The sequence below is a fragment of the Oryza brachyantha genome, chromosome 6 (assembly GCF_000231095.2).
Source record: "Oryza brachyantha chromosome 6, ObraRS2, whole genome shotgun sequence".
Lineage (NCBI taxonomy): Eukaryota > Viridiplantae > Streptophyta > Magnoliopsida > Poales > Poaceae > Oryza > Oryza brachyantha.
In genome coordinates this window covers 19,737,316-19,839,524 of record NC_023168.2, presented here as the reverse complement: position 1 = coordinate 19,839,524, position 102,209 = coordinate 19,737,316, and the positions used below count along the sequence as shown (strand labels likewise).

At 40.3% G+C, this 102,209-nt stretch overlaps 10 protein-coding genes, 7 non-coding genes and 1 pseudogene across 19 annotated transcripts; 7 read left to right on the top strand and 11 right to left on the bottom strand.

Moving 5' to 3' along the window:
• Positions 1-14,628: 14,628 nt before the first annotated feature.
• On the bottom strand, positions 14,629-20,325 carry LOC102711989 (heat shock 70 kDa protein 16). 2 transcript variants are annotated; one of them, XM_040525393.1, is made up of 9 exons: positions 19,084-20,325; positions 18,788-19,000; positions 17,437-17,529; positions 17,283-17,351; positions 16,654-16,854; positions 16,431-16,577; positions 15,625-15,753; positions 15,292-15,422; positions 14,629-15,183 (listed from the first exon to the last, which is right to left on the bottom strand). In XM_040525393.1, the coding sequence occupies exons 1-9, from the start codon at positions 20,266-20,268 to the stop codon at positions 15,105-15,107; spliced, it is 2,247 nt and encodes a 748-aa protein (XP_040381327.1). In that variant the 5' UTR covers positions 20,269-20,325; the 3' UTR covers positions 14,629-15,104. The 2 variants fall into 2 exon arrangements, with proteins under 2 accessions (XP_040381327.1, XP_006657253.2); XM_006657190.3 differs by having other exon boundaries at positions 16,654-16,863; positions 19,084-20,324.
• Positions 20,326-21,838: 1,513 nt separating this feature from the next.
• Positions 21,839-26,049, top strand: LOC102712822. The gene is made up of 6 exons (XM_006656318.3): positions 21,839-22,160; positions 23,335-23,462; positions 23,946-24,115; positions 24,213-24,290; positions 25,099-25,243; positions 25,352-26,049. The coding sequence occupies exons 1-6, from the start codon at positions 22,055-22,057 to the stop codon at positions 25,763-25,765; spliced, it is 1,041 nt and encodes a 346-aa protein (XP_006656381.2). The 5' UTR covers positions 21,839-22,054; the 3' UTR covers positions 25,766-26,049.
• Positions 26,050-26,119: 70 nt separating this feature from the next.
• On the bottom strand, positions 26,120-26,826 carry LOC121054647. The gene has a single exon (XM_040524733.1). The coding sequence runs from the start codon at positions 26,781-26,783 to the stop codon at positions 26,328-26,330; it is 456 nt and encodes a 151-aa protein (XP_040380667.1). The 5' UTR covers positions 26,784-26,826; the 3' UTR covers positions 26,120-26,327.
• Positions 26,827-27,385: 559 nt separating this feature from the next.
• On the bottom strand, positions 27,386-30,913 carry LOC102712544 (probable beta-1,3-galactosyltransferase 2). Its single transcript, XM_006656317.3, has 11 exons — positions 30,739-30,913; positions 30,314-30,410; positions 30,092-30,156; positions 29,789-30,000; positions 29,635-29,698; positions 29,093-29,165; positions 28,838-28,958; positions 28,429-28,516; positions 28,224-28,340; positions 28,016-28,125; positions 27,386-27,826 (listed from the first exon to the last, which is right to left on the bottom strand). Exons 1-11 carry the CDS (start codon positions 30,834-30,836, stop codon positions 27,678-27,680), a joined length of 1,194 nt encoding a protein of 397 aa, XP_006656380.1. The 5' UTR covers positions 30,837-30,913; the 3' UTR covers positions 27,386-27,677.
• Positions 30,914-33,496: 2,583 nt separating this feature from the next.
• LOC102711712 (transcription factor MYB101) lies at positions 33,497-36,132 on the top strand. The gene is made up of 3 exons (XM_040525300.1): positions 33,497-34,150; positions 34,264-34,936; positions 35,735-36,132. The coding sequence occupies exons 1-3, from the start codon at positions 33,833-33,835 to the stop codon at positions 35,968-35,970; spliced, it is 1,227 nt and encodes a 408-aa protein (XP_040381234.1). The 5' UTR covers positions 33,497-33,832; the 3' UTR covers positions 35,971-36,132.
• Positions 36,133-38,679: 2,547 nt separating this feature from the next.
• LOC121054839 lies at positions 38,680-38,786 on the bottom strand. The gene has a single exon (XR_005812123.1). It is a non-coding gene; the product is annotated as a small nucleolar RNA snoR97 (small nucleolar RNA).
• A 131-nt stretch (positions 38,787-38,917) lies between these two features.
• LOC121054827 lies at positions 38,918-39,033 on the bottom strand. Its single transcript, XR_005812111.1, has one exon. It is a non-coding gene; the product is annotated as a small nucleolar RNA Z278 (small nucleolar RNA).
• Positions 39,034-39,088: 55 nt separating this feature from the next.
• On the bottom strand, positions 39,089-39,182 carry LOC121054825. The gene has a single exon (XR_005812109.1). It is a non-coding gene; the product is annotated as a small nucleolar RNA Z223 (small nucleolar RNA).
• Positions 39,183-39,235: 53 nt separating this feature from the next.
• On the bottom strand, positions 39,236-39,328 carry LOC121054824. Its single transcript, XR_005812108.1, has one exon. It is a non-coding gene; the product is annotated as a small nucleolar RNA Z223 (small nucleolar RNA).
• A 55-nt stretch (positions 39,329-39,383) lies between these two features.
• On the bottom strand, positions 39,384-39,470 carry LOC121054842. Its single transcript, XR_005812126.1, has one exon. It is a non-coding gene; the product is annotated as a small nucleolar RNA U36a (small nucleolar RNA).
• Positions 39,471-39,521: 51 nt separating this feature from the next.
• On the bottom strand, positions 39,522-39,671 carry LOC121054845. The gene has a single exon (XR_005812129.1). It is a non-coding gene; the product is annotated as a small nucleolar RNA snoR134 (small nucleolar RNA).
• A 118-nt stretch (positions 39,672-39,789) lies between these two features.
• On the bottom strand, positions 39,790-39,919 carry LOC121054841. Its single transcript, XR_005812125.1, has one exon. It is a non-coding gene; the product is annotated as a small nucleolar RNA snoR111 (small nucleolar RNA).
• Positions 39,920-45,771: 5,852 nt separating this feature from the next.
• LOC102712266 (L-ascorbate oxidase homolog) lies at positions 45,772-50,096 on the top strand. Its single transcript, XM_006656316.3, has 8 exons — positions 45,772-46,074; positions 46,226-46,335; positions 47,679-47,949; positions 48,045-48,147; positions 48,261-48,609; positions 48,749-49,114; positions 49,223-49,301; positions 49,558-50,096. The coding sequence occupies exons 1-8, from the start codon at positions 45,925-45,927 to the stop codon at positions 49,768-49,770; spliced, it is 1,641 nt and encodes a 546-aa protein (XP_006656379.1). The 5' UTR covers positions 45,772-45,924; the 3' UTR covers positions 49,771-50,096.
• A 628-nt stretch (positions 50,097-50,724) lies between these two features.
• LOC102711444 (BEACH domain-containing protein B-like) lies at positions 50,725-75,422 on the top strand. 2 transcript variants are annotated; one of them, XM_015838195.2, is made up of 40 exons: positions 50,725-51,065; positions 51,850-51,913; positions 52,566-52,770; positions 53,019-53,192; positions 53,432-53,752; positions 54,521-54,740; positions 55,669-55,722; positions 55,952-56,356; positions 58,094-58,412; positions 58,512-58,973; positions 59,058-59,216; positions 59,331-59,480; positions 59,558-59,713; positions 59,817-59,858; positions 59,964-60,308; positions 60,942-61,115; positions 61,715-61,875; positions 62,585-62,873; positions 63,256-63,673; positions 63,777-64,113; positions 64,334-64,522; positions 65,164-65,428; positions 65,526-65,720; positions 65,789-66,010; positions 66,109-66,285; positions 66,373-66,497; positions 67,262-67,717; positions 67,788-67,998; positions 68,158-68,379; positions 68,452-68,901; positions 68,978-69,271; positions 69,341-69,793; positions 69,878-69,924; positions 70,029-70,122; positions 70,267-70,473; positions 71,067-71,192; positions 71,269-71,640; positions 71,737-71,968; positions 73,332-74,053; positions 74,935-75,422. In XM_015838195.2, exons 1-39 carry the CDS (start codon positions 50,917-50,919, stop codon positions 73,985-73,987), a joined length of 9,597 nt encoding a protein of 3,198 aa, XP_015693681.2. In that variant the 5' UTR covers positions 50,725-50,916; the 3' UTR covers positions 73,988-74,053; positions 74,935-75,422. The 2 variants fall into 2 exon arrangements, with proteins under 2 accessions (XP_015693681.2, XP_040380752.1); XM_040524818.1 differs by lacking the exons at positions 71,737-71,968; positions 73,332-74,053; positions 74,935-75,422 and having other exon boundaries at positions 71,077-71,192; positions 71,269-71,360.
• Positions 75,423-77,100: 1,678 nt separating this feature from the next.
• Positions 77,101-77,741, top strand: LOC121054810. The gene has a single exon (XM_040525600.1). It carries the CDS (start codon positions 77,213-77,215, stop codon positions 77,507-77,509), a length of 297 nt encoding a protein of 98 aa, XP_040381534.1. The 5' UTR covers positions 77,101-77,212; the 3' UTR covers positions 77,510-77,741.
• An 8,965-nt stretch (positions 77,742-86,706) lies between these two features.
• LOC121054816 lies at positions 86,707-86,818 on the top strand (annotated as a pseudogene).
• Positions 86,819-88,554: 1,736 nt separating this feature from the next.
• LOC102711165 (solanesyl-diphosphate synthase 1, mitochondrial) lies at positions 88,555-93,920 on the top strand. Its single transcript, XM_006657187.3, has 12 exons — positions 88,555-88,813; positions 89,166-89,258; positions 90,078-90,158; positions 90,327-90,398; positions 90,513-90,644; positions 90,716-90,802; positions 91,055-91,126; positions 91,714-91,799; positions 91,918-92,050; positions 92,157-92,246; positions 92,908-93,006; positions 93,389-93,920. Exons 1-12 carry the CDS (start codon positions 88,691-88,693, stop codon positions 93,566-93,568), a joined length of 1,248 nt encoding a protein of 415 aa, XP_006657250.1. The 5' UTR covers positions 88,555-88,690; the 3' UTR covers positions 93,569-93,920.
• A 72-nt stretch (positions 93,921-93,992) lies between these two features.
• On the bottom strand, positions 93,993-95,405 carry LOC102710886. Its single transcript, XM_040525360.1, has 2 exons — positions 94,906-95,405; positions 93,993-94,745 (listed from the first exon to the last, which is right to left on the bottom strand). The coding sequence occupies exons 1-2, from the start codon at positions 95,403-95,405 to the stop codon at positions 94,142-94,144; spliced, it is 1,104 nt and encodes a 367-aa protein (XP_040381294.1). The 3' UTR covers positions 93,993-94,141.
• Between the last annotated feature and the right edge of the window lie 6,804 nt (positions 95,406-102,209).

Sequence of the window (102,209 nt, the reverse complement as noted above, 5' to 3'; positions counted from 1 at the left end):
GTTGTCCGTCCTCGCAAAGTCGCCATATAATTCGATTCCAAAGTACTCCATTAGTCCAAATATTTTTTTTCTCCAAACTGATATTGTGTTTATAGTAAGTTAGAATATGTTTGGTAGAGCTCCAGCTCTAATATCCATATTATTTTTGAAAGCTAAAGCCTAACTAAATGGTTCAACCACACCTAAAAACCCTGGAGCAGAACTGCAGAAGAAGTGACTTGCAAAAAAAAGATGAAAAAAAAACTAGAGAGATCAAGTAGGATTTAGGCCGCTCAGTAATGTGCTGTGGATTACATTCCAAAATATACACAATTAAAGCAGGCTGGGCTGGCCCACATGACAGACGCTCTAGTCGGCTTAGCTGTCTCGTGCGAGCTGGTGCGATTACGTTGGAACATGTACATGATGGTGACGCGATATGCAAAATTTTAGTCCTAATTTGATTAGTATAATCACACGTGAACCACATTGATGAATGACGGCGATTCGGCCATGAACAATTCCGAATAACGGTTCGCACTTCGAGTCCCTTTGCTCCCAGGGTCCTTTTTCTCGTGGGCTAAAAAATGGATTGGCCCACAAGGCCCATCAAGAGAGCCCAACTGCATAACTAGTGGGCTGCATTAGCTGTCTAATCCGCAGCTAACCAGCTCATCCCCCGTGACCATAATATCACTAATATAATAGTAGAGGATCCAGATCCCACATTAACATCGTATGATCCGAGCATTGAATCTTTCTCACACCAACCGCTTCCATCTTCAAGTTCTGAGCTACTATATATACCCCTCTGTATCTCTATATATGCCTCTCCAACTCAAAGTGTTTGGCAACTTGTTGGCTTTAATGCTTGAAAAATAGCCTATTACATAATTACATACATGGTTTCATACATACACACATATATGTGTATGTGTGTATATAGCACATGATAGATGGATAATCATGATCAGGATGTGCACATGATGCCCCAAAAAATTCGTAGAGAAAAAACGCAAGGAGTTAAAGGCAAAGTGTCTACAGTACATGATGTCTAGCAAAGTGAATCAAGTACAGTTATATGATGATGCTAAGAATCTATTGTAGATGAACAAGCATTCCAGGATCGGCATAGGAAGTATCAGGGTGTGCAGAAATGGAGGTGAAATATTGGGGTATAGGTAGTGGGGAGGAATGGGGTCGCAGTATAACGTACTATCTTGAGTCCATGACTAGAGTTTGGGTTACGGAAGATGATCATGTTCAGCTATCTATTTATCCTTGAGTAAAAGCTCTATTGGGATTGGATATATTATTTATTTTGTAACTATGTGTATGCTATTGGGTTTAAATCCATGCCCGACTGTCATCTTTTGAGTGTTTTTATATCAAGGCATCTATGGTTGTAAGGTGGATCAATGCAGGTAAGAAAGAGTATACTGCACAATGTAATAATAGTTGATATTTGGTCAAAAAAAAATGTAATGGTTGATAAGGAAAATACAACATAAAAAGTTGATACTGTAATTCAAAAATTGGATGGTTTTCTAGATAATGGTTGAGGGACAATTGTGTTTTGTGTGAGCTAGTGCTAAGATAAAAATTAAGAGTCTCATCTTTTCGCTTATGTTTATACTTATAATTTAAAATTTAAATTTAGAGTTAATTTCGAGGTTTTATCTCATAGTTTATTTTACCTTTTACTTTTAGATCACTAAGAACATGTATATAAAAGTTCTATCTATAAATTATTTTTCAATCATCAATAAGACATTATATTTATGCGTAATATAAGCCAAAAGATGAGGTTGTAAACTGCAAATATGTAATGTTTGAATAGTTACTGGTCTCTACTTGTCCTGTGTGTTCACCAAAGATTAATTGCCATCACGTGTGTTACTGGTTTTCAGTCCGGAGGATTAGTACTGTTGCTCACTGGGTTGATGGAGTGCCTATCTATTCTCGTAGTAGCATTTCTTTTTGGACCATAGTCTTTACACTCTTGAACCACCCATAGTTCTTCGGAGTCCAGATTCTTTAAACTTTTTCTGTCTTCAAATATGAGATTTGCTTCTAAGCTTTTTTCCCTCTTTTTGGTAGCTCAGTGCTGCTGAACTTCTCAGTCTTATCTCCATGCTAATTAACCAAAACCACATTCAGTTGTGGTTTACTATTTCTTTCGGTACTTCATTGGCCTGATGACTAGTTTGGGATGAGAGGTATTGGGACATGCAAATATGCATAGCTGAGATTGGAGAGATGTTATGAAATTATAACCTCAATTAACAACATGAAGCGATTAAAAAAATGCTTCCCTCTAAAGAATGAGGTAGAGAGGTTATTAATTTGTCGCAACCAGAAGAGGGACATTAACAACATGTTAACATGAAAGGCTTTTCTCTAAAGTCTGTATAGTTACCCATGTTTGAAACATGTTTAAAGTTTTGCACAACATACACTATAGAAACTGAATACAAAAGGCATGGAAGTAAGTTTTGATTAGTCAAATCACAAGAAAAGTATCATTTATCGGGATAAAACTTCACCGTAGCAAGTATGTCTTAGATCCTTTCCTCTGCTCAACTGTCTAACAATAAAAAAAATTGACTATAAAGTAGAAATATCATATGAAAAATTTATCCCTATGGTGTATGAACCCTGACGAGTGCTCAATTATTGTTCGACTCTTTCTCTTTTATTAAGGATTATCCTTATTTCAAATTTTGAAACACTATAAATCTATTCCCTAATCAAGGTTAAGCTAGAGAGAAGCATGGCTGACCATAGATGAATTTATTTTTTCTAATATACAATTGATAGATATTCAAGATGCATCTTCCGCTATAGTACTTGAACTTACCATCATTTTTTACCATCTTTATTGGTTCTATAAAACTTTTATTTTTAGAGTGTTTTAGCTTGGTACAGTGAGGTGACAAATGCATTCGAGTTAAAAAAAGTGGAGAATAAATACATTTGAGTTTAAAAAAGTGAACCACATTCTAGTCCTTTTAACTATATGTAGCTAATGAATGAACATAGATTTATATATGGGGTCTCTCTCATGTGCATTCTCTGGATATATATATAAAACATATACATTAATCTATAGATAAATCTAAATAGAGTTAACATCTTATAATATAAAACAGAGAGCGAGTATCTTCTTTAGCTGTCTTCTTGTTGTTGTACTTGTCATCTTGGTCACAGCTGGTTTGGCATGGGAAGCGTCGGGACGTGCAGAGATGGAACTGCAATGTTTCGCTGAAGGCATCCTGAAGAAATCAGTACGTCGACGAAGTCAGCCAGAGTCTGTGGTTTCGCTGGAGCCAGCATCCGTTGCCGGAGTATGGCTCGGCAGAGGGGAGAGGAGAGCTGATGTATGCCGCACGGTTACCATAAATCAACAAGTGAGAGCCCACGCATCAGTTCTGTTTGGCAAATCGAATCAGTTCGAGAAAATATGATAGCTTGATTAAACTAGTACCATGTTCTAAGTAATCTTAAGAGTTGGAAAAATTGTGATGGTTTGATTAAACTGCTACCTTGGTTACTTACCAAAGCATATGTTCCTTGTTTACTTCTAGTAGTGAAAAGCTGCCAATCCGTGTGTTCAGCAAAGATTAATTTGTGGGCACATGTTAATATCTCATACAGATTTTCAGCATTCAGGGCAGTGTTGCGAGCTTGACTTTTCTCTTTATTCCCAAATCTTCTTTTCTGTGTGTGTGTGTGAATTTACTTGGTCCCAGTCTTTTGCTCTCATGTATTCAGAGTTCAGACAACTCTCTCTCTCTCCCTCTTAAACTTTCAAATAAGTCTTCATCTATGAGACTCACTTCTTCCCTTCATTAACCACTAAGAATTGTCCATGTCTTTGCAGCACTGTTGCTGAATCCTCTCCCCTCTCAGCCATGATACCCAAAATTACATTTAGATGTGTGGTCTAGCCTTCCTTTTTCTAGATGATTGGCACAGTGAATACTAGTTTGGAATGGGATGCATTGGAACATGAAAAGTTGCGTCAATGGGAGTAACATGATGTCTTGAATTTACAAGCCCAACATTGGTGCCGTATGTGAGAAAACTATTATCCTCTAAGAGCAAGGTAGCAAGGTGATTAACTTGTTACACTTGCAACATTTTTTTTGGAAGAAGGCATAATGCCCCGCTTTTTATTAAAGCAAGAAGCCAGTTTGAGCACCTAGGATACCGGTTTTATAAGCTATTACACAAAAACAACCACTGAGGTTCAAAAGACTCATGCTTAAATATCACTAGAGGAAACAAACATCAAAACTTTCCACAACGATATTTTTAGAGTTGGATTTCAGATCAGTCATCAAAGACCACCTAAACAGACAACATAGAGCTCATACAACAAAAGAAAAAGGAAAATATCATCCTATCCTAGATCTTGCATTTTGAAAGTATCTTGTCGAGTGTTGCAAGGTATTGATCCATCTCTCTAAGGTTGAGGCCTCTTCATTTTTCAGCAGCACTTTCCACTACAGGAGACAACAGATCATATGAAAAACAATGTTTACAAGTGTCTTTAGCAACATACCTTTGAAGATAATATCATTTCTAATGACCATAATTAACAACAGCAAGCAGCCAAAATGCATAATCAAACTTATGGAAATTTAGATCGACAGGGCTAGAAAGAACAATCAAGAAAATCAGAAAAGGTATTCAGAATTCTATTCCATCTCAGAGCATCCTTACACACATTCCAAGTGAAAATCACAATCGAACACGAGAAAAATATGTGTTTGGCGTCTTCACACCCATCACATAACTGACAACTCTCATAAACATACCAGCCCTTTCTTTTTCAGTTGGCTGGCTGATTGAATTTTATTTCTTCAGGCTAGCCAAAGGAAATGTTTGAGCTTGAGAGGTAAGGGCGAGCTCCAAAGTAACTGCATCTCACAATCTTTACTACAATTACAACATAGAGACATGAACAATGCTATTTCGTAACATACAAACCTTTTCTGAATTTTGAACCTTCAGAAATTCATCCCTACTCAACATTATGCCGGGATAATAAGGCCTTCAAAGAGAATGAGAAGCATGTCCGACAAATACATGAACTTCAGGAGAACTATAGCCTGTTAGGAACTAAAAAGCAGCATGACAAACGAATGGAGAGACTAATCTCAACTTTAGTCAGCAAAGCTCAGCTCGACAAGCAGCATCTTCAGAGACTCACACTGCATTGGTTAGGAGAGTTTTAACACTCTCTGCACCTAATCCAGCTCAAAGTGAAGTTACTGTACATGCCAAGAACATTACTTGTCTTTATTCCTCTTTTGCTCTTGCAGTCCTGCTTATTTTTAATTTGGTCCTATCCTGGCATCGTTTTAAACCTGAACCATCAAGCGACCCAGCCATTTTACCAACATATATGCACTCCTCTGTCCTATTTTTACTATCCTTCGTCATCAGAGGAATGCATCAGGCATGCATGCATACCTTCTTCCTTTTTTTTCTTGGCTAGTAGATGATCATTAGCCTAATTCACAATCAATGGTTCGACATGGGAGGTGTCAGGAGGTGCGGATGGACTGGAGTAACACACCCAACGAGGAACAACATCATCCATTGACACGATTTGTTTGCTTTCGTCGGGAGGTTACTCGGGTCTCAGGCTATGTAAACAAGTGCTCTTGTGTTTGTATGCTCTCGTGGATATACAGATTTAGTTAGTGAATTAATTTCTTTGACTTTTTATGTTTAATATAGTTGTCTTTTAAATATACGTTTGATCATTCGTCTTGTCTTATTGTGTAATTGTTATTTACTTTATTATAATCTGTTTTATTACTTAAGTAATTTTAAATATGACTTACAATTTTGCATATCTACCAAACAAATTAAATAAGATAAGTAGCCAAATAAATATTTAAAAATAATGGCATCAAACATTAAAAATGAGAGGCGTCAAAATACAGTGGTACGTGCCAAATGCATCCATCGATCACTTGTTTTCACTCCTCTCGTGCTTGCTCATCATTAATTTGCTGCCAGCATTTTAGACATGAACCACCCCTCATCTCCTACAATGCCTCACTGGGAGAATGCATCATGCATGCTGCTTGCCTTCTTCCTCTTCCTCTTCCTCTTCCTCTTCCTTCTCTTTTTGTAATATCTGCTAATTAGCACGTTTATCGGCCAAACTCCCTCTTCCTCTTCCTCTTCCTTCTCTTTTTGTAGTATCTGCTAATTAGCACGTTTATCGGCCAAACTCATATTGGTTTGGCATGAGAGATGTCAGGAGACATGGATGGACTGCAATATCAATCCCAAGGAGGAAGTGTGCAATCATAAGGTTTAGGAAGGCATTCAGTTCGTTGCTTCTATTTCTGTGTTGGATGCTTTGGAAAGAAAAGAACACACGAATTTTTTATAATCATTTGTATTCAGCCAAGGATGGGAATGGTTGGAATAATCTAAACCTTTCTTATACTAAGTTCAGGAATCATGGTTTAATGGAATCAATCCATATTGAGCTCATTGTGTAAATAGATTATCTATAGATAACCAAATGGATAATTCAATTGGTAGGAGAAGAGACATACGCGGGTCCCACATGTAGAAGTGGATCAAAATTTGTATAAAGTTGTTCTTGTAAATAATAAACATCATGTGCTGGGGGTATTAAATTAACATCATGCATTTTTTAATAATGATATTTTTTACGCGGTCTATTTTTTTTTCTTTTTTAAAAAAATGAACTTAGCCCAAGTATAGGAGGCTAAAATCTTAAATTTGTTTATACTGAGTTTTAAACCCACGACCTTACATACTACTCAGGTCACTGCCATTACTGCACATGTATACCCTTTTACGAGGCAAATGGCCGGTTGATTGAGGGCTAGTTTAGTTCCTAAAAACTCACATCGAATATTTAGACATCTAAATGAAGCATTAAACATAGGATGAAAAAACTAATTGCATAGTGGGGGGAAGTCGTGAGACGAATCTTAAGCCTAATTAGTCCCTGATTAGTCATAAGTACTACAGTAACCCACATATGCTAATAATAAATTAATTAGGTTGAAAATATTCGTCGTGCGGTTTCCAGGCGAGTTATGAAATTTATTTTTTATTCGTGTCAAAAAACTACATTCGATTAAACATCCGACATGACACCTAAAAATCTTCTTCTCACGAACTAAACACGTCATGAGTGTGCAAAGCCTCGAGCAGTTTGAGCAGTGTGACAGTGAAGTACCAGCCGTGTGACAATGACCATTGAATGCCTCCTGCTGAGTATGATGCTCTCCTTCAAGCTCCCATGGCGTAAATGGGATCCTCTGCAGTACCATGGCAACGCTTGGAACAAATCATCTCGATATCTCATCGATCCACCTACCCATCATAACGCAGCAACCTCTCCTCTGACTTAAGAGGCTTATAATAGTTAGATTTGCTGCAGTACATAGTATACCGGTTCTTTCTCCTTCGCTGTCTCATTCACAAAAACCAATAGTTCGGAATGGGTGGTATCAGGAGTTACAAGGGCACCACATCCGCATGTGACAGGAGATGTGAAGAAAGATCGAGCACTCGTATGTGCAAAACAAAGAAAAGAACGAACAATGTTATACATCCGATATTTTTCATACTACAGTTGTACGATCAGAATAGTTCAGTTCCACGTACGCCATATCATAGTCATAGCTATTTCCAAAAAGAACAGAGTGCAAAGTAGCACTATTAGAGAGTTTTCACGTCTCACGTTCAAACTTTATCTGAAATTTGAACAGGCAGAAAATTATGCTCTCATCAAGGCCTACTAGAGAGAAATTAGACCGTCAAGAAGAATTAATACATCTGTACATGGCATGCTTTTATCAGTTTTGACTCTAATCTCGACTCATGATGTTTCTTAGGTCAATCTGGGAATTAAGAGTGACTTTTAGCCCCTTTTTTTCCTTTTGTTTATGTTTATAAGTCAAAAATTGAATGGTCAAACTTAACTTTAGAGTTTTTGTATTATAGCTTATTTTTCAGTCTTAACTTTTAAAAACACGCATATAAAAGTGGTATTCACAAAATACTTTTTATTTGTAAATATGTTATTTAATTGACTTCTTTTTCCATAAAGAAGACAAGCGATCACCCCTTAAATTTAGAGTTAGTTTTGAGAGGTTCATCGGAGTTTGTTTTATGGTATTCGCTTTTAGATTAGCAAGAACACGAATATAATAAATTTATCCATAAATTATTTTTTATAATAAATTGTTTTGCTTATGTTTATTATAAACGAAGAAATGATGTTGTTATTCTCGGCTTTCTCCTCTATTCATTTTCTTGGGCAAGCAGGCTCCCCAATATATAAGTGAAACCTAGATGTTTATATCGTGCATAAAAGTTCCTAAATTTTGACAACCCTACATCGATCTGGAACTCTTGCTGGACCATCGTCTGAACTTCGTGCCACTACAACATCTTGATCTCAAACACAGTCACATTGACATTACCATCCTTCAATGTTGTCCATACGACCAAGAGTTCAAGATTACGATGGTTTCAACAAGCTGATATATATACTTCCCTTCTCCTCAACTTAGTTTGCTGTCTTTATTGTTGGCTGGCTCGTCAGTCGATCTAGCCATTAACCCATGCATTTGATCGTTTGGTATGGGAGGTATCAGGAGTTTCTAATGCCCGGTGTCCTTATGAAGCAGAGGATGTGATGGTAGATACATCACCGGTATATTTGATCAGTGTAATTTGACAATATGCATATGGTAGAGATGAGCGCTCTTAGGCTCGATTGATCCACATAGATGATTTTAGAAAAAAAAATACATTTTTAATAGCGTATGATTCATCGTATAAATTTATGTGGAATTTAATTTGTCCATTGCTAACTGTTTTTGTCAAGATGATATGATAGCAACGTGTAGACAAGATTATAGTAGTATTAGTAGCAAATAAGTTTATAACAATTTTAAACATGAAACAATCCACAAACTCAAATTTACTCTGCTTGTTAGTATTAATTAAACTTGTTCCCTTTTGCCATCCTTGAATCCGTCTTCACAAGAAAGATTCATGTCGCAAGGGAAAATGAGCAGGACGATGTTCCTCTTCTCCCTCCCCATCTTTGTTTTAGCTAGCTCGCTAGCATCTAAATCCGAGCTTTTTATAATCCTTAAAAAAGTATCTTAAGATACTATATTTTTTATATAAAAGTTTAGTACTTTAAGATACTAAAATTTTATAATAAAACATGTGATACCTTAGGGTATTTCTCAAGGACAGCAAAAGAGCCCTCCAAACCCAAGACCTAATTGTTAATTTGTTATGCCTATGTCATGTGGAAGGTACCAGCAGACAGGAATGCCCATAACTGTTGCCACCAAACAGATTCAGGTGTGTTTCAAGCCAAAATTCATGGAGGCAGGCAGCGGTTCAGCTAGTGTTTTTCAGGCCAAAATTCATGCTTGGAAGGTTAGGGGTGTCCACTTGAAGTTTTGGATTTGTTGATTTAACAGCCTACTCTAATCTGCATGTGATGCATGCTCAGGTCGATCTGCAATTCTGTAGCTTGAAAGTGGTTTACCATAATAGTTACAACCGGATAGGACTAAGGGTTTAACTGAAATAAGTTCCTAGTCCAACCTTCAACTGAAAGATCGGACATGCAATCGAACCGACTGAACCAACATTTCTTTAAGAAAATAAAATAGTGTGACGAATCAATCGTGATTTATTTTGTTTCCATAAGACGAATAGGCTCGTCGAAGCTAAAAATGTTGGGAGAACAAAAGGACAAAGGCCATTTGAATTGACCATACCACACTAGTTTAAAGCATCAGGTACACCAAGGAACACAAAGAAAATCATATTGTCCTGAAGTGTTTAGTTTTCGCTTGGTAATGGAGTATTGTTTCATTGTCAGCTTTGTTTTCGGCTTTTGCGTACACACTTGTAGAACTGCTAAATAGTGTGTGTTTTTGCTAAAAAAGATATATATATATATATATATATATATATATATATAAAAGTTCATTATCCCATATTTCTACAATAAATTTTTAACTTATAGTTATTAATTTCATCGTTTATATCATTCAATAGTTATCAAAAAAGGAATAAGTCTACATAACCCTAACGTTTTCCCACCTGATCACTTAACCCCCTCGCCTAACAAAACAGGTATTTAACCCCCTAAACTATCTAATACCGTTTAGATTACCCCTCAAAGTGGTTTTGGTGTTTTTGCTTCTTATTTTGTCATGCTAATAGATTTTTTTAACATGATTTTTTGATGCCTTGTATATTGCACTAATTTTGGTGAACATGATTGTATATGGACTAATTTGGATAGTTTGTATATTACATTATTTTTTTGATGTCATGCGGAATATGATTGCATATGGACTAGAAAACTAAAAACTAACAGTTCCATCTGCACTAGAAAACTGAAAGTTTTTTGGTTAGATCTTCGGAAACTGAAAATTAACAATATCATTTAACCAATTTTTCCTTTATCAACGTTACCATTAAAGCTTGAATTGCATGCTTGTGCAAGAAATAAGTCACATGTCCAATACTTCAGTAGCACTAAGAAACATAAATTTGGAGATAACCCATTAAACATGACACAAATAGGATGCTCCACAATCATTCATGAAACAGAGTAGCAAAAAAAATACCGTATGCAACATTCAGGTCTAACAAATCATAGAGTAGCTAGCAACTCTCACATTCAACTCTCAGTTACTATTCAAATTAGTCCATATACAATTATGTTCACCTAAATTAGTGCAAAATATAAGGCATTAAAAAATCATGTTCAAAAAAAAATCTGCTAGCATGGCAAAACAAGAAGCAAAATCAACAAAACCAGAGGGGGTAATCTAAACAGTATTAGATAGTTTAGGGGGTTAAATACCTAATTTGTTAGGTGAGGGGGTTAAGTGTTCAGGTGGTAAAACGTTAGGGGGTTATGTAGACTTATTCCATCAAAAAAAGTAAATAATCTTTTATCAACAATAATACTATAGAGGAGCATGAAAGGATGAATTTCTCTTATCCATTTATACTTAGTACGCATGCATACACGAGAAAAAGAAACATGAAACACTTAGAAATTATCCATTAGGGTCATGAAAGTAAGTAAAAAAATATGAAGTGCTTCAAAAAGTCTACCCAAAATGCCAAATTAGAGTCAGCCCTTTAAACAGAAAACCGAAAGACTGGGACAGAGACAAAAAAAAAATTATCGTTGATTTGTCTCTGGTTTTTAAAGACCGGTGCACATAAGCCTAGCCCACCAACGAAAACAAACGTTACAAACCCCCACCCTGTGCGTTCCCCTGCAAGCATCTCCCAGAAGCAATAGATCGGTTGCCCTCATTTTTCTAGATTAAATTAGAGACAAAAATTAAATCAATATAATATGATGTACTATTTGTCATGCTTCGAGGTATCATATTTTTCAGTGTAAAAATTTAGTGCCTTAACGTACGATGTATATTAAGGTATCAAAATTTTACACTAAAATTTTACTTTTTAATGATGATAAAAAACGTCTTAAATTGGTCTTTGCCATCCTTCCATCCGTCTTCGCAAGAAGGATTTTATTCTCACAAGAGACAATGAGCAGAGTTGATGTTTCTCTTCTTTTTCTCATATTTCTTGTAGCTAGCCTGCCAGCATCCAAACCCAATTTTTCTATGGCATGGGAGGTACCGGGAGACAGGAGAGCCCAAAACCGTTGCCACCAAACTGATCCAACTGTGTCTCAAGCTGAGATCCACGGAGTGACGGTAGTAAGTGGATCGTCTGAAGAAACACACTGATGCTGGGAAGGTTAGGGGTGTTCACTTGAGGCTTTGGATTTGTTGATTTCACACCCTCCACAGCAATTCAGCTGCTCAAGCAGTTTGAATTACTTGAGATACAACCAACCGCAGGGAGAAGATCATCAAGTACAAGGTATCAAGATGTGCATTGTTTAGCAGTGTAGAAAAATTCATGTTGATGTCAATTAAACTGCTAGATTTTATAAGTGTAGAAGGACGAAGTGACATGAATTCAATTTCGTCATTCATTGACCTTGTGCAGAAGAAACAACCGAACACAGTGGCAGGTCAAGTTAAACAAGTACAACAAATCTAGAATGGTATTATTAACGTAAGAAAATACGGTAAAGGACGAAATCATTAACGTGTTATCACGCCCGGCTAATTTACTTTGCTCTTGTACTACTCAACGCAGTATGCAATGCAGAACCTATCGTCCTTATCAAATCACCTCCGATGCATGACCTCTTGTTCTTAGTACTCCTTCAATATTTTAATAGGGGCAATATTAAGTAACCTCACACTACTAGCGGTAGCGCTAGAGTATTAAATTTAAATCTAACTATATATTTTTAATGGGCAACTCTCCGATATATTTTACTGATAGTATTATACAACATGTAGAATTAATCTCAACCATTGATTAAAAAGGGTATTGTTGTACTTTGTTAATTAATTGATTAGCAGTATTTTATAATTTTTTTAATAAAGATCACAATAAAAGGACGATATTACACTTTTAAATTTCTACTATACCTAGTATTGTTGGTAGTATAATTTAATCATAGTCGTTCGATAAAAATATATCAACGGTATGGATTAAATTCTACTACCGGTAAAATGCACCGGAGTCAGCTCTATTTTTAATAAGTATAATGAACAGATCATAATTATTTAAGGGTATGTTAAAAAAATCCTTTTATAGACAAGATCCTTGATTTTTTTTATATTTGGTCATTCGTCTTATTTAAAATTTATGTAAATATGTGAAATATATGTTATAATTAAATAAATTTAGTAATTAATTTAGATATAATACAATAAATGATAATTTTGTATAAGTTTTTTAATAAGATAAATGGTCAAATGTATGCCAAAAGTTTACGGTGTCATCTATTTAAAATACTGAAGGAGTTGTATTTTTTTCCTTTGTTAGCTCATTGATTTGCATAATTCTTACTTTGGCATGGAAGGTATTGGGAAACAGGGTAGAGGGTAGAGAGACACCTCATCATCGATGAGGAAAACCAGCCGTGGTATGTTTACATTCGTAAGACGAATAGGCTGAAAATTCGTGTAGCAGATAACAGAAGCTATTATGTTTGGGAGTCGTAAAAACAAACGGTATTTAGATTGACCACACTACTTGAAAGCAATTTGCCAAATAAGCGAGCAAAAGTTGACGTTTTCCCAAAAGTCTTCGGAGACCTCTTTCCGATGAAAAATCTTTTTTGTGTAATTCAAAATGTGAAGCAAGTCTCCGTATCTTATTGGTGAAACTAACCCCAGTTTTCTTCTTTAACCATAAATCCAAAAATTTTTCTACCTCCTTTCTTTTTCATGTATTTTTCTGATCAGGAAAAATAAAAAATTATGTCAGTTATTTTGAAGTTATTCTAATCTCGTACACACAAAAATTTGCAATTATTCATCTACTACTGGAATTTGGATTTATTTTATCGACGCAAATTGGATTTGGATAGAAGGGTGGATTCTACCCATTTTGACCCTCTTACTGGGAATCACAATAGAAGTACTCGTAATTGTGTGGTTAGATTGAGAAATATCCGCATCGATACAACAACGTATTGGTCAAGAATATGCTGGCCCCCGGGGACTGCTTCAAGCTATAGCGGATGGAACTAAGCTACTTTTTAAAGAGGATATCTTGTCATCCCGAGGGGATATTCCCTTATTTAGCATTGGACCGTCTATAGCAGTCATATCAATTTTATTAAGTTTTTTAGTTATTCCTTTGGGATATCGCTTTGTTTTAGCCGATCTTAGTATTGGTGTTTTTTTATGAATTGCCATTTCAAGTATTGCTCCTATTGGTCTTCTTATGGCAGGATATAGCTCAAATAATAAATATTCCTTTTCAGGCGGTCTACGAGCTGCTGCTCAATCTATTAGTTATGAAATCCCACAGCCGAGATCGCTTGGGAGGCATAGCCGCCTCTACCAGGAGATTCTCTCTTATTTCTTAAGAAAGAAAGAATTGCCCGAGTGCCTATCTGTGACTTGCCTATGACTCCTTTTCTTGATGACCGATCTCTTCTTTCTGTCTCTCATTAGATAAGATAGCTCGAGATACACCAAGGAAAACGAAGAATCACATCATGCTCCAATAGCAAATTTCTACCAGCTAACGGATCATCGTGTACTTGCTAGCTACTGCAACAACAAAAACAGCTGAAGGAAAGAAACAAGAAGAATTTCTCTTGTGTATTTATGATTTACATTACATAGGCAAATTTGTTTATTTCATTGTTTGGCTTTCCCCTTTTCCAAACAGCATATTAACAAACAAAAATTGATTTGTAAATAAAATTTTATATACATGTTCTTAGCTATCTAGAAGTTAGGCTAGAAAATAGACTAGGTAAAAAAACCCTCAAAATCAACAAGTTTGAAAATTTCAAATTTTGGTTTATAAGTATAAGTAGAAGCGAAAAAATAAGAGGTATACATGTTTTTAGCGATCTAAAAGTAAGACTGCAAAATAAACTACGATGAAATAAAACTGCTCTAAATTTAAGACAAAAAATCAAATTTTTATAAGCATAAGCAGAAGTGAAAAAATAGGGATGCAAATTTAGGGAAAGGAAAACCTCATCTTTGATCAATTAATGTACATAGTACAAAGTCATCATATAGACAATCCAGGACAGCTTTCTGGGATCAGCACAAAATGAAACCAAAAGATAAAACTCTTAGTCATTGGAAGTAAGCAATCGATGGCATAAAACCTATCTTCCATTTCCTTGTTCAAGAGGAAGAAAGCAGGCAACAGCCCTGAACTCCATTTCCTTGTTCAAGAGGAAGAAGGCAGGCAACAGCCCTGAACCCTTCAGTCGATCACAGGAAAAGAATACACAAGGATCAACAATCATGATTAGTAGGATTTCAAGTGAAAACCGCACCTCGAGCTCTGGCTATAGAGATGCAGGCACCCAATGGCGGGCTGAGTGTGGTACAACGTCGATCGTATAAGACTGTTAGCAGAAACTGGTTTATCTGGCTACAAAATGTCAGGCTTGACAACGCTGTTCAGTTAAGAAATCTGAGGAATGCCTAGTCTCTATCTGCCGTATGCATGTGATCTTCTCCTCTAGCTGGAGAACCCCTGTGCCTTACTATGTTTCTACATAACCTGCAAGTGGAATCAGGCAAATGTACTAAGATAATATGGGATGTAAATAGTAACTGATTCTGCACAAGTCAGATGAAAAATGGCCTTAGGGAGGAAAGAGCTAATTACATATTCAACTCTTGTTCCTTTTTCTTGATTTCATGGGAACAAATGACAGGATCGACATTCTTGGGCAGGGTCTCCTGGAGTTGTGACATCTCCCTTAACCATTGTTCAGCTTTAGTGCATTCACTTTCAACCTGGACAGAAACCGATCATCAGAAACACCAGACACAGCATTGGAGCACGATGCTTTACACAAGACAAATATAAACAAGTAAAGTTGGTTTACGGCTATTCCCTCTATTCGAAAATAATGCGTGTGCATTATCTGTGTGCTGAAATTTATAGATCAAATCTATTACAGACCACAAAAGAAAGGGTAATGGCCACAGAACTTACAGCATCTTGCTCAGGATTGGATAATGATTTGGCAGCCATCCTGTGGTCAGCAATGCACTTCATAAGCTCCCTCATGGCTTGAGCTCTGACCTCCTCATCTCTACAACGATTTTCGATTGGATCTACAAGCTATAAACATAAACACAAACAAAAGAAAATGGTCCAATGGTAAGGATAAAACAAACAGATTAAACCTCAGAATTAGATGCTCCACCATGATTTGATGCAAAATAGAACAGATATTCATAGAGTTCTAAGCGCCAACTACTGCAAATAGCATCGCCACTCACAAGTGCAAATTCAAATAATGCTCATATTTTTCTAGATGTAATAAGTATAATACTAGTCCACAAAATTGTATGATGACCATTTTTTTTTTCTTTTGGGGAGGGGGGATCATGGAAGAAACTAGTCCACAACTACGCATACACAAAATTGTATGATGACCCTTTTTCTGTTGGGGTGGAGGGGGGATATCAGCTAACCATATGGCATACATCAAAACAAAGAGCATTTTCAAACCAAGTTCGGTGCAGCAAGAGATTTTCAAAAATAAAGTGATCACATCATCATGGTTTTAGGAATGTGCATTAGCATGGAGAATACCATGATAGGTCACAGAATAAAATAGTACAAATAGAATATACAATCAAGGTCAGTCAAAACCAAAAAAATAAAGTGAGAAGAATCATAAAATATTACACTAGCAGGAACAGGAAAACAGTTCTGAAAATATATAGTTATATACCAAGAAACAGATCATAAAGGTGTGTATGCAGACACAGAAATGAATAGTTTTTTTTTACCCTTTTCAGCTCCTCCAGTTTACTAGTGTAAACTGCTTCAGTCTCATCATCACCTTCTTCATAAAGCCAATCTTCAGTTTGTTGTAGATTGAATGAGATTTCTTCTCTTTCGGAATCAGTTGCAAAGCTCCGGTACCTCTCAGAAAGCTAGAAAACAGTGTATAAGCCAGCAGAAAGTTTAGACTTCAAAAGGAAGATATAGTTAACATTCTCATTTAGCCACCTTATTGCGAGTGTCATACACATAAGATTCCAATGCGTTCTTCCTATCTTTTGTCCGCTCCATGAGTTTATCTTGATAAGCTAATTGTGTTTCTTGCTCTTGAGCTTCCAGCAATTCCTGCTTACTCATTGCACCATAAATGGATTCAATAATTGGCAGATCCTGTCGTTGGATTAACTTTCCGCTTCTTGATGTATCACCCTGTTGCCCCTTCACATAATAACAGATGAGACGCCCAGTTAGTTGGGCATAACTGAAAGATCACTTGCTAAAAACTTTGAGGTATTTAAGTTGTACTTTGAGCATCAAATTTTCATATTTCGTTTTAAATTCTCAGCATATAACTAATTCCATGATATGCGCTACCAATTGGCGACAGATTAACAAGGTTCCCACGGCAAATAGTTAAAATGCATGGCTACACCAAATTGATAAGGACAGATTACAAGCAAAAGGTTGTGTGCTTGCTAGTTACTATACTGCATTTATTGCTAATAATAGTTATACACCAGCTCATGCTACCATATCAGCAGTTCAGCACAGTAATAATAAGAACACAATGCCATAAGTTTGAGGAACATGCCTATGGCACAGATCTAGGCTCAGTTTGTGCAAAAAAGAGTCCTCACCATTTCACCATTGGAATCAACCTCCATAGAGTCAGCAGAGTTTGCATTGCTTTGATCATCATCAACCAACTGAGGACAGTTATAAGGTTAGAAGTTCATAAAAAAAAAAGTGACTAATTAAAAGCTGCCAATTACTATGAAAATTGATACTTACAGCAGCTGATTCCACTGAAATGAGTCCATGGAGATTTAACCGAATTCTTAATTTGACTTTAGACTTTTCAGTATGTGCTTGGAAAGGACCAATCTGCAATAACATCACTTCAAATAGTTAGAAGAAAAAATGTAGAACATCAACACCTCACTAATTCAAATTGTAAGTGTATCTTCATTCGATTCATGGCAAGAGGATTTTATGCCAGTAGATATGCATGGTTCCCAGAGGTTTCAGAAGACAGGAGATACAATATATCAATTATCCCTCTATTCATCCCTAGCTATCGAACCATAAACATCATGTGTCAAATTAATGGATGGATGACATAGAGCTATTAGTCTATCATCATGAGAAGTGGTAGCCTAACTTCCAAGGAAGAAAATAAAAAGTGAAGAGCGAATTGAAATTATAAGCAGGGAACAGTCCTCACAGATGATAGTTCTGAATATGCTGCTGGGGATACAACAGGTTCTGACTGCAAAGCTGTTGCGAACTATTAAAACTAAATATCACTGTATCTTGTTGCTCTCGAGGATGCTTCATTACTGTGAGTACACATTACAAGCTCACAAAATGGAGTCGCAAAGTGTTCCCTAGGAATGTTGGTTCATGATACTATATCTTAGAATTTCTTTTTAGTTGTGTTGTTGTTTTCTCAAAGAATCAGCACTAATTAAATTTTACAGTGGATCACAGGCAAACTAACTTGAAGATGCTTTTGTGAACCAGCGTACAAGACTTGCTACAGATCAAACATAACTATCACACACTCATATTATGCTTCGCAAGATTGCTCCAGACCTCCACCATCATGGAACTTTGTTCCTTATATAATAAGATGCAAAACAAAAATATTGCCACAACAAGGCCACTAGATGATGGACCAACAGATGACAAAAAATTGATGACAATTGACAAGTGACCAAGACATTTTTTAGTCATAAGAAAGGAGGTAAAGCCCCATCAAAATAAAATAAAACATTACTCCCTCCATATCTTAATATCGGTTGCCATGGGGTCTGTGCACTCAGCCTTTTGAAACTTTGGCCTTTAACGCGTGTATAGAGATTGAACACACAAAATGAACTGTAACAGAAAAACTTTCATAACACTTGTTTCATTTCTGCTAGTGTATTAATTAATGATAAAAGGCCTAAGTCATGGACATATATTAGAGACCACAAAAAACAAAAAATGCCCAATATTTGTGGTCAGAATGAATATAGTCTTGTGAAGTGACGATACTAGAAATAAGACAAGCAAGACCTAAATAACAAAGGACAGACATCCAAAACAAAAGGCATGCAATGTGATCATTCTATTATCAGCAAACAAGTAAATAGCATACCTGGAAACTACCAACTTCTGTTGAGGTACCAGGAGGCAATTCATTCTCATCCACGTAAAATGCGTCCAGTTTAAATGTGCTGTTCTTATGCAGCGTAGCGACCTTCACACTAGGAAGGGGGTGACCTCTCTGGAACAGTGGTTTACTTGATAATGTAGAAATTGGGCCTTCAATAGTGCAAAATCCTATGGAAGCAGGATTTGCATCTTGGACCTGGCACACACCAAATGTATCGACTTTCGCTACATGGAACTCAAATGCCAAAGATTATAAGATAACAAAAAATACAAATATACCTCATATTCTCGAACACGGAATGTGGGACTAAGCATTGCACACTGCAGTGCACACCCCCGAGCCACACATTCACTGGCATTGAGTGTGCGACTAGGCTCCCTTCTGAAGAACCCCGCAAGAACTCTAGCAATAGCCGGTACACGTGACCCTGACCCAACGAGCTCCACAGAATGCAGCCTGTCAAATTCAATCCTTGAATCCACCATAGCCTTCTTGCATGGCTCGACAACCCTCTCCAGCAGCCCAGCACACAGTTTCTCAAACTCCTCCCTCCGGATCATCCCCCTCACATCCTTCTCCTCCATCAGGCACTCAATGTTGACCACTGCTTCTGCATTCGCACTAAGCACTTTCTTCGCCTTCTCGCATGCTGCCCTCAATCTCATGCTTGCCTTCACATTCCCAGTGACATCAATCTTATACTTGTCCTTAAATTCATCTGCGAAATGCTCAAATAGCACCTCATCGAAGTCCCTTCCTCCTAGGTCCGCATCGAATCCGTGCGACAGCACCTTCATCCCCGGCACGTCGAATGCGACGACCGCCACCTGTGTGTCGCTGTGACCGACGTCGACAAACGCGACGTAGGTGGGACCCCCGGGGCCGCCAAGGTCGGAGCGGTAGAGGCCATACCCGAGGGCGGTGGCCGCGAGGTCGTGCATGAGCCTGAGAGGGCGGAGCCCCGCGACGGCGGCGGCGTCGAGGTAGGCCTGGCGCTGCGCCTGCGTGAAGTAGCAGGGGACGGAGATCACGCACTCGGCGACGGGCGCCTCGAGGTCGGCCTCCGCGAGCTGCCTGAGGTATCCGAGCAGCATGGCGAGGAGCTGGGTCGGGGAGAGCGCGATGCGGCGGCCGATGTGGTCGACGTGGACGAGCGCGCCCCCTCCGCCATCGGCGGAGGGGACCTCGATGGGGAAGGGGAGGCGCGCGAGGTCGCAGCGGAGGAGCGGCGCGGGGCGGCCGGCGTGGAGGAGGAGGAGGCGCTTGACGCTGGAGAAGGGGGCGTGGGACGAGGACGGGGCCCCGGCGGCGTGGGGCCCCAGCAGGCGCGCGTTGTGCGAGAAGGCGACCGCGGCGGGGGACTCCCGCTTGGACTCCGCGTTGAGGAGCACGTCGATGCCGCGCTGCCGCGCCGCCGCGGCCACCAGGGTGTCGTTGCCGACGTCGAACCCCACCACGCTCATCGCGTCCCCTCCGCCTCCGCGGCCGGAACTGCGATCCGGGATTCGATCGGGAATGGGATCCGGTCGCGGGGGGGATCGAGCGGCGCGGCGCGGCGGAGGGTACGGGGCCGCGAACGCCGGCGGGGAGGTCGCGGTGGGAGGGGGGGGCGAGGGGAAGGGAGGGGAGGCTGGGCCTGCGCGTGTTTTATTGGCTTATGTGTTGCTGACAGGTGGAGCAATATTACCTTTGCCTACAGAGGACATGGCTGCGTCCGGTCTCTTTCTCCTCCACTTAATTTGGAGCTGCAGATTATCATCGTCACCTAATCTCAATAATAATAGAATTGGGTTTGCTATTGAAAATGTTTGCTGAAATTGATTGTGCATCAGTTTATTATAATATGTTCAAGCGAATTCTACTTAAAATAGAAGAGTCACGACAAAACTTAAACCAAACACTTTTCCATGTCATTCTAAACGATCTTGTATATCATATAACATATCTAGATCTGGAAGTAACTTGACTAAGAATGCATTTTGTAACTCAATGATGTATAAGCCTTACAAAACAAATTATCAGGAGGTCAACTGATTAAAGACGAGGTAGTACACTATATTTGGTATAAACGGAGACATTTAAATCCTATCAGAATTACCCATACAGTGACTGTTTGGTGATGACATAGAGATGGGGTCTAGGGTTGTTGGCTGGGCAATCACTCAGTTTTCCTTTTGATGGCTAGACCTTTCTTTCTCTTTGAAACTCATCTCCTTGTATAATTGTTTTCTTCTAGTCATATGAAGCTCCATATCAAGAAGAAAAGGACTTGGTTTGCTAAACTGCTTAACAATAGGTTTACATCTAGCAACATCATGTATGACGAGTTTGGAAACGAGTTTGGAAACAATGGTTGCTTTTTTTAAAGATCAATATTTGATGCTATGGTCCCTTTACAGAAACTCAATTATACTTATCCTATAATGAATTTGGTTACGGTGATTTTTATTGGATCTAATCATCCGAGGTAGCTAGGACGGTGGTAAGTTGTACGTTTTGTTGGCAACAATATGAATTTTACCAATTTTCTTTCAATTATTTGTGTTGTCATAAGTTTTTTTTTATTTCCGTAAGGATTTTGTCTTTTAAACCCGGTCTCACACGATAAACTAGACTAACTCTTCTCTCAAAAAAAACTAGGCTTACTCTCTTCTTTTTAATGAAAATCAAGAATTTCCAGCCCTTCCTTTGAGATTTGGCTTAAAAAAAATCATTCTAGAGCTAGCTTTAAAGTTATTTGCCATGGATTATAAGGGCAATAATATGACCGAAAATAAAAAAAACGTTTATACTTTTCTTCTTATGACTCATTTAAAAACGAGAACTTTTTTAAAGAAAATTTATAGAAGTAAACTAACGATTGTTTTCAATTAGCGTAAAATTCTTATGCTCTATATGCGTACACTAAAATAACCACAAACACGACACGTTTACCTAAATGCTGTGTTACATTACGAGCGTTGAATTCAAAAGTCCACGTGAAAACAAAACGAAAAAGGAAAAGAAAAAACAGATATTTCACTCCGTTGCCTCTCCTCGCCGCACCGCCCTTCTCCTCCTCGGCCTCTCCTCCCCTTCGCCGCCGGCCGGCGCGCCGCCCCGGGCCCGCATCTCCTACGAGTCGCGTAGACTACCCGCCGGTCATCCCCGCTTCATCACACCTCCTACCTCCGCCGCTGTGCTCGCGTGTACCCCAGAGGGCTCCCACCGTTCTGCCCGATTCGACCACCACCCCCGGTGGGGGAATTGATGGAGAAGGGGAAGTCGGTGGTCGCAGAGCTCGCCACGTCGCTGAGAGATGTCGAGGTCACGCCGCGCCGGAAGCCCGCAGGTTTATTACCGGCAGCCTCTTTCTGTAAGCTCTTGGTTCCTGTTCCCGCTCAATTCATCTGTCGTACCAAATGAATTGCTCGAATCTTTCAGATGTCTTGGATTGAGTATTTACGCATGAATTTATGATGACCTATGTTGCTCTAAAGCTGAATTTGGTGCCTAGAGTGGCAGCTTACGGTTTACGTGATTGATTTGGCCACCAAAGTTCGTGTTCATGATTCTGGTGGTGAACCAGTGTACCCTTTTAAGCGAAAATTCTGATATTATTGTTCTGTTTGGACAAGAAAAATTCCGAGGTTTAGGATTTTGCGCTTTAGGTTGATCATTCCATTGATGATATCCACAGGAGCACTGTAATTTGCCAAGAATTAGAAGAAAACAAAACGCCACCAATAACCTTTTTGTACTGCAAATTATAATTATGGCATAAACACGCCAGTCCAAAATACTTAATTAAACATCTTTTTAAAAGTATGATTACGAAGATACACGGATCTAAGCTTATATTAGTAGTAGAATGTATGTTTTCTTTCATAAATTCTCAATTTTGGGATATGCCAGTTATGGCACTGCCACTGTATATTGTACTTCATAACTGCAAGATGCAACCAAACGGGAACTCTTTGGGGCTTCTACAATTAACCTGCAACATGTGACTCGATCTAGCAGTCTGCAAATCCATAATTTTGATAATTTTGTTTGGCAAGTATAGGGGAAGATTGTAGACGACACATGACTCTCTTCAACAGAGAATGAAACACAAACACTGCATCCATTTATTTCTAGTGAGCACAAACATGGATAAACTAAAATATTATTCTGCCTGATCAGGCTTCAATTGCTGCTGGCAATGTGCTTTATTCTTTAGGATGTTCCAATTAGTTGTTTGAACAGGCTTCAAGTACTCATCAGTTTTAACCTATTACCTCCATCACTTTCTAGCTTTGCCTAGATTCATATGGATTCTAATGAATCTAGACATATATATAAACAATGTACATTAATCAATAGATGAATCTAAGCATAGCTAAAATGTCTTACTATATGAAATGGAGAAAGTAAAATATTATCACTTTATCCAGTTGTGTGTGTACATAAGAATGATTGAGTCCCTTTTTCCCCCCAGATTGTCCTTGTCCATGCCTTTTGTGGTATTATATACAAACACATTAACCTGCAATTTTTAACTACATCAGATTCTCGAACTACCAAGGGTAGACCTCGGAAATTGGTTAGTTTGTGCCTTGGCATCCTCGGTCAGCATCTTGAAGATATCATAACTGATATTTCTGAATTTGCAACCTTCTTTCCACCCCACATAAAGGTACACATCCCTCACTTTACCAGGGCAATACTGTGTGCATTTTTACCTCATTACAGAAATAAACTCTGTACCAATGTTTTCTCTTGATTATATATCACACCGACCTTTTATTTCTAATTAAAGACTACTTTACGTTTGGTGAAAAGAAATATGTTGTTATTGTAATTTTTCAGTTCATGTTTCAAACTTTACGAACATGAAAAAGTCAAGACGGCAAGACTCTGCATATAACCAAAAGTCATGTAGTAAAGAAAATGCTGTTAGAGACATTTGGCTCTTCAGTTTTATGCCTGCTTGCAGCAATAGGTAATCGCAAAATCTTCTCATGGTATACCTTATTGTGTTTTGTCACATGTTTATCAAGTATGAACATGCAAATTGGCATTATATTTACTGCTTAATGCGACATCCTTTTTTACGTACTGCATATCTATTGTTACATGTGCATGTCACATTGATAGTTGAGCTTATTGTATGAGACAGTTGGCAATTGTGTCTATTGCAAGGAGAAGAAGGCTACTGAATGATGAAGTTTTGATTTCTCTTGCTGATAGTTCCTGGGAGATCCTAGATATATCTGGCTCTGATGTATCTGATGTTGGTCTGGCTACTGTGGCAAATATTTCTAATAATCTGTGTGCTATCGATATTAGGTAAGGCTTGGTGTGATGCTACAAATTGCTTGGTGAAAGTTAAGTGACTATTTCTTTTGATGAATCCATCATGTTTGTGATATATCTTCTCATGCAGTCGCTGTGAAAGGATAACTGCTGCAGCTGTTTCTGAGGTCATATGTCATTGTCCATCCTTGGAGATATTGAGATGCGGGTATGAGCTCCAACAAAATGCATCTATAAGCTTATCACCACTGGGTAGTATTACCTCCGTTTTATATTGTAAGACTTTCTAGTCTTATCTAGATTCATTCATTGATAAATGTATATAATTTGTATATATGTCTAAATTTATTAGCATCCACATGAATCTAGGAAATGCTAGAAAGTCTTATATCGTTACAATATCGTGTAACGGGGGAAATCGTAATTTACTCCTATTAGGCAATCTATATTCTTGCCATGATTTTCACTGTCATGTTTATTGTGCATAAGTGTGAATGTCTTGGTGTCAATGTGGCTATTCTGATTTCTAATCCATTAAAGTGTTAAATTACATGTTTGGAGTCACTTTGTCCCATGAAAGTTCAATGTGCTGGGTTGGTCTTCAAGAATTTTGAATAGTGAAGTTAGTTATAAAACTTAAGTTTTATGAGAACCCCACAATGATAATTGAAGTTGCTGAAAATGAAATGTGTGGATGTTTGAAACTAGATTAGGTGGTTCTACATGGGTTAATAACAAAAATAACTTCACTTAAGAACTGATCATTTTGGATGCCGATAATCAATATAATTAATATGGCCATTTACTCATATCACATGTGATGCAGGTGTCTTTCTGTACTGTGTATGACTTCCCAGCCTAAAGTAATTTACGGAATGTTTAGTTGAAACTTTCATAAAAAACTGTTTTTGCTCTGTAGTTATTCTTGCTGGTAATTCTTCTGGCTTTCGATGTTGACTATGCAAAGTACTTGGCATAGCATGATATGAAAAAGAGCTTAAATTCCATGATTGCAGAGGCTGTCCGAGAAGTGAATCCACTGCACGCAGGTCTGTCAATCTCTTGAAACCCAAATTGAATACTCTTGAAGAGGACTCATGGGAAGAACTTGATACGGTAGAAATTGGCGGGGGTGCAGAATCCTTAAGATGGCTAGTTTGGGTATGAATGCAAGCTCTTTCATTTTTTCTAAAATGATGTCCCAATGCATTGACTGCATTCACATTTAATTAATGCATCTATTTTGTGTTTCGTCCTTTCTTGTTGTAGCCAAAGATAGATGGTAACTCAAAGGAAATTATATCTATGGAATGTCCTCGTATTACTGTCAACCCACAGCCATCACCTTTTGACATTCGTGGATCCAAGGTCCCAGCTGAAGCTCTAGCAAGTGTACCACTGGATCACTCCATTATCGCGGATATTGACCCCAAAACATGGGCTGTTGCTGCCGCTCCTCAAAGACCTACCATTCCAACTGACCCAAATGCGCCCCCTGAAATGTCGATCGCTGAGAAGTTCAGGCTGGCCTATGTGGAGAGAGAAGCAAGGCTAGCCCCAAAGAGAGCCAAGAGAGAACGACAGCAACGTCGTCGTGCTGAAAGGGAGTACGTAATGAACGACATCAACGCCAAATCTGTAGCGCTTGCTGCACAAGTGAGCAAATACCTGCGCAAGAGCTAGTGCCTAGTAGCATGGCCTGTTGTGTACTCTAGCTGATGTTGTATGTATCTTACAAGAAAAAGATACTGTGGGTTTGTGACAACAGAATAGGTTTGTTGCATCCCAGTTTTCAGTTTTGTAGCAACTTATAGAGTGTATACTTTGTACTACTGGTTTTGTCATGTATGGAACCATGTCAACATTGAACTGTAGGCATGCTGTGCTTATCCAATGGTTTGTTGGGCCTCACAGATTCAGTGGGATCAGTTTTGAACTACTCTCTTTGAAGCAACCAAATTCTTTGAATCTCCATCACAAGAGATGGTATGAAGTTCAGTTGCTTACTGTTTGATTAGAATCTGTCATCTGAATGCATCCTTGTAGCCAGAATAACAAATTTAACTGAACATGAACATTGGACTAAACATCATGAATCTCCGGAATATGATACTACAAGCCAAGGATCCTAAATCACACGAAAGAAAGAACAACAATCTGTAAAGAAATCTGAAGTCAGTAAGAGTCCTAAATCAAGAACAAGCTAACAATCTGCACAGATCTAATGAAGTCTAAAACTAGGAGTTCAGTGCGCGGCGAGCAGCTCCGACGGCGCGGCCGCCGCCGCGAAGGCGTCCATGAACATCTCGCCGGCGTCCGCCGCCGTCGTCGGCGGCGGCGGCAGGAAGACCACGCTCCTGGCCGCGGCCAGCTTCTTCCGGAGCGGGTACCTCGTCTCCCTCACGGCGCCGAGGAAATGCGGCACACCGCCGCCGCCGCCCCCCGCCGCGGCGGCGGACGGAGGAGGCGACGACGGCGGGAGCAGGCGCGCGGGCACGGCCATCGCCGCCGCGGACCGGACCGAGCGGGCGATGACCTTGGAGTCCCGCAGCCGCGCGAGCGCGCCGGGGCGGAGGAAACTGCGGTGGTGGCCGTGGAGGCGCTCGTCGCCGTGGGCCATCGGCTGCGAGGGCCTCCGCGCGGAGGGGGAGGAGCGCAGCAGCCGGCGGTGGCACTCCATGGAAGACGGCGCGTGCGCCATGGCGGATCGGGCGGGGAGGAGGAGAGCCGCGGCAATTTGGAGATTTTTGGCGCGGATTTTTTGATGGGAGGAGGAAGCGCGGCGGATGCCGGAATTTATCGCCGCCGCGTGGAGGGAAAGCGAGCGAGGCGGGAAGCGGGAAAAAGAAGAAAAAAAAAACGAGGGGGGAAACGCGCGGCGGCGTAAATCGCAGCACTCGGATTACGCCTCCGAACGAGAGGTTACGTAAAACTGGGGTGCACGTTCCCGCCTCGTGGCAGCCCACTCGGCCCGTGTTCTGTTAGTTGGGCTGGGCCTACGCTGGTGGCGAGGTGGCCCAGCCGACACAAATTTTTCGTTGGTTTAGACGAAACTAGACTGAGTTCATGGCAAATTTTACGTATGCTTTGGGACACGTTTGGAATTCAGAACAAATATCTAGCAGTATTATATACCTCGTCCGTTCCAAAATATAAGTATTTCTAGGTGAAGAATAGAAGACACTGATGTCCCTATGTAAATATGGTGTGAATGGAGATGGAAGAATAGACGAGGATAAAATGGAAAGAAGTTATAACAAGAAGTGGTCGATGGAACAAGATATGAATCAAGTCCATATATTTTGGAAGTAAATTGTAGAGTGAAGAGCTCTGCACATGTGTATATCTTGGTAACAGTGCACATAATACATTAGATCGTTACAAAACTGACAGCCTAAGCATGACAAAAGAATCGATCAGCCTATGTATCAACTGTCACCAGCAGGCTCAGTAAAATCACGGTCTGCATTGTTGGTGGTGATGAATTGCCCAATCAAAACAATGAACCTACCTTGGTTAAATTGCTACAGATGAATCTAGGACATTTTCTGCACAATGTACAGCATGCTTGATCATGCCAGGCCCTTGGGTTTGCTTAGAAAGAAGAAATCCAGAGAGACTTCTCACTTTCTCCACATCTATTGTGCACTCCCTGCATGTTGTCCACGGAGTCACATATGCCACTGCATTTCCAGTCGAATGACGCTGCGCAGGTGTTCCCTGCTTGAGCTTTCCATTCACAATCTGTGACCAAGAGACATGTGGTTTCAACTCAGATGTGCTCAAGAACAGTAATGCATGAATTATAGACGGTTTTTATCAGTTTTATTATCAAATATAGGCTATATAGCTTTGGGTTCAGACTTCAAACTTTACCAAAAGTAATGTAGATACTCAAGTAAATTAGTCAACCATTCTGAATCGAGGGCTTACCAGGTGGTGTACCACAACAAAGTCGGCGCTCATCAATATGCTCAACATCTAATCCTATGAACCAAGCACCCAAAGACACATCCTCATTGATATACTTGTGTAAAACACGCCTGACATCATTGAATTAGCAACAAGTGTAGCATTAGGAAGCATAATGTAAGATTAAAACAATGAAACATAAGAAAAAGTTGTTCAGATGCTAGCTCACCTATTTATAGATATGTAAGTTGCTAAATCTTTTGAAATAGCATACAGTTGACCAGTTGCATGCCGGAAATACTGGTCACCAAATTTCCAGTGCTCAGGTTCATAGTACCTCATATCTCTGAATAGTACTAATTGCATCTTAACCACCAGGAAAAGCATGATGAAGAAAGAAAGGAGGAGAGAATATCCTACTTCTTTTTACTTACTTGTCAGATAAGACAGGACCAGACTTCATGCATCCAATATATACTCTGGGCTTATTAACATGTTCCGATAAAATATGTCCAAGTGTTGCTGCAAATGTGACAATTTCATGTTACAAATAGGATGTTTCTGAGTTCTGACCAAGCACCTTTTTCACATACAAAGGCCCATACTTGATAAAGCTTTATTTGGTTCCTAAGGAAATAACACACAAGGAAGCATAGTAGTTGAAATCAGATCGGCCTATAAGCACCTGGCCCTTTTGACAACACTTCTATCAAAATGGACACTTACATAGACAACAAAGGAATATATTAAGTGCTTTAGAAGCATACATGCTAGTCAGACTTAGATTACTTTGCACAACCATAGGGATCAAAAAGAGCTCATGTTCAACATACAAATTTTTACCTATATTAACATGTACATCATCGTCAACCTTCACATAGAAGTCAGCATCCCATAAAGAAACAGCTGTAGCAAAGTATGTCTTAGTTTTTCCAGACAATTCAAGGTATCCTTCAACATGGTCCTGACAAGTGGACAAGACTGACATCAGGCACACAAAAGGCATGAAGTTAAAACTTCGAAAGTACTCCGGCATAAGTCCAAAAGGTAATGGGAGCAACTTGTATTTCTTAGTAAACCACATGAACGGAATATTACTATTCTCATGAAATCGCCGTGTTTTCTTTCTTCTGCCTTCATTGCTCTATCCACAATTCCACCTGAAATAGCACTGCAACAACATAACTTGTGTTTACATTCTTGTTTATGCTTGTCTTGCCAATAAAAAGTAAAGAAGAAAGAAAAATGAATGTGCAGTTCCTAACATAAAACATTCTTTTTTCCTCAGCGTATACATCATTGACCTATGTGAAATGGCTAGAAGAAAGATTTGTGAATTTAAATGCTAGTGAATCTAAGCTGCTGGAAAGAACAGAGTCCCATTTTTTTGATTTTCATGAATTCTGTGCCACTATGTAAAATGTGTTTATAAATTGGAAGATAGTCCAGTATTTCTTTCCCCTTGAATCAACCCTGCATCAAGGCTAACTATATTTCATATGACAAAGTCCAAACTATGGGATACACAAGCAATAAACAGATTAGTGAAGCTGGTAGAGAGAACTTAATGGAATGTGGAATCTCTTTGCAGCAAATGTGTGTGTTTGCGGAGATTTGCAGCACATGTTAATATTGCATACCTGTGACCGATAACAAAACGGATTACGATCCCCTTCTCTTCTTCTAGCTTTATTCTCTTTATTCCTGTTTCCATTGTTATGTCAACATTAATGCTCCACATTATAAGGATCAAGAACAAATGAAGAAAAATCCAAAAGCTTCGGTCTGAAAAACCTTGAGGCATCCATGTGCTACGGATAGAATCCCTTCTCTTTCGACTGCTAAAAGCAGTATTGATGCCTATCACCATAAAATATTTCCGCCTTCCCACAGAACCGGAAGCCTTATGCCTTTCTGAAACTGGAGAACCGATGAGAAATGATTCGTGCAGAGTTCTTGTAGCGGAAAGTTCTGTCTCCAAGTTTGCTATTGTCTTATCTAAAGTCCTGCAGGAAGGAGCCAATTCATTTGAATTAGAAACGACCACCTTTAAGCTTCCTAGGCACAAATCAAATTTTATTCGTGGCCGTGACATACTGTATAGCATCATGATGAGTATTCGGGTCCTGTAGGATATATTTGAAATCTCGTTTTACATTAACCTGGTGGTACAAAGGCACAAAATTTGCATAAGTGCTGTATATGATAGAAGATCAATGGGGATACAAAGAATACGGTAAAGATGATATCCATCAAAACCAATTTGTTAGTAGAAATGGTTCTCTCTCAGGAATTGCTTGCTGTTGGGGAATAGTATACCTTTGCAGAATTACAATCTCCAGCAGTAAGCTCGTTATCTTTATCACTCCTTCCATTTGGCTTAGCAACCTCACTAATCTCAGGCAATGTCCACATCCTGGATAGAGTACCTATGTTGTTATTGTCTTGCAATCCAAAGTGAAGAAGATTCGAGTCTCATAAAAAATGCCAAATCTTAACACAAACTATATCCTGCACACTCTAAAGCCCTGAATTGCAACAACAAATAGCACAGATCTTGCCCCAATTAAGATTTAAGAGCAGTAGTCCGCAATGCCAGAGCTAGTTAGCAGAGTAACAGACCCGCAGAATGAGCACGAAATGTGGAGCTAGCTAGTTGGCTGTAGCTGAGTCCCTGGAGCTCGCCGGCGCGGCGCCGGTCACCGGACGCCGCCGAGCAACGAGCGGCCGCTTACTCTAGTTACCTGTCGGTGAAGAGCAGGCCGAGGAAGAAGCTCCCGGCGCAGAGGAGCAGGACCCATCTCCTGGCTACGCCGCCGCCGTCCCCTTTCCTCCAGCTCATGGCCGCCGCCGCGCGCGGCGTATGACGGTCACCAGTCACCACCACCGGCTCCCGGCGTCCCGAGGCCCCGAACCACCCACCTCGCTCCTCCTAGTAGTACTGGCAGCTGCTGCCGCGGCAGGGCATTGGCGGAGGAGGAGAGAGAGAGAGAGGGGGGGGGGGTTGAAACCGAAGGGTACGAGGCGAGGCGGCGGGCGGGCGACCGACAGTGCTGGCGGCAGCGAGCGAGCGAGCGAACGGCAACGAAAGCAGTTGCGGTTGCGCTGGCGTGTTCGGCCGGTGCCCGTATGTACAGAATGCCACGACGTCGCGTGCAAGCGTACACCGAGAGTTGTTTACTCCCTCGTTCCGAAATATACGAGAACTTCAACTATTTCTCGTCGTATACCGCCTGTTCGGCGACCACGTAAGCTATCCAGATTTTATCTTTTTTGGGCTTATGATTTTCGAACGACTAAACGGGATATTTTTTACAAAAAATTTGTACAGAAAAATTGTTTTAAAATCTATTAATTAATCATGCACTAATTTATTATTACGTTTTTTTTACCGGATAACTTATGTTAACCCTGATCACAACGAACACGGCCTAGATAGTCTTATATCTTCAGCACAAAAGAGGAAGATTGTTTTATATTTTACAACTTTCATATATATGGTTTGACGTGTCACACCCAACGGATGAAAAGTTCATTTTACCTATGATCTCACAACTATTCTTTTTTATTTCCGACGAGCCGAGCAAGGGGACAGCACCACCGCGCCGGTGCCTTGTCAAACCCTAGCTTTTTTCGTTGGGCAGAGAAATGAGGGGGGGTGTCCGACTGCAACTGCTTAGGCGAATAAGAATGCACAGGTGGGTGTAGGCAGTACGTATGTGTTGGGCCAGGCTGAGGGGAGAAGCTCAATTCGACCGTTTCTATTCAGTCTGGCTGTGGAGACTTTTTTGCATCTGTTGGACAAGTAACCAAATAGGCTCCTAGCAAGTGCAGTGGGCACTCTACTTTTTGGCCCAGATCAGGCACCCATCCGTGAACGTTTCTCATGGATTCTCTTGCCGCCGTTGGTGGTGGACTGGTGGTTTGCATTTTTTTAATTAATTAACGAGTGCTTAATTTGCTAAATAATAGTTACATGGTATATTTAATAGCTTGTCGGTTGGCGCAGAAATTTAAATTTTGTAACTTACTTGTACGGCGGATTTTAGCAGTATTTTTATCACAATTTGTATTTAGCCTTAACTTTTAAACAGTTAACAATGTAGCTAAAAATTGTATCTATAAATTATTTGTTATTAAATTATTCGTATTATTAGTCAGTGTGCATGCAAGTGACAAGACTTGATGTATAGCAAGCTTCGAACAAAATTTTCATCTAAAATTTTCAGATCTGATTATAATGCTGTATCACTGAATTAAATCTTATAACAAAATCTAAAATCTCATGATGATTATATTTTATATACACGTTTAACTGTTAAAATTTTATGTTTTTTGCGTATGAAATGGAGCTCCACTACGTTGGACATTTTAAGTTTTGATTTTATAAGGGGCTGTTTGGTTGATTACCACAACTTGCCTAAGTTTGCCACACCTTAAGTTAGCCAAATTTGACCAAATTAGATGTGTTTGGTTTGTGCCACACTTATAACAAGATTCTATTTTTAATATACATGGCCCACATGTCAACGACACAGGAAAGTGTGGCACACTTGTCACATGCTAGCTAAAGTGTGGCTCTATTTTTGTTAGCCAAACCTTAGGCAAGTTAACTAAAATATTTTAGCTGTTTCAGTCGTTGGGACATTCCAATTAGTTATTGGCTTAAGCTTTTCTCTAACTCTTAAAATAAGAAAAGATACTAGCTTATGGTCAACTAACAATTATAAACTTGAAATGAATATGTTTCATTTTATAAAATAGCTTCTATACATAAACTTTTGTACCAAATATATCGATTAGCAATTTAAAAAGCATGCTTATGGCGACTACAAAATAGCTGGTTGCATAAGCTATTTAGAATGCATAAGTATGAAATAGATAGTCCAACTAAGGCTGCGTTCGGCAGATGGTGCGAGGCGAGTTATCTGACGCGAAAAATATAGTAATAGATTAGTACACGATTAATTAATTATTAACTATGAAAAAATATAAAATAGATTAATATAGTTTTTCAAAACAACTCTATTATAGAAATTTTTTAAAAAATAAACCCTTTAACAGTTTAGGGAACATGAGCACGAAAAACGAGGGAATAGCGAATCTGTTTTTGTTAACCTGCATCGCTGAACACGGCCTAAGCCACTAACAGTGTGAATTTCTTGGGCTGTGCATGCTTCATGGACTGGATCGGGACCATGGACTACTAGTGTGGATCATCAAAACCAGTCCAAATCCAAAATAAGCATGGCTGCCTAAACATAGTCAAAATCTCAAAAAAGGATAAGAAAAGGATAGATAAAAGTCAAACACATCTGGAGGAGTCATAGTCACACACAGCCCAGAGAGTCCATGCGCGCGCGAAAGAATAGAAAAAAGCGCGCGAGAATAGGAGGCAAGAGCATGCATGGCGCGGCGAGCGAATGGCGGGCGCGATCCGGCAGCTGCGCCACGCCACCCACCTCGCCATGCTCCCTCCCTCCCGCCATTACCACCACCTCGCTGCGCCCCCTCGCCTCCCCCTTTGTCTTTCTCCTCCGCGCCAGGGAGAGGCCACCCCAGCTATCTCGATCACAGCTGATCGGCGGCGGCCGGCCGTCGCCGGCGGCCATCCATCCCCTCGCGCCGATTAGGACAAGAGGAAGCTAAATATACTAAGCCATTTCGGTTTCTCGATCGGTTGCCGATTGTAGTAGGAGATCAGGTTGATCGATCGGTTGGTTGGTTGGTTCGTTGCTTGATCGTGTTGTTGATCGAGCGGAGCAGGAGGTCGGTCGCCGGAGGCGCTCTCGCGCTCTCTCTCCTCTTCTCGGAGGTGAGAGGGGGAGGAGAGGAAGTATGGCGAGGAGCGGAGGGAATGGCGCCGGAGGAGAAGGCGGCGGCGGCGGCGGCGGCGGCGGCGGGCTGAAGAAGGGGCCGTGGACGCAGGAGGAGGACAAGCTGCTGGTCGACCACGTGCGGCGGCACGGCGAGGGGAACTGGAACGCCGTGCGGCGGGAGACCGGCCTGCAGCGCTGCGGGAAGAGCTGCCGGCTCCGGTGGGCCAACCACCTCCGCCCCGACCTCCGCAAGGGCCCCTTCTCCCTCGACGAGGAGCGCGTCATCCTCCTCCTCCATGGCCTCATCGGCAACAAGTGGGCTCGCATCTCATCCCAAGTAAGCAAAACACCATCCAAAACTGTGTCCGATTTGATCGATCACGAGGAGAGGTGACGAGTTCGTCGATCGTCTTGGTGATTCATGAATTCATGGTGGTGGTATGCGCGCAGCTGCCGGGGAGGACGGACAACGAGATCAAGAACTACTGGAACACGCGCCTCAAGCGGCGGGTGCGCGCCGGCCTGACGCTCTACCCGCCGGACATCGAGAGGGAGATCGCGTACCTGCGGGCGAAGAACCTTAGCATGTCCGGCGCCGACGGCGACGGCAGCGGCAGCGGCAGCCTCCCGCAGCCGCCGCTGCTCCTCGACGCGAGCAACCCGTTCGCCCTGCCGCCGCCGGTGCCATCGCCGTCGGCCTCGCACTCGCCGCTGATCAACCAGAACTACCCGCTCCTGAACCAGATGCAGGGGCTCGAGCTCCTCCACCTCGCCAACCAGCAGGCGCCGCCGCAGCCGGCATTCGGCGGGTTCGTCTCGGCGGGGCTCCCGCCGCTGCCGACCAGACCGCGCGAGCTCCCTTCGAACCAATTTGACACGGCGACGACGAGCGACGGCGTCGGTGTGCTCGAGTCGCTGCTCGGCGACGAGCACCTACTGCCGCGGCCCAACCCCACCATGCTCAGGGTGGGCTCCATGCCCGAGCTGCTGTACCGCGAGCCCACCTCAAGGCTCGTGCTCCACGGCGGCGGCAGCGGCGGCGCGAGCGACAGTGACGTCACCTCACAGTACCCTTCGGGAGAAGAGGACCCGCAGTATGGCGGGAGATGGGACTTCATCTTTGGTCAGTTATTGAACTTTTAAAAATTTAAAAATTACTATTTCTTATTTTCATTTCCTGATTGATTTAAAAGATCAAGTAAATTTCATAAAATTATTTACTTTACTTTAATCGAACTATTACAAAATTAAGACTTTATACACTTGTACTACAAACCTACGAATTGAGCATCATCACCATGAAAAAACTACTACATCCGTTCCGAAATTATAGAGCGAAGGTAGTATAAATTTTAGGCATCATATCGCAAGACAATAGATTAAACGTCGATATACCACAAAAATACAACACTTATGATAGTTATCTAGAGCTGGTAGTTCCGTGAGAACTTATTAAATATGGATCTTTATGATTATTCGTTTTATACATGTGGTTTGATGATAAATTTAGAGGTAAATACATAGCTATGATATGTCAATCTTAGCATGTAGTATTACGTAGTACTTTCTCCGCCCAAAAAAAATATTTTTTTAATGTACTTCACATATAACAATGCAAAGACAAAAAAAAAACTAAAATACACTTCCCTGTTTCTTACATTTTAAAATTTGAAAACATGTATTAAGAAACAATTATTTTGTGGGACAAATAAGGAAAATTAAAATGAAGTCTTTTTATAACCGAGGCTGCAATGGTGAGTCAAAGTTTTTACCCTTTTGTTAAAAAAATCGGACGCATCTATATCAATCAACACGACTGAAACCGACCATCTGATATCAAATGTGCTAGCATACGGTGATATCATCATCGGAACGGCGATCGATCTCACATGTGGTTGCATTTTCGCGCAAATTGATGCAGAGGACGTGAAGCCCTCCAAGAGGAGGGCGGCGAGCGCGGTGGAGGAGGAGATCTCCGGCATGTTCGGGATCACCCCGGGCTCGATCCCGGGAGAGTGGTTCGCCGGCGCCGGCGGGTCGTCCGCCCCGTCTCCGGGGCCGTCGTCCGTCGTCACCGACGACGAGTTCAGCCTCGAGGTGCAGCAGTTCATGTCGTCGCTGCCGCTGCCATCGGAAGAGCTCGACTGGAACGCATAAAATCGATGATTATGGTAGTGAGACTGTAATTTGGTTCTGGTGAGCAGGAAATGTTGGCCCTCTTTTTGTCATGAGCCTTATTGTCGGATCTGTCACACCTCTCTGCTTTTTCATTGCAAAATGTTTTCGTATTGCTATGAAGGGAATTAAAAGTTTGTCATAGCTGAGCCTGCCAGATCCAGTGCAGAGATTCCAGATAAATCGGTTTATACAATGGAAACCGACTCTAAGGATTAAAGATGTGTTTGGTTCCAGGGACAGAGCCAACCCATCATTTATCATGTTTGGTTAGTGGATGGGTGGGATGGTTTGGATCCGAAAAAGAAATATTCCTCTCAGCTCTAGGTCTAACCCATCCCACCAAAATGATGAGACGGATCTGTCCCAGGACGACCACAACCCACATAAGGGTGTTTATTTTATTTATTAAATTTATTTAAAATATATTATATGTATAAATATACTTTCAATTATTTTAGATTATTTATATATTAATCATAGTATTTAATATTTTATTTTAGATATGAGAGGTAACCTTTATCCCATATCATCCCTTACACCAAACAAAAAACAGGTCCAACACATCCCGTCCCTTGCACCAAACAAAAAACAGCGTCCAACTCATCCATCCCCCCATCCATCCTACAAGCCAAATGGGCCGTGCCTTATCGGGCTGGCCCAGGCACTGTGCTACAGTAATCGATATAGGCCAGCACGGGCACGAAAGGAGGTGGGCCGTGTCGGCACGACCCAGTTAGACGTGACGTGCATGGGCCGAAGGTGTGGCACGATGGGCCAGCACGGCACGGCCCATTTTTTGTAGCGGACCAGCACGAACACGGCACGAAGCAGGGCTGGTCCGGCACGGCCCGACTGTGGCAGGCCGAACATGCGTGTGGCACTACGGCGTGATGGGCGAATGGGCGTGTTACGTCATGCGCGGTTTGTGCCGATGCCGCGTTGGGGCGGACGCATGGGAGTCAGGCGGAGCGACTCAGCAACGCGTTGGGAAGGGCAAAACGCAGACGGCAGACGTATGCATGCAGGGTGGACGTGCTATTGGCGAGGCGGACGGTGGCGGGAGTCATTGGTTGGCTGGCTGCGTCGAGGCAGGAAAAAGCACCATGCGATACGCAGCTCGGTAGGCGCCATGCCATTGAAGTAAAAAATCTGAAAAAATACCAAAAAAATGTAAAAAAAATACGATAAATTTTACTATAAATAGGGCAACCACCTTTAACTTCCTGCTTCATCCAAATTTCTCATCTCTTGGCTCTTGTTTTCTAGTGTGTGCTAATCTTTTGCAGTATAGTTTTGAGAATTTTTATCCTGAGTTTCGACGAACGGCTACAAACTAATAAGCGGCTGCGCTTGTTTTCAAATTCCAAACCCCCAGGGCCCACCACGTGTCGTCCGACCATTAGCTGGCTATCTGCTAATCAGTTAATGCATGCATCAATGCATGGCTTTTTAATTTGCATGCAGGCATGCAGCTTGCTGCTTCTGCTTGGCTGCACGCATGTGCTGGCACTATTGCGTTGGCCCATGGCTGGGACGCTGGGCTAGCGCGTGCTGACGGACCGGCCGCTGGCCCACGTGCCACTGACGGGTTAGTGCCGGCACGACACGGCCTGGTTTCTTCTTGAGCCGAGGAAGCAACACGTAGGCTAGCACGGTACGGCCCGCTACAGTATTTGTGCCTAACGGGCTGTGCCTAACCGGGCCGTGCTTGGCCCGTTTGGCTAGCTATAAATCCAACTCACCTCGTCCACTAACATCAACTCCAAATTTAAAATTTAAAATAAAAAAATTAGCTTGTAAGCCTAAAAAAAAGGGTTGAAGCAGCATTTGCATACTCGGCTGCTTTTCAACAATTTAAATTTTCAACATTAGATTTAAATTAGAAAATTAGATTCTAGAACTCTTTTATGATAGCACATTTTTTTACCATAGCTTATTTTAAACCTTGACTTTTTTTACCATAGCTTACATTAAACCTTGACTTTTTTTTACCATAGCTTACATTTTAGTCTAGACATTTAATCATCGTGTATATATCAATTTAATTTATAAATTATAGTTTATTTACAAATATACTAATTTATTTACATATTTTTATTTGGTTTATTCCCTAAATAAGCCCAACAATCCGCTCCCTGGAGGCTGGAGCGGTGGAGCCCCATCAAAAATCAGTAACTTCAGCAGGATATTCTCTCCTCCGGTGAGAAATTCAAAAAAAAATGTAGCCTCATATTTAGTAATTTAGAAAGTTACAAAGAACAGATTTCACGATCCTCTGATTTCCAATCAATTCATCATTGTCAATCCTGCAGGATACGATCGTCTCGTCACTTACTGCCAATCCTTCACTTACGACCGTCTCTTTGTAATTGCCAAGTTCAAAGAACGTCAGTACTTGAAGAAATTCCGAGTGTCTTCTGTGTACCATATTCATACCCGTTTACTTGCAAAATGGAGCAATAGTGCCATGAAACTGTTGCAACTGAACAGCTTTCGTAAAAAAATCTTTCAATTCCGAGGGTCTTTTTGTACACAATAGTCATACCTAAATTACCTAGTGGTTCGTTGTTTTGGTTTGCCAATTTTTTACTCTACATGGAGTGGTTGTTTAGATGTATAATCAGGTTGAACGGGTATTAACCGATTTGCCTTGTCCACGTTGTCATCTTAAAGATTTCAGCTTGGAATGAATTTCGTGCTGTCATTTAACTCCCATCTCACAATAATAAAAGAGACGAAGCTGATGTCAACACACAATCTCCGAGCTTTTTCAGCCTCCTCGCAAATCAGAAACTTTGCTTGCGGAAGGATAGTTAAACTCGGCAAAACTGTGCAATTTCTCTCGATGAAAGAATCTAGAGATAGCACCCCTAAAACTACCAAGCCGAATTTGATTGATGGATATGCAAAATACTGAGCGCATGAGACCTCAGAAAGCCAGCTATTATCATTCGAATGCAGCAGCTGCAAGTAGGTTCATGCCTGATAAACAGGCACTTGAGCTAACTGCACCCTCTAAGAAGTTGGCAGTTCATCACTGGCAGATATGTCTAGATGCAAAAAAATACTGAAGCATGATGTGGAAACAAAAAATAGCAATTGGCTCAGATCTGTATCAGCTTTATCAGTCATGAATTCTCAGAAGCAGAACTGGCATGGAAAGCTGGAAGCTTGTATCATCACTGGCAGATATGAAAAGATGCAAAAAAAAAATTATTGAAACATGTAGAAACAAAAAAATAGCAGTTGGCTCAGATCTATATCAGCTTTATCAGTCATGAATTATCAGAAGCAGAACTGGCATTGAAGCTGAAAGTCTGTATCATCACTGCCAGGCCAAACCTACCAATTCTGAAATATAAATCAGGAAATAAGAAAGATAACTGAGTGAATGGCTCATATTAAGAAATTCAACCATTATTTTTCCCTTTGCTTCACGGTTTAGATCAGAAGCGCGGGTAAATGTCAAATCACTGCCAATCAACCATCAAACTCCATGAAAAAAAGAAACCACAAATGAAGATATGATTGAGTGTCTCCATTACGCTGACACAGATCAATCACAAGCTCGAAGCATCATGACCTGCAACACTGAATGGCACGGTGGATCTAGCACAGGCATTGGGGCTTCCTTCTTCAGAGGATTTCGATCCGACAAGCCCGGGGTTAGCACCGTGCAAGAACACAGCAGAGAAAGAGAGCGAAAAGAAAAGATCTATCCCTTTTTTTGAAGGACAAGAATATTTTTCACGACAGAGCCACAAGAAAGAATAGAACTGATCTGCATCAAGAGATGAGCTGTGCGCAAGCAACAATCGTATTGCCTACTGGAGCCATGGCAACAGAAACGATTTCTTGACGCGTCGATCTATCCCCTTCTTGCGAAGATGGCTGGCTCCATGGAGATTTTGGTGCCCCCAGCTCAACGAGAACAAGAGAGGACGATTCAGGCCGAAACAATATGAGGAAAATAAAACGAAAAATCAAGAAATCGTTGGAAACGAGAGGATGGGAGAAGCGGCGGCGATGGCGTGGCGGCTGATCCATGGAACCCTAGGCGGTGAGAGAGGACGGCGGGTTAGGAGAGTACTTATAGCCCTCGACGGTGGCGGCGGCGAGGAGGAGGAGGAGTGCAGCAGAGGAGGAAACCTAGGTTGGTTTGGGCTTTATGGACCACTCGTTTTTGCAGTGGGCCTTTTGGGTTGACTCTACATATGGGCTTCTTTCAGACGAAATACATTTGTGGGCTATTTCTGAGGACTGAGATGGGATGTGCTTGGGCTGGATTGTTGCCCAGAATAATTGTGCGAACGGGCCGTGTTTTTTAGCAGATTGTTCTTATCTTTTTCTTGGTTTTTGAGCGCATGTTTTCGAAATAACGGTGTGTTTTTGAATTGATATATAAGTTCGTCATTTTATATTCTAAAATATTTTTTCTACTTTATAATTATTAATTTTATTATTTATACTATTAAATAACTATAAAAAAATAAAATAATCTTCCATCTTTCATCAACCCCTTTAATTTGCCATATGAATCCCCATTTTGGGTGGGGAAGGTAGGTGTTGGCGACTTCGCGGCGCCTGAGATTGCAGATTCTGGGACGTCTGTCATCATCGTCCCGGTCTAACTTTGCAATTCTTCTAACAGCGATAGCAATTGATCTTGGGCTGTGGTTGAGAGTCTTGCTGTGAATTTCTATCTGAGGTTTCCTTGTAGAGCATAATATCGAGCTTCAGAGGGGATCGATTGTTCCAGGCATCATTCCAAAGGACAAGCATGACCCTCCATTACCAATGTGTTATCGATGTCAGGTTTTGTAGAGGTAGTCGGTAAGGATTGCCAGTGTTAACCTACGGCTACATCTTCTCACAAAGAGGTTGCTCTGTATTCGCTCCAGATCTAATATTTATAATTCACAAATAAGTATTTATGATTTATTTTGTTATGATTTCTTTATTATCAAGTAAAATTTTAGCATGACCTATATATAATTTTACATGTTTTAAAAAATAAGTAAGACGAATGAATGGAAGTATGTTTAAGTCGGTCGCTTGCCGTGTTTTTCTTTTCGCAAACGGTCCTTCCTCCCGCCCCTGCCTAGCTCATGGTAGGTGGCGCCTTCTACGGATTGTCTTGGATCTAGGGGCTCGCCTCAAAGGCACATTCCATACTAGTGTGTTCAAGACTGGTTTATTTTTGAATAGAGGTTGTACGTGCTAAATTTAAATAGCTTTTGCCACCAAAATACACTCCCAAACATCAACGAAGAGGCAACTGAATCTTTATAGTACCACGAATGTCTACGTATATGCATATATACGTAACTTTCACACTGTGATTTTTGGGTTTATGATTTTAGCGGCTTGAAATATAATTCCCACCACCGTATATACCACTTAGAAAAATCAACTCAACTGCATCAAACAAGAAGAAATCAGAGAAAGCAGGAGACACATTGGTTCAAGAGGAGAGTAAACTCCCAGCTCCAGAGCCAGCCGCCCCGTGGTGCCTTTGTCGGCGAGGCCGAGGGCACTCCACCGTGAAAAAATGGTTGTCGGTGCGAGCGCCATCCCCTCCCTCGCCTCACGTCGCGTACGTACGACTACGAGCAAAGCGAGGCATCCGAATTGGATCGCTCGCTCGATCGAGCCGTTTCATGCGTCGTCGTCCGTGCAAGACGTCGCCGCCGCCGGCATCTCGATCGAATCTGCAGTCCTCTCTTCTCTTCTCTTCTCTTTCTTTCTTTTTTTAAAAACTCAAAGCCTTTTGGCGCCGTGCTCGATCTTGCTCCCGCGCGCGTCGCGTCTCGTGCAGAAGATACAATGCAAGTACGCAAGTGGCACGCAACTAGGAAGAGGAATCAGAATCAACCGGGGGAGAGAAAAGTTGTTCTCTTCTCGGGTAGCTTTGTTCTTAAAAAAAAACAGAGAACTACGGGAGAACGACGTCCCGTCGAGAACGGGATAATTAAAACAAACTCCACGTGTTGCATCCGTCCTGCCTCCCGCATGTCGCCTGCCCGCCCACGCGTCCACCCGCGCGCTCGCCATCGCCGCGTGCCGCCCGCTTCTGCCGTTGCTCGCATCCGCTCGCCTCCGCCATCGCCGCGTGCCGCCGCCTCCGCCATCGTCTGCCCGCCTCTGTCTGCGTGTCTCCGCCGACGTCGCGCTCTCGCCGCAGCGTGTCACACGCATCACCGCCTTCGCGCTCAAATGCGCCTCACGTTACCAGCGCGTAGCTGGTACCAGATGATACCACTGATGTGATACCAGTTGGTATCATTTAGTATCATAGCGTCGTGTAATAAGGGAAGCTAAAAAAAATACAGATATCATATGTTACCAGGTGGTACCAAGCGGTACCATATGGTTATAAGTGGTATCATATGATGTCAGCATGATATCATATGGAACAAGTGTTGATACCACTTAGTATCGTCAAGTATCATATGATACCAGATGATACCATCAGGTATCATCCAGTATAAAATTTAGTATCAGTAGTTACTTTGTGGTATCACATCATACTAGAAAGGTATCACCTAATTCCAGTATGTATATACATGTTATAATTTTTACACTGGATGATAATATATTGATACTTGTTGATACTTTATAAATTAGATGAGTATGGAGGACGCGGGTGAAGATCGGCACCAATATGCGGGGTAGCATGGAGGAGCGACGACGAGCAGCGTGGAGTAGCAGCGCGGCGCGAGTACACAAGGGAGGCAACGCCAACGATGCAAAGCACGGGGGAGAGCAACTACAACGATGAAGCACGTAGCACCGGTGGCTCATTTATCTTCTCCCGTTTGGACGGACGTCCGTTCTGGAGTATTTCTCTTTAAAAAAATGAACCTCCACACACATTAGTGAACGTCCAGAACGCACACCCCCACCCCGCGCTGCATCTCCCAACCGCACGCCACATGCCCCCCGCGCCGCCGTCGAGACCGCAGTGCACTCCCCCGCGCCGTCGGGCCGCCACACTCCCCCTGCGCCGCCTTTGTCTAACAGTTGGTGGCGGACGCGACGATGGCGGTGTATTACCAGTTGGTATCATTTGGTATCACAACGTCGCACGACAAGGAAAGCTCAAAAAGATACAGGTATCACATGGTACCTGGTGATACCGAGTGGTATCATATGTCTAAGTGGTATCATATAATGTCAACATATATCAACAGGTATCAATAAGTATCGATAGGTATCGCTTGATTCCTATATGAAAACCTGGATGATACCGATTAGTATCAACATGTGTCAGTTGATACCAAAAGTTGCTAGGAGGTATCAATTCACTTGGTTCTAAGTGGTATCACGTGGTATTAGAAGATATCAAACATGTATTACATGATATCAGAAGGTATCAATATGTGTCAGATGGCGATGGCGACAGCGAGCCCTCGTTTGATACCAAGTAGTTAGTATCAAGTGGCACTAGTTGATACCAATCGGTATCATCTGGTATCATCGATGTCGCACGATGAAACAACACGGAGGCGCGGTGGAGTACGGCGAAACCGATGGTGGAGAGAGCAACACGGAGATTGGCAACAGTGATAAAAGCCCTCTCCAGCACGAGTAAAGATTGGCGTCGGCGGCGAACTCCACGGAGAGACTTTATGATAGGAGAGCAAACAAATGGGATAAAACCTTATGGGGGATAGAACGAAGACGATACGAACTCGCCGCCGCCATCCCACCAACCAGCGAGCCCCAGCACCACTCACGCTACGAGGCCACACCGCCTGACACCACCATCCTCCTCCGCTTGGAAAAAGCTGAATTAGTCGTTAATCGTCCCGTCGGTACGGGATTCCGTAGGCTAGTTTTTCTAAAAAAGAAAAGTCCGGGTAGCTTTGCTACCGTGCTATTCTACTATTAATATTACCATCAGTAAAATAACTTTAATACTAGTTGATTTAGGGTTGTATTATAGTAGATAGAAATATTCTATTATCAGGACGTAGTTAATCTGATCCATTAGAATAAATAAATAAATAATATAGATTATTTATATTAGTACTCCTATTGTCCTAAAATTAGTTTATTTTTTAGTTTTAGATATACCGTCTGACTCTTAGTCTTATTTAATTTTTCTTATGATTAATATTTTTATTGTTATTAGATAATAAAACATGAACAATATTTCACATGTGGCTATTATATTTATTTTAAATAAAACGAACCTAGCAAATAAGATAATAACAAAGACACGTTAAACTCAAACTAAAGGCATACTAGATACACTATTGGAGTATTGGATGAACACTTGGGCAAACCCATCCGGCCAATGGCTTCATGTGGGAACGTGGGCGTGCAGAGCACATGGCGGGGGTGGGCGCGCGTGCACGCACGCCGCTGCCTGCTTCCTCGTCGTCACGCTCTCGCGCACGCCCCTCGATCGAGTACGCCCTTCGGCCATCGATCCGGTTCTGCCGGGCTAGCTACATTGCTTCACTTCTACTGCTCGCCTCTCTCCTCCTCGACCCCCCCCCCCCCCCACCCCCCTGCAGCGCCAGCTAGCTGTTGTTGGTGATGGATTCGTAAGCTCATTTGCATTCGATTCGCCGCGAACCATCGCCGGTGTGGTGTGGACCTCCGCTCCGCGACATGATGCCGGCCGACAAATCGTAGGTCCAATCAAGACGGGTGCTGGCTTAATTAGCTCCAGAAAATTGTTTAGTTTTTGCCATAGTCAGAACCGGTTTGGCTGAAATTTCACATTTAGTTAGGTTTCGCCATAATGTCATTCTCGAATAATATGTATACACTACAATACCATTTATACATGATTCTTTTTTTAAAAATACCATCTATATTCTAAATATATAAGATAATCTGCTACTTTTCTCTTATAATTTACTCTTTTTACTATTAGAGATACATTAAATAACTACAGTAATAGCGGCCGGACAAGAGACCTCCACCGGCAACAGAGCTATCGAGTGTGTGCATGAATAAGCAAAGGTCTTGCGCCACTTCGCCACAACATCGAGGGGGTGCTTACATGTGACGAATTGAGATCGCAACTACAAGCCTCAAGTATTAACGAGAGGATGATGAGCAAGGGATGCCGACATTAGTCAACGTGTGAGATAATTGTGGCCTCCTCCAACTTTCATGTTGCGACGACAACTTCAAATCCCTGCATTAAAAACATGGTGCAAAGTAAGGATGACAAGAAGGCTAGTCCTAAGATCGAGATGACGAGGCTATCATCCATAAATGAACAAAGGTCATAAAGACGTGTATGGAGGTGTATGCTAGAGCCAGGGGCAATAAACCAATATGCGCAACCTCTTTGCTGCTATGGCAAAATGATATGCAACGCATCTGTTGGTAATCATTTTAAGGGCAATATATTAACGAAGCCAAAATATGAATAGTAATTTTCTAGGCTTCCCAGTTGCTGACGCTGGGTGCGCGGAGCGATTTTACCAACCGACGCGTTCTGCGGTCGCGGGAGCATGTCGGTCGTGCGTGGAACAGCCCCAGAAATGGACCCAGACCTACATTACCAGCTGCGTGCCCGTAGCATTTCCAGTTCCAGGTTCCCGCCCCCGCGGTTTCGCGCGCCTCTACGCGGGCCACGTCCCGTGACAACTCATGCCTGCTGCCGCTCGACGAATTGATGAATCTACGCCGCACACATCCATCCAACCACCCAATCGCCCATCACCGCAAAATCTGCCTCCTCATTTATATTCCTCCTCTCCTCCACTCAATCCCACAGATCCCTTTCCTCCTCGCCACTCTTTGACCCCATCGCCCTGATCCACACTCCACTGTCACCTTTGTGATGAGCTCAGGTTCAGCTCAGCTGAGCTGATAAAGCAAGCGGTGGAGTAGTGGTACGTACGGTGCTGGTTGGTGCGAGTGAGCGAGTGAAGTGAAGTGAGAGTGTGGTGTGTGACGAGGAGAATGGAGGGGTCGTCGTCGTCCATTTCTCTCTGCCTCGTCTCGCTTCTTGTGGCCTCCTCTCTCCTCGCGGCGAGGGGCGACGACCCTTACAGGTTCTACACATGGAACGTCACCTTCGGTGACATCTACCCTCTCGGCGTCAAGCAGCAGGTACGCATTGGGTCTCTCCCTTCTTCTCGTGCGTTTCTGCTATCAGCTTTGTTCTTGGAGGCGAGCTGAGCTCGAGCCAGTGAGCTCTGCTGCTGCATCTGCTAATGGCGTTGTTGTGTGGATGGGTGTGATGCTGCTGCTGCTGCTGCAGGGGATACTGATCAACGGGCAGTTCCCGGGGCCTCAGATCGACGCGGTCACCAACGACAACATCGTCATCAATGTCTACAACAGCCTGCCTTCACCGTTCCTCCTCTCATGGTAAATTTACAGTGTTTTCTTCTTCTTCCTCTTCCTCTTCTCGTGCATCTGTTTGCTCTGTCTCACCTAACTTTGCTGTCCCAAGCCTGCCTGGCATGTTTCTCTCCGTATGAGTTGCATTTTCGGTCTTGCCGGCTCGTTTTCAGATTATATCTCCACGCTGTAGTTTTGTAGGTGTCTTGCCATAATCGGTGTGATCTTGGTTTTCGCTGCAGTAAACCTTGGAATGTATGAACTGTCTCTCTGAGACTGTTCCTCGAAAGGTTGGGCTGTGCAAGTTTGAACATGTGAAGCAATATGCCAATACAAGAGTGCAAGCGAGTAGTAGTTAAGACGCTGTTTGTTTACCTTCAACTTTTTTTCAAGTCTCTGCCACATTAAATTTTGGACACTAATTAGAAGTATTAAATATATACTATTAATAAAGTCCACCTCGGAGTCTGGACTATTTCACGAGAAGAATCTATTGAGCCTAATTAGTCTATGATTAGTGAATGTGATGCTACCGTAAACATTTGCTAATCATGTATTAATTAGACTTAAAAAAATTGTCTGATGAAATAGCCTTTATTTATGCAATTAGTTTTCTTATCAATATATATGTAATACTCCTAATTAACGTCTAAACATCCGATGTATCAAGGGATTGAAAAAAAATAAAATATCCCTTATCCAAACAACCACTAAGTTCAGTTCAATCAAAATTTCAATGGAGTAGGCAGGCTCGTGTAGATCTTGATCCTGTCAGTGCTGTGCAGATCTTGTGATGTCACTCATGTGTGAGCTGTCCCAGGGTGAAATGTTTATTGCTCCCTTTTATTTGATCAACTAAAAGAACCTGATGTTGTTCTAGCATCTATTTACATCTTTACCCTTTTTCCAAACCTTTTTTACTTGTGCTTTCGCTTTCGTTACAGATCCATGATAGAAAGAGCATATGCACAACTAGTGCCTAATTGTATCAAGTGGGGCCTAATATGCTCCCAAGTTGAGCATGTGCAGATTGCTGTGTTTGCTGGATTACCACTTTACTAGTGCCTTGAAATGTCAGCCAAGAGTGTACTTGTTGCCACCCTGGTGACCTATTTGAGCCTGATATGTGTAGTAGTAGTATCTTAGAGATAACTAAAGTACAATATGCTCATTTTCTAAATTAGCTTTCTCCTTGATACTTGGTCTTGCACCACTGTTTGGCATATATCATTTTTTTTAAAAAAATGATGCACTAATACCATCTATATTTTTATTGTATTTGGATCGAGGAAATGAATACTGTGTCTGTTCTCCACGAAAGAAAAAGGAACACTGTGTCTGTAACTTATATGGCTGTTTGTACATTGTAGGCAAGGAATTCAGCAGAGGAGGAGCTCATGGCAAGATGGGGTGTATGGTACAAACTGCCCGATCCCTCCGGGTGGCAATTTCACTTATATCATGCAGTTCAAGGACCAAATTGGGAGCTACTACTACTTTCCCTCCCTTGCATTTCACAAGGCTGCTGGTGGGTATGGCGGTATCAGAGTCCTTAGCCGCCCGGGGATCCCGGTTCCATTTGCACCCCCTGCTGGTGATTTCACCATATTGGCTGGTGACTGGTTCAAGCTGAATCATACTGTAAGTTCATTTCTTTATGTATTTAAGCACAAATTTCAACACACGAGTGGTAGCTTACACTGTTATCGGCAAAACTAAAATTAAAATCTTCCCAGGATTTGCAAGGCATTTTGGACAGTGGTAATGACCTTCCATTCCCTGATGGGCTTCTTATCAACGGCCAAGGCTGGAATGGCAACAGATTTACAGTAGACCAAGGTAATCCTATCGGAGTAAATCGGAACAGAAACCAAAATATTTAGCAGTCTGACAGGTACTTCATCATTATATATTCAGAGTTATACTAAACTTGTTTGATGTATTGTTGCCAGGGAAAACCTACCGCTTTCGGGTATCGAATGTGGGCATATCAACGTCAGTGAACATCAGGATTCAGGGTCATTCCTTGCTCCTGGTTGAGGTGGAGGGATCACACACCGTGCAGAGTTCATATACCTCGATTGATGTCCATCTAGGCCAGTCCTACTCGTTCCTTGTGACTGCTGATCAGCCACCCCAGGATTATAGCATTATTGTCTCGACACGTTTCACCAATCCTGTGCTCACCACCACTGCTGTTCTCCACTACAGCAACTCAAATGGCGTACTTTCCACAGTACCACCGCCCCCTGCGCCAACAATCCAAATTGATTGGTCTCTCAACCAGGCTAGATCGATTCGGTAAGCTTGTCCATCCATTATATGTTGGCATACTATTTTGATAAAAGTAACTTGGATCATGCTTATTGAAGTTGCTAAAGTAGCTTTCCTCTTCATTTAATCCACTGTGTTTCTTTTTCTGCTGGCTAACTCTAAACAGGTGGAATCTGACTGCAAGTGGACCAAGGCCAAACCCTCAAGGTTCATACCATTACGGACTTGTCAACACCACAAGAACAATCAGACTCGCAAACTCACGTGCGAACATCAATGGCAAGCTGAGATATGCAGTCAACAGTGTGTCCTTCATTCCAGCTGACACTCCTCTCAAGGTTGCCGACTTCTACAACATTCAGGGTGTGTTCACTCTGGGAAGCATGCCTGACAACCCAACCGGAGGTGGCGCCTACCTACAGACAGCAGTCATGGCAGCCAACATGCGAGACTACATCGAAGTCATCTTTGAGAACTCTGAGAACTTTGTGCAGTCATGGCACATTGACGGTTACGCGTTCTGGGTTGTCGGGTGTGTACTCTATTGCTATGCTTGCAGATTACATGCTTATCTTCAGGCCACTGGTTTCATACTTCCATATCAATGACTGATCGAAGGTGATCAACCATTTATGAACAGGATGGATGGAGGACAATGGACACCTGCGAGTCGGCAGAGCTACAACCTTAGAGACGCAATTGCTCGGTACACATTGCAGGTATTATCAATGCAAATGCTCATAGTAGACCACCCTCTTTTCAGAAAAAATGCAAACAAACCTGCACATACTGTAGACTACCATGACCACTTAATTTTTCTGAAGCTGCATCTAGTTCTATGTTCTTATCATGTCAGTACAAGTAGCACAATAACCTATGTACCTGAACTTGTTCTAAAGATCTACTAATGACAATATGGCATGCTCCATGATTGCATCTCTTATGATCTGCTCTTGCATGATCCACTTATTTCAGGTGTATCCTCAATCGTGGACTGCAATTTACATGCCTCTGGACAATGTGGGGATGTGGAACATCAGGTCAGAGATCTGGGGCAGGCAGTACCTCGGCCAGCAGTTCTACCTCCGAGTCTACTCTCCGGCGAACTCTTGGCGGGATGAGAACCCAATCCCGAAGAACGCGCTCCTCTGCGGCCGGGCTTCGGGCCGCCGGACTAGGCCTCTCTGAAGCCTGAACGAACCTGAATCAGGGCCAGTTTTTCTGTCACGAAGGGGTGACAGCTGATGAACTGATGAGAACCAGATGAGAGACAAAGGATACTTGTGGTGTTCAGATCACTGAACCCCCCAATTCTTTTGACAAAGCTTGAGATGATTGTACTTCTAGATCCCATTTTCTGCTATTCGCATTTGTTGAGTAATTGTAGTTATGAATGTTGCAGCGAATTATTTGCATGGCAAGCAAGGATAATCTTGCTTCCTGACATTTATTGATAGATGATGATAATATTGATATCCACGATTATATTTATATACACATAAACCGGTCTATGTCCAGACAATTTCAGATTTTATATTTCCTCTGTTCCTTTGTCAAATCGCTAAGGTTTGGTTAAAATATTATTTTTAAGTCATCTTAGTGATCAATTTTTAAATTTTGAATAGTTTAGATTCCCTTTCTAAACACGTGATTGGATAGGAAATAATTGAAATATAAGAATTATGAGAATGAGCAAAAAATATTTATATATTTATATTATGGTGTAAAATATTTGAATCCTACAAATGAGCGAGTAACTGATAACAACACAAATCCGCTTCACTGCCAAGGCTACGCCTATTCCTGATGCATTTTCTACTGGAAATATACGCACCAAGCGTAGAATACGCTTTCACTCTCGTTAGGCGTAAACCCGAGAAGCCGCAAACAAGGAGGAGAGGCGTCCCCCCTCAAATAGTAAACGTATTGCGGGAACTCTTGCAGAGAGCCCCCTGAGCTTCTCTTTCCTCTCCCAAATCGCTCCTCCTCTCCTCCCCGCATGGCCGCATCGCTTCCCATTTCCCTCTCTCTCTCTCTCTCACTCACTCACTCTCTCTCACTCACTCACTCTCTCTCTCTCCTCCCTCCCTCCCTCCCTCTCTCTCTCCTTCAGTTTCGCGGCTAAACATAGGAGGCGACGAGGCGAGCGGGCGGGCGAGCTCGGCGCGCACTCCGGCATTCAGGAATCCATTCCCCGCGGCCGCGTTTCATCGATCGCATTTCGGTGGATTGGATTCTTTGGAGGATTTTTTTTTTTGATCTTCGTAATCGGGGAGGTGCGGCGGCGGTGAGCTGGTGATGGTGCGTGGCTAGGTTCGGGGGTGGTCGGAGGCCATGAACATCGTGCGGGGCGTCGCGGATCTCCTCCGCAAGGCGCCGGCGCCGCCGCCTGCGCCGCCCGCCGCGCCCCCCTCGGGCGGTGGCGAGGGCTCGTTCCCATCCGCCGACGTGGATGACGCCCCCACGCCCCGCGTCGTCTTCAGGTGCTCATTTGGGCATGTTTGTGTTGTGCCATGGCTGCTTGTTTGGATGAAATTTGTGGTGATTGTGATGAGAGCCGGAGAGAGATACGTATTTGATTCTGTGCGCGCGCATTGGTGGATTTGATTTTGTGCGGGTGCATTGGTCATTGTTGGCAATCCCAAAATAACCTGAGCAAACTACCAGCGAGGATTCAGAGTGGTAGCTGCAGCCTTGTTCCAGTAGCTAGCTACATTATAATGTGATTTTTTAGTAGTTTCAGCCATGTCCATTCCCTGTAAAACCATCCTACTGTGTGCATTTGTTCAAAATGGTTCTACCTATGATTTGTGTTGATGTGCACAGCCATCGAATGAGAGTTTATGCTAAATCATGATACAGAAATAAACCTGGGATTGCTCGCTTCAAGGACAACCGGCCAATTTGCCTTTCCTGTAAACAACTAAAAAACAGCACGGTTGAGGTGAATTCTATTGTTTCAACTTCTTTTCCTATTTGGTAGTAGGTAGGATAGATCTTAAATGGAAGGCTGCTATGTGGCTTGTAGCAATGCTGAAACGTCACACAATGTCTGTCTATTAGGCATCATCTATATTCTGGTTAGCCAGTCTCCTCAATTATAACATCCGAGGTTCTATCTTCTTTTTTGTTAGTGGTACTTAGTATGTTAATTTCCTGTGGTATGGTGATTGTGTGGTGTATAAATAAAACCTATAGGACAAATCCATAATTTTCCTTTGTGTTTCATCTCCACGAATTTCCTCATTATTTTTCATTTTGTTTCAGTGATAGCACAGAGGAGAGAATCTTAAATACACTATGGAAAAAGTATGAGAATGCCCTTGATAAGGTATTTCCCTGAAAGCTTGTTAGTTTCTATTCTAACACACTCCCTCGGTCCCATAATATAAGGGATTTAGCTATATATCACACTAATCAATTCTAATTCTAATTTTCTCCCACCTTACCTCCCACCCCCAACCACCTTTCATTTAATAAGGGTATTCTAGTCTTTTATCCCCAGTCTTAACTTCTCCAAAAGATGGCACAATCCCTTGTATTATGGGACAGAGGGAGTATCTGATTTGTCTAATTGTCATGTTTACTTTGAATTAAAACCACTCATAAACTGTTTCACACTAAATATACATGTTCTTTGCAATGCACAATTTTGTTCTTCTAAGAATGTAAAATTAAACCGTAAGCTTGGTATTCAAACTGTTTGCTAAATGCTATTATCTGCTTTTAAATAATAGTCCACAACTATCTACTTCACCCCACTCCCAACCCTCCCCCACATACCGCACCACCAAAAAAAAAAAACAATTCACGGCTATGTCCAGATTCATCCCCAGGAATGTTCTTTTTGGGGTACAGAGGATGTATCTTTATGTTGTATGATACTTTTAACAAATTTTTATTTTATACTCCATTAGGTAACTCAAATGCAATTATCTAGTTATGCTGTACTATATCTTGTGTCACTTTGTAATAATTTACAGGCTGAAAAGGAGAAATCCCTGCAATTTTTTGTCTTACAATTTGTACAAACATTCAGAGATTGGGGACCATACCATATCATGCAATTGGTTGATCAAGAACTAGGATCTGATGAAACAGTTGTGGGATGCTCTCACGGGCACCCTTCTGAGGTCATTCTTATTCTGATTCAGGAGATGTCTATAATAACATCAACTATCACAGAAAGTAAGTGGCTCTACTGTATATGAGTATCCTACTGTCAGAAGTGTCTCAGGTTTCTCTTCCATCTGTTTATCTGCTCAGAACTTTGGGTGTGTGTGACTATGTAGATTCCTCAGTTACCATTCTATGTCCACAGAAATATCTTCAATTGCTCTTTTGATTCTAAAGGATGGAACCTATTTCTAGAAGAATAGCTTTTGGTGGCTACTGTGATAAATAAGCTTATATTTGTTCTTTTATTAAATTATTAGGTGGCAGCAGTCCAGAATCTTCTCCAAACTATTCAGAGCAACTGGGAGATCTGGGATTAAGGACTGAACGGTTACATGTTTTGGAGTGCTTGACAATTTTGACTCGCTCCATGCATAACTGTAGAGTATTTAGATATTATGGTGGTGTGAAGAAGGTTACTTCTCTACTAAAGGGTATGAAGTCTTCATGTGTTTACAACTCATTTCTAGGAAATTTTCTTTTTATGTGCTGGATTCTTTTTCCAGACTTCTTATTCTTCTCTGTTCTAAATGAGCTTTCTTCTTTTCCTTGCAAAATGGTAGCATTTTTTTTCTTATTCTGCTCTAATTTGAATATTTACTTTTTTTAGTTGGCTTTCTTATGTTTTGTTGAATTATATTCTCACTAACTTCTTTCTCTTTTGTATTTTCAGCTGCAGTTGCTCAGCTAAAAATCCAGAACAACTTGCTTGCTGCAGATAACCGCGTTTCATGTCAAGCAGTAGAAAATATAAAAATGATGCTAAATATGCTCATATACATAGTTACAGTAATTTCAAACTTCATGAAATTGGAGCCAACTGGCGCATGGATCCCCCATTTTCTCAGGTCCTCTAGGTATGCCTCATCAAAGAATCATCTGGCCACAGTTACTCCAGGTACTTCAGAAAGTGGTATTTATGATACACTTCAACGTTGGCAACAAAAGGCTATTATTCTTGTGATGGAGGCTGGTGGTGTCAATTCGTTAACAGGTAAAGCTTCCATTTTAGTAGTGAACTGATATTGCTACTACAATTTTCCATATTTATTTTTACAAACTGTGGTCCGAACACTCAATCTGTTCCAATGTTACATTAATGCAGCAGTACTTATTGGGTTATCAAAATCTTAAATGAAGTAGTTTTTCATAGTCAGGTTAACTTTCATGATTTTTTGTAATTTCTGACCAATGAATTATGTGATGCATCAAACAGAAGACAAGGATGAACGGAAGCTGTAAAAATGATCGCATGTATTTAGGAATTTTAAACGAAAGAGGTAACTAGAAAGAATAGCATGCCTGAGAGAAAATCTTGATGTCATGGGAGGGGATATAAATGACAAAATGAAGCACAAGTCTCCAGCGTTTTCAAGGGGGAAAAAAGGAATTAAAGAATGCCTGCAGATTTCACAGATTAAGTTGGCTATCTTTTAGTAGAAGAAACTCTTTCAATCTTTTGAGTGTAAATAGCAAAGCAGTAATCAAGGCAGCTAATTACAAATTTAAGAAGTGAGAGGTGAAATTTTGTTCTAATTTATAGAGCAATAAATGAAATCATTGAATGCATGTGGCTGCTAAGGTGTCAGAATTTTGTGTCGCACTATATGTAAACACCTCGTCATGCACCACAGTCCAGTGGAAATGCATGTGAGAATATATTTGCCAGGAGATCCATCTGTAGTTGATGATATCACTGTATTGGTTATTCTTGAATATGTATCATTTTTTGGTTATTTTTATAAATCTACTTTTACTGCAGAACTCTTGCGGGTCATTCAGAGACTGAATTTGAAAGACCAATGGGCTGATCTTTCTCTACATTTTATCACATTATGCACTCTACGATCGACTATATCTGGAACCCGTGCACAGAATCATTTTAAAAGCATTGGTGGTCTGGAAATTCTACTGGATGGGCTAGGACTCCCTTCAAGTAAATTTTCAGTTTCGAAGCATTCATCTATTCCAAAAGATGAAAGGTGCACACTTTAGAACCCAGGAGCACTTCTTGTTTATCTTTTCATGCTTTCATTTCTGTTTTTGTTTAGTGTTCCTTCTGGCTTCTGCGTTGAATCAGAATCACATATCCTGGATAGGATTTGTTAGGGAAGACGGGGAATTTCCTAGATCTAAGTCAAAATTGTAGCATAATATACAACAATACAATAGAACAAATGCTTTGGAATTTATTTTGATTTTAAAGATATGGAAGTGTATTTAAATAGAATTTGTCACTCTTAAGAATGATTCAAATTTGAAATGCATTGCAAGCCATAATTTAGTTTAAAATTTTAGGTTTGGCAATTTCATTTCGGGATTCAATATCAGAATATTATATTCTAGTTAATAATCATTGCAACTAAGTTTTTTTAATAAATTTTGAGCAGAATGCTTGAATGTGGACCATATAGTTGCACCCTTTTAAAGCATACATCAGCTTATTGATTTGGCTAGTGCTTGTTTAATCATGCAGAAAATCTTTTGTAAACTATTCCATCCATCTGAAAATACAAGAAGTTCTAGAGCTGGGCACAGGTATTAGGGAGTTGGTGGAATTAAATGCGGGAAGGTTGTGTTTGGCTGAGAAGAGAAAATAGGTGGTAAACTTTAGTGGTGGAAGTTTGTGATTGGATGAAAATGGAATTTAGGTGAAGTTATTATATTTTCGGGCAAATTTTGAATGCTAGAAGTTGTTATATTTTGGGACGGAGGGAGTAAGTTTCATTTTCATCCTTTAGGCACATTCACAGGACTCACATTTTGCGATAATGCGAACTTTTTTATTTTTAAATTTGCCATGGTATTTTTCAATGACAACCTTCTAGATTAGTAATTCAGATATATCATTTTAGTTTTAACCTTCCATGTTTGCTTCTCATTTCTATGTTCTAATGTTTGTTTTTGTAGAGATGAAGTTCTTATGCTCCAAATACTGTATTTGGAAATTCTAAGTGAGGCAGTGTATCCTGTACTGTATAAACTTTATTTATTGGTTTTGCATCTTCGAAATATCAATATCCTGTGCTATCCTTTAATTCAAGTAATATTGTTGGTCATATGATTGCTAATAATTTACTAGTTATTACCTACAGCTTACAATTTATTTGAAGAATTTAATGTGCATTTAAATGTACATATCATATACTGCTATTATGTTTTCCCCCAAGTTGGGTTCTTAACTGCTATTCAGATTTGGCAATGTCAACAATCTGCAATTTTTGTGCGAAAATGGACGTGTGCACAAATTTGCAAATTGCATTTGTTGGCCTGCATTTATGATTCTGGATTTCCATCGGCAAAGGGATAACACCAGGACTTCACTTGCATCGGATTCTATCTCTGGCCCAATTTATTTTCTTGATATAACTGAATGGAGTGACTACTCTGCAAAGTTGAGCAGTGCACTTTGCTCTTTTATTATTCCTTCAAAGGATATAAATAACTATGCTGATGAAATTGCTTGCAACAAAATTTCTTTATCTATCCCATCAGCATACCGAGAGCAATCTGTGAGATGGATAATAAGGGTTCTTATGACAGTTTTCCTATGCATCAAAGCTTGTACTAGTGAAACTGAATTGCCATACCATATAAAGTAAGTTTGTTTTTATGTATTGCCATGATATTTTGTTCACTAGAACAATTAATTACTGTGCTTATTGCTCTGCTTAGAATTCTTAAGATATTTACTTGAAGTTTTTTTAAGCTAAGGTATATATGCCCAATCGTTGGGGTTTATTACAAGTTATATCATTTAATTGTCCTGATGTCAATTAATGCCAGCTCCAACATATTACTCCCCACATCCCAAAAATACTTTTATTTTTAACATACCTCATACAAATCAATACAAAGCCACAAAGACTAGAATGTCCTTCACCATTTTAAATCCCAGTGCATTTGTTCCCTACCTTTTCAAGTTCCAATGCATTTGTCCTGCACTTTACCAAACTCCAATACAATAATTGCTCAAAAAAATGAAGTCTTTTGGGACAATCGGGGAATCTAAAAATGAAGTCTTTCTAGGATGAAGGTAGTAGTTGACAAGATGACTGCCCATGTGTTGAACATGCATTATTATTGTTCCAAATTGTAAAGAATTCACAACTGTTTGCACAAAATTTTCCAGATTGTAGACAGTCTCAACACAAGTGAAGTTAATAGATGATCAAATCCTTTTCACAAAACACGACAAGTAACATCTACATGCATGCACAGTTCCAAGAAGGGCGATGAGAGGAAGAGACAAATACACCAATACGGGGCCTAGTTGTCTTATTATTTTGGTACTTTGGGAGATTTGGAAGCATAGAAACGACTGTGTTTTTAATGGTGTTAACCCTTGTGTAGCTACTGTCCTCCAAACAGTGGTCAATGTGTGTATCTTGTGGTCGCTAGCTGGGGCTTCTAGGCTTAAGGAGTTCCTTAATATTCCCTTTGTTCTACATTATAAGACTTTCTGACTTTAACTAGATTCATATATGTGATAATAAATCTAGACACGTATACAAAACATATACATTGATATATGAATGAATCTAGGCAAACCCAGAAATTCTTATAATATGAAACGAAGGGATTAGGTCGATAGCCCCTTGTAGGTGAGTCTTTGGGTGTGTTGTAAAGGCTTCAGCTTGTTTTGGATGGGGTTGGTGGGCACTGCTCACTTCATGTTCCCTTTCTTTCTCCTCTCATAATGAAATGATACACAATTCTCTTGCGTATTCAAGAAAAAACATTCACACACAGTTCCATCCACACAGACCACACTGGCTCGAGTGCACCTTTGGCCCTTGAACTCAGCTCTTAGTCAAACTGTTTGTTTTTTGACCCACTTTCCAACAAGTAATGGTGATTATGGTTGACATCGTTGTGATTTCATTTGCACACACTCCTATATTCCTATTTGGCTGGTTTGTCTGGGACATGGTCAATGGCATCACTCTAAGTCTATAAGTAATATCCACCCATCTGGAACTTGACTTAGCCCATGCAGCAAAAACCATTGTCAATTCTACCAATATCATGGTGGATTTGCGGTGTCATTTGTCCATGTTTGAAGTTAGGTGTGAAACAAATCTGTAATTGAGTTCAGGGAGAAAAATGGATTCTGAACATAGTTTGTGTTCCTAAAGTGGACCTGTGTTATAAAAAATTTATCACCACTGGCTAATCTTCTCAAATACACCATAACTGGTACCCATGCAATGAATTTGTAAGGTGCAGCGAATATTGCTATAGACAGTATGATTGTTTTCTTATCTTAATTCATTGAATACATCCATATATGAAATGACAACCTGTTCCATTTATGATGTGAGTTGTGCACCAGGATTTTGGCCAAAACTCTCCAGCTTGACATGATTCGCACGTTCAGAGTGGTTCTTGTTTCAAAACCAACTTTACTCACAGCTTTTCGAGAGGAAGGTGTATGGGACTTAATATTCTCAGAGAATTGTTTCTACTTTGGATCATCTGTTGAAGACATCAAATTTCACATTGTCACAGAAATTCGAAATGAAGATGTTAACGATAATATTGAACCCACCAATTCTGAAAGCTTATACCTATCTGATGTTAACATTCTTCAATTGGAAGCTATTTCCTTCTTGGAGTTTGCTGCAACACTTAATGAAAACAAATATAACTTGGTAATGGTTTTTCTCTTATTTTACATCGTAAGTTTATTATATTTGTCAAATTTTGAAGCTCCTTCTGAAAGTTCTGTTTCCTATTCCTTCTCTCTGTAGCCAGAATGCTCAGCACTGCTGGATGCTCTTGAACACTGCATTTCTGATCCTGTGGTGGTCAGCATTCTTCTTAAAAGCTTTCGTGTTATTCTACAACTCGCCACAGAACAAACTCTAGTTTCATTTAAATCCTTGGATGTAATTACTGGAGTCCTTAAGGCTGCATGTAAACAAGCAAAAGAACTACAAAACTTCAGCTGTTTGCCTGGTGATGATGTCATCATCAGTCGAAATGGCTCTCAGATGAAAAATATTGAAATGAGTTCATCAGAAGAGAGAACCATTCATTCTATTATTTGTGTAGAATTAGCTTTGAGCCTCTTTAAGGAGTACGTCACCATATCTAGCTATGGAAGAATTCTGATTTTGCACAATCCTGACTGTATTGAGTGTTTATTCAACTTATTCGAAGAAAAGAACTTCCACAAGCATGTACTTGAGCAAATTCTTGCTTTATTCAGGGTAAAATCGTGCACATTCCTAATTTTCTCTTTTGATCTTTATAAAGTTTGGAACTACAACTTTATTATAGTTTACTTTAACCAGTTACCTCCATCATCGAAACAAGATCATGCAGCAAAGCTACAGCTATGCTCCAAATATTTAGAGAATTTCACACGAGCAAATGAAAAGGAAAAGGTTAATTCAGAGTTTTTGGTTAATCTACTGGTCAGCATGAGAGAGATCATTATGATGGATCGTGTGGTAGGTATCAACATAGTATGTCTTTGCATATAATAGTTGACAATGTCAATAATGCTTGCTCCATACCATTTACAATAAATTGACAAATATACATGTATACTCCATTTTGTTTAGTACTATCAAAATCTATTTCGCGATGGAGGCTGCTTTCTGCATATTGTCTCTTTGTTGAATGGAACTTTCAATGAAGAAACTGGTGAACAGTTGGTCCTTAATGTCCTTGAGACATTGACCTTATTACTCGAAGGAAATGATGCATCCAAGGTATCATTTTGATGTATGTGATTCATGCAATTATCTTATCTGATGTGCTAATAGTAACTCTGGTTTGTCATTTTTAGGCTGCCTTTAGAATGCTAGTTGGTGTGGGTTATCAAACGCTACAGAACTTGCTATTGGACTTTTACAAATGGTTGCCAAGTGAGAAACTTTTACATGCATTGCTTAGCATGCTGGTTGATGGGAAATTCGAGATAAATGAGATAACAACAATAAAGGCTAGTAACCATTAATATGCTGCTATCATTTCTGGGTTCATTTACTTCAGCCTTCCATTTTTTTAATTATTCTCACAAACGTTTCTTCTATTTCTTCCTCCAGAACGAAGATGTGGTTATATTAGTTTTGAATATTCTACAAAAGGTATGCTCCTTTTATCTATATCTCGCACACATATGATTGTGATCCACTGATAATTCCAGTTATATTTCTTTTGTTTTTGTAACACCCACAATTTCTGATTGGCAGAGCAGCACATCACTTCAGCATTATGGACTTGTTGTTTTGCAGCAGTTGCTCAAGCAATCCATTGCAAATAGAACTTCTTGTTTCAGAGCAGGACTGCTTAGTTTTCTTCTCAATTGGTTTTCAGTGGAGGAAAGGGATGATAAAGTTGTCGAAATTGCAGACTTAATTCAGATAATTGGTGCACACAGTATAAGTGGCAAGGACATTAGGAAAATTTTTGCCCTCTTACGTTGCGAGAAAATTGGTGCCAAGAAGAAGCATACTTCTTTGCTTTTGACGTGTCTCAGTCACATGCTTAAGGAAAAGGGACCAGAAGCTTTCTTTGAGTTCGATGGTCATGATTCTGTGCGTCCTGTTATATTTACCTATCAATTTAATTTTCCTTTGCTGTGAAATAATTTAAATACTCATAGGGTATCTATTAGGGACTAACTTAAGAGCATTTTATTGTTGGTATGGGCCAAAATTGAGAGTATTTTGAACACTACAAAAGGATTCAGATACGAGATGATATCACTATGAAATTTGGGTATGTGATTACTACAAAAAAACATTTGTGCATTTAAAAAGTGACCCTAATATGTATGGTTTTAGGGGGTTGATCTTTGCATTCTAGGTGCTAGACCTTTTCTGTAATCCACGGTTACCTTTATACAAGGCACACAGCTCTCCTGCAATTTTTTTATTATTTTCTTTTCAAAACTATGTTTTTTCAAATGTATTGATTTTTATTCTGTATGTTTTCCTAGGTATATGTTTTCTTATTTTTCTTCCTGTTTCTACATGAAAAATTTAGAGGTAATATGGTGACACCTGTTGCTTTTGACAATGATGTTCTGCCAAGTACTGTCAATATCATTTTCTTTGTTTTCATTAAGATACCTTTTGAATATGCTCTATTTTGTCTCAACTAACATCCATTACTTCTGTTGAGTATTTGATATTCTTATTAACTGACAGTCTTTCTTAATCTTGAAGGGTATAGAAATAATATCACCATTTCAATGGCCTTATAATAGAGGCCTATCCTTTTCTTGCTGGTTAAGGGTAGAAAACTTCCCAGAAAATGGTATGATGGGCCTCTTCTCTTTTTTCACAGAAGATGGAAAGGGGTGCTCAGCTGTGCTTAGCAAAAGTGCTCTAGTATATGAGGTAATGGTGGTTTCTTTATTCCAAATCGAAATAAGTAATTCATAAATTTGGATGGATACATGATTTTTTAAATATCTGTTTGATCTCCATGACGGTCTTATGTCGCAAAACTAGATTGTGTCTCTTCACAATGGCAGAAGAAATACCTCTGAAAACAGCCTTAGTGAGTACAATATCTGACATTACAAGTTCAGGGGGAGGTGTGAAGGGTAGTATTTTGTACCGGTTTGTGTGTTTTAAGGGTAAATGTGTATTATTGGCATGCAAGTTCACTCTTGCTCCTTTACATATGCCATTTTAAGCCTCAACTAAAACATTCCATTTGTTTCTCATCTAGCAGATGTTGACAGTAGGATACCCAGTTCTGTACTTTAGAGTTTTAACACTTAAACTGGGCTTTCAGGAAAGTTCAAGGTAATAAAATGGGCCTGGCAACCATCTAGTAGTTTGACCCAAATCTGGACAGCATGCTCTATAGATCTTGAAGTACTTTCTGCTTTTTCTCCATCAGAGCCTTTGTATCTTACTCTGTACGACATGAATGCCACTTTTGTTGCAGTTAACATTGTATGAAAAACCTTTTCTGTCTGTTTTGGCAGTCTATGAATCAGAAACGCGAGTGTGTTTTGCTGCCACTAAAACTGCCACCAAAGGAATGGAAATTCCTTTCTGTTACTCATACAATAGGGAGGGCTTTCTCTGGAGGAAGCCACCTGAGGTGTTATGTGGATGGTAATCTAGTATCGTCTGAGAAGTGTAGGTGAGCAAATCCTTTTGCGCCCATACTTTCCAGTGGTGTTAACTTTGGCTGAAAATTTCGCAGATACTATCTGAGAGTAAAATGTGTCCGAAATAAGTTTGTTTCAGAAAGCGCTTCTGTAATATGGTTGTTTGGCATAAGGAACTTGCCAAGTTTGTTTTGCTGAGCTATTTCTCCATGTTTTATTTGTTTATGCAACACAGAGCAGTAACGCTAGACAAAATCATAATCATGCATATCCATTTTGTTTCTTAAAGTTCCAAAATGTATAAATCTTTCGTTTGTAAGTTATTTGAATTGTTTCATAAATTTTGCACCATTCATGGTACAGCGCTGTTACCCAAATGTTGTTTTAGAATGCATGCAGTCAAATTTTTTGAACTTTAAAAACTTCGTGCACAATATCAAATTTTAACAATTGTTGCTAACATTAGTGTAGTAATGGTCAAATTTGTACATTGGAGTCCAGATCAATGTCACATTAATAACAGAGTACTTTTTACATCCATTGTTGAAAATGATTAAGGGACTTAATTTGCAACTGGTATGAAATCTAACCGCTAAAGTATCATCTCCTAAGTTTCTTGAGATTGATGAAAGGCAATCCTGGTCTTCTTAATATGAAGTCTCTGTGATATTGTAGCTTTTAGTCAACACAACTTTTATCTTGTAAAATAAAAACTTACAGTTGATGTTGCTGTTTTTTCAGTTATGCAAAAATGAATTTGGCAATGACTCACTGCACTATCGGTACAAAATTGATGCCTGTTGGTGAACAACATATTTCAATTGGTTATGAGAGAACCTTTGCCTTTACTGGTCAAATGGGCCCAATTTATGTGTTTTCTGATGCTCTCTCTTCAGAACAAATAAAAGGCATATATAATCTAGGACCAAGTTATATGTACTCTTTCCATGGTGATGATTCACTGTACAGGGGGATTCTAGATGCAAGAGATGGAATTTCATCAAAGATTATTTTTGGTTTCAATGCGCAGGTTTCATTTCTCTTTTTAATAAGTATGATACTATATTTACTTCATCAAGTATTCAAGTGTAACACTCCAGCCCAGATTGTTGTAGCCATGGTTTTAATATATAGTGGTGGGATGGGATTATTCCAACATTCAGAGTTCAATAGAGTTTTGAGCATATAAGCCCAATGAAACCAAACATAGCTGCTCTGAGTTGATTCCGAAGTGAACAAATATCCAGTGATTTTTATATGTCTGTAGCATGCCCATTGAAGGCTCCAGGGACAAACTTGAGAATGTAATTTGGGCTTGGGTGTTACCTTAAGAGCTCAGATTGACTAATAGAATAGAATATTTGCTTTCAGATTGACTAATTGAATACTCTTTTCTTTTCCCCCATCCCCAGGCTAGTGATAGTAGGAGTCTATTCAGTGTGTCTTCTGCATTAGATGGTGCTGACAGAAGTACATTTGAAGCAAAAATCATCGGTGGAACAAAGTTATGCTCGCGACACTTGCCGCAGGATATTATTTATTGTGTTGGTGGTGTTTCTGTATTTTTTCCTCTCTTCAATCAATTTCGCGATACTGTAACTGATGGTGAGCAATCTTCTCATGCATCTCTCATCAATTACAAGTTGCCAGCTGAGGTCATTGAGCTTGTCGCATCTGTTCTGGATGGAAATGTATCGAATCAACAACAGATGTATCTTCTTTCTGGATTATCTATTATGGGTTTCTTGCTTCAATCTGCAACACCTAAGCTGTTAAACATTGAAACACTTTCTGCACTGAAGTATATGTTTGATGTTCTAAGGAACTGTGGTACACACACTCTCTCTCCCTCTGTGTATGTGTTCCCACATGTGTCAATGACTATCTGGTTGAAATAGAAAGCTTGACATTACTATTTTCTCCATGTATTCAGGCATGTCAAAAGTTCTTCTGAAAGATGCTATTTTACAAATTTATTTGAATCCACAAATATGGGTGCACTCAAGCTATGAAGTGCAGAGAGATCTTTATACATTTTTGCTAAAATATTTTGAAACTGATGGAAGGTTCTTACCACTGCTCTGTGGACTTCCTAGGATCATTGACATTGTGTGCCAATATTACTCCGAGGGTGTAGACTCTAGGTTTGGTGTTGGTTCCAAGTCCTTGCTGCATCCAGTTACCAAGCAAGCTGTTGGAGATAGACCTAAGATAGAGGAAATATGCAAACTTCGGCTTCTCCTTTTGAGTTTAGCGGAAAGGAGCTTAAAGTAAGCATTTCCACTGTTCCACACTCCAATAATTGTCTTTAGTTCGGTAATAAACTGTTTTTTTTAGATATGTTTGGTTTTCTCACTCTCCTTTTTACCCCACTTTGTCTTAGTTTTCTTCCATAGATGTGTCGAACACAGTAATAAGACATGGTAGGCTGGTACAATCTTTTACTAGTTTTTTTTTCAGACTTCAGCTCATGCACAAATTATTTCACAGGTTACAAGTTTCTCTGGCTGATATAAGAGCCCTTGCCTCCTTTTTTGGGAGGAATCAAGATATAACATGCGTTGAGGACATGCTGAAGATGATCATTCGTGCTCTTTCAGAGAGTTCAGTTCTAACATCTTTCTTGGAGCACACAGATTCCCTTGGTGGCTGTTGCATTTTCATCAATCTTCTTAAGAGGTGACATGCTTTTACTGTTCACAATTCATATATGTTTCACATATCAATCATGCTGAAAGTACATCCCTTCTATAAAATTATGATGTTTCTTGTGTTGCAGATCAGATGCAATTGTACTTCCACCATGGTTAGAAATTAGGCTACCTTTCTTTCAAAATTGCCTGTTAGGTCTAAAAGTATTAGCATGGGTGTTATTCCTGTTGACTCAAACACATGGTTATCCTTTTATTTTTTTTAATGAGTGCCATGATAGGGCTTTGGTGTTCCTGCTGCCTGTATTGACATCGCAGCACTGAAAGTTATGTTCAGAAGCTGTTTGTCCATTAGCTAAATATTATAGCTATAATATATGCTAAAAGTTTCTGCTACTTTGAATTTAAAATATATTTATTGGCAGTCTCAATTTTGCATATTTACAAGGATCTAAATCTTTTCATATTGTTACCAGAGTTCATGAATTTACTTTTGAATTTAAAAGAGATTCATCTAAATGTTTAAGTTTTGTTTTTACAAGGATCTATATCTTTTCGTATTGTTACCAGAGTTCATGAATTTGAGAATGCATAGTTTCTCTCATGTGTTGTTTTACGTAATGTATGTTGTGAGCTTTTGTTACGTCTAACCTTTGTTTGTAATTTCAGGGAATTCGAACCAATTCGATTGTTGGGACTTGAGTTTGTTGGGAAGCTTTTGGCTGGTGTTCCATCTGAGAAGAAAGTAGCAAAATTATTTACATTACCCATTGGGCAATCTAGCCCCATCTTTGATAACTCAAGAAAAGAAATAACAGCAGCATCTCATCTATTTTTCTATACAATATCTGAAAGGCTGTTTAAATTTCCACTTTCATATAATTTATCTGCAGCTTTTTTCAATGTTCTTCTTGGTGGAACCAGTCCAAACAAGGTTATATTGCCTACTTCATGTCACATCAATATTTTATTTCTACCTTCTTACTACTCTTTGACCTTTAAGTTTCAAGCCATTTTCTACCCTCTAACAGGAATATTCTCAGTCTGACCAGTCCAAAAATAAGGATTGCAGCTCTTCACACTTGGCTTCCTTCTTCCTTCCTCAGATATTGGTCTGCATTTTTAGATATTTGCATTCTTGTCAAGATTCTTCAGCGCGTATAAGAATCTTAAGTGATCTTCTTGGTTTGCTAGATTCAAACCCTACAAATATTGAAGCTTTAATGGTATACCTTTTTCTCCTTTGTTATATATAATTACTTATTTTGAACTAATCCTGAATAGAATTTATCAGGAGCACAGTTGGAACTATTGGCTTGAGACATCCACAAAGCTTGATGTATTGAAGAACTACAGATCAGTTTCTAAAGGTGAGCTTGACACTGTGGAGATCGATGAAGTAACTCTTGTGAGGAACTTGTATGCTTTGGTACTAGCATACTACCTGAGTACTGTAAAAGGTGGCTGGCATCAGCTTGAAGACACAACTAATTTTTTTCTTTTAAAATTTGACCAGGTTGGATGATAATTCGTTTGTTTGCTCTCTTTCTCTCTCAACTTGGCAGTATGTTTTTTTTTGTTCTGATGACTTTATTGAGATCAATGGATCTGCAGGGACAACTGTCAAGTTCCTATTTACTGCGGGACATACTTGATGATATTATTGGGAGCCTGCTACAGACATCTTCAGAAGAAAATATTTTCCTTTCACAGCCATGCTGTGATAACGTCTTGTATCTTTTGAAGCTTATCCAGGAGTTGCTTTTCAATCAAATAGGAATCAAGCTCTTGGTACAATCCTAGAAAACATTTGTTTTGAGCTAGAAAACATTTGTCCATCTATTATGTGAAATATCTGTTTTTTTTCTCTTTCCACAGTTTCCATCTGATCCTTCAGAGGAATATTTCTCCAGTAATAAATGGAAAGAAATTAAATGGAAAGAAGATATTAAGTCTACACTAGATGAAATTTTAATTGAGGAAAACCATGGTCAATATAAAAGGTACAATTCTTCTCTTTATTTCCTGAAATGATTTGTAGCTATATGACCCGCTAAAATCTTCTCCTTTTGAAAACTTGCCTTATGAATATTTATTTGTTACCAAATGGAAAAAGACATTAAATCTGCATTTTAACTGTTAGTTAAGTTGTTACATGGATTCTTTGGATGACCTATAAGGACTCTACAACCATTGCATTCAACCAGGTGCTTTGAATCCCCGGTACTTGTTCTTGTCAATTGACGCATGCAAAACCAAATATGTTATCATGAGTGTGTAGGTTGTAGTTCAGTTATGGTATTCCAACCACCATGTTCAGTTCGATAATGATACGTGCACATGGTACTTGCCTTTGTTACATCGCTACCCCATGAAAGTAGGGTAAGCACTCATTTGAGGTCTTACCATGGAAGTTTCAACAATGATCATGGTGGTCAATCCACCATATAATTTTTTTTTGAAAGAAGTCAATCCAGCATATAATGATGTGCTAGTATACTGGTGTGGTTTGCTTGTTGTCACTAGAATAACAGCTGTCATTTGTTCCTTGGTTCTTTTGTAACATCTATCAGTTATTAACGGGTACAACTTGAATCTTCAGCTGTTTCGTAAATACAGAAGAAGGTCATTTGTAGTGACAGTCAAAAAATTTGATACTGCACTATTTATACATGATCTGAAGCTTTCCTATGCTTCACAAGGTTCAATCAGCATTTTTTTTTTCATATCAATCATTCACCCTTAACAAGTCTGTCAATTTCCCCAGTTTCCCTTGGAGATCTTGCCAATTTGCTGCTGCTGATGAGACAAGTGATGATTGGTGGAACTTCTTTGATAAGGTTTGGGATCTCATATGTAATTTAAATGGAAAAGGACCAAACAAATTGCTATCGAAGGGTCCAAATATTGAAGTCCCATCGTTGGGGCAAAGGGCACGTGGATTGGTGGAATCTCTAAATGTCCCTGCTACAGAAAGGGCTGCTGCTGTTGTTTCTGGAGGTATTGGTACTGCATTAGTTGCAAAAATGAATAGATTTTCTGACAAAGCTACATTATTGAGGGAAGAGATATTCCCAAGGGTTTTCTTTCATCTTGTAATTCTGTATCTCTGCAAAGCTGGATTAGAAAATGCATCCAAGTGTGTTCTGCAGTTCATGTCACTGCTTCCTGTTCTTATTTCAGAAGATGAACAAAGCAAAAACAAGCTGCATTTCTTAATATGGTATGTTTAACACCGGAAGATTTGTTCTAAGCATGCTTAAAGCATTCTCTTAATTCCTTTCTTGATACAGGTCTTTACTCATTGCAAGATCTCAGTACGGGATATTAGATGATGGTGCACGTTACCATGTTTTATCACACTTGATCCTTGAAACTATCATATGTGGAAAATCCATGCTTGTTCCTAATATCTTGGGAAGAGATGAATCTATGGAAATCGGCAACAATAAAGAGACTGGGTTCATTCTTAGTTTTGTAGAGAAGGACCGTGTACTTGCCGCGGTCTGTCCCTTTGTCCTTTAGCTTTGGTGTAATTTTCTACACTCTGTTGAGTGGGATGTATTATAAGTTTTGCATCTTCTGTTGATGGTTTCGATTATACCTACCTTTTTTTCCCTTTCTTTTGTGGTATTAAACATATCATCTTTCATTGCTGTTCAGGCCACCGTTGAGGTTAAGCATACGAAGGCAGTTCAGGCTGATCGCTTGAGGCAGTTGGAAGAACTTCAATCTAACCTTAATGAACAGTTAAGTGAAGAGACACAACTGGAGAAGATGATTGAAGATAACATACATATTTCTGTCACTTCTTCTCTTTCTGCAGATGACAAAAGAAAAATAGCTTTTCGACTTGCTTTTGATGAGGATCAGCAAATTGTTGCGGTAAGATTCTCCATTAGATTTGCCAATTAACGTTTTGTTTGGGAGCATATAATTATTTTCTTCTCTTATCAGGATAAATGGGTACATATTTTCCGTGCTTTGACTGATGAGAGGGGGCCATGGTCTGCTAACCCTTTTCCAAACAATGTTGTGACGCACTGGAAACTTGACAAGACTGAGGATAAATGGCGGAGACGACTCAAGCTTAAGCGCAACTACAAGTTTGATGAACGCCTGTGTCAACCATCGTATTCTAGGAATGAAAGTACAGAGGCCTGTGTTGACCAAAGTTCTTTTAGTACCAAAGTTCCTGGGAAATTGAAGCGTTTCCTTCTGAAAGGTGTGCGAGCAATCACTGAGGACAATGCGTATGAACCATTTGTAGACACCAATGATGCAAGTTCCCAGAGTAATCTGTCAGAGAGCCAAAACCCAAATGTCTCAGATTCCTCAGATTATCGCTCTAGTGTTCAAAATAAGAAAGAACCATCATCTAATAATGGAGATAATGATTATACCAAGGTAAAAAGGATTTTGTATAAAATCCACCTGAACTTACTAAATAACTGTTGATTTCGGTCCATCATCCATTTTTCAGGTGCTATGTTCAGTTCACTGTGTTCTTATAACCCCAAAGAGAAAACTAGCAGGACAATTGGATATCACACGAACCGTTCTACATTTTTCTTTTCAATTTTTGGTTGAAGGAACTGGAGGATCATCTGTTTTTAGCAAGTTTAAAGAGACAGAGGATTCCGATTGCAAGAGTGATCTAGGAGGTGTGGAAAGACTTGATGGGGGCCGAGACTACGTGACCAAAACTCCCAATGGTGTCTTGATGCAAAAACAATCTCAAAAAATTAAACATCACAGAAGGTGGAACATAACCAAGGTATGCCCTTCCCCTCTCTCCCCCTTTTTGCTTGCTCACCATCTTCATATCTTTCCTTGCAAGTTTCAGATAAAAGCAGTTCACTGGACGCGCTACCTGCTACAATATACTGCAATGGAGATATTCTTTGACGATTCAAATGCACCCATATTTTTAAACTTCTCATCCCAAAAGGATGCTAAAAGTGCTGGGTCTCTCCTAGTTTCCCTCAGGAATGAAGCCTTGTTCCCTAAAGGAAGTGTCAAAGACAAAAATAGTGTCATTTCATTTGTTGACAGACGAGTTGCACTTGAAATGGCTGAGAATGCCAGGGAAAGATGGACAAGGAGGGAAATCAGTAACTTTGAGTATCTCATGATTCTTAACACTCTTGCTGGACGATCTTACAATGATTTAACTCAGTATCCTGTATTTCCATGGGTACTGACCGATTATACATCAGAAAAGCTTGATTTTAACAAGTCTTCTACATTTAGGGACCTTTCAAAGCCAATTGGTGCGTTGGATGAAAAACGCTTTGAGGTGTGGTAACTGATGAATGCATGTTTATATTAGTAATTGATATCCCTTATGTATCCTTTATCTAAGCAATATGTTATTGGGCAGGTTTTTGATGATAGATACGTTAATTTCTGTGACCCAGATATACCAAGGTTGGACACTGACTCTGAATTTCATCCATTCATTTAGTTTTTGTCTGTCCTTTATTTTTATTATTTGAGTTATCTGAACAAAATGGCTGATTTATTCCCTGCAGTTTTTATTATGGATCTCACTACTCCACCATGGGAATTGTCCTTCATTACCTTCTCAGGCTAGAGCCTTTTACAACTCTGCATCGTAGCCTCCAGGTTGCTGATTTGATTTTACCTTTTTTTTTAATGGCTGAACATATTATCCATTTCTGATACAGCTTTTATCATGCTATATTTTTCATTAAAACAGCATTAATATATTTTTTTATCTTGTTCACCATTATGGATGCAACCACACAGGGTGGCAAGTTTGACCATGCAGATCGCCTCTTCCAGAGCATTGATAGCGCTTACAAAAACAGCTTGTCAAATACAAGTGATGTCAAAGAGCTTATTCCTGAATTTTTTTACATGCCTGAGTTTCTTGAAAATTCAAATTCGTATCATCTTGGTGTTAGGCAGGATGGTGAACCTTTAGGTGATGTTGCTCTCCCTCCTTGGGCAAAGGTAATGAATAGTTTTTCTTTGATAGATACCTACATGGTTGCTGCACTTGGTTTCTTTATTCTTGAGTTACATGCACGTTAGGATATCTATGTTGTAATTCCAATAAGTAACAATTAATTTGGTTCCAACATTGGTGAATATACTTATGTGACTTCATTTTTTAGATAATGGATGATTCCATGTTATTTTCGTGCTTGTGAATTGTGGTGGTAACATGTTATTCACATAACCATTATGTTTATAATAACAAAATTTGACAATTGACTGGTGTGATAAAAAAAATAAGAGCTCTCTCAATATAAATATACTCCCTCTATGTTTTTCGTATGACGTTTCATACCAAAAAATGGAGTACATTTCTCCTGTTGTCCATGCAAAATTTTTCATACTAGGCCTCTCCCAAGAAAGCTCTTTTTTGAATTTTGAGTTGGTGTGGCTATTGATTCTTTAAAATTGTAATGTCAAAGGAGCTAAAATTTCTTAAGTATACCAGTGCAAGTTGATGCAACTCTATTTGGAATAGTTGTTAATTCTGTAAATGGAAGCCTGCTACCTTGCCTATAAATATCCAGTTAATTGGTACAAACATGTAGGGCTCTCCAGAAGAATTCATTCATATCAACCGAGAAGCTCTTGAGAGTGAATATGTGAGCTCTAATCTCCATCACTGGATTGACCTCATATTTGGTTACAAGCAGCGTGGACAGCCTGCTGTTGAGGTGCAATTAAGTCACTTTTGGTATCTCTAACAATACAATGGAATGTTGCTTAACACATAAATATTTGTTGGGGCAGGCAGCAAACATATTTTACTATGTTACATATGAAGGTGCAGTTGATCTGGAAAATATGGACGACCTGTTGCAGAAATCTGCTATCGAGGACCAGATTGCAAATTTTGGACAGACACCAATCCAGATTTTCCGAATAAAACATCCAAGAAGAGGGCCTCCTGTGCCAATAGCTCACCCTTTGTATTTTGCACCACAGTCAATAGCATTGACTTCAAGTGTTTCTAGTACAATCAGCCATATGTCTGCGTTATTATTTATTGGCTTGTTGGACAACACAGTCATATTGATGAATGAAGGACTCGTATTGTCAATAAAGCTGTGGTTGACAACACAGTTGCAATCTGGTGGAAACTTTACATTTTCTGGACCACAGGTTCTTCCTGACTAGATATAGCACGGAAAAACAAAAATGTTCATATACTAGTAAATATTTTTCTTGATTGCATTCATTTCCTTTTATTTTTTTCAGGATTGTTTCTTTGGAATTGGCTCGGATGTTATTTCTCCCCGTAAAATTGGCACTTTCCTGGCTGAAAATGTTAAGTTTGGAAGACAGTGCTTAGCAACCATGCAAATTAATGGTGATAAGTATTTGATTTTATGTGGAAATTGGGAGAACAGTTTCCAGATTATATCTCTTAGTGATGGAAGAATTGTCCAGAGCATCAGGCAACATAAGGATGTTGTTGGCTGTGTGGCAGGTACCGATGCATTTTTGAGTTTATTCTATTCATTTTCTTTTGAAGATTCCAGATATGATGAATTATATTGTATGTTAACAAATAACAAAAAACTGCATCCATCACGCAAACAAGTTCTACTTGCATTCCATAAAATTTAGGCGCTTGTGGATTCATAAATATCAGGCTTAGGCAGTATTTTTAGATAATGGAAGCTTTATTGAACTCAGTCAATTACATCAAGATGATACAATTGTTCTGAGAGCACTCCTGGCCTTAGCATAGCTAAGACGCACACAACCAAACACACCACCATACTTTAGATAAAAGAAAAGCAAATATGACTGGAATTGTTAAGGACCATCAATCCTAAAACACTCCCTAACCACCAGGTCCCCCAAACCAGGGTTCTGAAGAATAAACCATGTACGGAGCCAATGAATGATTAAAAAGTAACCTACAAAGGAGAGGAAATAACCTTTTTATGAAAAACCAAGTCATTCCTGCATAATGGAAGTGATCAACAGGTGGTGGCCACTCCTAACAGGACATGTGTTTTCAAATTGTTCTGAATTCTCCCCAACCATCCCCTAAACATATGATCTACACTACGTGGTGGAGGAAGTCCTGATGCTACTTGGATAGAAACGGACAGTGTCATTCATAGAATAGATGTCTAATTGTCTCTTTGTGACAAAAAAAAAAACAATCCTTACTACCTTGCCAGTTTCTTTTAGCCAGGTTATATTTTGTCAATATCACTGCACAGTGCAAAAACCAAAGAAAAATCTTGACTTTCAAAGGCATTTATTCAAAACAAGCAACAATTCATCTCATCTGATCTTGTTTTCACATCAAGTAAAACTTCTGGTAGAATGTGGGATTTTTGAAGTCCTGGGAAAATCTCTCAAAAGGTGTCAATATCTGAAGGTGTTAACTAAACGAAGAGAGTAATCATACCTTATATAATTAAAACACTAGGAGGTGCTGATACCTCTGGATTCCTCCAAAGGAAAATTTTAAAAAACTTGTAGAACATAGTCTATTGACAAGTACATATCCCTGTTCTGCCTATGGCTATCTGCATATAACTCTACTTTTTGGAAATAAAAACTGGATAATGACTGGGATCAACAAGTTTATTCATATAGATAATCATGTGATGCTATATAAGTCTTGCACTTTCTAGACTTTTCTACTGTTTTTCAGGTTTGTTTGATGCTTCTTTCTGCCCTCCATGTGTTGCTTAAATTGTAAAACGCATGGTGATCGTCCTTGTTACTTTTCGCGGAAACTTCATATTACATATTAGTTCAATCTATAAGGTCCTTGTCCTTGTTTTTCCTATTTTGTAACATATGCAACACAAATATTTGTGCTGCAGTTTCATCTGATGGAAATGTAGTTGCAACTGGAAGTTATGACACCACTGTTATGGTCTGGCATTCGTTTCGAGGCAGACCAAGTGATCATGTTGTAATGGAAAGGCCGGTTCATATCTTTTGTGGCCATGACGACATCATAACATGTTTATTTGTTAGCACAGAACTGGATATTGTCATCAGTGGTTCAAAAGATGGAACATGTATATTTCATACACTGCGTGAAGGAAAATATGTCCGATCCATTCGGCATCCTTCTGGCATTGGTCTGTCAAAATTGGTGGCATCGCAGCATGGAAGGGTAGTATTCTATTCTGAGAATGACCTCTCCTTGCACTTGTATTCCATCAATGGAAAACATATTGCTTCTTCAGCATCCAGTGGGCGTATCAATTGCATGGAACTTAGTTGTTGTGGAGACTTCATGGTTTGTGCTGGTGAGCATGGTCAAATAGTGCTGCATTCTATGCATTGCCTTGACATTGTTTGGAGGTATGATGGAGCTGGGAAAACAATTACCTCTTTATCTGTGACCCCTGAAGAGTGCTTTCTAGCAGGAACCATGGATGGTAGTTTGCTTGTGTTTTCAGTGGAAACTCCTCTACTTAGAAAGAGGAGCATGCCACGAACAAGGATAAAGCCTCCCACTACTAGTTAAGTTGTAGTTAACTTGTAGCTGCAAGAAATTGACACAAAAATACCTTGCTTCAACTTCAAACATAAGGTACAAGAAATTTGAATCAAGTTTCCTTTCTCATGCTTATCATTTTGAAGGAATTTTCTCATGTCTTTATTTTGATGTGGTGCATATTTTACACCATATTTTTTATATATTCGTTTTTTATTTGTCTGAATTTCTTGTGGAACTTATTTTACTTTCATCTATTACACCTGCAAAAGAACCTGAATCCTGTTTGTCCTGATTACTAGAACAGCTAATAAGGCATGTGAAAGGAAGTGTTTATATTCCTTTCCTTATTCATTGGAAACATATTAAGATTGTACTTAGTTGCCTCCTTTAGCTATCCCAGGATGAAACGTGTGCATCATGGATGCAGAGGCCAGATGTTACTTTGTAATCTTCAATTATCTAGAAAAGCTACCCAGGGTTTTTAGTACCAGAATTTACTGTTAGACTACAATTAGCAAAATTTGATGGCTAAAGAACTTTCTCCATTCAAGAATGTATGATGCATTGGGCGTTGTCATGGTCTCAATACACAGCTTTGACCATCAACTTTATATATGTTACTAAAAGATTATAAATTAGAGTGATAGTATAAATACATTTTTCATGAGAAATCTAATGTTGCCATCTCCGTAATATCAGTCTGATTGAATTTTATGCTCCCATAGTCTATGCTAGGGAAGTCTGGTACCATATTTTCTGAAATGCAATATCTCTGAATGGTGTGAGTATTTGCTAGTGAACTAAAAACCATGTGAAGTTTGGTTCTTCGAACTTCAGGCCATGTCAAACTTTATCAAACCGCCAAGTTCACCTTTTCTTTTAAAGTGAGCTCCTCCAATTTTATTTGTTTAGATTGAGTTTTTAGCTTCCAAACAGATGTACTGATTAGTTAATTTGCTTGAAACTTGCTGCAGGTTATTAACCGAAAATTTCAAGATTTGTTTCCACCCATGTACATAAAGCGGAGCAAATTTCTGGAATAAGGGTATTCAAGCTACTCTACTGATGATGATCCATGATCAACAAATCTAACAATAGTAAAACTAACATGCGTAAGGAGAGATCCCAAGCTATCTGATTTTCAGGCTAGGCGCAAATATCACCCATCACTTGATAGGAACTAACATTTTGACATCCAAACTTAGCAATTTTGCAGTTGTTTAGCATATCAGTTCTGTTGTTTTAGTGGAGGGCCGCTGCCCCTATTGTGCCCCACCAGCAGAATTAGTTTGTCACTACTATGTATTAGATGGCAATTTTTTGTGCTCACCACAGTACTACATTCATTGTGATCTGGAGAGTGGTATATTGTATACCTGATCAGCTGTTCTCAATTTTTTCAAGGATAAAAGTTGCAGTTTTTTAAGGTTGAACGTGTATTATTTCCTCCTAAATGTTTATTTCCCAGATGTCGATCTTTATGTATGGATGTGTCCAGGTTGGTAACATTGAGATGCTGTTCGGCACAGATGTCCAGGGCCAGAAGCTCACTGATATACCTACTGTACTGGAATCTATTTCCGTCTTCGTCTGGCTGGGCTGCTGACTTGCTGCTGGGTGCATGTGCTGATTATATATGTCTGCATGGAAAGCAGGCCCGCTCCAGCCAAATGTTGGGTATCTCGTTCCGAACTCGCTGATTCAATCAGGCGGTTCAGCTCCCACCAGCTTACGTTTAATATATGAGGCTGGAGCTTAGCGTACTGCGGTGCACGTGCATATAATGCGATGGTTCACTAACACATGATTAACTATGTATTAACTATTATAAACCTAAAATAAATTTATTTGATTTAAATAGAAACTCTTATAAATAAAAGTTTTTTAGAAAACACACGATTTAGTAGCTTAAGAAATGTGTTTGTGGAAATTGATAAAGTAGCTCATCTCATAACTCATAAGCCAAAATGAACATCGATCGCCTAGCCCAACAAGAGCTTTCCTGATGTTTGGGTCTGCGGTTTGAGGGGTGTCAACTGGCAAGTGCCCAGCATATTATCTATTCTACCATCTATCTATTTTCTATTTTATCCTGAAAATAGATGATGTGAGGGAAACAAGTTTTCGATATTATTTATCGCATCATCCAAAAATATAGTATCATTTATATTGAAAAATTCTGTTTCAGTGGTTCTAATCTTGCCTGAATTTATTAATTGATGGATGTATATAATTTATATATATGTCTAGATTTATTAGCATTCATATAAATCTAGATATGAGCATTCCTAAGAGCTAATGTATCCCATCATGCATATGGAAAATAGATGATATGAAGAGAAAAACTAGTTCTAACAGATCATTGCAACCCATCATGCAAAAATAGATGACCATCCAAATTAGAGGGAGGTCATTCAAATTTAGATGTTCTCTCTTCTTCATGCATATTTCAACATTTAATTATAAGAGAAGGGAGTAATATCAACATGAGAAATAGGTGGCTACAAAATATTAATAAAATAAATGTGGATGATGAATTATGCATGATCTCTTGGAGTGTAAGGGAATATGGATGAGAAATCTTTTTTTGCATGGTCAATCAAATGACCATATGCATGACCACATATGCGTGGGGCTTTTGTGAAGTCTCTAACACTAGAAAATCTTATGTTGTGAAACGGAGGGTGGAGTACTAATTAATCTCATTCCTAGCCAATTTGAATGTGTACCTAAACAAAATCGCCAGGCAATTCGCGCACGCTTTAAGTACACTCACGCGCCTAAATTCACCTGTACACAGTATCTTCCAAATCAGCACGTGCCCATCATGCCTGCAGCATCCAGAGCTATAGTAGTAGTAGCAAGCAACTCGATCAAAGAAGCCTAATTTGCCATAATTAGCCGGTGGGCCCGCACCCCACGGCTTTCCCGAACTGGCAAATTAGCCGATGAGTTAATTAACCTCGATGTCCATGCTGTCTGCGTGCGAAACATAGGTCGCACGCACGCACGCACGCGCCGAAAATTTAAAACCAAATCCGCACGTGCGTTTATTGCATCCATGTGCACGCGCCAAAAGATCGCGGGCTTTAAAAGCTCCGGGCTCGTCGATCTCCCGTCTCCCATCGATCGATCGCCGCCTCCTCTTCGAAGATAGATCAGTTTCTTCTTCGTCGATCTAGTCGCGTCGTGTCGATCAGCACCGGCCATCTATCCGGCCAAGAGAGAGATCCCGGCGTCGACCGGTCGGTCATGGCGAGGCACAGCGCGCGGGACGTTCTTGCGCTGCCGGAGAAGGAGGAGAGCGCGGCTGTGGACAATGGCGGCGGCGGCGGCGAGGTGGCGGAGAGGCAGGCGAGGGCGATCATAACCACGGCGAAGAGGGCGTTGGAGGAGGAGGCGGCGGCGGGGGGCGGCGGTGGGACGAAGCTGTCGATGAAGAGGTCGCTGGAGTGGTTCCTGGAGAGCAGGAGGAAGAGGGTGGCGACGGCGGCCGCCGGTGACCGTCGTCGCAACGGCGACGACTCGTCGTCGTCTTGTTCCAACTAGTGTATAGCTGGTCGACTGGCTGTGCGTTTGTGTGCGCGCGACGGCGCGACATTAATTCTCTTGACTGTCGATGCCTTGCATTGGGGCCTAATTAACTAGAGATATTTGCTCGATCTCAACGATTTGTTTCGATCTCCTTGTTCTGGATGATCTATTGATCTCTACCTAATCGACATTGAATATTTGAATGTGGAATTGAACTTACCTGGTTGATGAAAGAATGAAGATGAGAATCCCCATTAATTCGATTTCGTCACTTCGCTTCACTCTATTTGTATATGTCTGTCGTTCTGGTTAAAGAAGGTTTTTATCCTTTAGTTTCGTAAAAAAAATTTTGGCCTCGTGGATTGTTTTCCATAAATTAACTTGATCCAACATGAAAGATATGTACGATTAGAGTAATTTTATGGTTCTGGAGTAGTTACCAAAATTTTATTGTAAGATTTGGTATCTCCTAGTACCTAGTTATAGAGATACTAAAATTTTACACTGAAATTTTAGTATCTCCTAGTATCTTCTCAAGGACCGTAAAATTACTCATACAATTATATTCTTTGTCCATTTAACCTAAGGTGCCACGTAGGTAATTAATGCCAATTTTTGTACTCATGCGGTTTCGTGCGGATTTAACTAGAATATACTACTCTCTCAGTCCCTCTTGTTATAAACATTTGACACAGTTAATTTTTCACCGAAAATTTAATCATTTGTCTTATTTTGTGTTCCCCTGGGTATCTTTTATAATTTTGTTTGTAGTTTTAAAAATAAAAAGATGTACGCAAGACCATAAAAAATATACTCCTATATAGGCATGTTCAAGTTGGACCTAGCTCGGCTGGCCTGACCTGACCCGAGGTGAAAAAACCTAAGCCCGACCATGTACCGTGATCGGCCCCAGGCCTAGGTATTGTAGCTCGAAAGCTTAAAATAAGTTGAAATTTAGCAGCCAAAAATTCATGGTTATTTGACCGTTTTCCCTTTCAACAAAACCATTCCCAACGGCAGACCAAAAGGTCATCAGCTTCGTCTCTTCGATTCTGCTTATGTTTACGTAAGTTGAAATTTAAATTTTTAACTTTTTAAATTCAGAGTTGATTTTAGATATTTTTTCATCGTAGTTTATTTTTTAGACTTATTTGTTAGCTCGCCGAAAACACGTACATAAATTTTTTTTATTTATAAATTATTTTTGGTTTGTAAATATTTTGGTATCATCGTCACCACGGCAAGATAGCGTGGAGGGTGTGGTGGAGTGCGGGGGAGGCACGTCCGGAGCATGGAGTTAGTGGAGAGGAGCAGCACGGGTAGAGATCGCCATTGGCGGCGAAGTAGCGGGGCGAAAGCCCATGCCGCGCGTGAAGCAGCGCGGAGGCAGAGATGGAGCAAGCAGCGAAGGAGCGCATGGCGCGAGCGCGGTGGGAGGAAGGCCGGGGCAAAGGAACGCACAATGAAGAAAAGACGATGGCCTCATGAATGGACTCCTGTCCGAACGGGAGAGCGTCCTCTAGACGACTTTTTGTTCTTGTATTACATATATGTATTGTTACTCAAATTAAGTTATTGTTGCTAACTAAAGTTAATGAATGATACTAACATGTATTTTTATTTAAGACGTTTTAGTTATGTTTAGATTCATCTACTAACATGTATATATTGTTTATATATATATATATATCAAAGAATTTCAATATTCATGTGAATCTATATAATACTAAGAAATCTTATATTATAAAACGGAGATAATACAATCGACCTAAAATAAATCCTGGCCACCCCTAGTCAAATCGGCTAGTGGTGCAGCTCTCTAATCTTCTTCGGCTTAACGGGACCATTTTGTTTTTCTTGTAGCCCTAAATTATCAACCGAATTATTCATGCCATGTTGTTAAAGTATGATTTCTTTAATGATAACTTTTACAAGCTATTTATTAACTTTATAATAACATATGATAATTAATTAATTGATGTATTAATCATCTGGTTTATCTGGCTTAATCAGCTCACCCGGCTGATTCGAACCGGCCGGTCGATATTGATATTCTGTTTAAGTTGCAACAGCGTATATTCCTCTGCTGGCCCGAAAATTTTAGGGCTCTTCGTAACATGCAGGATCTTTACATGAAACAGATCGATTCCTACAAGTTTCTACATGTTTCCCTTTGAAAATTATTCAAACCGAATAGGCCATGAGAGAGCAGCTACGCACGATATATATGAGCTGATGTGCATGTCGCTGTTAGATGCTTCATCATTTTTAATTATCTTTATAATCTAAAATTAAATTTTAAAACTTAAATTTAGAGTTGATTTTAGATTTTTTATCGTTGTTTATTTTGTAACATTTTCTTTTAAATTGTTAATAACACATATATACAAATTTACTTATAAATTATTTTTTAATTGTTAATAAACCGTTTCACTCCTGCTTAGTTTAGTGAAAAGATAGGGCCGTAGTATCATGTGGCCAGGAGCTCGATATTCGTGTTGATCAATTAGTTCGTGTAGTAGTATGAATTAAACATCAAGCAGTAGTATTATCACCTTAGTTAATTATGCCGATCAATCATGGTGTCATTTTATAACGCACTAAAGAGTAAATACCATTGCGAGGACACGATGACGATGATCTTAATTTCTTAGGAAGAAGATGACGCATGCAGTCGTAGTAAATAGTTAACTGACAGCATCCTCTGCCACTCAAACGCATGTCTCTGCTCTCAAAAACCACCTCAATTATCAGAAACGCCTGGCCGTCGTTGCCGGCGGCGCGGCGGCGACGGCCGGAGTGGCGCCGAAGGGGTAAGCCATGGCGGCCGCCGGAGCTGACGACGACGAAGACGCTGAAGAAGAAGAAGAAGCAGCTGCTTCTTGCATCATCACGCTGGAGTGGTCTTCCTCCACGATGGTGTCCAGCTTCGCCGGCCGCGGGGACCCTCGGCCGCCGCCGCCGCCGCCGGCGGCCGCCGAGGCGGGCTGCTGCCACGGCGCGACCTCGGAGAAGACGACGCCCTCGCCCTTGCGCGAGCGAGCCGACGAGGCCCGGACGACCTGGAGCAAGAAGGACGCCCTCTGGATGCCACTCGCCATCATCTCCTCCTCCCTGAAAACCTCAGCTTCAGCTCAGCTCGGTGAGTGATCTGAGCTAGCTCGCTAGCAACACGAAGTGGATGGAACAGTGACGAGCTAACACGGCTTGGCAACAATGGAGATGCCACTTGTGGTGTTTTTATAGCCATGAGCTCACCAAATTGCCCTTGGCTCACGGCGTTTATATCTCTGTATTGCACTGATTATTTCCATGAGATTGCTTTTGTGTTTTATCGGCTGAGATTATTCCTACCTTTTTTTCAACTTCTCCACTTATGTTTCACGATCGGCTAAATAATACCTATTTTGGTATAGAAATTCATCCATCACCGTCTTGTCTCATATATCATTATATAGCTTACATAAAAATCCGAAAACCTACATCTTTATCGGCTCAAAAGTGATTTTGCCGTCGGTTCCTGAAATTGCCCTGATTCTGCCATGGGCATTTTTTTGGAAAATGATTAGGTAAACCAGGCGATTTTAGTTGCCGCTCTAATCGTCTACCGTAAAATCGTAATCAAGCGTGTACCGGCAGCTGCAACTTGCAAAGTGGCTTGAATCGGTCACTGAATTCTGACGGGTTGATTGTGAATCGAATAAAAGCTCTGCTTATAGCTTTCAATGCAGGAATTTGTCGGATCATGTGTCACACCAGTACAATAGTAAAATCTACAGAAATTGTTTGGAGAGGGAATCTTTTTAATTTGCTGTGATTCTTAAAAAGAAACAGTATTTCATTCTTGATTTTTTTTAATAATGTTTAATCGTACCTTGAATGGATATGTTCATGTCGCCGGAATATCCCTTTCTCCCGCTATTGCCCTGTGCAGCAGGGTATCACTGTTCTTCCAGCTTTTCTACTGTTCCATATTCGGACCTGCTAACCAGTAACCACCACGCCACTAAATAGTCTTTTTTATTAGAATAAATTTACAAAATATAACGATCTTATAAGAGAGTAAATTGTCTTTTACACTAGGTAAAATGTATCGTCTTAATTTCACTTTGCACTGGGTTGAGCACATAATTTCATTTTATCTCATCAATCATATAAGTTTTTTTTTCAAATTTTATGAATTTATAGATAAAATATCACAAAACATGATCTTAATTCAAGAATCTTCACTAAAAATCCAATCATTTTTATAGGATTTTTCTTCAATTTTATAAATCAACTTGGTACAAAGCGAGACTTATTTCGATATACCATGGTGAGTGAAACCACATGCTCACCCCCATTCATTTCCCAGGGAGCATATCCGGCTTTTCTTGGGCCCATTTCTTAAGCTACTATATGGTATGTCCCATAAAAAGTATATAAAAGATTCTGATTTGATCTTTACAGATCAACTTTCTACTTCATAGTAATTGATCTAGTCTTTTTGTACCCTTAAATAGCTATCAAGATAATGTAGAAAATAAGAAAATCTCATGATAAGAGAACATGGCTGTAGTATAAAGTTAAATATGATGTGTTTTACCCAGTGCAAACTGGAATTTACTGTTTATAATACAAAAGACAGGTTTATACTCCGTACATGTCATTTTCATATTTTTAGTCTAAGTAATTTTAAAATTGATTGATGGTTCCAGGCCAAAATTTTTTATCCGAATAGAGTCAGATAACAGCTAGTTACCGCATTATGGTGTATATATATCATGCAACAGGATCCATATGCATCTGGATCGTACATATATGAACAGCGATGGACAAAACAAAATTAATAAGAAACTAGCTGAATACATGTGATTTACAAAAGATAAAAATATATTTTGTTATTCCTAAAATAAATAGAAAAATATTCATCTAGATTTGATTGATTTTTAATATTACGAAGTTAAGTAGGTAAATTATAAAAATACAAATGAGTGTAGGTGGTGGTGGCACTATAGTAGTAAAAATAGCATCGGTCTACGGATGAGCCGCCGATAAATCAGTGCACGTCTCCATCCGAAGCGAAAAAACGTTACATGTCGACTAGTGCGCCCCGTGCCCTGCGTTGCACGGCGAGGGTCGACGTCATCACACACCCAGACGTACGTGCGCGCTCTCTCCCTCCCTCTCTGGATAATGCTTAGCAAGCCGTGCATCTGTATGGACCCAGTGCAACGTGCGGCGGCCATGAATTGCTTGGTGCAGGGTAGCTTCAGCTGCATGTCGGCTGACTCGTGGAGGCGAGGGAAGTGGGCCGGGCTACGCAGAGACCGGAAGTGGTTGTTTTCTCGCTATTTAGAGAGGATACGTGCGACTCGTGATGTTGTTTGTACGGCACGTGTCGACAGGTGCGGACCTCGGATTTAATAATATTGGTGTCATCTATGTTATACCATTGAATTATTTTATAAATACACATTAGAAAATTTTAATTTATAATAGAGATAACCAAGATCATTGATATTATCTGATTCCATGATATAGGAGTGGCTCCATCCCTGCATGTCGAAGTACACGTGAACATGTTGGAGTGGCTTGGGTGTCGACGTCTTACCGTATGCTTGTTGGTTTCAGTCATTGCCAAAACTTGAATTTTATGATTTAATGCTAGAGTTGAATTTGGAATTTTACAAGTTAAAGGTTGTGCTTATAAATTCTTTCGTGCTAATTTATTTTTCTATGGCTTTACCATCCATAGCTTAAATGATCTGGGTATTGATTAAGGGCTTCTTCGTTTGGGTTTACGCTTATTGGCTTATGTTGGCTGTGTTCGTTCGTTTCAATTTAGATGTGGAGCTCAGATTTACTTAATCCATTTTTTTAAAAAAGAAGTTCAACACACTATAGGTAACCTTTTAATATGCAAGTTTTACTTTAGATCATCTTTAACCTTATATTTTTATTTACTCTGGACCGAACAAATTAACATTATTACGGTTTTTGGACGAGCCATGTATAATCTCCCTTCTACCAAACATACGTACCACATATAGATGGAAATTTGCCGGTGTACTGCAGTCGTTATGTTTGAGGGTGTTCGTGTGTAATTAACTTCATCCTAAACCACAAACATGTTAAATTTATCCAGACCAAAATATATATGCTTAAGTTAAGGTTGGTCTAAGTTAAAACTTGGATAACTACATATGACCTAAAGTGTGATTTAAAAAAAATGAATAAGGATACCACCTCCATCTCAAAAAGACTTTATTTTTAGCTCATCTTTTTTTACCTCACAAAGACTTTATTTTGAATAATTATTACATTGTATCTTGGTAAGGTATGAGATAAATGTATTTATGTTTCAAAATATATAGAATAAATGCATAATGTTTTGAAGAAAATGAAAGACATTTTGATGTTTATAGCCTTACAAAGTCTATTTAAAACCAAGGGAGTACAAATGTTTGCACCGAGGTAACTCCCCAATTTTTCCTCTTCTACCGTGGGCCTGTTTCCCGAAAGGCTCCACAGGTGGGCCCGAGTAAGACTGTTAGTATAGGGCTGAAACGTTAGTGCGTCTCACGTGAGGCCCACTCGAATTGGGCCCAGAACGGAACAGTGGATAACGCCATTCCAGGCCCAGCTGCTTCGAACAGACACGGGCCTCTCTCCAAAGGCCGGACTGGTGTCTCTTTGCATGCTGCGGCCCACGCAGTACAGAAGATTGTTTTGTACTTCTACGACACAAGCAAAAACAATTGGTACCATACTGCTCGTTTTGGATGGATGAGCTAGCCATTTCAGTATTTAACATGGTTGCTGAGGAGGTAAAACTCAAGCAGCTGCGTAGTGAGCACAAAGCGAACTATTCTTTTGCCTCAGCAGCATGCTATTATTTTTGGAGAGGGCATACTATTATTTTTGGAGAGGGTGTTTTCTCTTTGTGAGACTACACCCTACAAATCAAAATTTTAAACTTTTACATATAAAAAATAGAAAAATAGTTTCAATATAGGAATGAAACTGAATGTAGTTTAACATTTTCATAATTAAACTTTTACATATTGCATATGAAAAATGGTTTTAATGTTTATATATATATATATATATATATATATATGAAACTGAATATAGTTTAATTTAAAATTTACAAAATTTGTTCTTTCTCCATGAGTTTTCATTATTTTGGAGGGTATTTTGTCTATGTTAGACTGCTCTCTAAACGAGAATTTTAGAAAAAAAGAAAAGAAAAGGTCGGAAGAAAAATATAAAAAAATCATAGTGTTTTATTGGGATAATCGCGATACGCAGTTGTCATCCAATATGTCAGATATTATCTTTTTCATCGAAACTATGACGATAATTGCGTGGTCGGAATTATCATGCCCGACTGCATGACATCCTTTTAAAATCATGACAGTTTTATTAAGAAATTTAAAACTCACATGGTTTTTGCGTGATTTTTCTGATAATCACGCTATCGTGGTGCAGCGGTTTTGGCCCTTTATATTATAATTAGAGTTACATGAGTAGTTATATAAAAGTCCCTATATAGAGAAATGCCAAAAGCACGCTATTTTTTGCATAAATAGACCCCAAAAAACTAAAAAAAAACGATCGACTAATCGTTGATACGTTGCCTGCAGTAGACTAAAGCTTGGAACTCTATTTTGAAGGTGCTTGATCAAGGGAAGGATAGCTAGACTGGTAGCCCGATTGATCGTGTCCACAATATTTAGAAATACAAACAACTACAAAGAAAATGGAGAAGCATATCTGGATCGGCCGAAGAACTAGGGCCACGATTAAAGCTTCAGCTATGTTTGTGGCCTGCATGAGGTGGAGGTTTTAGCCTCGTTGCTTTGGTGATCCCAGGTTAGTTGATAGATGTTTGTCGCCGAGGAGAACAGAGAAGGCCACCACAACATCCTCCTGATTAATTTCTTTTAGATCTGCAGGTATTTCAGGTATAGGGATAAGCACCAACATTGATGTCTTTGCATAGGTCCTTGAACTGGAACAGCTTCAACGCATACGGGTAGAGTTGAACCCATGACCTGAGACGTGGGTAGCGCTCGTTAATCTGGTGGCAAGCCCATTTTTTGAAAGATAATATATAATATATAAATAAAGTTTTTTTAGGATAATTTTTTTAACGAACGACGGCTGCTGGAATTTGATAGAAGAAGAGAGTTGGCCAACCGGACCCAAAAACCATACAGAGCACGGCTAATTGAGGAGAACCGACATAACCTGAATTGCACGGTCAAAAGAGGACCGGTAACATCTAGGACAAAGAGACAAGGAGGTGGCAGCACAACTAGAGAGAAACCATCAATTATGTTAGGATAATTGGCTTATAAGCTTTTAAGGTAGCTTTTCGTAAAGCTAATTTGGCGTATAAGCTGTTGAAGGTTTAAATTTAAAGGTGGGTACCGCCCCTTAGATCCAATGGATTTTGGAAGTGGAGGTTCAACCGTTCAGGTTCTAGTGCATCTAGGCATCTAACCATCGTGTATATGCTGTCTGCTAATTGCTCCGGCAGATTGAGCAGTTTATCACTCTTTTAGTTATACATACATGTGTATGCTGATTTCCGTTGAATTATTGGCAGCTTGATAGCCTTGGCTTAATCACTTTGCCAGTGAATTAGCCACAAGAGAACATTGGAGAAGATTGCTACATTGAAATCACCCATAGGCTAACCAAATAAGTATATCCATTTCAGTTTATAATTTTCAGTTATCACTGGTACGATAAGACCCAGCTTATTAGAGCAGGTATAATGTATAATAGTAGGCTATAAGCCAATTATAAGCATATTTTAAAGACTATTAATTTGTAGTCAGCTACACACGAACTCCAAGACAAAATGTGTATATGACATGTGGAACCATGTATTGATGTTTTATAGCTAACTATTGTATGTATTGGCTATTAGATTGGATATAGATAAATTAGAGCTAGTAATTGACTATATACTATTGAACTTGCTCTTAGTGTTGGGCCGAAATGGCAGTGCGCGTCACGTGTGGCCCACTTTGATTGGGCCAAGAACGGAAACGTCATTGCAGGCTGAGCTGCTGCTGGGAAGAGAAGCGGTTGGTTCTCTTGCAGTCCCCAATTAAGGGATGAGGACGAATGTTTAGTACCATACTGCTTGTTCTGCAGGAGGTGAGCTAGCCATACAGCTATTTATTGGGCGACAACTGCAGCGCTAGAACTCAAGCAGCTGCGTGGTGAGCACAAAGCGAACTATTCTTTCGCCTTTTACTAAAGAATACCGTGGGCATGCCACAAATAGTAGCATACTATTATTTTTGGAGGGTGTTTATAACGCCCCACAAATCAAATTTTAAAATTTATAATTAAATTCATTATCTTAGAAAAATAATGTCTGGTTGGCACAAATTTCAAAATTTATAATTAAATTTCACAAAAGGTTATAATTTCTTTACTGATTTGACTATTTAGAAATACTCTTTATGATATATATATTAAATTTAAATACCGTTTACTTACGCCGGAGGATGACGGAGACGATCAATGACTGGAACGTGGGCCTCATGAAGAGATCGAGTTGGGCCGGCCCATTTACAAACAGCTGGGCTTCCGGCGAGTGTGTTTGACTGTTTGTTAGCAATAAATAAAAAGAAAAAAAAAGGGCAAAAGCTCTGAACTAGAGAGGGCAGTCGTCTTGGTGGTCTTGAGAAAAGTTGCAGTTTATAATAAGTGGCCCGGAAGGTGACAGCAAAGCCCAGTTCCACCAAAACGCCCGCCCGCGAACCTGGTCCACCACCTCGCTGGTACACCATCACCGACGTGTTCCAACGTTTTTACAACTTTGCAGTACTGGGCATAGGCTTTGCGTAGAGGATGCAGAATACTACTACGTATTTTATTGCCAAGCAAATTTGCCATTAATGGCACAACTCATGAGATACTCCTATACTTTTAGACATAAATGTCCCTCTAAATTTGATCGTTTGATGCAATTGACTTATGCAAATGCAAAAAAAGTCAAGCTTTAAGTTCTTAACAATCACACCAACATAAATAATAACATATTTCTTTAAAAAGATAAATAATCAAATGTAGGACACGAAACATACTCCTCCGTTCTAAATTAAGGCAAACTTTTAACCATTTGTGTCCAGCGTTTGACCATCCGTCTTATTTGAAAATTTAAAAATTTTTCAATAAATTGAAAGAAATAGCCCACATAAAGTACTATTCATGATTTATCATCTAATAAAAATATAAATATTAATCGTAAATGTTTTAAATAAGACGAAACATCAAACATTATGGCTAAAAGTGAAAGATTGGTTTAATTTGGGACAGATGGAGTAAAAGAAATTAGAGAGTATTTTAAGGTTATTCACAGTCAGAGTTTTAATAATTTGACCATGGCCTTTTTTCAAAATCAAACTATTTTATGTTTAACCAAACATATAATACAATATAGTAACATTCATAATAATAAATTAGTTTCATTAAATTCATCATTGAATATATTTTGATTTTATATCCGTTTTGTGTCAAATAAACTGTTATATTATTTTATAAATTTAGTTGAATGGATATTTGACTTTGAAAAGAATCAAATATTTAATAATGTGAAATAGAGATAGTATCATTGGAATCAAAGTATATAACTGAATTATCTTCTAATGAATCTTCCCCCAGTAAAAAATATTTGTCTTTTAGGAGAAATCCTCAAATTTCTAAAGTTCCGACAAACATTTTTGGGATATAATAAATTTATGAAATAAAATAAGCTTCACGGTATTATTTGTCAAGGAGAATCTTTGTGTATTATTTGTCTTAAATTACTAATGATTGAAATTTCAGACTTTTGACAAGATATTGTCCTATATAAACATTTGTGACCGAATCAAGTACTTCTCGTTTTATAACTGTACGATTATATAAAGTTGCCATACATGCTGTTTCATTCTGAATAATTTATTTATTTTGGGACAGAGAATACCGAAGTGGTGCTCCAATCACATGTAATCCCACGTCTACGGTGTAAATGATGACGTGGCAGACCGAGCGCAGCCGCGCTCGCTCGTCAAGCCAGGGCCGCCCTTCTCTGACCCCCGGAACCGGAGAGGGACGAAACGAGCGAACCAGGCGGCCGCCGCCGTCCCTCGTTTCACCGACTTCCTCTCCAAGTTCAGCTCCGCCCCCCCACGATCCCGGCAAGCCATGTCCTGGCGGTGGGCTCTCGCGCGGCGCGTCGCCGCCCAGGCGCAGCGGCGGCTCCTCTCCTCCTCGGCGGGGGCCCTCCCGGGGAGGCAGCCTCCGCCGCCCTACCAGATTCGGAGAAAGGTCCCCCTCCTTCTACCCCCCGTTTTTTTTTACTGGTGCCCCTGGATGCTGGTGGTGCTCTGTGGCGTGCCTCGTCGCCGAGCCGGGGTTCGATCGAGTGGCGGCGGGGCTGCAGGCAATGCGTTTGTGTTTATGCCTGACTAGTGTGCCTCCCCGAATCGTTATCCTAGTTGTGGAGTGATGCACTGATGATACCACTGTGATAGAGATAAAAATTGGGAAGCCCTGATCGATTCCGCTCAGGGGGATGATTGGTAGCTACTACCATTTTGCCGTACATTTTATACTTTAGGGAGGATATGGTTTTTGCAGTTATGCTGATAGGTACTCCACTTTTGGTGTGGATTAGTAGGTGGCGGGTGGCAGAGGAGCTGCTTTCGTGAGTTCGCGATGGTTGCATGATGCTCAGTACCAGGTTCGTCAGGACGGAGTATCAAGGTCTGAGGTAGGTGAAGCCTTTGTTTGTCCAATGGTTTGTTTATGTGGTGCTCATCGAAGTTGTCATGATCTCAGTCTAAAGAGCGTGGCCATAGTTTCTTAGTAAGAAACAAAATGATAATTCATTCTAGAGTCCATATTTTTGAAAACATGCCTAGGAACAGAACAAACATATGAAAAGTTGTATGTTGCCATTGTGACATACATTTGTAATTCCTTGTGTTATTCTGCCATGCAGGCTGCTTTTGGGTTGCTTGATCTATTTTCTATAACATTTTTAGACCTCTCATTTACACCATTGCGACAATTTTTAGTGATACAGTGTACTGCTCAGATGGCTTCCTGTATTATGCCGATATCTGTGCACTATGCCTGTGCTGTGAGTTATTGCTTATCATGCACATTGGCTATCATGAAGATTAAATATCCCATATTCATTAATCATTTAAGACATGTAGTTTACAAACGTATTATTTTCAAATCAGCTCGTAGATAATGTCAATGCAACAAAAAAACATATCCCTTCATTTTTCAATTGATCAGCTCGCTTGTTAGGCAATCATATATTTTGACCTTAAAGGAATCATTTTGTTGCATTGTGAACCTAACAAGAAAAGTTACATCCATCCATTTGTATGGAAAAATGTTTGAAACTAGAATAAATGATCTGTTCAGGAACAAAAGATCATGCTGATCTAGTCCTCTCAATAAATAATTGCTGAAAACTATTTTTTCTTGTTCAATATGAAAGTCAATCGTGGAAAGTATTGGTGTGACCTCGTGTTATGAGTGTCAGTAAGAGTCTTAAAACTCCTCCTGCTTTCAGGAACACCAGGATCCATTTGAATTGGTTGCTGATGAGTTGTCAATTCTTGCAAATAGGCTACGATCCATGGTGGCTGCTGAGGTTAGTCACAACTTGATTCTCTGAGTATACTTCTACGGTCGTTTGGGTCTAGACTTGTGATCTCAAGATGATTGAATGCTTCATGATCTAGTGATTAGCACATCTCCATTTTCAACAATTCCTAAATTGCCTTCACAGTGAGTGCTACATTTTTTTCTTCTTTTGCAGGTCCCAAAACTGGCATCAGCTGCTGAGTATTTTTTTAAGGTGGGAGCTGAGGGTAAAAGATTCCGACCCACGGTAATAATTCAGATTCAGTATTTATTAAATGCCCATTATTGTCCTTTTGTTCACTTCTTGTTGCCCTACTACCTTTTTTGCATTGATTTTTAATGTTGTAATTTCCATTGGTAGGTTTTGTTATTGATGGCATCAGCTCTGAAATTCCCAATATCAGATTCTACAGAAGTGGGTGTTTTAAGTATACTGGCAAATAAGCTCCGCACGCGACAGCAAAATATTGCCGAGATAACTGAAATGATTCATGTTAGTAGTGTGGTTACCATTCAGACTCAAAACATTTGTTAAAAGAAAAATCTCAACGACATCTATTGCAGGTTGCAAGCCTTCTACATGATGATGTACTGGACGATGCTGACACTAGGCGTGGTGTCACTTCATTGAATTGCATTATGGGGAACAAGGTATTATAAGCCACACTAATTGCACAGGCAGTGTACTAATTGAGTAACTGGATACTCACTTATTCACTTGATAACAAGAAACTTTGGAACTGAAATACTTATACCACATCTCCATACCCAACAAAAGAATAGCATGAATATCTTTTTTAATTTGCTGGGGCACCATTGTTCATCAATTGTTCTGGGGGATGCTATGATTTAAATTATCTTCACATCAGTATTTCAGAAATTGTTAATTTCTTATGCTTTCAGCTTTCTGTTCTGGCTGGTGACTTCCTACTGTCTAGAGCATGTGTGGCGCTTGCAGCGCTTGGGAATACAGAGGTACATGGATATTATTTAATCTGTAATAGTCTTCAAGACAATATCATACTACCTCTGTCCCAAAAAGACTTCATTTTTAGTTCATGTTGTTTGTCCCACAAATACTTCATTTTTTGACCAATTATTACATTGGATTTTGGTAAAGGAAACAAATGCATTCGGATTTGAAAATGTAGGGGACATATGCATTGGGGTCTGAAAAGGTGAAGGGCATTCTAGTCTTTGTAGTTTGTATAAATACATGTGGGATAGGCTAAAAATGAAGTCTTTTGGGGACAAAGGGAGTACTTATTTGTAACAGTCTAAAGGGGTGCAATTTAAGTGACTATGCTTTGTTCTTTCCACATGCGGATGTCATGTCCATGTCCTTGGTCTTATGTCATGCCATTTGCTTTGTTGGGGAGGCACATTTCTTGGCTTCCACATTCGAACTTATGCATCATAATGGCTTGTTACTCCTAATACTGTCTGGGAATGTATTTCTTAGCATTGTTTACTCTTGCAATTGCAGCACTGGCCTGTTTTTCTTTCTTGCAATTTTATATAGTACCAAAGCACCAATTATTTTATCTACCCTGTTTTTGCAGGTGGTATCTCTAATGGCTACTGCTGTAGAACATCTAGTAACTGGTGAAACCATGCAGATCTCCACAAGTAGAGAGCAAAGAAGAAGGTAGCTGCTCTAATACCTAAAGCTAAGGGATTAATCTTGAAATGTTTTCTAATTACTTTATTTTTTCTGTATTTAAATACATTCATTTGACAGTTCTATTACGTTGAATAATTTGCAGTATGGATTACTACCTGCAGAAGACATACTACAAAACAGCATCATTGATATCGAATAGCTGCAAGGCCGTTGCTATTCTTGCAGGGCACACTGCTGATGTGTCGGTGCTTGCATATGAATATGGTCGAAACCTGGTTTGTGAAACGTCTTATAATTTCCTTCCCATCATTGAAGCTAGGTTTTCTTCTTAGCTTGTCTTATGAACCTTGCAGTGACTTAATTAACTTGCGATCCTTGCAGGGTTTAGCCTTTCAGTTGATCGACGATGTTCTTGATTTCACAGGCACCTCGGCATCCCTTGGGAAAGGTTCATTATCTGATATCCGTCATGTAATAACAGACATCCCACCATAATCCTTTTATGTTTTATCTTAGCAACTTAATATCTGTTTAACCTCCAACAACATAGAATCAGATGTTCAACAAACTGTTTAGAGACTTAGTGCAGATATACAAATGAAACTTTGCTGACTAAGAAAAATAGTGCATTGGCTAATAAGCATATCCTGCATCGTGCCCTTTCTAATTGTGTAAGCTGTTTTCTTGAACTTGAGTACTTGACACACTCCTGGTAGACAATTAGAACACTTCTCACAAGGAGAACATGAATTTTTGGAATTAACATTGGTGCTACATTTGTATAGGTTTAACTGTCTAAGCATGTTGATCAATGGGTATTTTACTCTTTTCAGCCTTAATTCTCCTATCATGTGACGTATCAGAACCATATAGAATGTATTACCGTTAAGACTTAACTTAAAAGTGATATTATGAACCCTGCTGCTTTGCTTGTAGTAATGTGAAATTAGCCATAAAATGTGATTAGCAAAGATCTCATCAACATTAATTTTCATGTGTATAAGTGTATTTTTATGAGTATCTAAAAGTTGCAACTGCCAGCATATGCAATTACAGTGGTGTTGTGTGACTACTGATTCTCTCTTAGGAAGTGCTTATATTGTTTGTTGGCAACTTGGCATTCATAATGCAGGGAGTCATTACTGCACCAATGCTATATGCGATGGAAGAATTCCCACAACTACATGAAGTTGTTGACAGGGGTTTCGACAATCCTGCAAATGTTGAGCTTGTGAGTAAATTGCTCTATATTACAAACATGCTTTCTCTCATTATTTACACGCATTGCAAATGTCTCACATCTCAGGGCAGACGAACATCATGCTATTATGCCTGAGAATCATGTTTATTTACACTGGCAGGATACTTCGAAATGTTAGAAGAATTGGTTTTCAACAATTATAAGTCCATATATCATGATTTTGCAATGCTGCCAGTGTTTATGACTGCATTTAATAATTCACCTTGAAACTGAGGGACATTGATAGAGTGGCTTCAACTGCCATACTGTCGCAATCATTATGCATCATATGGATCATATGCACATTGCATGATGAGCTACTAGGTAAAAGTAACTGCAGTTACTTAACGGTCTATACTTTATAAAATTACAGGCCCTTGACTATCTACAGAAGAGCCGTGGTATTGAAAAGACAAAAGAACTTGCAAGAGAACATGCTAATCGTGCTATAAAAGCCATAGAAGCTCTCCCAGACAGCGATGACGAAGATGTTCTGACGTCAAGGCGTGCTCTTATTAACATCACAGAGAGAGTCATCACGAGAACAAAATAGCAAGTGTTAACATTCACAATGTGAACTGGTGATAAGGCTGATTTTCGCCACAGGCGTGGTGTTCCACATGGAAAATTTTGTACACTTTGGTCATTGCATTCTTTTCATTGTCCAAGTTTTGTGTAGCATGGATGAAATTAGAATCCGAAGATATGGATCAGTATTCCTCAGCATCATCCCCCCATCTGCAGCTGTAGTGTTCTTAGTTACAGGTTGCAGCTAAATCTGTGCATTAGTATTACTGATTGCAATGATCACCAGACTGTAGCATTGTAGCCATATAAGTGGAAGCATGGAACATAATATACCAGGAAAATGAATCGGCTTCTGTCATGGAAGCACGATTTCGATACGTTCTTCTACATCACTTGCACTCAGTCTGGTGTTACAAACTGGAATGTGTTTGGGCATTACAAAGTACCTGATGTGAGTGTGACTCACATTTCATCAGTCATCTCTAGGAGTATATAAGCTAAGAATGAATTATGATTTCAATTTACAAAGTGCATAACATGGATTGGTGGATTGAAATTGGGCATGTCCTGATACTGATTTCTTGACAGTTTATGAGTACTAGGCTTGGCTCCAGAATCTCTCCTTGGCCCATGCAATGGCCTCGTCCACGGCGGCGGCGCCCACGCTGTCGATGTCGCCGTCGTCGTCCATCAGCAGCGGCGCACGCTCCCTCACCTCCATCACCACCTCCTCCAGCCGCCGCGGCGTCCTCGGCAGCTGGTTGCCGAACGCCGACGACGACGTGGCGGACGGCGGCGAGTAGTAGTACCCGTAGTCGGCGGCGTGGGAGTGAGACCACTCGGTGGCCGTGTCGGCGTCGGCCGCGGCCGCGGCCGCCGGCGACCGCGCCCTCCCGCCGCGGCGTGTCCGCCGGAAGCTGTGCCCGTTGCTGGTCGTCTCCGGGTTGGACGTGAAGCAGCAGAAGCCGCCGCTGCCGCGGTGGTGGTGACGGTGGTTGCCGTGGTGCGCCGCCGGCGCCGAGCTCTCGGCGTTGCTGCTCGCCGCGCTGCTGTGGTTCGTCGCCGTCGTCCTGCCGGCGTAGTAGCAGCGCGACGCCGGGTACGCGGCCGTCGAGCACGTGAAACTGCTCTGGTAGTCCCCTCTCGTCGACGCCGTCGACGGCGGCGACGAGTCGTACCGCCGCGACGGAATCGCTATCGGCCTGCACGCAAAACCACCAACGCTACTGCATCAGTGAATTACTTTTCTAGAATGTTCTAGAATTAGTAGTGTATTTAATCACAGATTAGAGCATGTGATTTGGCATTAACGTGATGAACAATATGCATGTGCCATGCATGCACCGAGCCACCGATGCACACCTGAGCTTGGAAGCGAAGGAGGAGAGCGTGGCGTCGCCGCCGCGACATCCGGAGCCGGCCGGCTGCCGGCAGAAGGCGGGGCCGGCGCCGAACTCGTCGGAGCTGACCACCGACGACGACTTCGTCGACCTCGACCTCGACCTCACGTGACGGCCGCCGGCGCCGAAGATGTCGTCAAAAAAGCCCTCCTCGGTGGGCACGGCCGCCGCCGCGCCCCGGCCGTCGGCGGCGGCGCCGTACCGGCGGCCGAACGCGTCGGCGCCGCCATAGAACACGTGGTGCTGGTGCTGCTGCCCCATCGCCGGGGAGTGGTAGTTCTCAGCCTCGCCGGCGCCGTAGAAGCTGCGGAGGAGCACCGTGCGCGGCGGCCCGCCGAACACGTCCCGGAAGTCGTCGGGAGCGAGGCTCTGCCGTCCTCCCCCGCCGCCGCCGGCGTGGTGGTCCGATGCCCTCTGCCGCGGCAGCACCGACCCCATCGTGCACCTCCACGACTCGTCCATCGCCGCCGCCGCCGATCACTCACACTACCAGTCGAGCTGCAAGCTGCTATGGCTAAGTGTGAGCCTTGTGCTTTCTTGGTGTCAGAAGAGAGAGATCTCTTTATACAGAGACAAACCCAAGTAGCAGCTAGAAAAGATTGATTCTTTTGGGTCACTGGATGCTTCTATATATATACATATATTCATGGCTGCTACTGTGTGATCTGTGTCACTGTCTGCAGGTACACATAGTACGAACAAGTACTAATCTCACATATAATTTGCAGCAAATTACATGGAAATCCATTAATCACAAAAGAACTTCACATGCATGAAAGGGTTCAAACCATTTGTTTGTGGCTTGTCTGAAAGGTAGTTTTTAGTCTTGTGATCAAGTATATATAATGTTGAATTACATGCCTGTCAAAGATTGGAAAGGTCTTCATGGATGATTTAGTACTCAGTTTAACACAATCATGTGTAACACAGCTGCTAATCCCACCACATGTAGAACATGGATTGTTATATGCACATAGAGGCCAAAAAGTTAAACCAGTGCATACTGTATTAGTTGTCATGTAAATTAATTAGCAGCTTTTGTGTTGGTTTGCTTAGCTGTTGTAGTGTTATCACTTGATAATTTAATTTGATGCAATAGGAGAGTAATCAATTAACTGGTAATACTTTATTGGAGAGGGGAAGCATGTGAGATGAGATGATTATGTTTTGCCATCCTCTTTGCAGACACCACATCATGGTGGTTGATCCATAGCCTCATTCCAATCCCCTCACTTTTATCATAAAGAACTTTACCACTTCAGACATATCTGTTTTTGTGTTCTTGTTAATTGATTCTTTGTTCTGGTGCCTTGCACACAATTGTAAGCATATATTAGGAAATTAAGTGAGGTACCATAATTACCCATTTAAAATCTCAAAATGTCCAGCATCAATCCAGTGTTCATGGAAAAGCCATCAGACATTCAGACAGAGACAGATCAAACAGCTTAATTACTCCAGTGTCAAGCAGGCCCAATGTGTGCTAATTTCAGCTCTGGTCAAGTGGAAACAGGTCAGTGGTAATTGAAACACTACAACTCAGGAGCAGCTAATGATCATGCTGCAAATCATGTGGAGCTTGCTTAAAGCTGTAAACTATGGGGCTAAAAAGTTTCTGCAAGTTGTGACTTGTGACTGCAGATGCAGCAACCATCTTGCTAAACAATTCCACTAAAATCTTTGGCAGAATCTCATAAATTCCTTCTTTTACTAGTTGAGAAACATTCCAAGATCCACATTCCAACAGATCCAACTGTTAACTTGGTATATTAATACTATTGCAATAGTACATAACTAATTAGCACATCAAGTCAGTATCTAATTAAGTAATTATCCATCAGAGTATCAAACTAATCTCTGAGTATCAGAGCTAAGAATTAAGCAAAGTAGAGCCTAAACAGTACTCATTAGCTGCGTATGACAGAGTTTCTTCCTTCTGAAACCATCTTTCTCCTTGGGGCCATTGTCTCCTTCTGCTGATCATGGTCAGTCACCTGTGGAAACAAAATTCAGAAGAGAGACCAGACCAGGTCTGTTCATCTGCTCATTGCTCATCATAATCCCAAGTCAAAATGACGAGCTTGACTGAATCCATGCGCATGCATGAATGCTCGAATCCATGTGCTTTCCAGAGAGAAAAACTTGATTGGGCAAGCAAAAACGCATCGATCCTTTCAGAATTCAGATTCAGATATCTGCATGCCGCATCCATGCATGCTTCAAGAACGCAGCAGCTTCACTCTTGCAGCAGCAGACAGACAGCGAGAGGATCAACCAGAATGATTCAGTGTCCGGCGAGGCGCGAGCAAAGCCATGCAAAAAAGGATATGAAATAATCGGAGGCGACGGCGCTGCTTTGCAGGAAAACGCGCGATGATACGCATGATTCGCTGCTGTCTCCTTCGTCTCAGGCAAAAGCTCGCGGCGTGAAAAGTTTCGCGACCAAAGCAGCACGAGCGATTTTTTAAAATGCAAATTAAAAGCTAAAAGAAGCTGCAAAGATCTAACGAGCAAGAGAAACAGAGCAATCTAAGCTGCTAATTAAGCCATTTTCAGATGATTGATAGATTCTTGATGCAATGCAGAATCGGGCTTAAGTACTGGTTACTGCTGCAGTATTTCATTTATATGTGCCATTTCAAAATACTCCCTCTCTGTCCCGTAATAATTTTATCTTTCTAGTTTAAATTTAAAGTATTAAGATGAAGTTATTTTAGGATTAAGTATAAGAGAAGTAAGAAACATTCAGATGCATCTGCAGGTGATATTGTATGACGGTGTGTAGAATTAGATAAAATATGATAATTGATTTGGACATTGAACAAAATGATCATGTTCAGCAATAAGAAATGATTGTGCAAGTGGCTTAATTTGGGGGTAATTTTGAGACAAGATCATGATGATGCATCCCAAATTAGCAACACATAATGGTGGTTGAAGAACATATATAATGGCCTTTAGGTTTCTTATGCCACTGCAGGCATTTATGTGGACCACCACAATGTTCAGAGAACCAAACCGTTGCATACAAATTGCAGTGCTTTCCAGGCTTTAAAAGAAGCAAGCTCTCAACTTTACACACACATACATGCATGAGACCAAATTCCACCTTTTTCTTTTCCTTCTCTACACTTCCTGACCAGAAAAGAATTAGCAGCTCTGACAGTGCAGCCGAGTGCGCCTCATGCAAACTTTATGTCAGAGCTTTAGTATATACTCCTCTCCGTCCCAAAAATATATTCACTTCTCAAGCTCTTCATAAAGAATTAATAGATAAAATTAAATAAAATATGGTTGTGATTATTAGAAATGAGAAACTATACCGAGAAATTAAATAATGTGTTTGTGGTTGGTTGAATTATATTTATAGGTGAAGAAGTTGCTATATTTCGATATAATTTTTGAACGCTATAAATTGCTATATTTTTTAGATGAATGGACTAAAGCCCCGTTCGGTAAGGGAGGGGTATAAGTTAACTTATCTGACACGAAAAACGTAGTAATAGATTAGTACATGATTAATTAATTATTAATTATTAAAGAAATATAAAATAGATTAATATGATTTTTTAAAACAACTTTTTTATAGAAAATTTTTGTAAAAAAATACACCGCTTGGTAGTTCGGGAAGCGTATACACGAAAAACAAGGGGTAAGTTAACTTATCATGAGGGGCGAACGCGGCGTTAGGGAATACTCATCATACAGATGGCAGCTGGTAAAGAAATGGTTTCATGCAAGACAATGAAGGATATAAACTATGAAGAAGACTCATGCCTTTTCACCTTTCCTCCTGTCTTTGCACATTTGCATGCTTGACTATGCATGTTTGATGCTCCCTGAAGATGCTTTGGTGCCTAGTTTAGCAGTAGAAAGTTAAAGATCCAAACGGTAGCTTTTGCCTTTAAACATTGCATGGTTTGAGGATATGTACTTTAGTTAACTTCACAAACTTTACTTGTTTAATGGTGTGTGCACAAAGTTGACACAGAATTACAAGAGACCTAGCCGGCTAGCCTCAGTGAACTTTTTCTGAAGTTCATGTCTCTGTACAAGGAAGCACACATCTTTCAGGGTTCAAGTAGAGGCTACGGTAAAAAAAAGGAGGCATACACACTTCAACTTCTGAAGAAATCTAGTTTATACTTAGTTTATTCTTATATCTGATCAAACATTAGGTGACATAATGCCCACATAATCACATGTTCAACAAAGTTGTACTCTTTTTGTGTCATCCAGGCGACAAAAAGGAGGATGTCTATTGCTGCGTGTCTGAAAATGATAAAGGCCCAGCGTGCAGTCATATATGGGCCGAAATTATTGGGCCCATTTGAATTCCATTGTTGGGCCTGTGAATTGGGCCAAATTTCCTTTTGTTACTGGATTACCTGCTCTTCCCAAAACCGTAATGGGCCTCTCATTTTTGTTGCTAGAAAGAAAGCCCACCAACTCTGGTGCTTCTTCTAATGTGTATCTGAAAAGGAACAGTTTCATCTCTGTCTGAGAAAAGGGAAAAGCTTCAGTGATACTTTGATTCTTGAACAGAATTTTGGAACTGGAATTTAATTTCTTCATTTTGTTCAGGAATTAGACATGAACAGATCTGAATTTCTTCTAGAAACATAGCAATTATAAAAAAAATTGTACGAAATTGCTGTGTTTTGTCAAACCAAAATGCCAATTGATTCCTGAATGCAAGCACATGCCAAGCAAATACAGAGGTCGGCATGGTGAGGATCGAGCTGGCCATGGATGGAGTAGCATGCTGCATGCATGCAGCTGGGGATCTGATCGGCAGCATATATATATATCTGTAATCTGTGTGCACTTTGACTGATCCAAGTCAGAAACACACACCTGAATCTGAAGGGAATCTTTGGCTCAACCTGACCAGCAAGTAGCTGCCACTGTTAGAGCAAAGGCTACTGCTACCACTTGCTGCAGTTGATTGCATGGGCTCACACGACGCAGCCCACTGATGAACCCACTGGCCACCTCCATACCTTGCATGCTTTCTGCTGCATTGATGGATGCATGCCTATCTACCTCACTGGAGAAAAGAAATGAGCAATTTGCATGCAGATTTGCAAGATGGAGCTAGCAACAGTTGCACTGTTGATGCACATGTGTGCATGTCACTGCAGCATCTTGAGAGTGACCGGCTTCTGAATCAGGCTCAGCTCCTCGACTGATGATCAGCTGATCAGTGTTCAGTTCTTCAGCTAGCAGCCATCAGCTCAAAAGGACATCATGGCTTGCTGAACAGTCCAAAAATCTCCAGCCAGCCTGCCCCAGCAGTTGAAGGCATGGGGGCAGCACAATCGATCACACAATATACTATCAATCACTTAGCAGCAGTGTGATCATAAAGGTGAAGAAGAAAAGGAGAAAGAAAGAAAGAAAGAAAGAAAAGATATCCCTGCATGTATTGCTGCCTGGTTTTGTGCAGGATTAGGAAGAATAAAAACTGTAAAAAAAAGCTTTCTGCTATGCATTGCATTGCATTCTGCTGGTGCTGCACATTTGCAGATATGCTGAGGTGTTGTGTTATGGACAGGGGGGGGGGGGTCCCGTCCTTGCCCCAGATTTTCAGTATGTGATGACCTGATTTCTTCAGTACTTTCACTCTCCTTTTCAGCCATTTTTCTATGCTTCTGATTGCCTGCTTGTCTGCCTAGCTGCATGCTGATGATCCTTGTGTTCGTGCATTAGGTACTTGGCTGGCTGCGTCACCCATGCTGGGCATGCATGTCTTTATGCACCAGTGCTTGCATATATCCTGCATATTGTGTGACAATTACTCAATCCCTTCTCGAATCACTGACAACATTAACTATGACATTACTTTTAAATGTTTATATTATGATGAACAAAAGTTCGGTTATATTAATATACTTCCTCAGTCTCAAAATATTAAAACTTAGTATTGTATTTGACACAACATAGTACAGTTAATCTAGACATATTCTCGGTCTAGATTTGTTATGCTAGGCAGTGGCGTAGCTAAATTTTTTTTATTGGGTAGTACTACGCTACAAGTCAATCACATATCACATTTTTAAACACCGCAACTCACAAAACCGAGTATAATTTTAGTTCAAATGTAATATAAATATAAAAATAATATGGAAAGGGTCTCCGTGGGCCAAAGTCAGGGATAGTTACAAACCCACATAGACAACCACTATCATCCCGATACTATGTTATATCAAATCTAGTATTAAGTTTTAATACCGATACTGTGTTATATTAGATCTAGTACTAAGTTTTAATACGTTGACACGGAGATAATAACAGGTAAGTATTTACACATATTCTAACGAAAAAATATAAACACCAAACTTAAAATAGTTCCGGTGTCAATTACTCGAGAGCAGAGTAAGCAAGACTTTACCATGCTAGCTGAACAATGCAACAGAAGAACAGTGCCCAACGCAGCAGCATCGATGTTACAGTGCATCAGTATGTGCGTGTGTGAGTGCCACCATTTGCAGGGAGGGAGGGAGAGCCAGAGCCCAGAGGGACCATGCCTGCCGACATGCGTGGTCGAGAAAGGTACACCACGATCGAGAGCGTCGGTTGTATTATGCATGCAGCAAGAAGAGCAGAGCACCCCTCCCCCCAAGCAACACAAAAGGCTAAACCTTGCAGCTCTTGGACCATGCTTGCCTGCTGGCTGCATTGCCTGCATGCACAGGAACAAGGATGCTGACATGTGTGTGAGAATTGAGGTGAGAACAGAACAGATGAGATGAGATCAAGAAGACGCCATGGATGGAAGTGCAGGAAGAAGAAGCGTCTGCGTCCAAGCTTAGCCAGCTCTAGTCAAACTCTGAATCGATCGAATTGCATGTTGCTGTATGGGCCCAGCTCAGATACCACACGTATCGATCAGCAGTATTCAGTAGATGTTCAGACGAAATTGGGGGGAAAATGGGAGGAAGTTCAGACACGAGATGGAGAAGTTTCTGCCTGCTTTTTCAACCCTGGTTTGACAGTCGTCTCGATTATCTGGTAATGCGGTTGCTTAGTTGTCAAACAGATATGGCCTTACCTTTCTCTGCAGAAGCTTTTATCTCTCTTATTGACCATTTTATCTCTTCGCAAATCAGTCAAGTCAGATGATTCTATTTCGCCTCTCTCTGATATATGTTCAAACTCTTTTATCATTGCAAGTGCACAACTCAAACTTTAAGTGCTAGTCCATGAGGCCATGATATGTACCCACGAGATAAGAACAATTCAATTGCCTGTAATAGCTGAATA

Excerpts from the sequence above, each read along its gene's own strand:
- LOC102711989 (XM_006657190.3), bottom strand. The coding sequence starts at position 20,268 with ATGAGCGTGGTGGGGTTCGACGTCGGCAACGACACCCTGGTGGCCGCG. Across the intron at positions 15,423-15,624 it reads CCAATCCTGAGCAAGATGCT|GTTGAAAGTGAATGCACTAA; the intron begins GTAAGTTCTGTG and ends GTTTCTGTCCAG. Across the intron at positions 15,184-15,291 it reads AAGGAACAAGAGTTGAATAT|GTTATGTAGAAACATAGTAA; the intron begins GTAATTAGCTCT and ends TTCCACTTGCAG.
- LOC102712822 (XM_006656318.3), top strand. The coding sequence starts at position 22,055 with ATGGAGAAGGGGAAGTCGGTGGTCGCAGAGCTCGCCACGTCGCTGAGA. Across the intron at positions 22,161-23,334 it reads ATTACCGGCAGCCTCTTTCT|ATTCTCGAACTACCAAGGGT; the intron begins GTAAGCTCTTGG and ends TAACTACATCAG. Across the intron at positions 25,244-25,351 it reads CCTTAAGATGGCTAGTTTGG|CCAAAGATAGATGGTAACTC; the intron begins GTATGAATGCAA and ends TTCTTGTTGTAG.
- LOC121054647 (XM_040524733.1), bottom strand. The coding sequence starts at position 26,783 with ATGGCGCACGCGCCGTCTTCCATGGAGTGCCACCGCCGGCTGCTGCGC.
- LOC102712544 (XM_006656317.3), bottom strand. The coding sequence starts at position 30,836 with ATGAGCTGGAGGAAAGGGGACGGCGGCGGCGTAGCCAGGAGATGGGTC. Across the intron at positions 30,411-30,738 it reads GGCCTGCTCTTCACCGACAG|GATGTGGACATTGCCTGAGA; the intron begins GTAACTAGAGTA and ends TACTCTATCCAG. Across the intron at positions 29,166-29,634 it reads CGTTTTGTTATCGGTCACAG|TGCTATTTCAGGTGGAATTG; the intron begins GTATGCAATATT and ends ATGTTGTTGCAG.
- LOC102711712 (XM_040525300.1), top strand. The coding sequence starts at position 33,833 with ATGGCGAGGAGCGGAGGGAATGGCGCCGGAGGAGAAGGCGGCGGCGGC. Across the intron at positions 34,151-34,263 it reads GGGCTCGCATCTCATCCCAA|CTGCCGGGGAGGACGGACAA; the intron begins GTAAGCAAAACA and ends GTATGCGCGCAG. Across the intron at positions 34,937-35,734 it reads GAGATGGGACTTCATCTTTG|AGGACGTGAAGCCCTCCAAG; the intron begins GTCAGTTATTGA and ends AAATTGATGCAG.
- LOC102712266 (XM_006656316.3), top strand. The coding sequence starts at position 45,925 with ATGGAGGGGTCGTCGTCGTCCATTTCTCTCTGCCTCGTCTCGCTTCTT. Across the intron at positions 46,075-46,225 it reads CTCTCGGCGTCAAGCAGCAG|GGGATACTGATCAACGGGCA; the intron begins GTACGCATTGGG and ends CTGCTGCTGCAG. Across the intron at positions 49,115-49,222 it reads TACGCGTTCTGGGTTGTCGG|GATGGATGGAGGACAATGGA; the intron begins GTGTGTACTCTA and ends ATTTATGAACAG.
- LOC102711444 (XM_015838195.2), top strand. The coding sequence starts at position 50,917 with ATGAACATCGTGCGGGGCGTCGCGGATCTCCTCCGCAAGGCGCCGGCG. Across the intron at positions 69,272-69,340 it reads GAAGGTGGAACATAACCAAG|ATAAAAGCAGTTCACTGGAC; the intron begins GTATGCCCTTCC and ends TGCAAGTTTCAG. Across the intron at positions 71,641-71,736 it reads TTACATTTTCTGGACCACAG|GATTGTTTCTTTGGAATTGG; the intron begins GTTCTTCCTGAC and ends TATTTTTTTCAG.
- LOC121054810 (XM_040525600.1), top strand. The coding sequence starts at position 77,213 with ATGGCGAGGCACAGCGCGCGGGACGTTCTTGCGCTGCCGGAGAAGGAG.
- LOC102711165 (XM_006657187.3), top strand. The coding sequence starts at position 88,691 with ATGTCCTGGCGGTGGGCTCTCGCGCGGCGCGTCGCCGCCCAGGCGCAG. Across the intron at positions 90,159-90,326 it reads GATCCATGGTGGCTGCTGAG|GTCCCAAAACTGGCATCAGC; the intron begins GTTAGTCACAAC and ends CTTCTTTTGCAG. Across the intron at positions 93,007-93,388 it reads ATCCTGCAAATGTTGAGCTT|GCCCTTGACTATCTACAGAA; the intron begins GTGAGTAAATTG and ends ATAAAATTACAG.
- LOC102710886 (XM_040525360.1), bottom strand. The coding sequence starts at position 95,405 with ATGGACGAGTCGTGGAGGTGCACGATGGGGTCGGTGCTGCCGCGGCAG. Across the intron at positions 94,746-94,905 it reads TCCTTCGCTTCCAAGCTCAG|GCCGATAGCGATTCCGTCGC; the intron begins GTGTGCATCGGT and ends TTTTGCGTGCAG.